This window comes from Rhamphochromis sp. 'chilingali' (genome assembly GCF_963969265.1).
Source record: "Rhamphochromis sp. 'chilingali' genome assembly, chromosome: 8".
NCBI lineage: Eukaryota > Metazoa > Chordata > Actinopteri > Cichliformes > Cichlidae > Rhamphochromis > Rhamphochromis sp. 'chilingali'.
The window spans coordinates 34,292,005-34,436,183 of NC_137935.1; the positions used below are offsets into that span (position 1 = coordinate 34,292,005).

Here is a 144,179-nt window from a genome sequence, read left to right on the forward strand (position 1 = left end):
CATGGAGAAAAACACCCATGGAGAATAACACTGCAGCATGAAGGCCCACCCTTTGTGTGTGTGCGTGCGTGTGTGACCATGTGTAAAGCAGCTCTGACTCCCTAATAGGGTGAGACTGTGTGCGCAGCAGTGTGCAGACAAGGTAAGTGACTATGTGAGAATGAGGCTAAATAGGTGGGTGGTGCTTTCAGCTGAGACTGGTTGGAGAAATGGAAAATCAATTGACTCGCTCATTGTATTCAGCAGCTGTTCTGACGGCGAACAAGCTTACCCAAGGAGGGAAGAAAAACAACAACAACCAAGGAAAAGTTATAGAGAGGAAGAAGAAAAAGAAAGAAATAGAAGTTGAACGGAATAAACAAAAAGAAAGTTGAAAAAATTGCTCTTGTGACAAAAGGGGGGAAACAACTGCTCTCTCCACATACAGTTTGTTTACTGAATTAAGAATGTTCATGCTTGTTTATTCAGCTGCCTGTTTTTCGTGTGTTTAGGACTACTAGAATGGCTTGACATCTACAAAAGCTGAGAGCAGCATTTGAGCTGAGAGGATGATTACCTTGAAGACAGGTTTTGCAGCAGTGACCCGCCAGCTGGACGGGATTGTCGCAGTCCAGGGCCGGACAGTCCTGTTTTATGTTTTTGCAGTTTACCTTTCCCGACACCTTACCACGGCGACTCTTTTGCTGCCAGAGAAAAATAAAAACAAACACACACACATTAGTCAGCTCACCTGGAGTTACAGCTTACTGCAGGGGAAAAAAGTCAAACACAACATGTGGAGTGAGATCACACTAAGCCAAAACTTACAGGTTCACAGTGGCACTGGACACAGTGCATGATGCCAAAGGGCTCCCCCAGGTCTGGGTGCCACTTGTCCTCCAAGGAATAAAAGCGACCTCCAAATGAGCATCCTGCAATGCAAACGGTGTTGATTACACACAGCAAAAATTAGGCGATTACAACCTCATTTCTTTGGCTCTTTCCAAAATAAAGAACTTGATTAGAAAAGCAAAACGATATGCTTAAAAAATGTTTTTCTTTTTGAGATATGCCAAAATTAATTAGGGAACACAACAACAACAAAAAAACTTAAAAAAAAATACATTTTAAAAGATAAGCTGGACTTTCTGATATTTAGAGTTTTCCTACTATGTTCTGTTATAAGTGGTGGAACCTCATATTAAACATGGGCAATGTTTTCAAGGCCGAGCATAAGGCAAATAAGGATTATATTGAACGGAATATCATGCAAAGCTATTCTAGTAAGTTCTAGTAATAAAAAATTAAAACATTTAAAAATAAAAAACACACAACTTAAAAAATAAGGATAATACTCCACTTTAATAGCAAGAAAAAGACTAACTCATTTTTATGACAAACCACAGATACCAGACCACGAGTGCCATTTGCATACTTAAAAACAAATAAATCCCACACATGAGCTCACTGCCCAGACTTGCTGGAAGCTACCAAAACTCCCTGGATGCCTCAAATTTTGGAACTTGAGCTTTGCATCCTGTCTGACCTAAATGATCCAGAGAGAAGTTCCACTCAAACTTTTATCAGAGATTCCCAGATTCCCCAGAAACACACACACGTCTTAATTAATTCAGTGGGCATATTATAAAGATTATACAGTATACTGAACTTCTAGTGAAAAGGATTTTTACAGTACATGATGAGTTCAGTCTACTTTGAAATGAAAGTGAACAATGGGCTGCAACTCTTCCCATATTTTGCCCAAAGTGGATGCGAAGGAACTCCAACACTCTTGCAGAACATGTGAGCCTTTCACTTTAAACCCAGTGTGCTGGAGCAGAGCTACGGCTATAAAATACACATCCATGTCCTAATATGTAGGGACGGGGCTGTATATTGATGTTACAGGGGATAAAAATAGCTTTCAGTGTTGTTATTACTAGGCTGCACTCATAATTAAGTGTTTGTCACGCCGAGTTACCGCAGGAGTATTATAATTATTTTTGGTTAGGGTGACTGCATGTGGTGTGTGCACGCACAAACTTGATGTTACCCTGGCCAGCTTCACTCGAGCTGATGGCTCTCCCCCGCTCACGGCTACCAAGCTGGTTCGCATTATTCTTTCATTAAAGTTACTGCACACTTTAAACAGTCCAGTCGAGTTAAAGGGAGAGCCAAACAGAGAGCCTCGCCACTCCGCGCTGCGCTCAAATAGAGGAGGAGGCTCCGAGGAGCCAGCGGTTGTAATGGAAAGTCGATTGATTTGAGTTTCCAACATGAAATTACACGTTATAACGGGGTGGTTAACGTGGAGTTCCCGCTGCTCTGTGCTCCAGAGTAGTTACCTTATAAAAACCGCGGCGAGCTTATGTACGAAGGGGCTTTCACATATGAATCAAAAGACATCGACTGCGGTTATGACTCACATGTTTGCCGCTGGTTTACACATGAAGCAACCTGGAACCGGGAGAGGAAACTAGAAAAAAACGACTGTGTACTACTGCAGCGGAAAAAGCTAACTTTTAAATGTCGAGATTTAACGGTCTTTAAATGTTAGCTAGCTCCGCTATCGGCGCTGCTGTCGCGTGCACAGCTAGAGGGGTGAACTGGGGTCATAACCCCACACCCACGAAACAACTCACGGAAAAATAGACATTTTAACAGTAAGTAATTTTATATCAAATTATGCACATTTTTTAAATACATTCTTCATATAAAAAAAGAAATAATTAATAACAAAAGTTTTAAAACAAACAAAACTTTTAAATTGTTAATTAGCTGCTGCTCAGTGCTGCCCCCTGGGTCACAAACTGTTTACACAGCAGGGGTTATCTGATTTGGAAGCCTGAAACTGATGCTAACAAATGCAGCTTAGGTAGCCAACTTCTTCAGAGGCTTTCAAAGCGTGCGGCCATTTTTATAGCTATTGCTGGTATAAAAAAAAAAAACCGAGTATACTCCAGCTGCCAGCTCAATTCTGCAACACCGCTTTTCTTACGTGGCTTTTCTTACGTTTCCAAAAACAACATACCTGATGTTCCTTTGAAGGGCAGCGGTTCTCTCTCGGGCTGGATGGGCAGAGAGGGAGACTTGAGCCGTGAGGCCGCTCCTCCGTGCAGCCACCACGCGCAGCTCAGCGCGCAAAGCAAGGAGTGGAGTGCGCAGGGAAGCAGCATCACAAACCTCCGCAAAGGACTCCCTTCAAAAACTTCCGAGAAACCGGCTCCTTTAAACCGGGAATTACAGTAATGAGAGGGAATAAAACGTTTCCTCCTTATAACAAAACGTCCTTTGTCGTTAGATGTGAACGTCCGCTGTTGAGAATCATCCGAGTTTCGGCCAGACAAAAAGTTTTCCGTGAGCAGGGCAGTACTTGCACCGTCTTTCCTCGGTACCAGCGGTCTCTTCGCAGCCTTGTCTCGTTTGATTTTATAGGCTGCTTCCCTGACAGCTCCAAACAGCCGGGAGGAGGAGGAAGGGGGAAGATGAAGGGTGGGCCGGGTGATGGGTGAGGGGGTGGATGATGGACAGGGCAATCGACACCCCTATCAACTCAATACGCTGTCGAAACGACTGGGCAGTTACAGCAGTGTGTTTCAACACACATATCTGAGACGAGGTGACGGCATAAATATCTTTCCTGTCATTGAATTAGCTTGGTAAATATTTTTTTTCTGGTTGTTGTTAAAATAAAATAGCTTCTCTGTAACACCCCCCTCCTATTTTTTTCATGTTGCATGTTTGATGTTGAGGTTATAAAGGACCGTGGGTGCTTTTAATAAAGTTTAATACGCTGCTGCTTCGATATTAAATGTGCCAGGTATAATTGTTTTTTGTGTGCCAATCCCGTGCGTGGGAGTTATGCTGCTCTCTTGATTTAGTTCTTGTGTAATTGAATCAGTATTGGTGTTATTTAGCGGTGATTACCTATTTATCTGTCCGTTTCCCCAACTTTAATCATTTGGCCTTTGCGCACATTAAAGCGCTGTGCCGTAAGATAAAGTCTAATCTGCTCACCGCGATGAGCGGCACGCTTTCAGCCATCTGACGCCCACGGACATGAGCCACGAGCTCTGGGGAGAAAGTGGGAATCTCCAGCTCATGTACAGTAAGGAATGTGTAAGTGTCCGCTGTTTTCTGTTCCCTTATTTTTTCAAGTGCGTTTGGCGCTGAGACCTAAGTGACTTAACAGAAACAAATGAAAATAGTTGGAATACCTCATGGCAAATTTCTCCTGGCCCTTCTGCAGACCTCTGTGTCCCTCTCCCGCGCAGTTTCCCTTTGGCTTGTCTCGAAGCCATGCCTGCTTGAACGATTCCACTTAAAATCACATGTATTTTAAAATAAAATGTATTCATTTGTGGATGTGTTGGGGGCTATTTAACATAAAGTCTTTAAAAAATTCACCACGTCAACAACAAGTGAATTTTATTAGGGACTATTTAGCCCTGGGAAATATCTCCATCAAACACAAGTAGCGGTTTACAGTCCAGTTCCTCACTGTGGTCCCTACAGAGGGGAGCCCAAAACAAACTGGTCAGGTTTACATTACAATAGTGCTGCTTTGGTTTATACCACAGGGTTCAGGAAAGGTCAGGCTTTGTCAGAAGCTTTCTGTGTTCACAGTTCACCTGGTAGTTTGTGTCTCATTTTGCTCTTCTTTCCTATCAAATCCACACACCCCACTGATGCACAGCAGCATTGTGCACTCCGCTGTATATTATGTACCCCCTCCTATACCAGAAATCGACTGCAAGGGCCATTAATATTACCTCCATATTAAATCGTTGCGCAAAATGTGCTAAATCTGTATGGCTTCGCTGGTAGATGTGTTTTCGCCTCTACGCACCATTTCAAACTCCTCCGTGGATTACTTTGTCCACACATAGGCTAGAAAATGCATTAATATTGATAGCTCCATTAAACCGTTACATTAAAAAAAGCGCCAGTTTCATTCATTCCGTGCCAAAGGCGCAGGCAAGGTGTTATTTTTTTATACATGTGTCACATTACATGGCCTTTAGGACCCACTTCCACCCGAGTGTGAGGATTTACGCGGCTCCCCCCATCGCAACTGCCCAACCCTCTTTCACCTCAGCAATGGGACTCAATGATGGGCTATTTGCTCTTCATGATAGGGTGATAAGCGACTCTTTTCTTCTGCGCTGCAAAGTGATTAATTAAGCAGACGGGATAGCAAATCGTCTATATAAAAAACCCCGCAGTGTACAGCCCCCCATACTGACAGCGGGTTTTTGTGTATTGGAGGTGTCCTGCGCTTAAAATCAGTCTGGCACCTCTGTTTCATAGTACTTATAACACGACATTTCTCTGGGGTCTCACCGTCATTCTTTTCGACCATCAACCAAAAGATCACAAATACACATTTAAGTTTCAAGGTGTCCGCTCTGCTCTGAGCGGAACTTTTATTTTGATGGTTTGTAAGGCTGGCAGGGGGAACGCTGATCGAATAGTTTAATCCTTCGGTGAGTTAAATCAGTCCTCACCTGCAGTATTTTATTTTATTTTTATCAGGGGAAAATCGTCATATTTCCTAACTAAAATCGGACTTTTAGGTTCAGAAATAAAAGCAAATGATCAATAAAGTCATAATTCGTGTATGTTTGATCAAGAGACACATTTAGAAAAAATAAACCTGAGCATGTTTATAATGACGTATTTATGACCTGTTGCTGATAACTCGCAAAGATTCGATCGCATTGTAAATCTTTTTTTAACGAGTGTATCTTGGCCTCAGATCCTTGGATTCCCCTCCACCGCAGAATTTATAGGGTCGTGTAATGGTCATTATTCGGTATTAATTACAGATTGTTTCCTGGATAAAAACAATGGTCTTGGATTGATCACTGTTCCTCATTAATCTTTAAGGCTGGAGATGAGCGGACTGGAAAGGAGAGGCTCAAAAGTCTTAAATCATCTCTAATTTGCCACGAAAGGTTACAGCCCAATAAAAATCGATTAACCGTGGATATGGATGCTGGCAGCTCTGTGCGGTTCTGATATAATTAAAAGCAGACATGGTGCTCTCTCTCTCTCTCTCTCTCTCTCTCTCTCTCTCTCTCTCTCTCTCTCTCTCTCTCTCTCTCTCTCTCTCTCTTATTAAGATTCCCGCTCCGCTGTACGGGGAGCTTTCTCAGAAGAGTGCGTAATAACCTGGTATGAAACACTGCTGGCACGGAACGGCCGTGGATGTTTTTTACGTGACACCATTACAAGGGCATTATTAAAAGTTCTCAGCGATCCTGCTGCGCGCGCCTGGGTTTGCGAGGGAGGGGGTGGTCAAGGGTGGGTATCGGCTGTCAGTCACGCATAATAAAGGTTTACCCATGAATACGCTCATGGATACTCTCCTCTGTAACGGAGAGCAAATCGCTGTGTATTTGCTCTTTTTTTCACGCCAGACGACCACAGCTTCATCCTACCCCCACCTCCACATCCAGACTCAGAGCGCTCACTCAAGGGGGGGGGGGGGCATCCTGTTTGCTGCTCGGAGTGACCGAAGGTGTGAATATCAGTCAGCCCTGGATGCCCCGCTCATGCACCTCCCTTTCAGTCACCACCTGTTCCCAGACTCGATGTGCCTCCACGCGCTCACATTGAGAAGTGTCGGTTTCGGAATTATTCTGTTTAGAGTCTTACACTCTGCGTGACCTTCCCTTTTTTGCCGCCATGCATCTCAAGACCCAAATTATTTCTGACTCATGTTTAGATACACGGCCCCTGTTGTAATTACGCGTTTCCCTTTTGGAATCCAGCGTCGTTTTAGGTTTCTATCAAGGGCGGACATCTGAAGAAGAGGTAGCTTACTTCGAGGTGCTGGAAACCGCCATCAACGTCATCAATAAAAAGATTTTTTTTAAATCTATCTATCTATCTATCTATCTATCTATCTATCTATCTATCTATCTATCTATCTATCTATCTATCTATCTATCTATCTATCTATCTATCTATCTATCTATCTATCTATCTATCTATCTATCTATCTATCTATCTATCTATCTATCTATCTATCGTGTTTTTAAAAATGTGCTCTGAATATGGTAAATTAAGACGCACACCATGTTTTCGCCCCTGCCAGTGTTATGCTGATGCTGATAATAATAAGAGGCTGTAGAGCTAATTGTGTACTGATGCCGGTAGCGGAAAAGGGGAGAGAGGGGGCGGGCGAGTGGGGAGTCAAATGGGCCTTTGCTCAGTCAGTATGTGAATGTGCAAATGGAAGAAGACGTCTTGCAGAGTTGGTGTTTATTCATACAAACTGAATCAATTTGCAGACACAGTCGAAATTGAGGAGAAAGGAGCGCTGCTCCTGTCTTCTCACCGTCTCCTATTGTGGATCGGGGAGGAGGCGTGACCATAATTACTGCAGGCAATTAGCGAGCATAGGCTATGTCCAAATGCAGTGGAGGTGAGTGTGTGTGTGGGGAGGCTACTCGGTTTGTTTTGACACCTCCGGGAAAAGACCTGTGTAGTTACAGGGGACGTTCCCAGCGTTTAGTTTATCACCAGGAGAAGTTTGTGCGTGTGTGGAGTAACAGATGATTACTAGTGGAGAGTCTACAAAGTTATGCTGAAATTATAAAAAGCTCTTCTTATTTCCAGCCAGCAAACTTCCCGACACTGACCTGTGCACGGCGGTGATTAGGATGTGGTTTTCAGTGATCAAAATACTTATCAGTGAATAATTGTACTAAAATGTAGGTAGAACGATGAGCTAAGACTTAAAGGAAACAATAACGATTCCTTTTTATTGTAAGCATGTTTTTATAAGCAGTGGTTACTCGGGGCTAATTCCGAAGAAGAATGCTTTGTTAATTCCAGAGTGAAATCAAGGAGAAATATTTTAGAAGATTTTGAAAACAAATTATACTCTAAGTATTTATGCAATAAGCAAATTTACACAGTGTTTAGGTTAGCGTTTAGGTTGTCTGTCTGCAATAGCACTGAGCTTTATACATACATAGAAGTAACTTAAACATGACCTGCAAAGACTCAATTAGAAGTATAGGTCTGAATTTAATTACTCCGATATTCAAGACATGGTATGGTTGTGTTTGTCAGTCAGCACAAAATCTCAGATTGTGTGACTATTCAAGAGACTTAATTTGCTTAAAATCTGCTACTATTTCAACCCAGTATTGTAGAGACCTGACAAAGCTGGCAAGCTAAACTCAGCAGAATTCAGTTCAATTCAATTTTATTTCCAGAGCGCCAAATCACAACAGCTGTCACCTCAGGGTCCTTTATTCTGTAAGGCAAAACCCTAAAATGATAAAGAGCAACAAGCAGATGACCCACCCATGAGCAAGCAGTTGACAACAGTGGAAAGGAAAAACAAGAAGAAAACGCCAACAGAATCAGGCTGAGGGAGTGGAGTCCATCTGCTGGTTGGGGGTAGATGGCACAGTATTGTTAAAGAAAGATTTAATAATTATATGTAGTGCGGTACTTTAAAGTCTGGCTATTTCAACAGTTAGTATGTTTCTTCTTAGGTTCTTTTCCTGTGTTAAATGCATTAGTCTGTTATGTTTTTCAAAATATCACTCTGCAGAGTAAAGGTGTATAGATAGATCCACAGACTCTGAAAGATCAGGTCAAGAATAAAGATATTGGCAGCTAGGTGCACTTTTGGGGGGCCTCTTTGAACAAGAAGACCATTCAAAGTAGCTACTTCACAGGATGCAAAAGACAAAAAGTGAACAAACACAAAGAACCAAAAGAAAATATAAAGAAGTATAAAACATAATGAGATCATAGAATAGAGAAGACGTGTTTGATTTAAAAGGTGAATAAAAAAATCAACTAAAAACATGCAACTGAAATGCTCAATTATAATTATCTCAAGCACTTGCAGTACTTGAGCAAAAGGGGGGAAAAGAAAGTCCAGCATCTTGCTGTGCAGTTCATGTTCAGAGAGCCAGAATACGACAGACGTTGCCAAATGTGCACACATGGCACGACATGTTATCCATCCTTCCTGGCAGACTCCCTTCCCGCCCTCCCCGCTCTCTCCTGTCGGCCCTTTGAAATCTGCATCACTCCGGTCTCATTTCTGTTTACAAGGCTCAAATTGCTTCCACACACTTTATTTGTAAAAGTCGATAGATGTGCAGAGGGGAGAGAGAAGGAGAGAGCGAGCTGTGCCAAAAGCGGTCACGGCACATGCATTTTTTACTCGCGCGGCAAATACCTCCACCGTTAAACATCAACACACAGTCATCCTGATGAGTGGTCCGAGAGGCGACAGTCTAACAAGCTTCTCCTGACTCATCAGTAATTACCGAGTCTGGCCCGCTGCTTAACTGATTTCGTGCTTGCATGAAATGAATGATGCTCAATGTAAAGTTGGTCTGAGTTCCACTGCTACTCCTCCACCTCTTCAAAAGTGCCCCTGAAGAACTTCTGCTGGTTGATGCTTGTTTTAATTGCAAGGATTTTTCTTTTTCAATGAGATTTACTGTTTGGGTGGTCTGACTGAACATTGGAAGACAATGGAATAGGAAAGAAAAGGCAAACAATCGCTGAAGACAGGCAGGGAGGAGAGGATGGTACAGGAGGGAGTTGCGCAAAAGGCTTTATTGCCTAATCACAAGTCAAGTGGTCAAGAATGAATGTGAATATCAGCCGAGCCAAGAATAAATAGTCCTCGGCACCAGTGGTTCTTCCAGCGGGGCTTGGAGCCCTGAAGATTGAGGAGAAAATGAAGGAAAGTTTATGCTTTCATTATTTTCTTTGCCAGAGAATCACAAAATGAATCTTTCCCAAACTTACAAGTCCAGAAGTGTTTGGAACAAAGAAAATAAACAAAAAAGAAAAAAATTGAAAAAAGGGAGGTGCAAAGAAAGGAATAAAAACATAAAAAAAAATATTACAGATTTGACAAATAAAATGGCAAAAACAGTACCACTTTCATTGTATAGTATGCAAAATATAGTATGTTATTAGTGTGGTGAGGCTATTAGTGAAACCAAGTGGAGCCAGAGACCTAACAAGGCATGAAATGTCCAAAAAACACAACTTTAAAGTTTTTTGTTGTTTTTTTTTAATCTGCAGATTAAAATGAATTTAAACACCAATAACAAAGAAATGAGCAAATAGCTGTTTCTGTTCAAAGAATGAACACACTTATGGCTCAGAATGGTTTCACACTGACGTGTGTAACATGGCCAGCTAGTATCATCGTTTGGTGTCTTCTTCTGCCTTCCCTCTTTCTTAAGTATTTTAAACTGTTTTTAAACTGTTCTTATGATGCTTTTCTGCAGCACAGGCTTGGGTCTTATTGGATGCAGATTCACAGATTGTTACTAATATTTTTGCTTTATTCTTGTGTCAAGTCAGATACTTTCTGTTAGTATACTTTTTAGCAGGATACAGGCCTGGCAGAGGTAGGAAGTGAAAGATTTCAAAGAGTATGAAAAAAAAGTGTGAGATTTGTCTAAAGACCCAGAACAATTGTCAGGACACAATGACTTGACCAAGTCAAGAATTGTAGATTTAAAGAAAACAATTACTGGAACCCTGCAAAGGAATGGATTGTGAGGATTAAGACCAAAAAAGAAAATTCTATTTCTACAGAAAAGATTAAATGAAACTAGAGATCTTTGGCCACAGAAACACTGCTTAAAAAGATGAGAGACATACAACCCAAAGAACAGTGTGCCCCACAGTGAAGCACGGTGGTGGGAGTATGCTGAAGTATGTCCAGAAGTGGGAATCACACTAAGGTGGATGTTTCATGAATATATAAAAGGATATGTGAAGATTTCAGGAGAAAACCCAAAGCGCTCAGCAACGAAACTGGGTCTAGGTCACTGGGCACAAATCAGGATTGTTCAACGTGTTGAGGTCTCCCAGATAACTTCTAAACCAGCTAAAGATACTAAGGATAGATTCTAATGAATGATTTTTTATTTTTGAATATATTTTTCCATTCTGGAGAAGGATTTGTCTGCAAATAGGGTGGAAAAACTAAAATGAGCCACCAAGTTGGTCATATATCCAGTAAGAAGCCTTTGTCCAATCAGATGTCTAGAAATGCTGATCAAGTGTCCAAATATGCTCCTATCAAGACAACACACTTCTTTAGGGATTTGCTAGAGATATGAAACCTCAGTGAAATTTTAATAACCAGATTATGTGTTCAATTTCAGTCCCTGTCAACAGTTTTCAGACATATCTGAAAATTATGGTGTATGAGGTCAAATGCTGGTTTCTTTATTTGTTCTTGCTGTTGTTGCAGTAATACAAGTGGTCACTGAAAGAAGCTAGGACGAGTAGGAGATAAAAACTGGTAAAATCAAGAAAGAAATACAATAAAAATGCTTCAAAAGTGTGCAAACGTCTTGATGAATGCTCAATCATCCAGGTAAGTAAATCTCCAAAAGTTGATTCTGTTCCAGATGAACAGAATCAACGTTTGGAAAAGTGTGCAAAGTTTCCTCAAAATAAGGTTTAAACAGTGTTTGTCCCATGCCTTACAGTAAAACAATTGTGAATCTTGATGGCATTACCTTGGGACCCAATCACGCTATGAGGAATCTTGGAGTCATTTTTGACCAGCATACGTACTTCAATGCTCATATTAAACAAATCTGTAGGACTGTTTTCTGCCATTTGCACAATATCTCTAAAATTAAACATATCCTGTCTCAGAATTATGCCAAAAAAAACTAGCCCATGCATTTATTGCTTCTAAGCTGTATTCTTATAATTCCTTATCCCCAGGATGTACTAAAAAATCCTTGACTGCTGATGTTTTCTCTGTATTATTGTGGGATCTTTACCTTACAATATGAAGCGCCTTGAGGTGACAGCTGTTGTGATTTGGCGCTGTGTAAATCAAACTAAACTGAATTGAATCTTTACTGTGCACATGTATCAGCGGAGAGGCGAGACAGATGCCATCTGTGCCATTTCTTCAATAGATTTGTCTTCCAAATTTATGTGTGTGCCACATCTGTCTTATAATATCTCAGACAGCTTAACATGCACATCCAGATATTTGCAAACAAAATAACTTTGATTTCAGTAAGTGCACAACACAAATATAAACCACTTTATTGTGAATGCTGAGCCGGCACAGCACATAAAGTAGTCATTAGACCTGTGACTGCAGTAATTGTGTAATTAATATAAAGTATTTTATAGCTAGGCTTTTAGTTCAAAAGACATTCCAGTAAAGTTTGGTTTTCATTTAAAAAAAAACAACGCAGTAAACATTCCTCAGTGTGTGCTCTGTGTGAGAAGACTTTATGCATTTGTCTTAAAGTCTTGTCGGGTTTTAATGAAGATTTGACACTGTAATTAAATAGTGTTGAATAAAGATTGTTTCAATTTAATTGATTTCCCTGTTTGATTCTTCTTAAAGTTCAATGAGCAAATTGGCAATGTAAAAAAGTATGCCATTTTATTAATATACTGTATGCTGCCTTAAAAATATGGTCTGAGCCATTTGATCCATTAGGATGTCTTGGAAGTGAAAGCAGATGGGAATCACTCTCTGAGCTCATTCCTTTTTGTCCAGTCCATCACCTGCTGTCTTTAATTTATGCATGCTGTTTTGTCTTTTCCCTCTCTGCTCTTTTAAAGTCTTTAGAGGCCCTATGGGTTTCAAAGGGTCAGAAAGGGGCAGGCTTACTGTCCTATCAAAGACAGGCTGCAGGATAAGCGTAGTATACCACCTGTCCTTGGTGCTCTGTGTCAACACTGCTGGTGTCGCTGTACTCATGCATCATCATCTCCACCCCCGGCTACTTGTACAGTGGTTCTTCCTATGCACGCAAACACACACACAAACACACCTTGAAATCCAAGACTAACTGAGCAAATGCTCAGAGTTAGTGCTTCTGCTCTCTCACACACACAAACAAATGTGCGCACTATGAGCACAGGACCCCTACTGTCTGACAACCATCACACAGAGACAAATCAAGGAGTCCTGCTGCTAAAAACCCACCCTTTCCTCACACTTCACATCACAGAGGACTCTTTCTGGCCCAAGCCAAATCTGTGGGGGTTGTTTAGCTGAGAAAAAGGTTGTCTCCTGGTGAGAAAGTCAATTGTAGGTCCGGGGGTCACGCAGGGAGTGGAGAGACACTTCCAAAAGTCTGTGAAGATTAAAAATTAGCCTTTCAAATGACAGCTAAAGTTAAAACTACACTGGTCATCTGTGGGAGTTTTTGTTTATCCTTTCATTGAAGAGAAGGTTTCACAAGCTCTTCTTATTAGGGTTCAGTTTCCTGTCCTGCTTTCCCTGACTGAAAGGTCCCAGGAACCCCCACATCTGGAAAGGAAGCCAAGGTGGAGCATGATGATCCAAAACTGGACACCAGACCTGAGTCTGAGTCAGAAAGTGCCAGCTTCTCAAACTTCTGGATCACTTTCCTAACCGACTGAAAGGGAACCTCTTGGCGCCACTCACTTCTGCTGTTTCCATGAGGCTCCCTGTAGGTTGAGCTCTTACTAAGAAATACGTAAACAGGTGGGGGTAGGCCACAGCGCAGTCTCAGTCTGCCCTGGCCCAGGCCCAGGGCTGGGACCACTCCAGCATTGCTGAAACGTGTTGGCAGTGTGGCGAGATGCTCCTGGGTTAGAGGGTTGTGGAAGCTTAGGGTCCCTCCTCCAATGTTTAGGAAGACCCCAATGGTTTTGATCTGAGGTGGGATGGTACAAAGTTGTTCACAGTTCCCATCATACACTGCCCAAAAAGTCAAACTGTGCCTCTCAAGCCACCAGCCATTAGAACCATCCACTGAGATCACACCTGAGGGAGACAGAAAAGTTTCAGTTTTCTCTGCACTTTTATGGATTTGGTTATGCATTAAAATAGTCTTTAACAATTCCTGGCTCTGGGGATAACACTTTGGCCAACGCTCAAATATCCCAATAGCCATTCAATTGATTTTTACAATATTTTATTTATTTATTCTCCTAAGACGATGCATCTGTTTGACTTTGGTGGCTTTCTTACTTTTCCTCTTGCACCACCATGAGGTTGACATTTGTAGTGTTTATAGACACTATCAGATCATTAGTTCACATTGCTCAATACTTTTATAACGAGTCAGCTTAATTAATGTTATTCCCATCTGTGTGGCTAAGTTAATATAATGTAACTAAAATAAGCTGACAACTGTACAATAATTTAGGGTTGAAGTAAATAGCTTAAGGAATAAATCAAATGCTACTATAAACTGTAGGCATTTCATTGTGTGTTTGTTATTTTTGCTTAGTGGAAATTGTTGCTCTTATTTGTCTGTGATGTAGTCTGGATGCTGAGGAGGTGAGCCACCAACTTGGTGGTATCATGGATAAACAAGGAGAAGACAAAAGACATCTTTCCTTGAAACACCACAGATATACCCCTCCTGCATAAACGATACCCTCCGGGACCATCACCGCAGCCTGGACAGGAACAAGAAATGCTGTGATTCATAGTTATGAGTTACAACACTCTCAACGATATTGCTCAAAAGAGTGGGAATAACTAAAAAGAATATTTAAATCCAAAAGAAATGTTGAGTTTTTGTTTAATGTTGTGGTCTGCAATGGTGTTCTGAATAAAATAAGTAAGAAACCAAGTTTCTTTTTATGTTAAATCTTTGTTTTGTTTTAATTTGACTGATTTCATTTCATTTCATTTTTGTGTTGTATTGGCAAACAGAGTGAATAAATGTCTTTACTGAGTGTCATCTACAGCTGGGTACTGTTCTGATACTGTGAAGTATAAAGTTGGGCGACTATGAAAAACAACATTTTAACTTTGTTACATGCATGTCCTCTACGAGTTTATATCTTAAGTGGAAAACTTTAATTTTTTGTGTGTTTTTTTTGTTGGGCAACATGGTGGTGTGGTGGTTACCACCATTGTGTCACAGCAAGAAGGTCCTGGTTGAAATCCGCTGGCCACCTGGGACCTCCCAGTGTGGAACTTGTATGTCCTCACTGTGCCTGGATAGGTTATTTCTGGATACTCGAGCTTCCTCCAACAGTCCAAAGATGTGCATGTTAGACTAACTGGTGATTCTAAATGAGCTGGAGGTGTGAATGGTTGTCTGTCTCTCTGTGTTAGCCCTGTGACAGATTGAGAGCATGTCCAGTGTGTACCCTGCCTCTTGCCCTATAATAGCAGGGATAAGCTCCAGCCCTGCCTTAATCTTGGATCGGTTGAATATAAAAAGATCCAATGATGTTTATTCAGGAAAACACCAACAAGGAAACCTCAGTTACTCACATCACTGCCGTTGAATGTGATTTTAACCACTAGAAAGCATCTGATCTGTCACACACACATATATCCACAAACACAAATCCAAATGTCTTGATGCATGCTCAATCATCCAGGTAAGTAAGTCCCAAAAGGTTGATTCTGTTCATCTGGACGTAGCGTTTTCAGTGAGAGAAATGTTTCATCACTCATCCAGGTGACTTCTTCTGCCTCAGCTGACTGCAGGTTTCTCCAACCTTATAAAGAGTATATTGCACAATGACTGAAACTAGCACCACTGAATGAACAATAGGCTGTGAAGTCAGTTCCTTGATCATTAATATGTACATTCTCATGACCATTTATTAACAACTACTGATCAAAGACCATTGATCATTGATCAAAGACCACTGATGGCTGCAATCACAGCATTTTAAGATGGCGAAAGATGTACCCTTAGGCCCCCTCCTCAATTCAGACATGGTCTTTCCCTTTTCATCTGACCGAAGAATGATGGACACCATACATTCTTGCCAGTCATACAGTAAAACATATCCTGTTTTCTTGCCCCTTTTTAACTGGGGAGACCATTATTGACCAAATAAGCTTCATGTTGTATTGTATAAGATTTGAATTTAGTGACTGACAAATAAACTCATTACACTAGAGTTTACTGAGGTCAAAGTGAAAAGACAATAAGGGCTGTTTTAATATAAACTTGTGTCTAAAGACACTTCTTGTTCTAAATGGAAGACTTGTCCTCTGTTGGCCATTTAAAATAATGCAGATTTAACGTTTGGCTGTCTTCTCAGTTCTCCATTGTTATCAACCTGCTTGTACAGCACAGAAGAAAAGAGGAGGGAAGCTGTAATGCTACTGATTTAGACACTGTGTGTGTCTTCCTATGTGTGCCATGAATAATTAAGTTGTTGTTTTTACCAATCTTGTAGATGGAGCTATTACACACTTCCACCTCCCAGTAGTACTGCCCCCGTGCAATTACTACATCAGCACGAATATGATGGAGAGTCCCTGGGTCTGAGGTCATCACAGGTCTTCCAATTTTGCCTTCTGGAGCTGGTACAGGGGGATTCTCTTCGTGGTAGGTGACAGTTAAAGAGGAGTCAGAAAGACGGAGAGATGGTGGGGCAGTTGAAGCATCAAGATGATCCAGAGCAAAATGCAGTCCTAAATTAGGCCAGAGTAAAAATAGGACAGAGCAGATCAAGTACAGCATGTAAACACACACACACACCTCTCTCTCTCTCATATATATATATATATATATATATATATATATATATATATATATATATATATATATATATATATATATATATATATATATATATATATATATATATATATATATATATATATATATATATATATATATATATATATGATTACCTACCAAAGACAGAAGCCTCCATTTCCTCCTCCCGGAGATCTACAGCACCATCCACTGGTGTTATCGTGGAACTGGCAACACTGGAATCTGGGCCAAAAGAGGGAAATGTCTAGGTTACCTTATGAGAATCTTTTGGGTTGTTGCTTGAAAGTGAGGTTGCTATACTTACAGTATAAACTGGTCTGACCTGTTACTTTACTGCTGTCCTCCTAAATGTGGCGATGTGTGGTGAGAAATAATGAAATACAGAAGAAAAATGCCAGAGACATTAGTCATACAGCATAATAATCCATTTATTTATTTATTTGCACAATCAAACTTTCCATGACTCTCTGACATCTCTCTTATTTAATCACAGTACCCATCTGAGATTCAGGATGAAGCATGTATTATTTATCAAATAAATATGCCAGAAAAACCAAACACATTTTATTTGCAGCAGAGGTTGTTGGATTGGATTGTTAAGTAATAACATAATGATCCTATTAATAATGACCATAATGACCCAAGTTTTTAAAAACCTCACAATGTTTTATTAATGAAAAGGACGTCTTGGATAAAATTTCAATATGGACACTGGTCTTAGAATTAAAACCTTTTCATTACAAGAATTTTTGTACTTGTTATTAATCTCTGTCTCTCTTCCACAGCATGTCTTCTATCCTGTCTTCCTTCTCTCACCCCAACCGGTCGCAGCAGATGGCCGCCCCTCCCTGAGCCTGGTTCTGCCGGAGGTTTCTTCCTGTTAAAAGGGAGTTTTTCCTTCCCACTGTCACCAAAGTGCTTGCTCATAGGGGGTCATTTGATTGTTGCGTTTTTCTCTGTATGTATTATTGTAGGGTCTACCTTACAATATAAAGTGCCTTGAGGCAACTGTTGTTGTGATTTGGTGCTATATAAAATTGAATTGAACTGAATTGAAGAAATTCAAACTGAACAGCAACATATTATTGCTGAAACTTCCCCTTGTCTGAACATTTGTCCATTTTCATTGCCTTTTTAATCATAGTGCCTTAAAAAAACCCTATCTGCCCCCTTATTGATTTGGGCTTTTTTTTGCATATATGTCACACTTGAATGTCTCAGATCATCAAAAAATATTGGACAAAGGTAACCTGAGTAAATATATAATATGATATATAATATATAAGCATTTTTCACTGATAAGTAAATACAAAATCATCATTTATAAACTGCATTTTATGTTTACTCTTGTACAGGAATGACACTGTAGGGGTATAAAATTTTCCTAAATCACAATTAAGTTAGTAATTGTGGCATTAAACCATTAAACCTCACCAGTTAAAACCTGACTGGTCTGTATTCAAAATATAGATCTGTTTATTGCTAGTACATATATATAAAATGTTGATGACTCCACCTTTTTTCAAAGATGTTGTCCCTCCTTCTCCAACCTCACCCATTCTGTGCATCTTAGGTGACAGATGACAGGTGGGTAGTCGCTTCTCCTGACTCTTGACTTCAAGCCATTGGTATTAAAGCTTTTTCACATGACTGTAGTAGTTCTAGTTCCCAGTCTGTTGATCCATCTCATTCATCTTTTTGGTTGTACCTGTTTGTTTTTGTTTTTACTCTACATCAGTCAGACACTTTAGTCTATAGTGCCAATCTTGTTGAATGAATGGATAAGGGGATTGAAAGGGGTTTTATAAAATCAGTCTTGCTGTTTTTATATTTGCCTTCATCAGAGGCACTAGTAGTTAAATTACATTTCAAAAAGGTTACCAAAGGGGATTTATTTGACTGTACAAAATTAACCCATAAGAACCCACGGTGACACCTTTACACATTGAGGAAAGTTCCTGTTACATTTTCAACGTTGACTTGCTCGTAGTTTTCCTGACACTGGACCTTTTATGGGACATTGAGTATTTTATTTGGGGTAGTGTATATTGTCTATGAAACAAAATATCCAATGCCCCATAAAAGGTCCAGTGTAATGTAACAAAGCAATAAACAAAACAACAAAATACAAAAAAAGATTTAAAAATGTGCTTATCACTTCCCACAAATATGATACACAAAAAGGGTTGAAACAGCAGGCGCCACTTAGAATTGGAGATTATGTATCGGAATTTCAGGAGCAGGACCACGCCTCCAAACATGCTCCTTCCGGCTGTCATCTGGGTTCCCCCAGTTCTGCAAGCTGATCATTCTTGTTTACGTGCCCCACCCTCCCTCCCTCCCTCCTTCTTCTCCATTCTTCAACTTCTTCAATTCTATTTAGTACACGGGGATCTGCCAGGCCCGGGAGCCATTGGCAGTCCCCTTCGAGGCCTTCCCCAAACCGCAGCTCAATTCATGTCAAAGCATTGACTTTTACCTAGTAAAACACTGTCAAAGTTAAAATGAGGACATGGGCCCAGCTAGTGAAATAATAGATTTGAAGAAGTGTGCATGAAGAGAGAACATGGAACAGCTTTATCAAGTAATAGGCTACAGCTCTGTTAAAGACACTAACTAAATAATAAATAAATACATAAATTCTACTGTAAAAACATTTATTTAAAAGAAAAAACCCTGTAATTTTAGTAGGCCAAATCTGATCTACACAACTGGCGTCTGATCTTGTCATAGCTATGTAAAGCTTGCAATATGTCACAAATACAACGACAACTAATAACAGTGACGTGAGCAAAGTTACCAAATCTTAGGTCCAGAAAAGCTTTTGCCGTTTGTATTTGTTAATTTATTTGTTAATTTATGTCAACAGATATTTTTTTTATAACTAGAGCCTGAGTAACATTAGCTTGAATACTTTAAACAGAATATGTTTTGACAGTAGTGCCAGTGTGACACTCAGCACTGCATGCTAGCAACCCGGCATTTCATCTCCGACAAAGTTATCCCGAGAGAAGTAAAGCAAGTGTGTAAGTCCATCTCTGAATGTAAAGCATCCCTGCGTTAAGCTTAACAAGCGACTGCCTCTTCTTGCTGCTACTTCAATCATGAAACTGCTTAACGATCAGCTGATCGGCTTTTCTGTCGGGAGTCTGTCTCTCTTGTTTGCTTTTGGCCCACTTTGCACCAGAAAGAGGAAACCAGCGGCTGAACAACAGCAGCACGTTTAAGCTTGATCAGCTGTTGTTAGAATTTATTTAATATTACTTTCTACACCAGGATCTTTTTCTACGTAGCTGACGGCTGGTAACTGTGCAGGGGCGGATCTAGCAAAGTTTAGCCAGGGGGGCCGATAGGGCATGAACAGGGAAAAGGGGGCACAAAGACATACTTTTCTTTATTATTCTCATTTAAAATGTCTAGCTTTTAATAAATAATTATCTGACAGCCAAAGTTTTAATTTGATGCAAAATGAATAGAAGTCCATTACTGTATATAGTAACTATTAAGTCTAATATATATACCCTAGTAAGCTATAGTACTTTTTCCTTTGTGAAGGTACCATCTGTGCAGTCTGCAATTTTGTTGAAGAAAGATGTTGAATCTATTTAATATTTCTTGAAAAATAATTGATTTCTGTGCATTTTTTTTTCCACACTGCATCAAATTAAGGTTGATTACGTCGATTAAGCATCATGAGGTGGAGCGTGAGGGGTGGTTCCCTATTTTTTATTTATTTATTTTTGTTGTTGCTGGGAGTTGGAACCCTATTAGTTAGGTTGCTTAATATATATGCTAAGTACTCTTTAAAATACCAGAATAGGGAGGATGGTGTAGGTTTAAGTTTATTAGATTGATCAGTATTGCTGAACTATGAAATATTTTTTTTGGATACAGGTATAACAGAATAGCTTTAGTGTAGTTGTTGTTTTAAACTTGAGTATGAACTTATACAAAATGCAGCAAGATATTTAAAAAACAGTTTTGTTGATTAAAAAACACTATATCGGATTCATATCGGTATCGGCAGATATCCAAATTTATGATATCGGTATCGGTATCGGACATAAAAAAGTGGTATCGTGCCATCTCTAGTGATATGTGGAGTAGCCAGACTAAGCTAGCTTAGTTACCAAAAAAAGTACATACAATAGTAAAGTACCTAACTCAAAACTCGTCATACAGTTAACTTTATTCCTGTAGATGTTTATTGATATTCATTACTTACTTGCTGGCCTTGATGTGCCATAAGAAGGCAAACAGTATAGATGTTAACTTTAGGTACACATTAAATAAGCGGTAACCTGAATTCTAGGCATGCTGGCAAGTGTATTTTGTTTTCTCTTGAAACACTCAGACTTGTTTCCATAGGTTTCAAGTGTTTCTGTGCTGAGCCAAGCAATGCTGTTTTGGCTTTTAGTGTACCTTGGAAGTATTAATAATCTTTTAATTTAATTAATCTAAATCTATCTATCAAGAGACACTTGTTCGATTACGGGTTTTTGGCTACTAGTGTTGTGCAGGTTTTGGTATCGATCCAGTGCCAAGTAAATACAAATTCAGTATTGGTGATACTGATAATTTAAACTTATGTAAGGACTTATGTAAGGAAGAGTAGTGTGTCAAGATTTATGAATGACTGATGAATCATCATTAGTTTGCCAATTATAAACACACTCTAGGGACCATTAAATACCGGTGAATGTACTTTGTACCATACTTTGTTAATGCAACAAATTCCAACTTTCAGCTTTTTATCAGTTTTTTGAAGACCTGAAATGTAAATTTGTCTGTCTTTGAAACACTTCAAATACATAATGATAAAATAGAAATAAATAAATAGGACAGAATATGTTTCTGTTCTAATACAATAATTAATTCATTATTATATGTATTTATTAATTTAATCTACAAATGATACAATATAAAGGTAATCAGTCTGTTAAAATAACAACTATGATGACCAATAATACGTGAGTACAGAGTCAGTCTCTGTGCTGGGGTTCTAGAGCTGCCTGAGGGATATCTTTCCTCCTGTTCGTTTCTTTTTTGTGTGCTCCTTCATATCTTTATATAAGTTAATAATGGTTGAGGGACCAGGAGAAAATTTCCTTCCATCTGCTGCGCTTTCTTACTGCAGCCTACATGTTGCTACTCAGAGCCGCTGAGTCACATGACCGCAGGACAAATAAACACACCAGAACAGGAAAGAGGGTGACAAAACAAAATGTGCAAGCATCGGTCCTCTCGTGCAGAGAACTGGTGATTGCACAGACATCTAGTGCTGTGTGATACTGCAGATTTTGGTACTGATCTGATACCAAGTAAATTCAGGGCCAGTGGTGCTGATACCAATACTGATACAGATACTGATACATTTAACCTATAAAGGCAGCATGTCATAAATCATGAGATAACTCTTAGTCAATTTGCAAATTCTGAACACATTTTATTTAACACTGCAAAATTATGAGTTTTACTTTCCACAATAATGACACCTTGCAGCTTTTCATGTATTTTTAAACTGGGTTTTCTAGAGACCTGAAATGTAAATATGTCTGTCTCTAAAGCACTTAGGGTCAGCTTGCTGTTTAAATGCTCTATATGGTATAAATAAAATAGTCGTGACAGGTAACACAAAAAAAGATCAGACATTTTTGATAGGGCATGTTTGAGGTGTATTTTTTCATAAAAAAAAAAATAAAGAAAGAACTTTGAAAATCAAAACAAAGTATTGATCCTATCCCTCTAGTATGAATCTTATACCAATTCAGCATTGCTATCAATACAGTTGGATAGATTTGAATTGGATAATTGGTTTTGCTTGACTGGTGATTCAAAAGCAGTGATGCTGTGAGACTGGTCATTGTGTGTTTCGGGGGTTAAGGGAGTCTCAGCACCAACTGACAGACTCTTCTGGCTTTATCTGTTTGTTTTTTATTAGCGCTGTCACATTACAATTCATAATAATGGTGGTCAACAAAATCCCAACAATATTATTGCAATACATGTGTGAAATGTGGAAAGGTATAATAGCTAATAAGTTTTAAAGATATTAGGTATGATCTGTAAGTATAACTGCACAAAAGCTTACAAAAACAACAGTGATATAATCAAGTCATGATCTGGGTTATAAATGGTTATTGTCAGTGTAGTATTATCTTACCAACAGTAATAACTCCCTCTTGTGAATGTAGCATTGGAGAGTTAGGATTCGGAAGTGGGTTAGACAATCTATTTTTTTTTTAAATGTGCTATCAGGTTTATGGCTACTATCCCAGACCCCAAAAGGCAGAGTACCTACCTAGCCTACCTAGACCACATTGTGTTTAAGTGGAAATGCCAGAATTTCCCTAAAGGACATCTGACCTGCACATGTGGCGGGTGATCCTCAGGTGAGGCCTCTCTGTTGACATGATTAGATCTCATGCTGGGATGTTTTGGGAGGCAAGATATGGCAGATGACCAGGTCAAGCACGGCAGCTCCACAGGATGCCGACAACAGGGGCACCGCACAGAGCACATGGGTTGACGGCGTAGCCTCGCTCCCTCTCCAGCTGCTACACACTGACCACACATGGTGTGAGAGCATGGCAGGATCAGAGTGATGTCATAGTCTTGTTTACAAGCTGGACAGTGGGGGAACTGCTGCAAACAATCTGTGTCTTTGCCCTCATCCTCTCCCCTTCTGCATCTTCCCACAGTCAACTCCTTGCTCGTTATTTCAGAAGAACCGTGTTTCATTGCTATTTAGGTGTTCTGTCTAAATGCAATGTCATTGTAGATACACTACATCAATTTTTTGTTTGAGATCCACAGCTGTCTGACTGCATGTACACAGCCATGGTCTTCACAAGGCATCAGTCAGTAGAAGCAGCATTCGAAATCCGTTCTTCCAAACAAAAGAGACCACGCGTGCAACGTCTGTTTATAAAGATGTCCTTTTAGCAAACCGCAGAGATGTTCGAATGGGAAGTGGTATCCTCCTGTGGCCTTTCACAAAGTGAAACTGCAGAATAGGAGGAGCCCAGCTGAATAGATGTATTCTTGTTGTGGTGTCCAGTATGCCTCCCAGCTGGTTATGAAGGGGTGAAACCGGTGGAATGACCAAGCAGATAAAATATGGAAAGAGAGAGACAGACAAAGAGAGAGAGAGGGAGTAGGAGAATATGATTAGTGGGGAGCAGGAGAGAGGAGGCCAGCCTTTTGAAAGGTACTTATTGCCTGGCGTTGCCATGGTTATGGCTCTTCCTGCAGAGACTCACAGCTGCAAGATAATGCACCACAAAAACCCACTTGTGCATGCAGGCACACACACACACACACACACACACACACACACACACACACACACACACACACACACACACACACACACACACACACGCACACACACACACACGTGCACAAAAGCTTGCAAAAACAACAGTGATATAGTCAAGTCAGGATCTGGGATATTATTTTGCACTAAAAGATCAGTGTTTTGTACGTTAAAACAATAATTAACGATGACAATGTGTGTGATAAAAACATCTTAGACAAGCATGAACAGACTTCTGTGATCAGTGTGATTATCTGTTTTGGCAAGGTCCCCGGTATTCCTCATGGGAATTCCTGTGAACCACGATCACATAGTTGCAGTATTGCTTAACATAATACCAGAGAAGTTTGTCAAAGCCTGTAATCTCAAAGGGCTCACACAAATGTATGAATTTGTTACTGTAGCATGGGAGAGTTAGGATTCAGAAGTGGGTTGGACTAAGCAAATTTTTTTCATATTCAGAGAAGGGTTTGGGGGGCTAGTGACATATGGGTATTTTCTGTCTTTGCGGAGCAGTCAAGATATACAGGAAGGTGGGGACAGAGAGAAGGGAAAGGGCCGTAGGTCAGACCCGATCCCAGGCTGTTACGCATCAGGCAAGTGGCACATGTTCCCTCGCTCACCCACTGAGGTAATTGGCGCTCAAGAGGAGTTATTCGATTGCTCCAGTGAGCCAAATTCATACATTTTGAAAATACTACACCATCTGTCCATGGTATCCCAGCTACCATGGGGTGAGAGGCAGGGTAGAGACAGACAACAGACAACCATTCACACTCACATTCACGCCTATGGGCAATTTAGAATTACCAGTTAACCTTACCCAACTAAGTGCATGTCTTTGGACTGTGTGAGGAAGCCAGAGTATCCAGAGAGAACCCACAGAAACCTGGGGAGAACATGCCAACTCCACACAGAAAGGCCCCAGCCAGGTGGTAGAATCCAACTCAGGACCTGCTGATACTAATATATTGCGAAATAGTACCGAAGTTCACGTGTAGACTTGTTGTTATCCCATAACACTTTCAGCTATTGTACTTGTCCTTGCTGATATTTCTTTCAACAAGCTCCACCTTCTTTCTTAATGACTCACTTTCTCAACTGCTATGTGAAACAGTGAGCCTGGAGTACCTGAAAAGAATTCTCCCAAAGTACAGGTAGCACACCTGAGGACCTGAAGGTTCAAACCAGATATTCCCTTTAAAAAGAACTGTCTAACAATGCCTCATGAAAATAGGGCACATCCATACAAAAACATTGACAAAATATTTAACTACATATATTTAGTTTATTTGAGAAAATACATTTATGATGAAAATATCTCTTGCTGTCTATTACACTCTACATGTGTGACTGCAGTGACAATTAAATGACCTGAGTAGTGTGCAAAAAATATTTTTGCATTTTGCTCACCATATAGAGATCACTCGGGAAAGGCGAGTAGTGAGTAGCTTCCACTGCTGAATTTTCTTGTCTGTGTTTCTGGTGTAATGGTTTACACAATCATTTAATAAACAAAAGATTCACAGCAGGAGACACAAATCCCTTTGGGGTTGTGTAAGGAAAGGCATATGGTGTAAAAAACAAATCAAAGATGGGGAGTGGAGTTTCTTGTTGTGGTGACCTCATGTGAATATGGGAGCTGCTGAAAGTAGCTTGCTGTATTTTCTGTCTCCTGTGCCACACCCTTGCAGGAAACATTCAAAGAATGCCACTTGAATGTAAAGTGCATTCATGGGGAAACCTCAGCTTGCTTGCTTTACCCATATACAGTGGGGCAAAAAAGTATTTAGTCAGCCACCGATTGTGCAAGTTCCCCCACTTAAAATGATGACAGAGGTCAGTAATTCGCACCAGAGGTACACTTCAACTGTGAGAGACAGAATGTGAAAAAAAAAATCCATGAATTCACATGGTAGGATTTGTAAAGAATTTATTTGTAAATCAGGGTGGAAAATAAGTATTTGGTCACCTCAAACAAGGAAAATCTCTGGCTCTCACAGACCTGTAACGTCTTCTGTAAGAAGCTTTTCTGTCCCCCACTCGTTACCTGTATGAATGGCACCTGTTTGAACTCATCATCTGTATAAAAGACACCTGTCCACAGCCTCAAACAGTCAGACTCCAAACTCCGCCATGGCCGAGACCAAAGAGCTTTCGAAGGACACCAGGAAAAGTATTGTAGACCTGCACCAGACTGGGAAGAGTGAATCTACAATAGGCAAGCAGCTTGGTGTGAAAAAAATCAACTGTGGGAGCAATCATCAGAGAATGGAAGACATACAAGACCACTGATAATCTCCCTCGATCTGGGGCTCCACGCAAGATCTCATCCCGTGGGGTCAAAATGATCATGAGAACGGTGAGCAAAGATCCCAGAACCACACGGGGGGACCTGGTGAATGACCTGCAGGGAGCTGGGACCAAAGTAACAAAGGTCACCATCAGTAACACACTACAACGGCAGGGAATCAAATCCCGCAGTGCCAGACGTGTTCCGCTGCTGAAGCCAGTGCATGTCCAGGCCCGTCTGAAGTTTGCCAGAGAGCACATGGATGATACAGCAGAGGATTGGGAGAATGTCATGTGGTCAGATGAAACCAAAGTAGAACTTTTTGGTATAAACTCAACTCGTCGTGTTTGGAGGAAGAAGAATATTGAGTTGCATCCCAAGAACACCATACCTACTGTGAAGCATGGGGGTGGAAACATCATGCTATGGGGCTGTTTTTCTGCCAAGGGGACAGGACGACTGATCCGTGTTAAGGACAGAATGAATGGGGCCATGTATCGTGAGATTTTGAGCCAGAACCTCCTTCCATCAGTGAGAACTTTGAAGATGAAACGAGGCTGGGTCTTCCAACATGACAATGATCCAAAACACACCGCCCGGGCAACAAAGGAGTGGCTCCGTAAGAAGCATTTGAAAGTCCTGGAGTGGCCTAGCCAGTCTCCAGACCTCAACCCCATAGAAAATCTGTGGCGGGAGTTGAAAGTCCGTGTTGCTCGGCGACAGCCCCAAAACATCACTGCTCTCGAGAAGATCTGCATGGAGGAATGGGCCAAAATACCAGCTACTGTGTGTGCAAACCTGGTAAAGACCTATAGTAAACGTTTGACCTCTGTTATTGCCAACAAAGGTTATGTTACAAAGTATTGAGTTGTATTTTTGTTATTGACCAAATACTTATTTTCCACCCTGATTTACAAATAAATTCTTTACAAATCCTACCATGTGAATTCATGGATTTTTTTTTCACATTCTGTCTCTCACAGTTGAAGTGTACCTCTGGTGCAAATTACTGACCTCTGTCATCATTTTAGGTGGGGGAACTTGCACAATCGGTGGCTGACTAAATACTTTTTTGCCCCACTGTAGCATGCATGTCTGTTCTGGAGAGGGTCTCCTCCAATGGTTTCATCACTTTTATTTTGGTATCTTTTCTTTCTATGATGGTGATCCAAAACAAACTGGATTCCTCTATGAGCAATGAACATGGCTTGACCATTACTGGATGTGCCAAAAGCAGCAGTTGAAACAATGTTGTTGTCACAAAAGCCTTCTCTAGCCTAGTGCCTTATGACCCAAAACAGAGCACTATAAGAGCGAAATTAACTACAGTATTTCATTATGAGTTCCATATGTCTGCATCATGGTGTCATAACTGGTTACTATAGTCTGGGTCTATGTGGTGCCTCTCTGGTCTTATTTGCACTGAACCAGAGTCAAATATTAACTTCGGGCTAAGTCAAATACACAGACTTCTTTCTCTAAAGGTCACAGCAAAGCCACGAGCCCCTCTCAATACACGCTTTATTGCGGTGAACAAGTGAAAGAGAAAATAGCTGAATGGAATCTTGATGCCAGTATTTCTGGGACTCTGCTGGAGCTTTGTAGACTGAAAAGAGACTATATGATTAATACGAAATGATTTCTGAACATATGCCCTAATTTTTATGGCAACAAAAAGAAGAAGAATGGAGGTTGAGGAACCATAGTTAAGGAAACCATGCGTCCAGGAGCGGGTTATGGCGCATAGCAGTAAGTATGCTGCTTGTACTCGCAGAGAAGAGGAGGAGATAAAACGACAGTGAGACTCATAGTTACTTAGAGTGGTAACTAAAAGAGGGGAGGAGATATAATGAAACAAACACAGATAGGTTAAATTGTGTCTGCTGTTGCATGAATGAGGTAGATGGCTCGTCAGTCATCTCCGTTGTGTGCTCCTCCAGGACTTCTGCTGCTGCTGCTGCTGACAGGAATGATTTTTACCCACCGACCTGAAGTTCATGCAACATCACTGTCTTTGCAGTTCTGCAAAAAATGTGTTAGGGATGAACTGATGAATAGATTTAAAAAGCAGGTGAGGAAATGATTTCTGCATTTTATCAATCTACCAAAGTAACATTAAAACAATGTAAATGTGGGGATGCTGATAAGCAGTTTTTAAATGTACACATTTTAGGAGGCACAATTATAACATTTATTTATATATTTATTTTGAATTTTTATTGAAAGATCTTGACTCTTTTTGTTTAACAAAGTGAGTCATTTTCATGACTGCATGGATAATGTGCTGTTGTTGATGTACTCAGGTACTCAAGTGCAGCGTCTCAGAGAAGCTGCCCTCTTCAGTACGGCTATGTACCGCAATACGACCCGCAGAATGGAATAATAAAACTGTAAGTACAACCGAAGTATGTTTAGCAAAAACAGTTTGTCAACAAATATAAGAGTAGGCTACCAGACATCCTACTCTCAGTAAATGTATGCGTCAGTGGCCACTGACCAAGTCTCATTTTATTTTGTCTGCAAGTGTACAGTCTAACTTCAGTTATTTCTTACTTTTAAACTTTTTTTTCAGTTAGTTAACTGCAATAAGCTTCACCAAGAATACAGAAGACAATTAAACAAAGCAGCATTCTTGTCTTCTGTTCAAACAGCAATTTCTACTTTGTTAAAAAGTTCAGTAACAGCTTGTGTTTTTAAGGCTGTCTCAAGGGCTTAGAAGAGGTTTAGAAGAGATATAATGTAGTGGATCACAGTCAGTTGTGTCACATGCACAAAACTAGACAGAAAAAGTTCTGGCACATACTGCACAGACTTCCATGGAAGTAATATACTCCCACTACGTTGCACTCGCCAAAATCTGCTGCTATTCCGGTCTGACAGCATTGTCAGTGTTGTTACTGGTAACTATAATAGATTTTTACTGTATATACACTCTGCCCTGACTCTGCCCATAGATTTATAGATTATATATTTGAAAATCTGCAAAACAACGAGCAACGAAGTGACATGTTTAAGGACATCAAGCAGCAATTCTGTGAAGTGTGTATTTTAAGTTATAGTCTATCACTGGTAGGGATGGGTATTGATAAGATTTTCACGATTCCGATTCCATTTTCGATTCTGTTTAACGATTTGATTCTTTATCGATTCTCTTATTTTTTTTTTAAAAGAACACTAAGGTTGATTAGCTTAGAACTTTGTTTTATATCTTCTCTTTGAACAAGATAGAAATTTAGGAGTAACATGGCCTTACAAACCCAACAGTGAGATCTTAAGAGATCCACAGCCTACAGCTCTTCAATGGGGTGTCACAGGGTCCTCAGGAAAATAAATTGTAAATGTAAAATAATAAAATAAATATTCTTCTGTAGCAATAATAAAGTATAACATAAATTATTCAGTAGCAATTACACAAGAATATCCAGTAATGTCCCTGCCTACAATTAAACACATTCACTTACTGAAAATCATCTGCTGTGGCAAATGGGTGCAAGCCTTTTACCACAAACTTAGTCACTGCTCGGTGACATTCGTCTATCCTGGCCTGAGACGCTGCCGGTAGACTGCAGTGAGAACTGCCAGCATCTGAGCCAGCCAGACTCTGTCTGTCTCTCTCATCATGGTCACCTAAACGCACAGTAATGGCAGGTTTTGTAATAAGGCAGATCGCGCTAACATAATATGCACTATTAGTTGATTATTTACCTGCCATATTAACGGGAGAGGACGTGCAAACGTTACCGCTGCTGCTGGGTTGAGATTCACGAGTCCGGAGCGGAATTAAAAAACACGACATTCATTTAAGGTTATCACGTGTTTTGTGAGCAAATGCTTTTGCATATTCGTAGTGTTTCCTCCCTTAAATGAAATATCTACTTTGCAAGTATTGCAAGTTGCCCTGTTGTCATCCGTATAATCAGTATAATCAAACTTTTGAGCATTTGAGCCGCCATGTTTCCTGCCAGGTAAATGACGCTCCGCAACGTGGTGACATCATTCGGGGCGACTGGAATCAATAAGGGAATCGTTTGCAAAAATGGCAAACAATTCCAAGGAATTGAAACAGTGGGAACCGGTTCTCAACAAGAATCGGTTTTCGATACCCATCCCTAATCACTGGTCCTGTGCTATCAGCGAATGGCACTGTGCATTGTAAGACTAGCAGTACTGTAGCCCAACTGCATCAATAGGTAGGCACCTGGGAGGCCCAGTCATGTCTCCTTGCATAAGCCCCTGCAAACACTGCTAACAATAAGAATGCGGACGTGCTGACAATTTGTTCTAAACACAAAACACACCTGATTGTTGGAATTAATATTAGGTCTGCAGATATATTACTAAATATCAAAAGTGATTAAAAGTAAAATGCTTTAATAAAAAATCATTGAAAAAGCCAACAACAAACATTTTAATCATTTCTTATCAAATGAGATTCACTGAACTGCGATAACTTCACATCAGCTGTTAGACTGACTAAAATGTGCAGTTCAAAACTCTCGAAAGAGAAACAAAGGCCATAACAGCTAAGATAAATCTGATAAAGACTTTGGAAGGAAAGAATTTAGCATGACCCCGCTCAGACTGCCTGCTGCTGTTCGCCTATGAGTGAGAGGTATGGCATGGAAGAAGCATCTAAAAATAAACTTTGCATCATTCATGTTCATTTATTCATATCGTACATGGGGACATGATGATATGAATAATGAGTGAAATTCTACTGAACTTAATTCCTTTTCAAGTCCTGAATGAAATTCATCAGAAATGGACACAATCCAAAGTTCACATTGCCAACATTAAGATGCTGGCGTGCATGATGGTGCAGACAACTGTAGGCCTTTAGTAAACACATATTGCCCAATCTGAACTTCACTGTGGGAATGATAGGAAGTAATAACATGCATTAAGTGGACAGATAGACCTGAAAGAAGGTGGCACTGCAAATTTATAAGGCATGATATTTTTCCAGCATTACTGAAATGATTGTTTTAATGATTTTTTCTGTTTAATATTTTGATTTGTAAAACTGAGGCTGCAACATTACAACTCAGGCTTCAAACGATCTTTCAGTTTGCTGATTCCAGTATAAGTTTCACATACAAAGCTTTACTATTTTCCCCTAAAAACAGGTCATCTGGATGTCAGCATATGTTGATATGCTCTATTTGTATTGTTGAACATTAATGGGACCACGATACCGTCACGTATGTTGGGATTGTAACCGATAGCAAAGTTGTAATCGTTTTTGTGTTTGTGTTTGTTTTTTTTTCAAGCTCCAGGAGAAGCATGCTGACGTACTGGCATCCCTCCAAATGTTACACAACGGTTTAGAGCAGGCTAAAACAAATCAGAGCTGCTTGGTTGACCTGCGTGCTATTGTCCGCAATTATCTGATACTTGTCAAAAATAACCTTCAGGTAATGCATCATAACACTACTTTTCCTAAATGTTGTGCACATTTTTAAGGCGATAAAAGTCAAATAAGGACCTGCACCTTCTTGAATCTATGCCACAAAGAATTAAGGCAGTGAGGAAAAGGGCGTCCAACCTGGTACTAGTAAGGAACAAATGAAGTGGCCAGTGAGTGTAGGCTGTGTATATAGTTTGTTACAAATACGGAGAATTCAAACTACTTGACAACATATACCCTTGGAAAAGACAGAGAAAAAACAGGAATATTTAGAGAATGAGTACAAAGGGGACACCATGTAAAAAAATACTTGACTTCATCTAATTAATTGAAGAAACTCACTTGTTTCATGTAACACCTGAGGTGCCCTTGGTGTTGCTTTTATGATTAATGAGACCCAATGAAACCATCTTTAATTTTTCAACATACTGCGTCTTATAGATGACACAAATTTTACATATAGATTTGGACACATGCATGCTATCAGCAGCCTTTATATAGAAATGTTTGTAGTTTTTCTGAAAAAAAAAAAAAGCCAATGAATGCTTAACTGAGTTCTTCTTACTTACAGAGTGGTCTGGTGACAGCGTCTCCTTCGGTAGTGCAGCACTGCTCAAATGAAACCACACTGAAAAAAGTGCTGGCTGGCTCCAAACAGCTACTCAAAGGAAAACTTGAGCTCTTTGCTAAGGAGTGTCCACAAGTTTCACTTAGTAAAAGGAAGGAATCTGATCCTGATCGAAGATGTGAATGAAGTACGCTGAGAGGACCCAGGAAGAAAAGACTGGGAGTTGGAACATTGTGACATTTGCATTGAATGGAAGGATGTTTAAAGGTAACAGTCTGCGAGTGCTCTGAGTGCAAATGGAAGATGTAAACCTCATATGGAGGAAATGCTTCTGCAGAAAAGTTTCCAAAAGGCAACAAGAGCAGTTTTTAAAGACTCTAATTGTACAAATGAAAGAGAAACCTACATCGGTGCATGGAGACAAGTGCTAGCATAAAGCCTAATAACATGCTCAACATCACCGTGATAACAAGCTGGAACTGACCAGGTATAATTTTTTATACACTGCTTTGCATTTGAAGAAGAACACACAGCTTACTAAGGCTGCCTTTAGTTCTGCAGATATTTAATCCTAAATCACAATAGTGGATAAATTGAAGTTTGGACCTCATGCTGGCATGAGAAAATGTTTAGGGATCACTGCAGTCAATATGCTCAGATCATCCAACTAAGTTGGGAAATGTGAGAGTGTACTCAAGTTTGGAGCCAAGCAACTGACACATCAACAGATTGCCACGCATGACTAATATTAAGACATTCCATTCACCTTGAATCACATGGATTTAAGTGAAGGAGCCGACAGTGACTGATAGTAGAGTTGATAGTGGTGGTGGCAGTGTGCTTTAGATCTAAAAGCCCACTGTTTGCCTTTACAAAGATATATTGCGCAACCAACTGTGCCAGGAAAATTCAAATTGGCTTTTAAGATGAGGAAATCTGACTAAAGTGCTATTTACTCTCCTGGCCCACAGATGAATCATGCAAGGGAATCTGTGTAATGACTAGCTACCTACAAATGAACAAAGTCTGTCTGTGTGCTCATACTTGTTATGGCAAAGTGCAACAGAAACTGTGACTGTAGCACCCTCTGTAGGTATGAGGTTGCATTAATCGTATTGTGTGTCAATATGCATCAGATATTGTTCATCACCGTCACCACCTGTGGATGGCTCCCAACTCTGTGTACTTGGCCTGGAGTGCAAGGAATTGATTAAGTTTATGAGAATTTTGTATTCTACAACAAAAGTGATCATAATGACTGCACTCATGTCTCATGTTAATAAATAACAGATGGATGTGTATGGATGCAGAGAGTATGTGGTATTCTGCCTTATTTCTATATATTCTGCACAAAATGTATGTATGTGTTTGCTTATTTAAAACATGTAAAAGTGCTGCTCAGTTTATATATATGTATACGCTAGCCAATTATTGCTGAATGATTGCAGTGCCCATCAAAGACTTTGCTAGAGACACTCTGTTTTTTGTTATTTATTTATTGTGGAGGACTTTGGACTGTCTGTGGCAGCAGTTGGACCACTCTGTATTATGTGGATCGCTTTAATTATTGATATTAAATGAACTTTTAAAACATAAAAAAGCTATAAAATGTAATAGCTTTTTTAAAAAAATTATATTTTAAAATTACAGTGTAAAAATTTTGAAGGAGCATGACTGATCTGTGTTCATCAATGTTCAGTGTGCCTTCGGCAATTTCAAAAAATAATAAAGTATATAATAATAACAATAAGCCTGCATTTAGTATGTTTTCTGTCATAATTTCAAGTTTAGAATGGTAACTTTGCATTGTAACATTGTAAGACCTTGAAGGTATCCAGGTTCACAAGCGTAATAACTGGCTAACCTGATGCAGCAGGTGGCCGGAAAAATGGACTGCTGTGATTGGCCAACCCGGTCATATGACCAAAGGCAACAGGCAGGCACCAAGGGGCGCTGGAAAATCAGAAAATCAAGACGCTGCACTGATTGAAAACACAGGACAAAACCGGAAGTTGTGCACATTGCCTACAAAATAAAACATTTGTATAGTCGTCTGTGCTGGCATTAAAAAAAAATCATGTTGGTCTTCATATGACACGCACACATATGAAAACCACACGGTAGCTCTTCATACACCTGCCTGCCGTTTGCATCCGGGGTAGTTAGGCATAATTACATTACGTTCTCATTACGTTCCCTGTGTTCTACTGTGGGAGTTTTAACCGGAAATCACCGCTATTAAGACAAAATGACATTCCCGTGTCACATGACATTCTTCTATATAGTTGTATGAGATGTTACGATACAACAGTCGCTTGATGTGGCATTTAACAGAATTATAACGCTATAGGAAAGGCCTACTCGTTTTAAAATGTAGGTTTAACACGCATTTGTATTTTAGTTTTTTTATTATTAACATAACCACTGCTTTGCTATGTAGGTAGGTAAAGTTGATTCTTTTTGATGAGGACTCGCCACTGATACACTTGCTTCGGTTTTTGAAACGGTTGGAATACGCTCATTTGTACGCTCGAAGATATTCCACGAACCGGGCAGACTTGAAAATGTAACTCTGGTGTCTGATCGCTCAAATTTATCCGGGACACTTTTTTTTAATGAAGTTTTGAAATCTAGTCCGGGAGCAGGTTTCACCATGACAGAGCGGACTCCTCTCCTCCACTACCGCCTCTCTACCAGCGTCAATGAATCCGAGCTGCGGTCACAGGCGGGCCGGCAGGCCCCGGTTCATAACCCGGGCAGCCAAGGGCGGAGGGCTGCCCAGCAGAAGCAACAGAAGAAACTCTCCACCTTCTTCGGTGTAGTCATCCCTACCTTGCTATCGATGTTCAGCGTGGTAGTCTTTCTCAGAATAGGTGAGTGCTCATTTAGACGGACGTGCGCTAATCACCTGTTTGGTAAGAGCGATGCCAAACTCTTTAGAGATTTTTAAAGTTGTGCACTTTTCAGCAAAGTTGAGGGTGTATGTCTCGACTGTGACCCCCCCCCCATTTTTTTTTAAACTTTCACGTTAAATCCCGTTATGTTCCGTTACTTGTCACTGTCACATGTCACTTCCGTGACATTCCGGCTTTGCAGTACAGGTGTGACAGCATATGTCCATTACCTGTATGCACGGCATTCATTCATTGATATCACGAGGAGGAACATCTATAGCTTTTTTAAATATTCAAACCCCAAACTGTCTCACATAGTTTTTCATATAACCTGCCTCTGTGGATGAATGACGTAAGAGAGATTTTCCCACCTCACTGATGTACAGCCTTTGCTTATTTGCTAAAAAGAGCTTTAGATAGCCAGGAATTTAATGTTATACAAAAGTGAGTAGATGTAAAAATTTCCCTCAGTGTTGTTAAATGAGGGAAGGTGTAACTGAGTGTTCTGCTCCGATTAAAATCCTACAGGTTGTACTTGTTTGTGGACCAGTTGAGACGATGAATTTCTCTCTATATATCCATGAATCTACCAAAGAATTGTGCCCTTACAGTTAAGACTAGATTCTAGTGAAGATCACAGTGGGCTACAAATCTATTTAGCCCTTAGTCACGAGAGGAAAAACTATTGGTACTAGGGAGAAGGACTCCCCCCCCCCTTTTTAAGCAGAGAGGATGCAAAAGAAGGTGAAATGGTCTCCAAATATTAAACGACAGATAACATCTGCGGTCAATCTCATCGGAGGTATGCTAACACCTCCTACCATACTCAATAATGCTAAAACAACATATTTGACAAATATAAAAAATAGACTATACTATATTAAGTAAGGAGCACTCTGAGGTCATCCACTGTTTACCTTGCTATGAAAATAAGCAGATATTTATAATTTAATGCACTTTCCCCTATTTCTGTGTTTAAAGCATTAAAAGAGGTCACATCTAACTTCACCTTCTCTTTTCTCTCATCACAACCCCTCATATCTGGGCATTGCTGCTTGTGTTAGTTGTTTTCCCCACCCCACCACCACTACTGTCCCCCTCCCTCAGTCTCGTGAGACGTCAGCTGCTGTGCAGTGAGGATTCCTAAAACACACACACACACAGGGAAAACACAGTGTTGTGTCTGTTTTCAGACTCCTTGCACAGGAACTGTTAGGGGTTTCATTGTGGATGTGAAATTACTATTTTATCAGTCTTGACAACTGGCGCAGATAAGGATGAAGACTTTGACTAAAATATGCCCTACTGACAAGATAATAGTGACAAGAAAGTAAAGCTGCATTCATTAACCGTGCCTGCTGCATTCTTAAAGAGATTGTAGGTCTGGTCCTTGGAGATCATGTGAGATCCACAGCAGTAGTGGTCACAGTGTATGAAACCATGGTGCTTTTAATGCCTCTCAAAGGTTACAGCAGAAACTAGTGATAATGTGGTAAATGTGTGTCTAGCATGGTGTAAAGTGAGCTTAATATCCTGTCCCAAATGTATTTAGATGCACATTCATTCGCTTTTGAATATCAGAAATTTTAGTTATACTTATTGTTGTGTAAAAACTCGGAATTTCTTTCTGTCAGGAACCATTCCAACCACAGATGCTATTGTGAGAAGTGGGAATTTTCTTCCAACATGTGATTCCAGTTTCGCTTTCACTGAGGTTGGAATGTTTTGATGAGTCATTTTTTAAGCCGAAGACAGAGCTGCTTTCATTTTTCATTTCCTGAAGGAGTTTTGCAGATGTGTTCATCATACAGTTGAAGCAAGCATGAATTTGTTTCTGCAGTACAAAAGGCCATTTTCATGATGGTTCCGCTGCTTGTTTGGGGGAATTATCATGTTACTCTAAATTGCTCACATTTTCGATACCACATTTGGTGGTGTCACCAGTGCAACACCACATAGGTAACTTCTGCTTTCAGACAGTTGAGCACAGGATTAGTGGCTCAGTGAGGGAAGTTCATGTTTAAAAGTATTTTTCAAAGATGGTTCACTTCTTACTGGGGTTCATCTCCAAGCAAAGAGAATTTTGTCTACTGGCTTTACAAAAGACAAAAAAATAAATAAAACTGAAGTCTTTGTTTTTTATAGTCTGGGTAATATTTCTCAGTGTCACTCCCTACCTTGGATGACTGATAACTGACCCAAAGCAACACATTAGGAATATGAGCCACACCTCGATTTCAACCAGCAAGTCAAGAGTTTAGGTCAGACTTTCTATGTACAGATTACAGATGTTACCAACATCTGAACAATTCTCGACAGTTACTTAAGTACGTATCTGCGCCCTCATTTCTTCCCACATTGAGTATTTAAACTCACTGTGTTGCCTGCGTATAGCTGCACACAGCTGAAAGGGTACTTACTTTCACTGGCTTCCTGTTTGCTGCAGAATTCAACTTAAGGTTTTATTAATTACTTTGAAATCACTACATGGTATGGTTCTGCCTGATATTGCAGAATTTTTATACCCTTATGCCACCCCCACCCATACAGACTGACTTTTGTATGAATTTTTTAAAAAACTTTTCATCTTGCCCTCATTAATTCATCTGTTTTTTCCTTGCATGCTCGTAATTTATGGGTTTTCTGATTCAGGTGCCGCAGGGTAAATTAAACCATGTCTGAGAAAGAGATCCTAGATTTTTCTAGGTCTCTATTGTTTCTAGTGCTTCATCTCACCATGTTTGTGCTTTCTGACTAGGACTTGCAGTGGGACAGGCTGGGCTCTACCAGGCTATTGCCATGTATGTTGTGGCCTACATCATCATCTGTATGACCGTGCTGTCTGTCTGCGCCATCTCCACCAATGGAGCCCTTGATGCCGGGGGAGCTTATTGTATCCTCTTAAAACACACACACACACAGAAACGCCATCTGCATACGACTGTAACAGTGCCAGTGGTGCAGGCACTAAAAGAACAAAAACTAGTTAAACAAATATAATCTGTATGTTGGTGCAGTTCAAGACTTGTCAGTGACATTGAATGGACCTAGGGTTGGCGATTATTTGTACTAAAGACACCTTTAAAGTATCATGTTTATTTTGGGTCCTGACCAATAGAACCATTATAGCCACATTTATGCTAAAATGTGTAAATAAGCCAGGATTACATTTTAAGTATTTTTGCTTGAAGGTAACTGTGAAAGAATAACACTATGGATTTTGGTTCATTTGTAGTATCTGGGCAACTTAATAAAGCCTTCTAGCAATTTTGCTTTTCCAATTCCAATTCGGGTTTTCTCTCATTTTATTTGTGCCATGACCCTAGATGAGGCACTGACTTGGCAGGAGGAAACTTGGGAGGATCCAGCCTTCCAACCATGACCATGTCCACGGTTCTAAATGGTGCATTTCCAAGATTATTCAAAATTCCTCTTAGCCTAGCTTCAACAACTCTTTCCTACATCTTCATAGCATGGCTTATCAACTTTATACTGCAGCTGCTACAGCTCTGCCCTTCACCTGTTCACCCTACATATCTGTATATCTCCATTTCTCAGGCATTCTCTCACTTTCCTCGATTGTGTGAAACAACCTGGTAAAAAGTCCACTGCCCTCTCTCCTAAACATTTCCATACCTGCACAGCTATGTTATCTGAACCACCTGCCTTTCCACTTTTCATCCTCTTCATAGCAGCCCTTACAACTCCTAACTAATCCTCTGCACTTCCTAATTCATCTTTTTTCCATCCTTTTTTCTCTCTCTCTATTTCTTGGTTCATCAGCTCCTCAGAGTACTCCTTCCATCTTCTCAATGCACACTTTTCACTTGTTGAAATTCCCTCTGTCCTTAATCACTAACGCATATCCTTTTCAGATTAGTCTCTGTCTGTCTAGCCAATTGATGCAAGTCTTTTGATCTTATCTTGGTGTCACTATAAATTCACCGTAAGCCTTTTCCTTTGTCTTTGCCGCTTCTTGCCTTTGCTGTATATCTAGCCTCCCAGTATTCCTGTCTACTTTCTTTTTACGGCTGTTTGTTTAAATGTTGTTAGAAGTGGGTGTTAACCCACATGGAAAAGATATATATAAATCTTATAAAGTTTGTATCTGTCTTGTGTGAAACTTGTATGAAAAGCATATGAGAGTGAAAACAGATATAAGATCCCTTGAAAAATTATATAATGAAACTTGTATGTTTTGGATACTTACTAAAACAATGTATGAAAGTAATGAGAAAGTGGCCACTTTCATGAGTAATCGCATATAAGTTTTTACTATTTCTTTTCCATATGGGAACAGCCAGTATGCCTCGGTTTAAAAGGAACACAATCCACTTACCAGCACTCCCAAAACTCACTAACTGGTCTTTGGACAGCTTGCTACCTATTTTTCCCAGCTTGAAGTCTTTATGCTAAGCTAAGCTAATATAAACCAAAAAAACTACAAGGGAGGTAATGATATTGCCCGAAACTATTAGACTACTATCCGTAGAGAAATGCACATACATGTGAATGAATGAAACAAGTGTGCTTTGCCTTAATGGCACTCAGACATGATCAGCCGAGCATTGGGACCAGAGTTTGGTGGCAGCATTGGCATCATGTTCTTCCTGGCTAATGTGTGCGGCAGTGCTCTGATGGTGCTCGGTCTGGTTGAAGCCATCTTGTCCACATTTGGAGTCCCTGAAGGTAACTTTCACTTTCATAGTTTGTCTCATTAGCATAATTGTGTACTTTTGTTTGAAAAACTCACATTAAGATTGGGAGTGGTGTATTTAAGCTTTCTTAACATTATTAAAATGGGTCTCTCATTTCATCCTTCTAGCTGGGAATGTAGCCACTTCTCACTACCAGGTTCTTCCATCTGGCTACTGGTGGTCTCTGCTTTATGGCACTGGGATTGCCCTACTGTGCCTGCTGGTGTGCCTGGTGGGAGCCCACATTTATGCCAAAACCACCTTCCTCATCTTTGTGATTGTTATTGTTGTCCTGATCACTGTCTTCATCAGCTTCTTCGCCGTGCACCCTCAATCTATCACGCTTCCTGACCTGAAGCCCAATGCGACGGGCCCCACCACAGCCAATTTTACAGGCTTCAAGTTGGAGACACTGCTTGGGAACGTATGGGGTAAGTTAGAGGACTGCTGGGTCAAAAAGTATAAAAAAAATTATACCACCATGTTGGTATGAGCAATAAGTGTCTTTTATGCTCTTCTGTATGTTTACTGCTTGTGTACATTGTGCATGATACCCATACACTCCCTATAAAAGAATTAGCCACCATGATGTCAAATATTGGTTGGCCCATTGTGAAGTCTTAAACTTTTTGGTAAATTTAGCTACTCGTCAGTCACTGGGTAAGCTCACCCAGCGATTGTTATCCTTTTTACCACAAAAACACCACGATGTCCTATTTAGAAAAACTTGAAACTACGGACTGAAGCCATCAATTCATCAGAACACTGCTTCCAGTAGATATCTTTCAGTTTTTAGTCATAACGTTATGTGCACATTGCTCAAGAGTTGTCTGCCATAGTGAACGTTTCCCTAGCCCCGGTTGTTTGGAGATGTTTTCCCTGAATAGAAAAATTCACTAGCTACTAGCCAAAAGTAAAATTTCAGTAAAAGGTTCACCTTCGGCGCAGGTTTAGCTCACTGGAGTCAGTGGTTGTCAGCTGGTCGCAGACCACTCTATTGGACTCTGTGTGTGGAAGAACTCTGGCTTTATTGACTTGATCCTATGTCACTATAGAACTTCGTCTTGGCCTCACTTTGATATCCTGAAGATATCTACATACATCTTTTACAGTCTATGAAAGAAAGCTCAAACAAGCCAGAGTGCTATATATAAGATTTAATAATAACCAGCTCAGCTCTGGATGACGTAAAGTGGTCTTTGAACTGTGCAAGGGACAAAGGTGAATAGCAGGAGGTGTGGACAGAACTGATTAGCATTAAAGATACATTCATTACATAATAATTACTTACTCAGACAGAATCAAAGGGTTTGCCTGATTTAGCCCACAAAGCATTTTAGCAATTTACCTTGGAGAGCTCTAACAAATTTTTCTTTATTTTTTTCATAGATTTACTATTATAACGGTGGTTTTCTTTCCAATATTGCCATTGTTGATTGCCAAATTTCAAATATCAAGGTCGGACCCAAAATACTTCAGAATGCTCAGTTTCAGACTGTTCTTTCTACACTTGGATGTGCATCGTGTCAGAGACAGTGCATCCCTAATAGGGTTATATTTTAGATATACAGAGGTGGCTGTGAGCACGGACGCTCAGGAACCTGCTCTTCAGATCATTTGTTTGTAATAACCAGCTAACTGGAACAAATAACTAGTTAGCGCTAGTGCAAATATTATTTTCTGCAGATATTAGAAGTATTCAAATGGTAACAGACTTGTGTTAGCACAATGTTACCTTGATGACTCATTTCTTACTACCTGAGCCCTTTCATCAGGAACAGCCACCCTTCTCATTGCTATATTTAATTTTACTGTCACTTCCTGTAGTCTTAACTTGTTACCTGGCAGTTTCATGGAATAATTCTTCAGGAAGATGTTGTCCTGCATATATCACTCCTTATAAAAAGCTTCTGTTGGTCTTATGTAATGATTAAGCAAATTAATTTCATGGCCCATTATTTACAGGATTATAACATCACACATCAAGCACTTAAAAATATACCAACTTCTTTCCCACAGAACAATATCAGCTAAGTTAATAACATATTAACTGTTGACATGCACCCGGTTACCAGTGTCCTGTCGGCCTGGGGGTTACAGTTATTGCAAATGTGAATATTCCAAAGCAACAAAAGCAACTGCAAAAGAGTAAAAGAATGCAAATGCAGATAATTGTTCCCTTATAAATAAGTTAGAAAATCTGAATGATCATTTTAATCATTCATGAGAATCGTGGGTCAATCATTCCACTTGGTCATGTCTTCATGTTATTATATGAAAGAATAATAAAAACATCCCCATACAGAGATACTCTTTCAGTTTTACCTTTGTAATAAAATGTATCCATACTGATCTGATTTGGGAAGAACAAAAATAAGTATTTTTGTTTGATCTGGAAAACACTGGGAATGATTCACAGTGATCAGAGACCATAGAAAGTGAAGTCTATTAGGTGACCTCAAGCGACTATGGGCAAAATAACTGCTGATGACGCGATGTGCGCAGGTCCAATGGGCAAGTGAAGAGACTACCAATCAGAGTGAAGAAAACAGTTGACGTATTACTTGTTAGTAAATACATTAGGGGGTAACCTAGGCAGCTGAAGCCTTGCATGTCCGCAAGAGACCTACTGGCAGCTTCAAAGCGATGCATAATCAGCAAATTGCTTCCACTTTGTATTCGGCTTAAGTGATTTTTTTTCTTTTTTTTTCTTCATTCCAAAATCTCGGAAAATGAAATGCAGCATGTTAATAAGTGAGCTTCATACATGCTGGTCGGCAGGTTTTGTTACCTTTGGACTGATTTGACTCTATTCCCTGCAATCTCAGCCAAACATGTGAAGGTGTAAACACCAACCAGCGGAAGTCGCTGTTGTGGAGAAAATGGTGTCATTCTTCTGACAGTGGCTGCTTTCCTAAAAGCACATTAATTTTTTTTTTTTCATTTTACTGCTGACTGAAAAGGAAAGCTTCGTAATTAGAGGTTATACATGTGTCCAGGATCTTAATATTCACAGAAGCCAAACCAAGCGCTGCTCTGTGTTTGCACTGCCTTACTGTAAAGCACATGATTTGTGAGCTAATTGCTCTAACTCAGGCATGCACACGTGGCAGCTATTAAACACACATCTTTGGATAATCCCTGTTTTCAGTATGAGGACGCACATGCACGCACACACACACATGCACAAATGCTTGTAAAATAAAAGGTTGTGCTAGGATTTGACTGAAAATTGTTCTGCAGCAAAACATTTGACTTTTTATTCCATCAGTGACAACATCAGTACTGAGCTTTTATTTGTTGTGTACCTCCCTGAAAAGGGACCCTGTCATGCTCATTTCCAAGCGGCAAGGTTTTATTTATGGAGCCTACTATAGTGGCTTTGCATGCCTCACAGTTCAAAATAGTGCATCACTTTCTTATCCTGGGCCTTGGTTCAGCAGCTCAGTTGATTGCCTCCTTTCTGCTTAAGACCTTTACACACCAAACATGTTAAATCTGTGCAAATAATTTGTGCATTAGAAATATTTTTTGGACTTGCCTATTAATGCAGCCATTCACACCGACTGCATGATGTCGCTGGATGAATTTGCAGCGTTTATTTTTTCGAACCAAGCTTGACATCATTGCTTGATGTGAACTTCATGTTTTTTCACGGTTCATTTTTTTAGAATGAATGCTTTCGGTGTGTACATCCGTTAGATGACAAGTTTGCATCCAAAAAATTTGGAATTTTGTGTTATTTTTCACACGTGCTTGCTGTGCAATGGCTGTTGCATTTCTAACTAATTGGCTGCCCCTTGCAGACAGAAGTTTTAAGCAGCAGATGCGTGCTCACATTGAGCACAGACCAAATAAGTGCTATCCGCCCTCACTGAGATTATACAGAGCAAAGGCCAGGAAACCATTGACACTGAGCTTTTATATCACTGAACGGTGATCACAAGTCTGTCTTGTTCTTAGATAGGATGTGCACTCCCAATTGTTTTGTCTGATACAAATAGAGAAGACAGAGAATAGATGTCTCACAGATTGGAGCTGCAAAATTGAATTTTTCGAAATAAATCATGTGATAGATTTGATGGCGCTCTGTAAACAGCAGAGAAGCTTTACAAAGGATTGCTTTCTCTAATGCTCCAAAACATGATGAAGCTGGATGGGCAGGCAGGTGCAGCAGATTGAAGTTTTCTTTGAAGAGTGGTGGTGTCGATAAAAGCATTGACTCCAGGGCTGTATCTGTTCATATGTCTTCCTGCAGCTGATTACACTGTAGATTACACAACGCAAACCACGATGACCTTCGCCACCGTGTTCGCCGTCATGTTCAACGGCTGCACGGGGATCATGGCCGGCTCCAACATGTCAGGTAAGTGAACAGATGTTGTGTGTGTGCCGCCTGGTTACCTGTGTCAGAACATACACCATAAAACCTGCATTATCCATCAGGTGACCTGAAGAATCCCAGCTACTCCATTCCCCGGGGCACCATCACAGCCGTAATCTTCACCTTCATCGTCTACATCATGCTCAGCGTGCTGGTCGCCTGCACCTGCGATCGGTCAGTAAAAACGTTGGTCTGAAATTATTACTTTTGAATGGAATCTCAACCTGATTGTAACGAGATATGAGGTCGTTTGGTAATGTTCCTGTAGTGCCAGTGAACATGTAGTTTATTACCACAAAATAAATTTTCTGGAATTGTCATGGCAGCTCACACTGAAACAGGCAAACTCAAATCTTTCTAGCTTGTTATGGACCCCGTGAGGCCACAGTCACCTCTACCAGCCCTTTAAACACGCCCTCTGCATCACAGTGTTACTATTAGAGAAAAGTGCTCACGGACGTTTACAGTTCCAAGTTGCAGATCAGGCTATAGCAGCCTTCATGAGACACACACTTCATATCCACTTGGACTGTGTTGGATGAAAGCAGGTGAAAAGATAGTTCTACATGTTTAAGCTTGTTTAGGTCGAGTGCTCAAAGAATTTAGTTGGCTTTTATCCATGAAGGTTTTGATTGAACTTGGGCTGGCTGTAGCTCAGGAGGAGCTAGAATTTGAAGGTTTGTGGTTTGATCCCTTGCTGCTCCAGTCTGCATGTCAAAGTATCCCTGATACCATGTACTGTTCACTGATTTGCTCTACATTCATCGAAGTGTGAATGTTGGATAGAAAGCTCCCGCATAGGAAAAAAGCCTGTGTGAATGGGAGACTGAGGTTTTTAGTATATAGTGCTTTGAGTTGTCAAGTAGAGTAGAAAAACACTATACAACAACCACTCTATCTACCATTAAAAAGCTTTACCAGTAAACATGTGACAGTGTTTTTTCTTGTTCCCTGCATGTAATCACTGAGAATCTGTGACAGGTACTTGTGATCAGTTAGGAACATTTAAAGACGTGTTTTAAATCAAAGCCAACTCTGTCCTGAGTAGTAACCACAAACAGTATAAAGAATGTTGGTGACGTTAGGAAATTGTTTGTGAAGTGTCGTCGCTTTTTGCAACCAGAGGTATTGCATTTTTAGTTTAGTTAATCCCATCAAGGCTCTGGTAAAGGAACCTCTCATTCATGTAGCTCTGTTGTCTTAAAATATTGGATCAGCAGTTATCAGAGAGCTGTAAACACACAGCAACTTTACATTTGTTCTCGACCCTGGTGGCTTTGTATAAGGAAGAATTAAGGTTGCATGAATAACAACAGCAGCAATACTATGGTACTAACCAGTATGGTGGTTTTTTTTACCAGTTTCACACAGTGCCTCAGTACTCATCCCTAAGTGTAACAGCCCAGTGTTCACAGAGCCGTTCATATTGCTGAAATCTTTGAGTTCAAATGCAGTGCTGTAGTAGTGGACACAGCACATTTTCCCTTCAGCGATCCAATACTCATAAGGTGTCAGATAATGCAGAGAGGGTTCATTTTCTGCTTCACCACGCAGAATTGGAGCGTCAGAGGAGGCCGATTTCAAAACCATTCATTCCAGCGAGATGTTATCAATACCAGGTGTCAGTTAATCAAGCCAACCATTATAATGGAAACACATTTGGGATTCTCATATCTTTTATATGTTGTTCAGTATGTTTGCTCTAGTGACTGATGTTACTATATAGTGGCTCAAGTGTGATTTTTTTTTTTTTTATAAAAGTAAAAGCATCATTAAATCCAGGTATGTTGTTAAGTGTGAAATGTTTTCATTTCATACTTAAGGTTAGGTACATTAAGTTCTTGATGTAGCAATTACCACTTGCTTTTCTCTGGTTAGCTGTCCTTTGTCTTCCTCACTCTAAATGTCTCGTTCTATCTGCCTTTTGCTGAAAGTCAGAGTTCAGAATTGATGCAGCTTTAAAGCGAATGTTGCCAAGGTGCTAAACTGACATGACAGGGCTATAAAAGAGCATCGGAGATCAATACTGCCACCATTTACTCTGCTGCAGCGCCCTCCCTGTATCTGCCTACCATACACATATACTTGGTGACAAGAAGCTTCTTAACACACTTTCTCTACATCTGCACTGTTGAATATGTTTTTCTAGAATCACCAATGTTCATATATCCTTTTCATGATGTAGCTATTTAAATGCACACATATTGTGTGTTGTATTATAACAAATTATGACAAAGGTAACCTTGTGTTTATCACTAGAGTAGGCCATTCTCACATGACTCGTATCGGGGATGAAAACGTGTATGTTGGTGGTGACGTATTCTCTGATCTAAATGTGTATGTGTACACAGTAGGAATACAGATTGATTGTATACTGAATGAACACTGAATACTAGCTGAAAGTAATAAAGAAATGAAACGGATAGCTTACTGAGTTTTTGTAAGTGGCTAATATTTAATAGGGAAGTAAGAAAACTGCTAATCCACTAGTGTACATCCTTTTTTTGCTTTTTTTTTTTCCTCACTGCTCATCTGTTTCTGGGCTGTGGGGGGAACAGTATGAGGAGAGAGCCCAGACCTCCCTCTCCCCTGCCTACACCTGGAGCTCATAGAGTTACACTGAAACTGAAACTCTTATACATGTCCCGGGGTGTCTTCGGGCATGTCCAACTGGGAGGACCCACCTAGGGGACCCCAGTTGGAAATGCCTTAAACACTTCCCTCAAGAAGAACCCAGGAGGTGTCCTGGTCCAATGCCTGAGCTATCCGAACTGACTCCTTTTGATGTGGAAGAGTGGTGATTTTACACTGACTAACTTGTACCCGAGTACTCTCAGAGTTGCCAATTCTCATTCCCGCCACGTCATTACAATGTAAAGTTTTTAGACTACTGTGGTAAATCTTAGAACGTGTGACGTAACAAGTGTAAGTGGCGATGTTAATTACCAAAACTAAAAGTGAAGACTAAATCCTCAAAATAATTAAATGTAAGTAAATTGTTAAAAGTTGTTTGCTTAATTGACAAACAGGTAGAGCAAGCCAGTTAGAGCAAGCTATAACTCTGATTAAAGGTAAAACGTTTAAAAAGGGTCATCAAAAACTTTTCAAACCGTTAGCCAAAAGAAAATCAGTTATTCAATACAAAATAACTGATGTACAAAAAAACCTCCATGATGTTATAAAATGAATAAATAACAATTAAAACAATTAGATTTGTATGAATTGGTCACACAGGGCTGTCAGGTGTGTTCAAACCAAAATGTTGGTGACCACAAACCAAGAACATATATAACTGCACAAACGTGTAACATAACTGATGCCTAGTTCTGAGTTTTATGTACGACGGACGATGTTTATCAGTCAGTGATGCACTTGTTTGTACTTGTTTGCACTTGTTTGCACTTGTTCTTAGAAACCTGGTCATACGACTTATTTCTTCACTGTACAGAGGAAGTGCAAAGGATTCCTATGAAAGGACAGTAAAAGGAACAGATGAGTGAGACAGAAAGTGAATCATCAACTTATTTGCAGAACCGTGCAATCTTTCCAACAAAGAAGGAGACATCGGCACACGTGGTGTAAGGTTGCGTACAGCAGGTTTCATGCCTGGTAAATCATTTCTTTTATTTTCGTTAGTTTGCTTAGGATCATTTGGTTTATTGAGGTTAATATGAAGTCATTTCCTAGAACTGCTGGTATTTCTGTTCCTCCTTGTGTGGTTCAGGTATCTGACTTTGAGATTTTTGACTTTAAATGTGTTTAATTGTGGAAAACATGGAAAAGGATGGTTGCTAATTTTAACTTTAAACCAGTTGCATACTTTGGCATGTTGGCTTTTCTCATCCTATTGAAAGAAGTAGTTTTTTCACGTTGTAGTCTTTTGCCTGTAAGAAGCTGGAATTCACTGTTTGTACTTTCCACAATTTATGCAATAGTCTGTGCAATCTGTGGTGTGGGGTGGGGGAGTGAATCACCAGACCAATGTTTTGTGCAAACTCTTAAGACTGTATTAATTTGCTCACTAGTTGCTACCATCAGCTAATTAGTGTGCTTGTGGTGTCAGGGGACACTGAACAGTCCATTTTAAGATTCAGCTTTCATTTTCTCATGGTGCAAACAGGAGCTTATAGACATTACCTGCTTGTAAGTAGTGAGCTGCCTTGTACATCATCTCCCGCTTGCAAAAAAAAAAAACCCATTTATTTTAAACCTTCACTGCTATTTCTGCTACATTAAGCTGGCTCACTCCTTGAAAAATATTACCAACAATACCTGAAGTGCATCATAAAACTTTATTGAATTTCTGCAAGGAAATTGCTGGAAGACCCATATTTATCACACTGCGAGAATTCAAGTAACATCTATTTTTCAAGTGCAAATGGTTCCAGAAATGAGGGAAAAAAACTGCCATCCATTATGAATGCAGGTCTCATACACCTATTCAGAGTGTATACTTGGTGAAAACTACCCCCAGATGTTGTGATGTAACTACAATAACTATGTCTTCATTTTATGGTTTAAAAACAAAACAAAACAGGCTGATTATTATCAAGATACTAAAAATCCTCACGAGTTATTATTCACGTCAAGTCAAAGTCAATTACACTTGTTTTTTTTCTGGCTAGCCAAATTGTCCTGATCTGAAATATATTTGCTTCAATTATCAAACACTTGATAGCACTTTGTTAATAAATTATGAATTTTTAGTTGATTAAATTTGAGTTAATTGTTGCAGAAAAATTAAATAAAGTCTACTAATTGGTTAAAAATTGTTTTTTAATCTATGAACATTATCTGGATGGTTATTATGATGGTGCAGCTATTTATTAAACTTTGTAGATTGTCAATAGGTAGTTTAGCTTAGTGCATATATAGACCTCATTTGGATGGATGCTGGATCTCAGGGATGTCAGAGTAGAATTTCAATTTTTCTTTTACTCTTACTAGCTTGACTTATACTACAAAACTGCATATTAAAATTTATTAAAACATTGTGGCTTTGGTTAAAACATGATGACAGAAATGTCACATGATGCTAAAGGAGACCTTCTGTATATCTCTGAGACTAAATAGTATTTGCCACCTTAAGATCTAGAAAACGCTCACTAATTGATGTAACATTTATCCCAAAACAGCGATACTATTGCCCTAGGCACCATAAGCATTGACAAATGCACTCAGCTAACATTTTATTAGGTACAACTTGCTAGTACCAAGTTGAACCCACTTTTGCCCTGAGAACTGTCTTAATTCTTCTTCGCATAAACTAAACAAGGTGGGGGAAGATTTTTGTTTATGTTGACATAATAGCATCTCACAGTTACTGCAAATTTGTCGGCTTTTCATCTATGATGCCAGTCTCCCATTGTATCAGATTCCAAAGGTGTTCTACTGGATTGAGATCTGGTGACTATGGAGGCAATCTGAGTACAGTGAACTCATTGTCATGTCCGAGAGACCTGTTTGAGAACAGTCTTAGAAAATCAGTGTACTGTGGTCATAAAGTGATGAACATGATCAGAAACAATACTTGGTTTGCTTATGGTGTTTAAATAATTCTCACTGGGCACTGAAGGGCACAAAAAGTGCAAAGAAAGTATGCCCCACATAATTAGACTATCACTACCAATTCAAGGATTCAAAGTGTTTATTGTCATATATACAAAGAAAGCATTTCTCTGTGCAATGAAATTCTTTTTTTGCTGTCCACACACAGATGCCGGTTAATATATACAAATAGAAGAGATAAATGAAGACAAAAAATTTAAGTTTGAAGTGGATGTGTGTGCAAAAGAGCTATTAGCTTAATATACTGGCTTAATATGCAAGATGACCTAATGTGCAAAAATTATTAATGTTGTTAAAAATAGGTCAGCTGTTCAAGAGTCTGATAACAGTGGGGAAGAAGGAGTTGTTGAGTCGGGATGTTCTAGATTTCACACTTCTGAGCCTTCGTCCCGAGGGCAGAAGACTGAACAGTCTACAGGGAGTATGGGCTGAATTATTAGGCAAGTTGTATTTTTGAGGAATAATTTTATTATTGAACAACAACCATGTTCTCAATGAACCCAAAAAACTCATTAATATCAAAGCTGAATGTTTTTGGAAGTAGTTTTTAGTTTGTTTTTAGTTTTAGCTATTTTAGGGGGATATCTGTGTGTGCAGGTGACTATTACTGTGCATAATTATTAGGCAACTTAACAAAAAACAAATATATACCCATTTCAATTATTTGTTTTTACCAGTGAAACCAATATAACATCTCCACATTCACAAATATACATTTCTGACATTCAAATACAAAACAAAAACAAATCAGCGACCAATATAGCCACCTTTCTTTGCAAGGACACTCAAAAGCCTGCCATCCATGGATTCTGTCAGTGTTTTGATCTGTTCACCATCAACATTGCGTGCAGCAGCAACCACAGCCTCCCAGACACTGTTCAGAGAGGTGTACTGTTTTCCCTCCTTGTAAATCTCACATTTGATGATGGACCACAGGTTCTCAATGGGGTTCAGATCAGGTGAACAAGGAGGCCATGTCATTAGTTTTTCTTCTTTTATACCCTTTCTTGCCAGCCACGCTGTGGAGTACTTGGACGCGTGTGATGGAGCATTGTCCTGCATGAAAATCATGTTTTTCTTGAATGATGCAGACTTCTTCCTGTACCACTGCTTGAAGAAGGTGTCTTCCAGAAACTGGCAGTAGGACTGGGAGTTGAGCTTGACTCCATCCTCAACCCGAAAAGGCCCCACAAGCTCATCTTTGATGATACCAGCCCAAACCAGTACTCCACCTCCACCTTGCTGGCATCTGAGTCAGACTGGAGCTCTCTGCCCTTTACCAATCCAGCCACGGGCCCATCCATCTGGCCCATCAAGACTCACTCTCATTTCATCAGTCCATAAAACCTTAGACAAACCAGTCTTGAGATATTTCTTGGCCCAGTCTTGACGTTTCAGCTTGTGTGTCTTGTTCAGTGGTGGTCGTCTTTCAGCCTTTCTTACCTTGGCCATGTCTCTGAGTATTGCACACCTTGTGCTTTTGGGCACTCCGGTGATGTTGCAGCTCTGAAATATGGCCAAACTGGTGGCAAGTGGCATCTTGGCAGCTGCACGCTTGACTTTTCTGAGTTCATGGGCAGTTATTTTGCGCCTTGGTTTTTCCACACGCTTCTTGTTGACTATTTTGAATGAAACGCTTGATTGTTCGATGATCACGCTTCAGAAGCTTTGCAATTTTGAGACTGCTGCATCCCTCTTCAAGGTTCAAGGTTCAAGGTTCTTTATTTGGCACATGCATAGTTATACAAGTATAACACACAGTGAAATGTAGCCTGACACGCTCCTCGACATGTACAAAAATAGGGGGGGGGCTGTAGAGGAAGAACATTATTTATTTATATGTATATATATATATATATGTGTGTATATATATATATATATATATATATATATATATATATATATATATATATATATATATAGTATGTACATTGGGTGAATGTGCAGTAGTAGCAGCAAGCAGGTGAATTCTGTACATTAATATGAATAGACATCTGACTATTTTACAGGATAGACAATATAAACATATTTAAAATTAAAGGAATTTGAAATGTACATTGTTCCTTGGTTTAGTGTCTGGAAGAGAGTCCTGTCTCGGTCAATTATAGATGATGTGAGCGGGCGGATGTGTGTGTTTAGGGCACGGATGGCTTGGGGATAGAAGCTCCTCTTGAGTCTCTCTGTCCTTGCCCGGAAGATGCGGAACCTTCTACCAGATTGCAGAAGTTGGAACAGTTTGTTGCCAGGATGGGACGGGTCCTTCAGTATCTGCGCTGCTCTAGTCCGGCATCTCCTGGTGTAGGTGTCCTGAAGCGGGGGGAGAGCAATCCTGCAGCAGCGTTCTGCTGTACGGATCACTCTCTGGAGAGCTTTTTGGTCCTTCACACAGCTGTTCCCAAACCACGATATCATGTTCTGTGTGAGGATGCTCTCCACAGCGCCTGTATAGAAAATCCTGAGGATCTTTGGAGAGACCCTGAATTTCCTCAGTTGTCGTAGGTGATACAGGCGCTGCCTAGCTTTTTTGGTCTGGACCTGAATGTGGGCAGCCCATGTCAGGTCTCTGCAAGATATCTCACTATTTTTGACTTTTCTGAGCCTGTCAAGTCCTTCTTTTGACCCATTTTGCCAAAGGAAAGGATGTTGCCTAATAATTCTGCACTCCCTGTATGTTGGGGGTTGTGGAATCTTTCAGGATGGAGGCAGCTCTCCTTTAGACTCTGTGATGGTAGATGCTCTGCAGAGAGGGCAGTGGAGTCCTGATGATCTTCTCCGCAGTTGTTATCATTCTCTGCAGGCGTTTGCGTACCATGCAGTGATGCAGCTGGTCAGTGTGCTCTCCACAATGCAGCTGTAGAACCTGTTGAATCTCAATTATTGATGCAATGCAGGATGGATTCATGCTTTGTGTGGTTTATGCTAAATTCTGAAACAGCATTCTGATTGTTGTAACAGAAATTGAGACTCATCAGACTCAGAGATCAAGACTCTTGCCCAATTTTAGTGAATCTGTGCAAATTGTATTCTCTTTTTCTTGTTCTTAGCAACTGGAGTGGCACCTAGTGTGGTCGTCTGCTGCTGTAGATGATTATGGTTCAACATGCTGAGCATTCATAGATGCTCTTTTGTATACTTTGGTTGTAACAAGTGGTTGTTTGAGCTACTGTTGACCCCCAGTCAGTTGAAAGTATTCTGGCCATTCTCCTTTGATCTCTAGCATCAACAAAGTCTTTTCACTCAGAGCAGTGCTGCTCACTGTCTGCCACCAACAACTGTGCCATGTTTAGTCTCTTAAATCACCGTTCTTCTCTATTCTGTAGAAACATGAGTAGGTCATCTTGGCCATGTCCATGTCTGGCACTAATATGGCCAGGTTACTTTTCTTTGAAGTTCTCCAATGTCTGTCCATAAAAGCAAAAACAGAACACCCTCTGCCTGCTGTTCCACAAGTTGTCCAAAGTGTGGCAGTGACGCTCTCTCTACAAACTGCAGCTCTTCTTTGAAAGATTTCGACAGACAGACCAACCTTTACACAGAGCTCTTCTTCTAAATTGCTACCCTCTGCAAATTGTAGCTCTCCATCATAGCTTTTAAAAGCCAAGCAGTTAAGATTGTGAGTATTTAAAAGTAAATGTTAGGGAGGTGAGAAAAGGGCTGTTGAAAATGCTTCTTGATAGCTGCCTACCTGAGTCTGTGTGTGCCGCTCTTGCAGCATCTCTCTTGTCTTAGGTGTGAGCGATCGTCAGCGTGTGCTCATTATAACGAGGGATAAGATCATTCACCGTGGCACTGACAGCTTCAGATGGTTCAGGCTCGGTTTTAACATGAACTAATGTATGATGTGCTTCAGCTAGCTGAACTTTTCTGTTATGAGCTGTAGGTGGAGGGCTCACAGATTTTTTTTCTTTTTTTCCTTCCTGTAATTTCCTAGCAGTGTGATCAGTCACTTCCATGCAGAGGAAGTAACTGAGTTGGATTTTTATTTTAAGTATAAATCAGAATGGACTTTTGAAGTTTGATGGATTCAGTTATTATAGTTTAGCAATGCCACATCATTATAAAATATTTCAAAATATAAAAAAGTGCGAAGGCCTTCACTGAAAGATTGACTTTGCATATGTACTTTTTAAGAGCACATTTTGTCCTTTGCAGCTATTAGCACTGCAAAGAAAATGAAGCCTATTGGGATGGAAAAACTGTCCAACTGTTTTTCAGGTCACCATTAATCGAGCGGCTGCATTTAGTCTGTTTTGAGATTATCGCTGATGATATGCCACTATGGTAAGAGGGGCTGCAGATGATGGCGATGTAGTCTGAGGGGATAGGAGATAAAGGGGAATCTATTAACCTCATGTGACCAGCCAGCCAGCCATGACAGATTGCCCTGTCGCTACTTTATCAAGCTCTTTTGGTAATGTGTGTGTGGATAATGAAATGCATGACAACTCAATGTGCTTTTCCAAGCTGATGATGATGGTTATTATTATTATTATTATTATTATTATTATTATTGGGCTGAGTCTTAACAGGTTAAAGTCATGTAGTCGGGGTTTCTGTCTTTGCTTGATTGACGTCTTTGTGTTTGTGTGAGCGCAGCACAGTGCATGAGTGACCTGTGGGCTAATCCGCCCTATGCTATAGAAGCTTTTGTATTAATAACCGACTTGATAATTATATTAATTTGAATCTGCTGGGCCTCCTTTTGTGGTGCTATCTCTGACATGCAGCTTTGTAAATGCATGCGCAATCCATACACCCCCTGAAGTGCCTCTCGCTCTCATCTAGCTCCTCTGTTGTCCCCTCTACTCTCTCGCTCACACACACGCTCACACACACAGTGTCTAATTCCCCTTACTTTTCTAGAAAACACATCTTTCTTCACAGAGCTTAACACTTTTTTCCATTGGCTATTCTTCCAAACACTTCACTGTATGTCTGCGGTCTCTTGTCTTCTCCCACGCACTGCCAATTTCCATTCTACTGCCTTCCTATCCTATATTTTAACCGTCCCTCCCCTAGCGCGGATTACCTTTCATGCTTGTGTTTACTTTTTAAATTATTCAATATCATCTCCTCTGTTGCTTCTGCACCTTCTGTGTAGATCAAGTCCTACAACTCAACTTTTTTGTTTTTTAAGAATTGAGGGTTTTTTACTGTCTCCCACTAAATGACTGTGGCCTAAGGGTGGGCCACAAGCTATTAAGATAGAGTTTGCAAAAGCAAGTGTGACTGATCAAAGAATTACACAGCTCTCCATTTGAATATTGGCACCCAAGCAAACCAGCGTGCTACACATGCAATTTCAAATTTGTGCTTAAAGCCAGCACGTGTAGGATTTCAGAGTTTCGGCTTAGGTGTCCCACAGTGGAAGTATCAAGAAGACAGACACGATTTAGCCAAGGTACTCAGAGTGGTCAAGCAGAATTTCTGTTTTACATAAGGATTTTTGGATTGTGTCATGACATGGGGAGGGGATATCTTGAAATGGCATTTCAGGCAGGTGCATGAGGCCTATCCAATCAGAAGAAGTTGGCTTAAAGGGGGGGGATTTATTTAAGTGGATGAACTGAGGGGCTGCACTAGAGCTGGGCGATATGAGATTTTTTCATATCACGATATGTTTTTTTCATTTCAGGCGATAACGATATCTATCACGATATAAGCCAAATAACTATATTTGTAAGATTTAAATGTGCCGTTGCTCACAAGTAAAATGTGAAATAATCAGCAGCTTGTTTTTATTTAAATATTTATTTCCCATAATAAGTTCAACAGGGTAGATGTACTTATGGAACATGAGACTTTTTCAGATAAATAAAGGCAAATATTGCAAACTACACAAAAGGCAGCCGCTAAAGCGTTTAAGTTTCAAAATAGAACAAACGAAACAGACTAAATTGTCAATTCCACTTAGAAACAAAGTATTAATTCTAAAAATAAATCTTAGTTTGTTTTACAGAAGAACAGACAAAACTGACTAACTTTTGTCAATATCAAATAAACTGAGAACTAAAAGGAAATTCTCAATCTCTCCTTGTTGTATAGCTGAGCTTTTCAAACAGTTTTAACAGTTACTTTAGTCTGACAAAAGCCGAATGACGAATTAGCGCTTCCAGTCAGAGACTGAGGCTACGTCCACACGTACACGGGTATTTTTGAAAACTGAGATTTTCCGTTTTCGTTTTAAAAAATAATCCCGTCCACACATAAAGGCAGAAATGAAGGAAAACGCTGCTATGAACATGCCAAAGCAGCAGGTGGCGCTAGATTCCTAACCGTGCCGAAATGTTGGCCAATCAGAAGTCTAGAAGCCTCGGTGGGAAAAAGTAAACAAAGCTGGGGCATAGAAGCAGAACCGAGTCGTATGTGTGGAGGGACAGTAACTGTGTGTATATGTAAGCATTTAAACACTGCAGAGAGTAGAATTAACAGTATTGTAGAAATTCATTTCACCGAAACAATAACGTGGCGCACAGTGTGACGCATGCTCCAGTTTATTGTATTTCCAGACTTGCTTTCGGCACAATTTACAGTGCACGCTACTCTATTTTTTGTCAGACTTGAAATAGCCGAAATACCTTCACCCTACGGAACTTCTATGGCTCTTCCGTTTGACAATCTCTCCGGCATTGGAACCATCATCTTTTTTCTCTTCGGTCACGCTCGGTTGATTTTTCTAGTCGGCACACTCATTTCCTCCATTACCCGCTGGCTACTTCCCAAACAAACACACGTGCGGCTTGGCACTTGTGCTGTACGTAACAAGCCACGCGACGTGACGCTGCGGCTGTGATTGGTTCGGCTCTGCGCTACTTAATTTGGATTGGCTGACCTTTTTTTTTTTTTTTTTCTTTGAGGACAAGAGCGGCGAGGTCTATCGCGATAGCTTAATTTCTCTATCGAGTAAAAGTTATATCGCGATACATATCGTTATCGTTCTATCGCCCAGCTCTAGGCTGCACACAGTATTACTGTAGGATTAACAAAGTAACTCTAAATTATGCAAGTATGCTCATTTAGAGTCCAAGATCACATATACAGAGATGGAAACAGAACTGAGGGAGCTCAAACTAACCTAATCAAATGAGAAAGTGGGGAACATAGAGGTCTAGTCTTACCAAACAGGACATGATGCATGTTGTGGTACATAGAGAAAATCATGCCTTTGAACTTCAAAACACCTAAAAACCATAAAAAGAGAGGTACATTTATAGAACTGTAAAGACAGTATGATGTTGGCATATGCATTTATGGCACACTAAAAGTCCAAAATGGAAAGCTACAGAAGAATTTCATCTGATCTGACTCTTGATTGCAGTTTCTTTTTTCCAGCTTTGGGCAAAACAGTCACTTTTTAATATTTAAAAAAAGATACAAAGTCTCTGTAGTAAATATCAGTCATTTAGCTAATGGTAAGGTTTTTTTTGTTTTGCTTTTTAATGTTTGCCAAAAATATCTGAGCTGTCTTGTATCTCATTCTGTTGATGCAAAAGTAAAAAGACTAGAAACCACAAAAAAGACCACAAAAACTACACTTATACTTCCTAGGCCCCCTCTTTGTGGCGGCGTTGCAAAGCTAAAGTATACATGAGCTTACATATGCTTATTTCTGTAGTATATTAACTTATTGTGTGCTGATTCTTGTGCTTGTTCCCTTTGTGTTCAGCTGTCTTAGAGCAGTTTGATCCCGTCTCCCTTAAGGACCTGACCGCGATAGTTAGTGGCCTAAGATCATCACACTGCCCCTCTGATTCTCTTCCCCCGAGTCTGCTCAAAAACACTTTTAATATTGTTGGCCCTTTTATTCTGAAATTGATTAATACGTCCCTTACTACAGGCTGCGTCCCACTATGCTTCAAACAAGCTGTAGTTCAGCCTCTTCTTAAAAAACAAAATCTGGACCCAACTGTTCTGTCTAATTACAGGCCCATCTCAAAGCTTCCTTTTCTATCTAAAGTTTTGGAGAAAGTGGTCTATCTACAGTTGCAGGCACACCTCGATTCTAATATGATCTCAGAAAAATTTCAATCTGGTTTTAAATCATTACATAGCACTGAGACAGCACTTTTAAGGATTTTTAACGATATTCTCTTAACTATGGATTCTGGCAGCCCTGCTGCCCTTTTACTGTTGGACTTGTCAGCAGCTTTTGACACGGTTGACCACGACATCCTGTTATCACGGCTAGAATCACATGCTGGCCTAAAAGGATCTGCCCTTCAGTGGTTTCGCTCCTACTTGACAGAAAGGTTCTTTTATGTCAATATGGGCCCCCACAACTCCAAATTAGCTCCTCTTAAATACGGCGTTCCTCAAGGCTCTATTTTGGGTCCCGCCCTCTTCGCACTCTATTTGCTGCCATTGGGCTCCATCTTCTCGCGGTACAGCATTTCATTTCATTGCTTTGCGGATGATCTACAGATTTATCTACCTTTAAAATCAGGATCAGATCAACCGCAGCTCTTATTACGCTGCCTTGACGACGTTAAACAGTGGTTATCATTAAATTTTTTACAGCTAAACGAAAACAAAACTGAGGTTGTCATTTTTGGCAATTTCAATTATATCGACAGCACGTTGGGTACCCTCTCCTCGTATTGTAAAACACATGTAAAAAACCTCGGAGTTTACATTGATGGTTCTTTTAAATTGAATAAGCAGGTGAGTGCAGTAGTTCAGTCCTGTTTTTTTCAGCTAAGACAGCTAGCCAGGATAAAGCCATACCTTCCGGCTGACGTCTTCGAGCGTATCATCCACCTTTTTCCTACTTGCAGATTGGACTACTGCAATTCATTGTATTATGGCCTAGATCATGCCACCATCCATCGCCTTCAGATGGTTCAAAATGCTGCTGCTCGCCTGCTAACCGGTACCAAACGGAGAGAGCATATAACCCCAATTTTAGCCTCTTTACACTGGCTCCCTGTCCCCTACAGGATCCAATTTAAACTCTTACTTTTTGTTTTTAAGTCACTCAACGCCCGAGCCCCCCCCCTACTTGTCAGAGCTCCTTTCTGCCTATGCTCCAGGAAAACCCACGAGATCTAGTTCAAAACTATTGTTGTCCATTCCACGGACTAACCTCAAATCTCGTGGTGATAGATCCTTCTCTGTGGCAGGTCCCAGACTTTGGAATAGTCTCCCCTTTAATATTAGATCTGCTCAAACTCTTGAGCAATTTAAATCTTTACTAAAGACACACTTTTACGCTCTGGCTTTTAACACATTATGACCCAAGCATTTTGGATTTATCTGAATTAGTTAGTATTGTTTCAATTCTTCTATTTTATTGTTTCTATTGTTATTATTGTATTACACTGTAGTTTCTAATTTTATTGTTATTGTTAAGCACTTTGTGCAGCATCGGCTGTTGGAAATGTGCTATATAAATAAATCTGACCTTGACCTTGACCTTGACCTTTGCTCTCTGGCCTTCTCTTCCTCATTGTCCACTGTGTAGTCACTTCCTTATGCTCTTATCCTCACTCACCTCCTTCTCCCCATCCCTTTCTCCTGGTGCTATCACCCCACAGCAGCATTCTTGGCTTCCATTTCCAGTTTCTCTCTCCTCCCTGTCTATCATTCATTCATCCGTCCACACAGCTGCATTCCCTCCTTTTGTTAGTCACCTCCTATCTCTCTGCCGCAGAGATTCCAGTCACTTTCGCCCACTCTCTCTTCTTTTTCTCGCTGCCGTCCCAGTTTTTGAGGAGGTGGTAACAATGACGGCGGCACAGGCCAAGTTTTCGACAACATGTCCTCTCGGGATAAAAAGCTACAGCAATGGGAAGGAGAGACACAGGAGTAAAGGGCTTTAGACAGAGGAGAGAAAGGGAGGATTTGGGTCACAGAGAGGTGTGGACGCTGGGCTTTTCATTTAAAATGGTTTGGCAGGCATTTGTGTTGTCCGTGATGGATATGAGGAAGCTCATTATAATTGATGGCTACCTCACCTGTTGTCTGTGGGATGCACTAAACTTGAATTATAAATAATAATAATAATAGTTTTCTTTTACTTACACCATGGTACAAGTACAGAGGTGAAATATGGACTCTTATGCTAATATAGGATTTTATCTCATCTACTCAAAGTCCATATTTCACCTCTGTAACTTGTACCTTGTAAGTAAAAGAACATTTTCACTCCGATAAACTGTTTAAGCTCATTTGTGATAATAGAAACAATAGAGCTGTTCTGGAGCTTCCAGGGTTTGTTTGAAATTGTATCTGTAAATTTCTGCTCATATTAGATTTCATAAGGAAAAGAAACAGAACTGATTTCTTTATTTTTAACTAAATTTCTATAGGCCATTGTATTGACTTTTTGAAGCTATTACAAGCAGCCCGACTTAAAAATTGTTACCAACAACAGCAAAAGCTGCAGTTCCTCAAGTGGCCCTTTGAGGTTAACTCCCAAAGTGAGTCTCATTAACATAGATTCCCATTTGAACGGCACAACTTTATAGTAGAAACAAGTCTGGTATGAATTCCAGTTTTGGTTAGGGCCAGGGTAGGCCAGCTAGGGTTCCCTAGGAGTCATAAGGTTAACAAGGTTAACTGTTACCTTGAGTGAAAAGTTGCTGCCAACACAGGTAGCTAAATGAAATGGCTGTCTGTTAGGTGTCACCTTAGTTAATTTGAAAAAACTGGACCTCAATACCATGTTTGTGGTGTGTGGCATTTTAATGCAAATGTCTGATGAATGAATTGGCTGTTTGTGTGATTAATTGTTCTAAATGTATATAGTACCATGCAAAAAGTTGTTTGCTTCTGTTATTTTGATGTATTCCTAAAATAGTAACACTGTCTGCTCTCTGTGTCTAGGCATTTCACTCATATAGCCACTGGATGCACCCTTTACTCAAGCTTACTGGCTACCAAGCTGATCACTCAGTCCTCTTGTCCATAAATGGTTACTTCTGGCCCTCCAAAAAAATGTAGATGGCAATGCCCTAAATTTTAAATTCAAGGCCACTAATTGCTCATTTGCCTTCATTGTTGGGGAACAGCAAAGTTTTGCAACTAACTGAAACAGGCCCACTCTGTAGCATCTCCTTTTGTAACAGTATATTTCCCTGTCTGGGTATAACCACATCACAAACTGTTCAGTGAGTTTATTTAATGCACATCACTTCAAAATGTTAATTATTCACTGGAGTCTTTTGCAATCCTAATAAAAAGGCTTTCCCCTCACCATGAACCCCACATCAGTCATGCTTTGTTAAAAGCATCAGTTGCAAATGATCGAGTAATAAAAACAAGACGCTGCAAATTGGAAGTTGGTGCAAAGAATGACCGAATAAAAAAACTCTGAAAATTGGAAATGGAAAATGAAGAGCTGCTGCAAAAACAAGATGACAATGTTGGAGGGGAAAGGATTTGATAAACATTTTATAAAAGAAGATGACGGTTCCTGAAAAGGCTAAGATGTGCCGAGAACGTGTGAAGGGTTGGGAAGAAAGGGAAGGCAGGCGACTGAGGAATTGATAAGGAAAAAAGCGATGGAGGTTGTGTGTGTGTGTGTGTGTTTGTGCACGCAGAGGCCTTGTTAGATATTGATCCCATTTAATAATCCTTAACCACAGTCTACTCCCCTGCGGGCACTTAACCATCCTCCCCATCTCTTGCTGACTCTTACGGCCCCTCTCTTCCTCCCTTTATACTTTGTGTTCCTCTCCTTCTCGGCTGTTGCTTTGTCTCTGTGCATCTCTTTCTCACTCCTCGTGTCTCTTGGCTGTGCTGTAAAAGTACATTTAAGGTCAAGATGAAGGGAGGTTGAAGACCAACAGTAAATCCCATCTACAAACGGTAATATTTTAATAGAAAGTCAGGGTTAAAAATGGCAGTACATGTGGATTTTGAAAGAAGTAATTATTTAGATGTTACTGCTGTTGAATGAAGGATGCTAGAAATTAAAAATCAGGATTTCTCCATTGCTCCTGCTAATCAGTCTCTCATGTAGGTTTTGCTTTGTTGAATGCAACAATTAACTTAATTTTGTTCCTGACTGAAGTGAAAGATGTTGTGCAACACATGTGCTTAAAGATCCACTGAAGTAGGGACTTGAAGTTCATGGAAAAAGGTGGATCATCAGTAATGAGCTCAAGCTGCACAAGTCCAAGTAACATAAAAGCCTGACACCTTACTAGGTCATGTGGAGAAACCTAACAATTTTCTCCTTGGGCAACACTTGGCAAGACTGGAGAGGGAAAAACTTCTTTTAACAGAATGCTCATCTGACAGAACCGAGCCAGGGTGGCTGCTGACCCAGAGCAGTCAGGTCCCCTAGGTTAACTGATTTGAGGATGAAGAAGGAATGAGCCGCTGCCTCACAATCTGCTCTTTTTCTGTACTTCTGTACTTACAAGTCGCTTCTGCTGAAGTGTCTTAGCTGAGTGAAACACACCAAATTGTTCACTTCTGGGGACATTACCATCAGAAATGAAAGCAAGTCATTGGGTCCCAAATTCCTGAAATGGCAGGAGTGTATGAAGACATGGCAGTGTCATGTGGGCAGAATTTGAAGGTTGGAAAACAAAAGTAAGTAGCTAAGATGTTAAAAACAGTACAAAAGTGAAGCGATTGTCTGGGGAATAAGGTTAGACATAGCCGTTATACTTGAAGAGTTTCATATCCACTTTAAAGGTGTTCTTGATAGTGCAGGTCTTGGAATTTGTTTTTGCCTGAAAACAAATTGAATTAAATGTGTTTCTGAAATCTAAAGGAATAAATAATCATCACCTATTGTCTTTAATTAAAAGTCTTAGCATTACATACCACCATCTCTGTTGCAAACAGAGAAGTGAATCTCTCTCCATCAATGTTACAGTGAGATTCTACAGTGATGTGCAAAAGTCTTGAACCACCCCTTGTTTCTTTATATTTTGCTTCCAGATATCCAAAGCAAAGGAGTAAACTGCACCAGTGTTGCAGCTACACATAAAACACAACTTGGCAAAGAACCAATTTAAAATAGGCGTGTTAGGCATGTTGTTACCAGCCCCTTTTTTGGAAAGAAAACACCCATGTAATTTCCTTCCGTTTCTTTACTTGAAAACTGCCAAAGATAACAATTTTAAAGGGTATCCTGAAGAGCTATTAGCCCAAAATATGTCATATCTCAGCACAGTGTGCAGTGTGTCCTTGAAACATTTGGGGAAACTGAACAGGTGGAGGACACTTAAGGCTCATCAGAAATGGTCTCAGTGGAAGAGCTGCAGTAAAGAAGTCATTCTTGCAGAAGAGAAACAAGAACAGGTTGATGTATGCCAAGTTATACAAGAACGGGACTCCATCACTGATGAATCCAAATTTGAAACTTTTGCTGCACATAATGGTTAGTTTCTACAGCCATCTAAAAAACATGGTGGAGGCTCTGCCATGTTTTGAATCCTGCATTTTCAGCCAAAATTGATGCAACTGTGAATGTGGAAAAAAAGAGTACCCTCAGACTCTAATACACCCTGCAATGTGATCCAGAAAACATCTGATTGTCAACGGCTTCATTTTTTCTGCTTGGCAATGATCACAAACACAGTTCCAATACAATAAAAGCACAGCTGGATAGAAAAACACACAATTGAACACTATCAACCATGGACTGGCCTCCCCAGAGCCGAGACCTCAACATCATTGAAGCAGTGTGAGATCTTGTTTACAGAGAATATGACTATGTTGGTTTTAGTCATTCAGGTCATGGTAGGCTTCCATGTCTGTTAAGATATGGTAGTCTTTACAGGCCATCACCAAACAGACGTGTTGACACCAGTTAGCACCAGGACCAGGTTATTCGTGCTCTGGACATGGAGGAAGTGCAGCTGCTTTTTGGGCCTTTTTCCCAGGGCATTTGTGTTGTGGTTCCAGGTGAGGTCAGCAGAGATGTTGGGACACAGATTTCACTCATTCTCCATTTCTAGTGAGAGAGGAGTGGATCTGTGTGTGCCGCCTGAAGTCCATTATGAGTTCATTTGCTATGAGCACATTCAGGTTATTTTCTGAGCACCAGCGGGACAAGTTCTCTACCTGTCTCAGTTCCATCAGAGACGAGCTCAACCATGGTGGTGTCATTGGCATACTTGAACGCAGCCACTTTGTGGATCCGGTGCTGAGTGACAGTGGTGGGGGGAGAGGTGGGGGCTGAGTTGGAGTGATTGAGGCTGGTTGGCTATGTTTTTGATCCAGGAGCAGGTGTCAGAGGGGACCTGAAGGTGTTTCAGTTTGGTGGTGAGGAAGTCTGGACACTGAGCTAGTCCACAAAGAGCATTCTTGAATCACTTTTTCACACTGGGCCATATAGGTTTAGTGTTATCTTTGTCTAATATTTTAATGTGTTTGATGATGTGAAACATTTAAGTGTGACAAACACAAAAAAAGAGGAAATCAGGAAGGGGGCCACCACTTTTTTACACCACTGTACTGTGCCAACTATACATACTTCCCATTTCCCTAGCAGAACTTAAATAAGTTAGTGGTGAATCAAGATTTATTTCCACAGTACTGTGTATATTTTTTCTAATGCACCTTTGAATCTTATAGTGAGTGGAATGATTGACTTACAGGACCGTCACAGCTATATTTTAGACAAGCAAATGGCCACATAATGGTGCAATGAGCACAAAAGTGATGTTAGCCATAAGCTAAAGCCATCTCAGTAACCAACTCTGATTTCATCCGAGTATGTATTGAACATTCTCGGGGATCATTAAACTAGATGATCCTCAGTGGTTACATTACTCCTGATGAGCGGTGACCTCGGCCTCTGACAGCAGCATACACAGCATTTGTGATAGCGATGCCGCACTTATGTCATAATGCACCGTAACACACACACATGTACCCGCTCCTCATGTCAACTCATAATTTATCATCCCATTTGAAAAATCTCAGATAATTAATCCATAATGTTAGATTAAAGGTGAATTTAATGGTGAATTATCAGGAGCACAACACGTGAAATGATGGATTAAAAGATGAATGTGCATGAATACACAAATGAGGGCATGAATAAAAAATGGTAAACAAATAAGCTGAAGGATGGAGCGGACTGGGAGGAGTGAGAACAATCGACCAGCAATCTCTGTGGGCTCCTTTTAGTCATCGAGCTTTGTTTCCTCCTCTTTTCTAAATGAGTTCCTTTAATCTGTCACTCGCTCCCTTGTGCTTTTGTTCTCCTCTTTATTTCAGTGGCAGAGCTCATTTCAGCAGGGTGATCTGATCAATAATTACTATACAGGCTACACACACAACAGTCACACAAAGATATACATATATAGTACTCCATAGGTAGCGAATACACAGCCTCAAAAGCAGTAGAGACTTATTTATCCATCCATTGTCTATGCTAACCAGCACCCCCACCCATTCTAGGCCCCCACTGATCATATGTAGGCAGTTTATTAAAACTAAATTTTAACTGAATTTAATTAAATATGATTTTTATACTTGTCTATGGTGATCCTTGACTATAGCTATTTCTTTCATTGTTTTCACATTGATGGGATTTTTTTTGTCCAATTTGAACCAAATTCTTCACTATTTTTCTCTTTCTGTAACTTATAGTTATGTTCATAGTGTTTTTTTTACTCCTGCTGTACTTGATTGCACTTGAAAACAAATCCACCATCACAGGTGGAGTCAGGCTGGCTGATGATGTAATGATTCAGCTTTTCAGGTGGCAAACTTCTTATAAATTTGATTCTGCTGTGATTCACACAGCAGTGTTGTGCTACTGGTCCTTAGATTGACCGTTGAGGTGTGGAAGTAAGAAGTCAGAATTGATTGCCGGAGGTTTCTTCCCATTATTTCCTCTTACTGACGCCAACACGCTTGCTCATAGAGGGTAAGCTGATGGTTGCTTTTTTTTGTGTGTTATTGTAGTGTCTTTATCTTACATCATAAAGTGCCTTGAGGTAACTGTTGTTGTGATTTGGCGCTATATAAATAAAACTAAATAATATAAAAGAAACACAATGGAAAACTATCCAGTGTGTACCCGCTGTCTGTGCTTCTCAGGGCTGCTTTTTCATAATTAGATGCTATCTTTGTGTCTCTTTTGCATCATGGTATCTTTTTGGAGGAATGCATGCATGCTAGATGAATTCTCCCAGTCAGTTTCTCTCAGCAGCTAGAGAACTTTGTGTGCAAACACCAGTGCTCAACCATAAATTCTATTTAAACAGTTCTAGATGCAGCAAACGGATGTAGGGCGTCAGGTTTTGTGATCCCTGGATCTCATCTCTAGTTTTTGCAGGTGATGTGGCTCTGTTGGTTTACCCTGTAGCTTGCACTGGGGGGGGGGGGTTGGTCAGGGACCCTAAGCATGAACTTTATTAAGAACAAGTTATCATACTCCATCTTTCCTGTCCAGTCATCTGTTAATGATAGTGATGTAGGTAGTCACAAGGTAGAATATGTCAACAAGCCCAACTCCACCCTTCAAAACGTAGCTGGTGTCTAGTTTTCCACTTTTGTCCTGCTGAGACAGTCTGTCCCAGGACTATCCTGCTGCCAAGGTCGTAGTGCTTAACAACTGCACCAAATTGCTGTCTTCCCCATGCATAAAAGTATGAATGCAAAATGCATTTGCTGCCATTCTATTATGAACCAACTCTCTCTCTCTCTCTCTCACACACACACACACACACACACACACACACACACACACACACACACACACACACACACACACACACACACAAACAAACACCCCATTTGTCATCACTGTCATTTCACTGTGGCTTTGTTTTTGGGAGTCAGTTTGGAAATGTCAACCTTTTTTGAGATTTATTTTGTTGCTGCCACACGTCAGAGAAATTAATAATCAGCCTATAAGTTCTGACCCAAATCATCAGTCACCTGTGTTACACTTACACACACACACACACACACACACACACACACACACACACACACACACACACACACACACACACACACACACACACATTATTTCCTCATCATGCATGCATCTTTTTCTGTGAAAATTACACGTGCACATTTGAGTATCAGCCCAATGAACTTTTTTCCCGTTTTTCCTGTGTTATGAAAATGTCATGGAGTCTGATTAAAGCAATAGTTCATCAACTTTTCACTGCTGTGCTCACCCCCACGCCACATACAACCACAACCACAACCACACACAAACACAACCACACACACACACACACACACACACACACACACACACACACACACACACACACACACACACACACACACACACACACACACACACGCACGCCATAAACAAAGTAGTTGGCATTTCCTAATTTCGAGGGTGATGTTAACTTCGCTGCAGAACCTTTTGTTTAGTTGATTTGTGGTAATGCAAAAAAACCTGCGCGTGTGCGTGCACTGACTGCGTCTCAGGCTCCATGTGAAATAATAGTGTTCTCAGGTCTGTGGATGGAGTGAACAATACTTAATAGGCCCATGATAATAAGTATTAAAATCAGCGGACCTGAAAGAAAACGTGATGGGACACTTAATTAGGAGAGAAAGATGGAGAAAAACAGATAGCGGACAGTGGTACATGTAGATATAAAATGAAGATGGCTGAGCAAGAGAAGCAAGAAAAACCTCTTGAATGGGTTTAAAAACACCATGATGAAAGAGATAGAGGGTAATAGATGGACTGTGTGTGTGTGTGTGTGTGTGTGTGTGTGTGTGTGTGTGTGTGTGTGTGTGTGTATATTAAGTTACAAAGAGAGACTGAGATGGATCAGGAAAAAGAGAGAAATACTTTGCACTCTAATTCTCATCTCTCTCGCTGTGTTGTATTGAAAATAGGTGGGGGGCTGGCCGTAATCATGCGCTCCCTGCTGATTTTTTTTTTTGTACTCTCTGATCTCTCTTTCTCCATGTCTATCTTGCACGCACACACAAACACACGGTGTAGTGGGCCCGCTATTTCAGGATCTCATCATTAGGCACCCTGGCATTGTAATCATCACCTCCTCTTCAATCTTTTTCTTTTTCATTGAACATCAGCGCATTTTGGACAAACAAGTTTGAAATGATAAATAACCCTTTGAATTACTTGATTTAGAGCTCCTCTTATAAACAGAATACGATTAAAATGAAAGTCTCTGGGTTGATGGAAGATCATTCTTTTTTCGTACTAGGTTGTAGCAGGTTACCATTTTGTCTTCACACCAAAAGTCAGTGCAGGTCTGTTACAGGGCATCGAAATCATTTTAGATAAATAGTGAATTGGAGTGAAAGTTCTGATTCATACTTGGATTTTTCTTCAGCATCGATGAGTATCAGAAAACATGAAAAAAAAATGACCACGGGTCAGTTCACCTGATTGCCCGTTATGAATACCATAACACATAAATTAGCAAACAGATAGTATTGGCTAATAATCTCTGTTGGGGTGGGTTCTGTTACTTGGTTATCATCGTATGCCAAAATGGAATTGTGTTAGGATTTTGCTGACATTTGTGTTACTATTTCAGAACTTGTAACTGACAAAAATCGTTGTAAAGGTGTTAAGATTATGTTAAAGTTTAAATTTTGATATAAAAATTCTAATTTTGTCACAGCTGTTTAGTGAGGCAGCTGGGTTTGTTTTTTTCAAATATTTGCAATTGAGCTATAAAAACAATGGGACAAGTATTTAAAGCTACATTTTGTAATTACTCTTTGTAGAACTCCACAAAAGCTTTCACCACCAGAGGGAAGCATTTTACTGGTTGGTGTGTTGAATTGTTTGTCTGATGTGTACTGCTGCCTTTGGTATTTCCTTTTAACCCTTTTAGTTAACCTTTATAGGACCTATAACTGAAGTGTGTTCTAAATGAAGTTGTGCCTACAAATGTTATAATGTCTTTCATTTCAGTGTTTTGCAGAGACGTGCCAATTACCAATTGTATTTATCCAAAAATAGCAGCTCTGTTGTGTTGTCAGACTTTATTGTGGTGCAGATGTTCTGTCATTTGTTTAGGCGACAAACATAATGAGGAGTATCTGATGCATAATTATGCAGCTGTGGTATGTTTATGTAGTGTCAGAGATGTACCAAAAGCTGTCTGGAACGTGTTCATTAAAGAGTTCACAACTACAGAAAAGCAACAGCAAGTGGATATTTCACACACACAGTTTTTCTAGGACCAAGTTGTACTAAGATATACTCTGTTAATCTGAAAGGTTCGGAAAATTTCTGACAACGGTTTTGAAATTCCATGATGTTCCTGTCGACTTCTTTCCTAGTTTGTTAAATGGGAGGGGAAAATCATTCTAATTAATCAGCAACTCTAAAACATAGAAAGCACTAAGAAAGGAGTCAAAACTGAGCACAATCTTTTTTTCCCCCCCAAAAACTGTGCTTGAAAATGTTCAAGAAATCCTCAAGTTATCAACTTAACAGTGTTCAGTGCCATAAACCTCTCCCGAAAATTCCAGTGCTTTGTTAAAGTACTTGTCCCATATAGTTTAATATTCACTCTGGTTCCTCCTATCTGTCAATTTTATTCTCCAAACCGTTGCAGCCTTCTCCTTCAGAGGGATTACAGTTTCCTGAGAGACATCAATGTTTGGCACCCCTTCGTCCTCATCGGAGTTTATTCCTCCACGCTGTCTGCTGCCATGAGCAACCTCATCGGGGCCTCACGCGTCCTCTACGCCATGGCAAAGGATGACCTGTTTGGTAGGTGGCTCTATGTTTTTTGTTTTTTTTTTTCCCAAGGGACGCAAAATCTCGACTGAAACCATCGTTACTGACATTTCAGTGTTTAAAATATGCCAGGAACACAGATGTGATTTGTTATATGAAAATGCCACTGACAACAGAGAAAACATTGGTGTCTGATTCATAGCAGTGCTGGCTGCCAGACAATCAACTGTATACCTACAGCTGCAGAGAAATAAACACTCTTTAAAAATCTTAAGATGATATCATTTAATCCTGACTGTAAAATTTGTATTGCTTATAATAATAGCAGCAAGGCGATAAGATGGATTATAGTTGATGCAGGTGAAATAATCATCAATATCATCAGCTTTAATAACTAGAGCCATAATTACCCTTTCAGATGGAGTATTTTTAAAGCCTTATATAATCTGTTATTTTCATAGTATTTGTTAAAAATATTTAAAAAAAAGTATTTTATATATCCTGATTTCTTTTTTTGCATATTTGCCACCAGTTTCAGATCATCAAAAAAAAGTCATATTAGATAACTTGAGTAAATTAAAAAATGTAGTTTTTAATGATGACTTCATGTATTAAGTGGATAAAAACTATAGAAACCCAATTGGCCCTTTGAAGAAAAAAACAATCATCAGTCATGAATGAAGTGTGATTAACCATAGTGTTGGGTCTAAACTCAGACCCCGCTGTATCCAGGACTTATTCCCATGAAAGAAAAACAAGGCAACGGTGTTCGATCGATTTCTTGCGCAAGGGAGGCCTCGTCTGTGTCCAGCACGACAAAGAACCCCCCAAATGGTGGCCTCCTCTCGCTGCCTTTTATTGACAAACTTCAAACAATAGTTTACAAAACACCTCCCCCTGCAACCCCGTTTGGTTACATAGACAAGGACTGTATGTAAATGTATACACTGGGTGTGTGTGTGTGTGTGTGTGTGTGTGTGTGTGTGTGTGTGTGTGTGTGTGTGTGTGTGTGTGTGTTAGACCTCCTGCTGACCAAAGGGTCGTAAACCCAGGAAGCTTACATCAAAAGAAACAGATCTTTCAGATAGGATGTATCTACAATAAAACCTCCCCCAGCACAGAGTGGCTGGAGAGGTGGTCAGGATCAAAGAGATGGCTTTGATCCTACTGCTTAAACTAAGACTGTACAAAGTTAAGAAACACAATGGCAACATTCAACAATTAGACTTAACACATAGTGTTTTGAAAGCAGAGTTGTTTCACTAACCACACTCAAGCCTAATTACTGCCAGAAAATCATTTAAATAAAACCTATGTGACAAAAAGAATTTGAATAAAAGAGCTCAAAAAGCAAACACATCATGACACGATCTAACGAAACAGCTGAGAAACACAGTCATCGATCATTCTCAAAAGATGACCGATGACTGTGTTACAAAGACATTTCAAAGGACAGGTACTCCAGCGAGTACCAAAAATGAACACAAGGGCTCGTCTCATATTGGGCAAAAACATCTTGTTGATCCTCAGTGCTATGATGACATGGAACTATTTGGAAGGTTTGAGTCCTGTTACATCTGACATAAAACTAACACAACATTTCATAGAAAGAACATCACACTAGCACTCACACCTTAGTTGGTAGTGTGATGGTCAAGTTCAAGTTCAAGGTTCTTTATTTGTCACATGCATAGTTATAGAAGTATAACACACAGTGAAATGTAGCCTGACACGCTCCTCGACATGTGCAAAAAAATTGGGGGGGGGGGGGGGGGGGTAGAGGAAGAACATTATATATATATATGTAGTATATACATTGGGTGAATGTGCAGTAGTAGCAGCAAGCAGGTGAATTCTGTACATTAATATAAATAGACATCTGACTATTTTACAGGATAGACAATATAAACATATTTAAAATTAAAGGAATTGAAATGTACATTGTGCCTTGGTTTAGTGTCTGGAAGAGTCCTGACTCAGTCAATTATAGATGATGTGAGAGGGCGGGTGTGTGTGTTTAGGGCACGGATGGCTTGGGGATAGAAGCTCCTCTTGAGTCTCTCTGTCCTTGCCCGGATGATGCAGAACCTTCTACCAGATTGCAGAAGTTGGAACAGTTTGTTGCCAGGATGGGACGGGTCCTTCAGTATCTGCGCTGCTCTAGTCCGGCATCTCCTGGTGTAGGTGTCCTGAAGCGCGGGGAGAGCAATCCTGCAGCAGCGTTCTGCTGTACGGATCACTCTCTGGAGAGCTTTTTGGTCCTTCACACAGCTGTTCCCAAACCACGATGTCATGTTCTGTGTGAGGATGCTCTCCACAGCGCCTGTATAGAAAATCCTGAGGATCTTTGGAGAGACCCTGAATTTCCTCAGTTGTCGTAGGTGATACAGGCGCTGCCTAGCCTTTTTGGTCTGGACCTGAATGTGGGCGGCCCATGTCAGGTCTGAGGAGATGTGGACACCAAGATACTTGAAGGACTGCACCCTCTCCACTGGAGCTCCATTGATGATAATGGGCTTGTAGTCTCTGTGCTGACCCCTTCTGAAGTCCACCACCAGCTCCTTGGTCTTGCTGACGTTCAGCTGGAGGTGGTTGTCCTGGCACCACGATGCCAGATTCTTCACTTCATCCATGTAGGCCGTCTCATCATTGTTGGAGATGGCACCCAACACCACTGTGTCGTCAGCAAACTTCACAATGGTGTTGGAGCCATGGGTGGCCACACAGTATGAAGTGTAGAGGGAGTAGAGCAGTGGCGAGAGGACACATCCCTGAGGTGCTCCTGTGTTGATGGTGATGCTGTTGGAGAAGCACCTGCCCACCCTCACCACCTGAGTTCTGCCAGTGAGGAAGTCCAACACCCATGCACACAGACGGCTGTTAAGTCCCAGATCCCTCAGCTTTGCGAACAGTCTGCAGGGCACTATTGTGTTAAACGCTGAACTGTAATCAACAAACAGCATTCGCACATAGTTACCCTGTTTCTTGTCCACATGGCTGAGAGTGGTGTGTAGGACGTGGGCGATGGCATCCTCTGTGGATCTGTTGGATCTGTAGGCAAACTGCAGCGGATCTGTGGTGTCTGGGATGGAGGAGGAGATGATGTTCTTCAGCAGCCTCTCAAACACCTTCATTACTACCGAGGTCAGTGCAACTGGCCGGTAATCGTTCAGGGATTAGGGTTTGCTGTTCTTGGGCACAGGGATGATGGTGGATCTTTTGAAGCATGTGGGGACCACAGACTTCGCCAGGGACTCGTTGAAGATGTAAGTGAACACACCTGCTAGCTGGTCAGCACAGCAGCGCAGCAGACGGCCGGTGATGCCGTCTGGCCCCGCCGCTTTCCTTGTGTTCACTCTCCTCAGTGCCGCTCGGACGTCATGCTCCGCGATGCTGGTCACCGGTCTCTCGCTGATGACATCACTGTCCTCGGTAGTCAGGCGGTAGATAGCATTAGCCGCCTGGCTAACCTCGAAACGGGCGTAGAACTGATTCAGCTCGTTGGTGAATGCAGAGTCAGCGTTGATCAGCGCAGTGTCCCTGGCTTTGTAGTCCGTAATGGTGCGTAGTCCGTGCCACATACTCCGTGTGTCGCCCTGGTGGAAGTGGGACTCCACACGTTCCCGGTACCGGCGTTTGGCATCTCTCACCGCGCGCCGCACGCCGTATGAGGCCGCTTTGTAGGCGCTCATATCGCCAGTGGCGAGACCCGCGTTGTAGGAGGCGGTCCTGGCGTTTACTGCAGTGAGGATCGATCTGTCCATCCACAGTTTCAACCACCGGTCTTGGACTGTTTTGCTGCTTTAGGACCTTACTTATGAAACTGTGAGTTCTGCTCTCTGCCAGAAAATCAGGAAGGGGACAAATACTTTTGGCAGCACTGTAGTTAGTGTTAGAACATAAGGTTCAGGAGACTTTTTTTTTTTATTCCTTCTTGATATATTTTTTTTCCAATTTAAATGAGTTTACTCATATTTTCCTCTAATATGTATTCCTATTCTGTGGAATATTCTTAACACGTTCACATTCACCTGCCCCAAGTGGAGAAGTTTAAGTATCATGGGTTCTTGTTCATGAGTGACGGGAGAAGGGAGATCGACAGATGGATTGGTGCTGTGGCCTCATTGATGCGGATACTGTACCGACCGGTCTGTTGTGTAGAAGTGAAGCTGTCAATTTACCGGTCAGTCTACGTCCCTGCCCTCACCTATGGTCACGAGCTGTGGGTAGTGACCGAAAGAACAAGATCCGCGGATACAAGTGGCAGAAATGAGCTTCCTCCGAAGGGTGGCTGGCCTCTCCCTTAGAGATAGGGTGAGAAGTTCAGCCACCCGGGAGAGGCTCAGAGTAGAGCCGCTGCTCCTCCACATCGAAAGGAGCCAGTTGAGGTGGTTTGGGCATCTGACAAGGATGCCTCCTAGGTGAGGAGACAGTGCTATGTGAGATGCCTCCTCACCTCCGGTGTTCCAGGCATGTCCCAGCGGAAGGAGGCACCGGGGCAGACCCAGGACACGCTGGAGAGATTGTATCTCTTGGCTGGTCTGGGAACGCCCCTGGGTATTCCTGAAAGCATTAAATTTACTCCTACAGCAGGGGGGTATCAGTGTGGTCCTCTACATGAGGCTCATCTGGTAGATGCCTGTGGATTTATTGTTAACACGTTCACATTAGGCTCAAGACAAATCAGACCCACAGATTACAATGTTAGAACTGCTTACTGCCTTGAAAGTATAAGAAAAAGTCTTTGGTTATTTAAGTTATTGTAGAGCTGTGGTCACTCTAATCTTTTGAGCTGATTGTAACCTACAGCAAATACTTTAACTCAGTGTCATCTGACAAAATTATACACCTTTGTTAAACATGATAGCTGTGTGGTAGTGACTCAAAGTTAGAAGCAACACAACGTCTGTCAGTCTTTTCTGCTAGGTTGTTATTTGAGGAAAAAGTTGCTAAAGAAATAAGAAAAGTAACTAAATGTTGAACTAAGTTTGCAACAGTGAGCTAAACTGAAATGGGAGAGAATGTTAGAAACAAAGTTGTTACTTTGTTCTCATGTACACCTCCAGAGAGTGAACAGTGGGAGCAAGTGATCTGTTACAGAGCAGTGCTGACTATAGATTACACAGTGTTGGAGTCAAATTGTTAAATGTTGTCATTGTGTTACTTAAATTTGTAAGTCTTAGTTCAAGCATGATCAAAGACATTCCTTTGTCTCTGACCACCTCTCCAACCAGTTTGTTGGTAAATGTACTTTTATAGCGCTTTACTAGTCCTTAAGGACCTCAAAGTGCTTTACACTTTCAGTCATCCACCCATCGGTGATGGCAAGCTACATTGTAGCCACAGCCACCCTGGGGCGCACTGACAGAGGCGAGGCTGCCGAACCCTGGCACCGGCGGGCCCTCTGACCACCACCAGTAGGCAACGGGTGAAGTGTCTTGCCCAAGGACACAACGACTGAGACTGTCCGAGCCGGGGCTCGAACCGGCAACCTTCCGATTACAAGGCGAACTCCCAACTCTTGAGCCACGATCGCCATGGGGGAGGCTGCAGTGTTTTATTATAGGGACATCCTATCTGAAGGTTCTGTTTTCTTGGTTAGTAAGCTTCCTTCTTTTATGACCCTTTTGGTGAGCAGGAGGTCACACAAACGCACCCCCAAACACAAACACACACACTCACATGCATACACACACACATACACACACATACAGATGCTTGCACATACATACACACATAGTACCTTATCTTTTGTAACCATAGGGGGGGTTTACAATGGGAGGTGCTTGTGTGTACTGTAACTGTTTTCAATAAAAGGCGGCAAGGAAGGCTTTTTATTTGATGCTGGCTAGGAGACAGGTGAGGAGCGTTCAGCTCCAAGAGCCTGGTTCCGACCAGTCTCCCTTGCTAGCAAGTAAAAGCTGTTCGTCTTGTTTCCTTGCTTGTCATTAACGGGAATAAGTTTCTAAACCAGCGGGGCCTGTGGAAGCGCAGACCCAACACCTAGCTGTGTTTACATTTTCACATTTAAAAAAAGAGTGCGTAACAGAATTGTAAAGTATGTGATCATCTAGAGTTTGTTGTATCATCAAAAGATTCAGGTATGTGAAGAAATCTCTGTGTGCAAGGGATAAGGCTGTGATCTTCAGGCCTTCAGGCAGCTCAGCATTAAAAACCGTCATGATAGTGTCATGGAAATCAGTGAATGAACCCATTTTCTGGGATCATAGTTCACCATGCCATCCACAAATGCCTGTTGAAGCTCTTTGACAGTGGTCCCCAACCTTTTTTGCGCCACGGACCGGTTTATGTCCGACAATATTTTCACGGACCGGTGTCGCAGATAAATACAATAAAATAAAACCAGTACCTGCACCAAAAAAATAAGATTTATTCATAACACATGGGAAAAGAGCCAGGGAAACCGAGTTAACGATAAAAACGATTTAAAAAAATAACGCTAAAAACCGATAAAAATCCTGAAAACCATAAATTTCACACCCGAGCCTCAACTCTCGTGGTACCAAATGACTCACGGACCGATACCGGTCCGTGGCCCGGGGGTTGGGGACTGCTGCTCTTTGATACAAAGTAGTCATATTTCAACATGATGCAGAAACACTGCTATCTTCTCTGAGCCAAAGTTAATTTAAAATGAACTGCGGAAAACTGTTCTGTGGTCAGATGAAGCAGAATTTTAAATTCTCTCTAAAAAAATTGGATTCTTCATCATCCAAACTAAAAAGGAAAGGGACCAGCTGGTTTGTTATCAGTAAAGCCTGCATCTCTGGTATGGTGATGTATCAGTGCCTGTGGAATTGGCAGCTTGCATATCTGGAAAGGCTCCATCAATACTTAGAGGTATGCACAGGTTTTAGAGCAACTTATACTCCCTTCGAACAGTGAAGGCCTTGCATGTTTTAGCAAGACAAAGTTAAACCACATAGTGCATCTTTTACAACAGCATGGCTTTGTAGTAGAACAGTGCAGCTGCCTGCCTGCAGTCCAGACCTTTCACCAGCAAAACAGAAAAGAAAACACAGAAACAAAGAAAATATGACCCAGGCAGCTAGAACCCTCTATCAGATCAGAATGGGACAACACTCGTCTTCCCAATAAGGATGTTCACAGGCTGTTGTTTAAAGCAGATGGGATGCTACACAGTGTAAACATGGAGCTGTCCCAACGTTTTTTTTTTGCACTGCCAGAAAGTTTCAAAATGAGCAACATGAAATAGTAAAAAGACTCAGCGTAAACATTTGATATACTTGTGTGTTTTATTGTGAATAAAATGTGTTTTTGAGATTTTCAAATTACTGCTTCCTGTTTCTTATTTAAATTTTACACAGATTAAAAGACAAACACTTTGTTTGTACCTTCACCGTGACAGGAAATCCAAAAAGCAGTCCTAATATCCAGCAGAAACTTTTTGTCATGTGTGTAGGTCCATGTGTAGGCGGCTGGTGTATTTCAGGGATCAGTGGTGCTTATTTCTTTTCTTAAAAAAAAAAAAACTCTGAAAAAACTGAACACAAACCCTCTGAGTCAAAGCCATTCCCATATCAAGCGAGTGCAGCGTTTGTGTGATTTCAATCACTTCTCTGTGTGAGTCGACGCTGCCTGCTGCTTTGTCGTTATTAATGACTCTGAGCAACTTCCTTATCCCGTCCTCTCCTTTTTTTGTTAAGTCTGTTGCAAATGGATTTGGCCCGTTTCTGTCTGTGTGTATAGCCGCACTTCTGTGCGTGTGTGTGTCAGGGGAGATAAATGGCCGTATTAGTCAGAGTTCCTCGATGAAGTGATCTGATGGAGCAGAGGCAGACGACTCTGGTACGAGTCTGTTCACTCACTGACACCCAAAGGGTTAACTTAAGTTAGATTAATGTCTTTAATTAAGAGTCAGTGACTGTGGAACCATAAATGTGTAGTGTGTGTGTGTGTGTGTGTGTGTGTGTGTAAAAGGGACAGTAGGATCATGACGTGTGTGTTGTTCTGGTTGTTGTCACTCATGCATGCTGCTCACTGCTTAACCTTGCCACTGTCCTATGCAAACTAAGTGATGGATGCGTCAATTTTTCCCAACACACACACACACACACACACACACACACACACACACACACACACACACACACACACACACACACAATCACACTCAAAAGAAGTTCTTTGTTTTTCCTCCCTCTGTCCCACACCTCTTCCATTTCTTTCTCCTCTCTAACTTGCTAATCTCTAACTCCTTCACCTCTGCCCTGCCTCTCTTCATCCTTTCCATCTCCCTGCTCTGCCGCATTGATTTGACTTTAAAGTCGCGCTGATTTAATTCCAGTCCTTTACCATCTGTGAAATTTACTCTTAAACTCAGATCCCCCTCGACCGCCCGCCTCGTCCCTGCACCTCCTGTCTCTCCACCGTGTGAGCCTCGTTATCGTCTCCATAGTCTTTCACCAGCCTTACCTCTGTTGTGCTCAGCCACCACAGGGTTCAAAGCAAATACCATCATCGCCACACGATGAAATGTCGTGCAAGCTATGAGATGTATGTAAATGTATGTAAATATCTTTCAATAGACCATACAGGCCTGTAAGGTATTAAATAGAGTGACGCGTCGTTTGTCTCCCTCGCTGTCGCCTGCCCACTCGCTTTCCCTCTCTCTCGCTCTCCGTTTTCAAAGCAGACATTTAGTTAATTACATAAATTTTGTGCAAATGTCAGTAAAGGTAGAAAATACCATCCCCAGTGAAAATCAGATCTGTTCTGTGCACTTTACCATCATCGGTTATTATTTATATCTGTTGCTCTTGGAAATAAAATAAAAAATGGAAAGAAAGCAGTAACAGAACCTAGCGAGTCGGAGCGGGATTGGCTGTCGCTTCCAGGAGGAGTTTGTTTTTTAAATCTCATACTGTGTTAATATCTCCCTACTTGAGTGAAATGTTCAGAATTTAAAGAGTGACAAATTAGATCGTCAAAGGGACTTGGATGTACTTTCAGTAATGCATACCAGCAAAATCTTGTTTATGGTCATTGCCTCGACTGTTGCACATGCAGACTGCGACAGCCGCACCTCCATTTCAATGTACTAATGGCTGCGCTACACACCCCAGGTTACGAAAAGCGAGACGTACACAACCATACAAAACGACACTAAAGCGTGGTGCACACCAGCAGTTATGACTTAGCTTTTCACGTCACTCACATTCACGAGGTCGAAAAATGGCACACATAAACTAAGCATTAGACCAAAGGCCTGCAACAGGCACAATGACTGACACCTGTGGGGTATACAGCGAAGGAAGTTCAATACAGCCAGGCTTTCTTTGGATCAGCTGCTGTGACAAAACCTGAAACCCAGTGAGGGATAATGGATATCACAACGTTGGTTATCAGCGTTTTCGGCTATCCAAGCTTTCTATTTCTTCCTCACATGAAAAGAGTTGTTTTGTGCACCATGTGACTCTTCTTCCACTTCTTCCACACAAAATAATCCCTGTCAGTTCTGCCTACGCCAGTCAGAGATGATGACGATGATAAAATAGTGAAGTAGAAAATCAGTGTTTTTTAAGCTGTTATTTTTACTGCAGTAGTTCTGAAAAATCAAAGCACAGATTAAAAATGATGAGTTTGCTCATTAGAAGCTGCGCATTAGTAACACAACCGAAACTATAAACTGGATATATTTAAACATCAAACGTTACTTTCATAGTCTACCAAAGGTGTGTAAATTGCTTTAGTTTGTCAGCACATCAAAATAAAATTAATTATTCGACTTATTGAACAGGTCTTCTTGCTGTGTGAATGTATGTAAAACATTTATACATTTTTGCATCACTTCCATTGACAGTGTTGGGCTTCATTTGGCGGTGTTAGTAACGTGTAACTCAACAAACTGCACATGTAAACTGTATTTCCTTAGCAGAGAATCTATACTGCAGAGAATCAGTGAAAACATGAAGCTTCCTGCTGGTTTTGAACTGAAACTCAATATAAATAAAACTCTGAACAGGTTATATGTTCATAGACATACGTTACCATGGTGATTTAGCCAGTTTAAAAAAGAGGATAAATTTTTGTGACACTGAAAACTTTAAGCTCAACATAGCTTGCTAACCCAATAATCATGATTCTTAGTACACCCCAGTGCTCTGCACTTGCTATTTAACTTCCCCAGATATCGACACTGTGTCAAGCTGTGTCCCCTTTTCTGCTTCTACGAACACATTTAATAGATAACACTGTCTATTAAAACCGAGAAAGGCCATTCGTTACAATCTTTCACTGATTAAGCTGTTCTGTTGACACATGCTTTACTGATGTGAACATGGAAGACTGTTGTTACGGTGATGCTGCTGATAAATATTTTAATACTAAGATTCAAAAGGTCACTGTCTTTATTGTTTTTGTTTTTTTCTCACCTCTGCAGGTAAGGCGCTGTGGCTGGCTAAGAAGACATCTCGCAGTGGCAACCCCTGGGTCTCAGTGCTGATCTCCTGGTTCCTAGTGCAGGTTAGTAGTGATAAGCAAATCAGTATCAGCAGATAAGTGCAACTTTATATCACGTCAAGCAGTACTGCTAAATAACTGTAAGTAAATGTTTTGTAATCAGTGTGTGGGCTGAGGAGAACAGAGTCTAATGTTAGAGTTTGTCCCGTCAGCTTCATGTTTTGTACAAATCCAAATGAGGAAACATGTTTTGAATAGCAAAATTAAAAGCAAAGGAATGCTGTGTCAAAAATAAGAGCTTCAGTGATCAAACGTCCAAACAAGACAACACTAGCCTTAGACTTGGCTTTCAATATTTCACTGAAATCAGTAACATTCTTCTACGAGAGATATAATTCTCAGTACATAAGGAAGGTAGAGAACCTTCAAACAAGCCAATATTATTTCTGTTTAATTAATGCAAGGTTGGCAAGGTAGAGGGACAAAATCATCGGGAATTCCTGTTGTTTGGATTGTTCAGTGTTTTTCAAAGAAACTTTCCTCAGGCAAGAAGATCAGAAAGTCCTCTCTCCCTTCAAACTAAACTTATTCATTCACCAGTTCAGCCTGAGCAGTTTGATGTCTTTGTTTTCTATCACCGCTCAATCTGCATCCACGCACACCTGTCATAGTGCTGCTTAAATTTGTGCATTTGCATTAAACAAATGGCACCTGAAGTCAGTTATTCTGTCGACTAATGCGTTCCAAAGGCGTGCTTCTGCATCACTAAAGTCTCTTTGGTTTAATAGAGTTCAGTGAATTTTCCAAAAAAGCACAACTTACTTACTTTAAGTAGTTTTACTGTGTTGATTGGTAGGTGAGGATGCTGAAATTTCCTTTCCTTCCCCGTCTTTTATTAATAACACTTTAAAATTTTTGATAGACAAAGAGATATAAATAAATAGAGAGACAGGCAGACAGGCTGTGGGATTTGCAGAGGATAGCAGCTGGAAGGAAAACGGATCAAGATGAAGTGCGTTCACTTTTGTAACATGGTTACAGACTGCTACCACAGAGGCAGTATCTGTCAGATATCTGACAGTTTATAATGTTATTCATAATTGCTGCAGGCATTTATGTCCCTTTAGATTAAAGTGGACCCATTATGTGTTTCTTTATTTTTCTGTCATATATATTTTGGTACAATGGTGGCTGCCAAAGTTTCAAATCGGGAGGCCAGTGGATGTAGATGTAATCCCTGTGAGCCAAAAGGTCAGGCTTCAGACTTCTCACTTCATTTCTCCAATCTAGGAAGAACATCTATCCCTCCGTCTGCTCATTTTTTTTGCCACTTTTCTGGATCCAGGAGCACAAGTCTAAGCAGAGAGGCAGAGAACTTTCCTCCCTCAGCTCTTCTGAGGGGGCTAGCGAAAAAGATGTAGTCCCTCCAGTGGGTCTTGGGTCTGCCCCTGGGCCTCCTCCCAGTTGGATATGCCTGAAACACCTTGCATAGGAAGGACAAAGGAGGCAACCTAGTCAAATGCCTGAACCACTCGAACCCCCTCCTTTCAGTGCGGAGGATAACGTCTCCACTCTGAGCTTCTCCCAAATGGTCGAGCTCATCGTCCTGTCTCTAAGGGAGTGGTCAGCTCATGGCCATAAGTGAGGGGAGGAATGCAGATGAACTGTTAAATGGACAGATTCACCTTCACTCTCTCTTCACCATCGCACATTGAGCCCATCTGTCGACCTGTCAATACAGCCCCCCCCTCTTCACTTTCCTTTCTACTATCATTAGCATGGTGTTAGTCTTCAAACCAACAACCCACTTCACTTATAGTGTCACAGTTGTAAATAAAACACAACCACATTAGTATGTTGTAACATGCATACTTATTTCTTTATGCTGAAACATAAAAGCTATTTCAGACACGGTTACTCAGGAGACTACAATACGAAGCTGCAGCTGACAAACAGGTGGCAGGTGGTGGCTGCCGTTACATTTTGTCTTTCTTCACACTTGGACCAATCTATGACTGCATGGATGAACCTTTCTTCAGCCTGATGGGGCTCACATTGAGTCTTTGCTGTTAATTCCCACCGCAAGCACCAATATCATACCAATAGCGTGGAAGTGTGCTTTTTAGGGCTTTGTTAAGCAGATGTTTAGTTCAAGTTAATCAAGATAATCAGGTGTAAAAGGCTGTCAAATGAATTCAAAACCTTTAAGTGGAATTAACATTATACAACTTAATCCTTTCAATTCCTTTAAGCCTTCAGCTTCACAGTATAAAATACAAACTATTTAGAACTGTCCAAGAATAAAAATAGGGAGGTGGAAAACATTCAGAAGCATTTTTGACAAGCAAAATTATAACTAAACAAGAGTAACTTATCATCTAATCGATTCACTTCCCATCTGGGTTCATTACTAGCAACAACCTGGTGTGTAGGTGATTAAAGTATAGAGGCAGCGCAAACCGAACAAGACTGAACAATATCAGAGCAGCTGAATGGGAAAAACTGGCACTTTTTTCCCCACTCTGACCAAAAGACAGCACATAGTGTTTTTCTCTTCTATTGTGTCACCTAAGTGGAGGAAAGAAGCCAATTTAGACCAGGAGAAAATATTGGCAGAGTAGAGGAGGGTGGGGATAGAGATGAAGAGCAGGCGGAGGATCTTAGGAGCAAATAGGCCTGACTAAACCATCATTATCAGAGGTGAGTGTTAAAGGCTGAATGGCTTGTCATTATTTGCGCCCTCTCTTTTTCTCACTCGCTGTCCCCCTCTCGTCCCCTTCTCTTCATCTCCGGCACTCTCCAGGAGCGGAGGAGGAGCAATTAGATGGAAATCGTTAGCTGCGTCGCTGCTGCTGCCATCATCAGAAATCATTGACTCCTGTCCTCTTTCTCTCTGCCTCTTCCTCCACCATTTGAATGATTCACTGATGACAAAAGTCTGATTGTAATCTTGCCTTAAACTCTCATGTGCTGCGGGATTGAAAAGGAAGGAGGAGGGAAGAGGGCGGCAGGGGCCTTGCTTTATTGGACTTCTAAGTAAAGGAGAAATGGTCGGGGAATGCAGGGAGAGAAAAGTATAAATGGTTGAAGAGAAGACTGAAGAGCATAGGGTTGAATGGTGATCTGACAATATAGGCTGCAACCCAAGAAAAATAAATGGTATGTATGTCACTTCCAAAGGACGTCAATAAACTTGGCAAAAACAAAGCAAGATGAACCGGACAAAGCCGCAACAGCCTGGCACTTCCTCCTTATGCTGGTCATCAACTTTGTCACACACTGCTGTGTGATGGCGTCCCACTCTTCAACCAGCATTTGTCATATGTCAACCAACATGGTTGTGTTGAACGCTCTGGCTATAACAGTACGCCCAAGCTGATCCATAGTTTTAATTCTACTGTCCAGCACTAATCGGGCACTGATGTGTTGTTGGGACAACTTAAATTGTTGTTGTTGGATTCAGTTCCAGCTTTCATCACTGTTGATGCTTGACTAGTCATTTTTACACTGCCGGTGATGTTTGATAATGTTTGACCACAGTTTTAGGCTTAAGTTTTAGGCTGGTCCTACAGGCCGGGCGTTTGGTTTCAAATAATCTCAATGGAATCTAAAATCTTGTTAAGAAACGTGACAGATGTGAACATTTTTGATGACTCGTAGGCAATTCAGATGGATACAGACCTGTCGATAGCCACCAGGTGTTCTCCAGCCGGTAATCGTGAATCTTGAGTTGGATATAAGAGTTGAGGGTGGCTATGTTATGGACATGGATGCAAATTTAATCTGAAATGACTGCTGATGGAATCCGTGTTAATATAAAACAGTTGTTTGAGTCTTTAACAGATGATGGGAGAAAGCAGAGCTCTGTACAACAAACATCTTTCCCCTTTGTTGGTGTAGAGGAACATTGCCTCCTTGCCTCTGTGATGTCTTTGTTTTTGATGCACAGTTTGACTGATGTCAGTTATACTTTGCTCCCTGGTTACCTTACACACAAGGAAACTCCAGAGTTTGGGACCAGTACCGGTCCAATCGTTTGACATTCTAGTCTGTATTTGAGTGTTAACGTGATAGGATCATTTTACGTTTTATAAATACTAATATAATAAATTGTAGACTATGTCTTCATAGTCAAGTTATTTTATAACCCTCTTGAATGAAAGGTGAAAGTCTTTAATTCTTGATTGTTTTAGTTCAAATTCACTGTGGTGTTGTACCGAATTGTCTCTGTCCTAACTGATGGACCTGGCTTTCTGCATCTGGACTCAAATACACACTCTAGAATGTGCTGTATGATTGTTACCTGTAATGCTTAGCCATGTCTGGAAAAGCACAGTTCTGTAGTAAAAAGCATTACTCAGCTTTTTCCACTTTATTCTTTTTATTTAATAAAAACGTGTGTGTGAGCCTTTACACTGCAAGGACCTGTGTGGCAATTAATGCACACTGCTCTCCAGTAAAAACAGTCTTTTAAATCAGCGCATAATAGCGGGATGGTGTGTGTATGCACACACAAACGCAACTCATTCACACTCAGTTGGTGTGCTGTCAGAGCGGTTGTACATGCAGGCCTGTGTCTGAGTTAATGGCTAATTAATGCTCTGGTAGAGCCAGCTCCCACGGGTGCACTGAAGAGACACCCACTGACTTTGACTGTCAGAGGTCAGCAGTGCTCCCTCACACACTTTCTCTTTTTCACTTGTCTTCCTCTCTCTTCTTTGTCTTCCCCCACTTCTCCAGCCTCACTGCTCCCTCGGTGCATGGTGACCTGTTCTCCCCGCCTGTCAATAATGTGACATCATTAATTTCAACTCCCCACCGTTACATTTTCTCCCCCCTCTCTCTTTCTCAGTGTACATCTGCCTTATGGTGGCTGCTATCTCCCCTCCACACATACCAATAATATATCCTTGAGCTCATGAATATGTTCCCCAACTCTGGAGAAGTTTCTCAGTAGCAAATCATAAAACACACAATAAAAGGAGAGAGAGAGAGGCGGTGTTCTGTGTTTGTACAGTACAGCAGTTACCTCCTTGGTCTGTGCAATCAGGCCCTGCAGCTCACAAACACATATAAAAAGCCCACTCCATGATGATGAAACGACTGCAGGAAATGTTTCATTCGGCACAGACGAGCTAATGACGGTCTTTACCTGAAAGATTTACATGTGCTGTTTCTCCACCAAAGTGAAGGTGAGGTGCTTGAGGAACGGAAGGTAGCAGTGGGGAAGATATCCATTTCTGACAATTTAGTCGTGTTCGCGCCACAATTCAACAGAGATTGTTGCAAATGAGTGTAATTTACACACTGAATGAACAGCTAAGCTATGGTTTGCGTGATGGTGATAATGTGTTGTGAAAGTAGCACACATGTATTACTGTGACATTAGAGTTTTGTTCAAATGAGGGATAGTTGCGCTGAGGAGGGGGGTGATCATGTGTGTTTATTTTTAAAGTGTAGTTTCACGTCAAATACATCTGAGATATCTGCTTGTAATATTCTCTTGGATGTAGATACAGTTGATATTTACAACCATGAAGTGCAACATAGAATAAATTAAATAAATGTCACACATTGAGTGTTATTTTATAGTTTTGATGTCCTACACGTTGTTGCAAATAATAAAATAAAGAAATGGAGAAGTAGTTTCCATCTTAAGAAGTCTCTCAAAGTAGAATGGGAGCCAGAACCTGAACCATCCCGTAGCTGTGCTACTAAAGGCTCAGATTGTTTGCCCCCCTTTTCCACTCCTGTTGCTCAATGTTCACTGCCCCAGTTGGCCGTCGCAGACCCTGGTTCTGCAAAAGGTTTCCCACTCATGCCAAGTGCTGCTAAAAGGAGATCACTTCATTTTGGAGTCTTCTTTCTAATACTGTAGAGTGCTTAGCTTGCAATATGTACTGCTGTAAGGTAGCTGTTGTTGTAAATTTTCTCTTTATAACTAAAACTGAATTGAAGTGAATAGAATAAAAAGTTTGAAGCATTTACAGAAAGAGCAGGAAACCCTCAGAATTGAGTTTTCAGTTTAGCACAGTTGTCTGTGAAGCTTTTAGCTACTTATAATTTAATAATGATTTGAATTTCTGATCTTAAACTTTGCTATCAGCATTTAGTGGCACATTCTGCAACTTGTAGTTTGAGACAAGCAAGTAAAGTGAGTATTAGTCTTATAATTGACACATTTTAATATTTACTCCTAGCAGCTCGTGGCTCAAAGTCAAGAACAACATAATTTGGTATAAAATTCAAATTGTGCTGTAGCTTTGTGCATATAACTTAGCCTTTTGCATTTCTGGTCTAAATGTAGGTTTTTCTTTTTAAATAAATTTTTGGTTAGATGCCTGAAATTATGACTGCTTTAGGCATTTTCACATTTTATTTTCCACCATTTAATAAATATGTAAATACCCCATTTTTGGCTTTTGTGTTTTAGGGAATAAGATGGCTAACAAAAGGCTAAATGAGCGTTCATAAGTTGCCCGGGATATTCTACATCATCACATCTAACACAGAGATGACCTGTGACAGTCATTCAAAAAATAATGTTTTTTCTTTCACGGCTTAATAGTAGTGTGTTAATTCTAGGTTGATTACAGGGTACTGGTAAAACGAGGGAGAAATATATATTTAAAAGAAGATGCATATGCAGCAACAGTCTAATACTCCAGTATCCAAAATGACCATTTCTAGTCCAAACATTAAGCTATGTCATTGTGATTTATTATGCTAAGTAAACTGTTGTCAGGTGAAACAGTCGAAGCTTTTACTGTCTTTATTCGTGACTTCCCCGTCCAAATATTACTCGCAGTGAATTGCATAGAGCCTTGTTCACACATTCTGATATCAGGGAACATGGCAGGGAGCAGGGCTTATAATGAGGTCATCATTTCCCTGCTCCATTAGAAGTCAACTAGTGCACCTCTGTAAGAAAGGGTGAGTCTCATACATCTATGTGCTGTCATTATTATTAGATGTACGGCTCTCCCCCTGAATCGGCCACTGAGAATATAAAGTGCAAGCGGATGTGGCTGTTTTGTCACGTAGCTGCCATAGCTAACATAGCTGCCTGTCTGAACAGCAGGCTTGATACCATCTTAATTAAAACTCAACATTAGCCTCAGTAAGTGGCTCCCAAAGTGGAGCCAGATGACCACCTGTGGTCCTTCCAAGATCCCCAGAAAAGTGTAGAACAGTTTAGTTTAACGGTGTCTTGCTCCCTAGATGCTAGTCTAATCTATCCTTTATGTCACCTCTTTGCCACAGTGGAGCTAGATAATCATATCTCACAGCAAAAAGGTTTCTTGGGACCAAAACTCAATTATCTAGGGATCCTTGGCTTGAAAATGTATGGAACCTCTGCCCTTGTTAAGACCTCACTTTAAAGCCTCTGAGACGTTTTAGCTCCAACAATTCTCTGATTGCTGGTATTATTTTATATATTTATTTTTGGTTATTTTATATTTTTGGAAAATATCCAGCTAAGAGGCAAACAAAGCTCAGATGTATCAGAGCAGCTGACATGGCTTTAACTTCATATTTTAGATTTTTGGAAGTGAAAAGTTGTTAGGCGCTGGAAAAAAGTCATAAAAAAAGAATAAAATGCACTGTTCTGACTGTAGAATGTAGTATTGCTCTAAATGCTAATCTCTTCTCTGTTTGTCTTCCCCCTTCTTTCCCTGCTTCTTTGTTTCGGTCATTCTAGCTGGTCCTGTTTTCAGGGAAGCTCAACACCATCGCCAGCATTGTGACCATTTTCTTCCTGCTGGTGTACGCTGCTGTGGACTTGGCTTGTCTCGCCCTAGAATGGGCCTCGGCACCTAATTTCAGGTACACACACGTCTGGTAATTTACACACACATGTAGACAGAGATTCTGTGCCATAATAAAAGCTCATGGCTTTCTTGCACATGTTCTCCATCACTTTTTCCTGACTCACTGAGCACACTGCGCTCCCCATTGTATTTTTTTCCCTCTGCTGTTGTTTATGTATATGTGTATTTGGAGGTGGTTGTTTGCCAGCTGGATGCTGCTATAGCGACGGTGTACTAATTAAAAGACATAAAACTGGCCACTGCTTATAGCCCCATATTGGACAGGGACTGACAATAAAACTGTTTGTTTTTGTGGAGGTGCAGCCTGAACTGGATGCTCAAGCTACAGCGTGTGGAGATGCTTAGAGATTTAAATTTACAATGTTTGTGGAGTGTGTGTGTGTGTGTGTGTGTGTGTGTGTGTGTGTGTGTGTGTGTGTGTGTGTGTGTGTGTGTGTGTGTGTGTGTGTGTGTGAGAGAGAGAGAGAGAGAGTGTGTGTGCTGTGTTTGTATTCCTAGGATGCTTGCAGTGATTCTGATTTATAAAAGCTCCTGGAAACCATTCTCACATAACAGTAGCACAACTCTGTGTGTGTGTGTGTGTGTGTGTGTGTGTGTGTGCATGCACATCCCTGTCTCAATGACATCATGACACAGCCAGGCATTTGATTCGATCTGCAACTTTTTATGACTCATTTCATATTTTCTTTGTGAGGTGTTGATGGTGTCACACGAAAAATCTCTTGGAAAATCCAATAACCTGTATTATTGTGTTTTTTTATTTTTTTATTTTAAAGATTCATACTTTCTCCGCTGGCTGTGAAATACATTTCCAATGTGTTAACTGCCACTGTTTTTATTTGTTATGGGGGAAATGGAACTGTTTAAAAACCACACATCGCTTTATTGTTGTGACAAATTGCCTCCAGCGCTGCATTTGCCGTTATATATTCCTCTGCAGTGATAGTTGGAAATGAGGCAGAAGACATGTTAGAACACTTCTGCCCATATCAAGGACACATCAGTCAAGTGAAGCCGAAATCGGGATACAGCAGCAAACGTCAAACATACTGTATGTGAGGAAAAACAAAGAGGTTGATAAGTAATTCGTGTAATATTGGATCTGGGCGCAGTGGGATTTATTCAGCTGTTCTCTGAACATTTAGGTGCACAATATGAGTGGATTAAACTGATGGCTGCATATTGGAGCTGAGCACCACAATTATACTCCTGGAGAGCAGTTTAGGCATTGAATTCGTCACTTAAGGACATTCACACAGAAAGAGAGCACTTGTAAGATGATGTTCTTCAACAACAGTTGCTTCTATTTTCGATATTGAATGGAACCATTTATTCGCAATAGAACTATTGATCGGGACTCGGTGAAGGTCGAAGATGAAGCGATGCCTAGGAAAATAACAGAGAAATATCATTAGGTGCCCCTTCAGTGAGTCTGTCTGTCCTGTGGATGAACTCCCAACTCCATTGTACTGCATTGCAATAACAGTAGCTATGCTAATTGTTGTTCTGTTTTGCAGTATTGGTTCACATGGCGTAGCAACAAATGAAGCGGGCTTTCACTTACTGAAGCTCTTGTTCGCTCGACCCTGAAGCTTGCATTAAATCTTGTATCTCTAAAGCAGCAGAGATACAATCATTGCCAGCTGTTGTCCATGATGTTGGTGTTTGAGTGTGTCCGACTACAGTACAGCATCCTCTAGGGAGACAGCTGAGCTGTAAGGATTGCCACAGACTTTATCAGGGGTATAAGCTAGCTAGAAGCTGGCTAGTTAACAAAATAATTGCATGGGGATTTTTCACAAATAAACTGATTAAAAAAATAGAACTAAAATTTTACTAAACTTTTTGCCAAATACTAATAAAAAAAACTGATATGTCAGGAATCCCTCTGGTGATATTGTTTAGAGGCATGTGGCATGTTTTTTTCCAGCTTTTTCTTGCGTGCATACAATGTGTATTTACTGCAATCACAACAGAATAAGTCCATATCTATAAAATACCTAAGAATGTGTTCATAACTGCTTTGAATAGACTGATGTCCAGGCCCTTAAAGTGCAGAATTAAAAGTCTGTGTCCGTGAGAGAAAATTTTATTTGCCAGCATGTTGATGATTTTTCTGTAGGTCTCAGATAACTACAAAGAAGCAGCAGAAATATAGACAGATAGCAAGTGTCTTTAGTAACGTGTTTGACCTTAAAAATCTCAATCTGAAATCCCCATTTCTGAATATTACCTGCTGAGTCAAATGAAGTCAGTATGGCACAGAAAGGTTTTAGAAAGCTTCACGGATATAAAAGCATATTAACATGAAAAAAGGCAAGAAATCCAAACAAAGATTTTATATAAAATGTACATAAACAGAGACCCTGAGAAACAGAGACATGAAGCGAAAGAGAGACAGAAGCAGAAAAATGCAGAGAAATAACAGAAGGCTGATCTGATACTGATGAAGAAACTGTGCATCTGCTCTGTAGCTGTCTGCTCACTGAAGCTAGCTGAAGCTTCTCCTCTTAGACTTGGTAATCGCGACTTAGTAAGAACATCAGTTAAAAATGCACCTTTAATAGCTTCTTGTAAGTATCATTCAAGTTTGCTTCCCCAATATTTTAAGTTTGGCTATATTCCAGAAAGATAAAAAAAAAAAGCTACTTCCTCTTTTTATCTCTGGAAACTGCTGCACGACCAACATTTCAGCACTGGAGGATCTAAGCGTGTGAGTCGGTGCATAAACATGACAGACTGTCAGAAATGTAGCGTGATCTGAGGCCATTTGAGGTTTATATTCTGTAGGATACTTAGAGGTCAGTGAAACTCTGTTAAAATGGAGCTGATGTCCTCTTTATTTTGGTAATAGCCTTACTACAGAGTTCTGAATAAGCTCCAGCAAAAGCTACTGAAGCTTTGGAAATTCACTCAAAAGCATGTCTTCTATGGGGGAAAGTTTTCACTTTAAATTTTGGCAGAAATGTTTCAAAGCTGCGATTCCTTCATCGGTATTCTTCCAAATTAGCAATGGCTAACTGCCACAGGAGTGCACTGTGGACACCAGTACACACTGTATACTTTAGTGAACAACGGGTTGCTCAAAAGTGAGTGTGAGAGAATAAGTAGCTTTGAGTGTGCCACACTCAGTACCAAGTGTTTCCTCTGGTGCCCTCCATATAGAGTGCTGTGTGCTATCTGCTCATGCCTCGTTATCAATATGTGACCGCTGGCAAAGGCTACAGGACACAAAGTTAGCCTCAAAACTTTTCCCACTATCCCCTCTCTGTTGGCCGAGGGGACCAAGGCCTCCGGAGCTGATAAGATGATGTGTGTGTGTCGTCCCCCCCCCACTGTTAATTCCGTTAGTTCACTGTTGCTGTGTCACTGGGCAAATTTGAACGCCAGTTGTTTATGTGTTTATTCGTTCAATTTTTTTTTGTCTTTCTCTGTGCTGTCTCTCTCTGTGCTCTCTGTCTGGCTCTCTCCCACATCTCTTTCCAGGCGAAAAGAATTAAAAGCCATTTAGTGCTGTCTCTCCCCCTGAGAAATACTGTGTAATTAGCATAACTAATTTAGCAGAAATATTTCCCTTTCCCTTAAATTTGCTGTTGCGTAGGGGAGGGAAGGGGGCTGCAATTATGATGTAGCGGAAAAGATGCCTGCTTGTTAAGTGTGTGTGTGTGTGTGTGTGTGTGTGTGTCTATATGTGTGCGCGTGTGCATGTGTCTGCACAGAGAGAGTTAAGGTATGCAATTTTAGAGCCTGGGTGTTTGTCTGACATCCCCGTCACGCTTTCTGTTTTGTTTTTTTTGTTTTTTCTGATCACTGATGTGTGAGTGCATGTGTGCGCTTGCTTGCGTTCCCCTTTATTGGTGTGTGTTTGAAGCTTTATCTTTATTTATGCGTTTTTGTGGGAAGAGGCTTGTGTTGGCCGCAGCTTTATCAGCAATGGCCCCAGCTGCGTGGAGTGGTCCTGCTGCTGATGCTGCACAGGCACCAGCCACTTGGACTAGTGGCTTAAACGCGCATGAACACGTGCATGTAAAACACACACGCACACACACACACACACTGTATGGTAGGGTCACTGGCCAAGAATCAGGACTCGACTGTGTGCTCTGCATTGATGCCAAAGGGTGTTTATGGAAGGCATAGAACTCACAGATGCAGTGACCTTCAGTTAGACAAAAAACAAACTTTTACCAGCTTGTTGCCATGTGATGCCCAAATTACAACTGTGTTCTCTTTAATCGTCTTTGTAATAACGTGTAAATTGACAAGCCATCAGCTCCAAAAACAAAAGCTGGGTCAGTCCTTTGTCCAAATATGAGTCAGCCTGTGTTATTAAATGAGATTGGGGTAGTGTAAAAATCCAGATGGAAGGTCTGGATGAATGAGAAAAAATAGGTTGTTAGAGAGTCATTATCTGTTAATGGAGGGATCTGACTTGGTGATGGTCCAATATAAAGTTGCCTTACAAAATTCAGTTTATTGTACAAGAATAAAGCATAATTGGAACTAGATCTATATGTTTTATGTTATAAATCTGTATCAGAAAAGAGTGTGTAAGTTACACTTTTAAATTAATACATTAAAGTTAGCAGGCTAACCCCTGCAAGCTGCAGGTATCACTGTTAGAAAGAGACAGGGTGGCTGCTGTCAGCCTTCAGCAAATTACAAGATATCTGCCAAATTTTAGTCTGTTTTTAATTTAGTTGAGCTGTTGCTTTGTAAAACAACTGGGAGCTAGACGGGAGCACATGAACAGATACATTTTCTTTAGTTTTAAGTCAAGTCAAGTGGCTTTATTGTCATTTCAACCATGTGTAGTGGTAGAGTACACAGTGAAACGACACAGTGTTCCTACAAGACCATGGTGCTACATATGACATATAACAGACAATCAGCACAGGACTACAGGACTACAGGACTATGTGCAAAAATTGCAAAAAAAACCCAAAGCAAAGACAGTGCAGACACAACAGTGCAACAGAAATGTGCAAACGACTAAGCATTGTGCAAAAGGTTACTGGGTGTATGAAGGTGTGCATGTGTATGAGATGAAGAACAGTCAGTTTGCTTCTTAGGTGAATCAAAAGGTGGAAACGGTGTGACTTGCCCAAATGGGCAAGCAGCTTTACACTCAACTTGCCCAACATTTTTTTTTTTACAGGCCAACGGGCACTGTTTCATTTATTGTGTTGAAAGCTGACCTGTACTAACCTTCTACTGTTTGCCCTTAAATTCTATGGCAACCATTTGTGGTTAAACTGCATTTCAGGAGTTACAGAAAAGGAACACTGTCAGTTTTAAAGGAGACATGAAAAGTAAATGGTAAATGGACTGATTCGTATATAGCACTTTTCTACTCTCCTGGAGTACTCAAAGCGCTTTGTACAACACGCCCCATTCACACAAGCACTGTTTTCTATACTTGTCAGTGCTTTCAAACTAACACTCATGAACATTCATAGTCTGATGGGTGCATCGGAGAGCCAGTGGGGGTTAGTATCTTGCCCAAGGATATTTGGCATGCAGACTGGGGGGGAGCCAGGGATCGAACCACCAACCTTCCAATCAGCTGAAGACCTGCTCTACATCCTGAGCTAGAGCCACCCCCTGCTCAGCTATAAAATTGTTAAATAGTATCTTAAAATAATCAACATTTAACTCTATGGCATATGAAATGATACAGGAAGGATTTAATATGGAGGGGAATTGAGGAGAAACCTCGAGTAAATATTGTTAATAAGTCTATAATGAATTAACAAATATTGCAGACTTTAAGTGGAAGTGCCCATGTAATGCCTTTGATTTGTATATTTCAGAGCTGGTGGCATATTTTAAACTTTATTGTATTCTCAGTCTCATTTGGGTCCACAGAGGTGTAACAGGGGACAGAATCACAAAGCATAAAAACACTATTTGCTGTTTTTTACTCTCAATTTTAAGTATGCTCCCTGAATCAACTTTCATAGCCATATATATCACAAGAAGAGCTCTTTCCCTGAACATTGTTCCCTGCACAGTGTTACATTTATCTAACTCCCAGTGGAAATAATTGTTTAAACTTGTTTAACTTCTTCAAATGAAGGCTGGAAAAAATAACCCTTGCCACTTTTTGTGTTTCTTAGCTGAGGTCGAAGGACTCTTCTGATATGTGCCGAGAGTTACCAAATATAACAATAAAGGATTCTTCTTCTTCTTCTTCTTCTTCTTCTTCTTCTTCTTCTTCTTCTTCTTCTTCTTCTTCTTCTTCTTCTTCTTCTTCTTCTTCTTCATGGATTCTAACTTGGATATGGCAAATGAAAGGACACGGGGAGGAGCCAATGTAGGGGGGAATCAGTTGGAAACCTCCAGAGCAGTAAGATGAAGTTAGCATGGAAGTAACAACCACTGTAGTTCCTCTGGGTTTTGCTTGAGGATGCGTTAAAAAATGTTTTATAACCTTTGTCTATGCTTTTGCACACATGCAGTTTATGGATGCAGCTTGCCATTCAAGCTTGCTTGCATTAACTGTTAACTTAGCCATCCACCTTTTCAAGGTGCAAGGTACCTTCAAGCTTCAAAACAACAATATGGCAGCGGCTGAAACACTAATGATCAAGCTTCAAAATGTGAGTCCAAAACTAGCGGGTAACATAATGGCTACATCCATGTTTTTTCCTGTATACGGGCCGAATGGTACACACAATTCCCAGTACATGTTTTTTATTAATAGAAAACGTAGTTTCTACAATAGGAAATATTCAAAAATGTATGTTTGGTCATAAACCTTGGTGAAACAGCTGGGAAAAAAAACACAAACCATGACAAAGTAATTCAGAAAGGTATATCTAAAACACTTTGCAATTGCCGGCAAATATTATGTGGAAAGTTTATTTGCTGGTTTGTGAGTCATGTTACCGTCTTGCTAGTGTCACTTGGTTTTATTTAACTTTGGCTCCCATACTATCCTAGGCTGATGAAACTCAGTATCAGTAAGCAGCTGTATAATCATATTTTTAAAATGCAAAGTGGATTTCCGAGCTGGATTTTAAATGCAAGAGGACCTGGGAGTTTGGTGAAAATCTGTGTGAAACCCGGCCTGTAATTATTCCTTGGGTGGAGAGGGTGTAAAATTTCAGACATTGAAATTGCAGACAAAAGCATGTAATAGGGAAACACCCCACCACCTCTGAAAATAAAATCCTGTCCGAGGGAGACTTCTGCGAACGATATATTGAGGTATACACTTTAATGTTTGATCCGTTTCATCTTGAGTTTTATCAAGTGCTCCAATTTTCGATGAAAGGCTGATGCTGTAATGTACAGTGGATAACCTTTTGCAAATTGCCATTCATATTCAGCAACTGTGGAGTTCATTCAATTTTTATCAAAGCTACAGAATCCCATCACCATTCAAATGCACTTCAGTATCAGCAAGTGAACACATCACACTTCATAATGCCGTGACACTCTGGCTCTGACTCTAAACCCCTTCAGTGGAATAGTAAGTGGTGCCTCCGCCTGTTGTTGGTTCAGGCCATTATGCTCATCTCAGTACAAAACCAGGTCTAGCCAAGCACTAGAAATCCATCAGCATAGCAGTTACCTATTTACAAAAGCATTATTGTATTATGATTTGAAGGCTCTCTCCTGTTTTACAAATAACTGTTGCTCTCTAATTGCAGAAACATGCAGGACTCCCACATGACTTGGATAGCTTGTGTCAGAATTAGCTGGAGAGAAAATGATCTTATGTTACACATTTCAGCTTCCATGTTGCTTATTTAATTTATGTAAATTCATTCCAAAGTGATCACAATTAAGCTCATCAAGTTGCTTTCAGACAACATTAAGGGGAGCTCCTCTGCTGAATGCTTCCTTTCAGTTAGTGATGATACTGATTCAGTATAGTCGATACTCAGTTTACAGATGTTTTTTAAACTGATATTTGTTCATACATGAACACCGTCACTTTGTATCATACTTTGTGAAGTCAAGCCCAACATCACTAGTTTCTCTCGGCGGCCTTTTCAACCTGTGGAACCAAACTGTACAGTAGGATATCTGCTCTTCCTGTACTCAAATTCAAACTACATAATATCAGCCTGACCCAAAAGACTTGCTGATTCAGAACTGAGTATGGACAACAGGGACAGAAACTGATAGTGATTTGCTGTGACATATGTCAGAGTGTAGGATTTCTTACAGAAAGGCAGAGGCCTGTAATATGAGGGGGATTCAGAGCTTGTTAAGGTGACTTCAGCTTTAATCCTTGTTTTTCATCTTATTAAGGTCCATCACAGTGGTAACTTGCGTTCTGGAGCAGGTTATGTATGGATTAAGAGATCAACAACTGAAAGGTGACCTCACTATTCTTGAAAGATTCCATAGACCCTAATGTGCAGGCAGTAAGAAGATCTATAGGATTTACAGACCACCCTTTCTGGTTCTGAAGAACAACTGTATTCCTTGGATGTTGTTTTTTTTTTTTTTTTTATCTTAAAATGCAACACCTAGGGCTTGTATTGGATGACCTTTATGTATAAAGTTCATTTAACAGTTTTATACATAAGAGAGAGCTGATTTATACTCTTTGTCTGGTTCTTTACTCTTTTTTAACATTTTTACAGTTGCTGCTTATATTTCTAAAAGCAGTTAATAGAAGAACTGAGGTAATATAATCGATTGGAACTGTATGTTTATAGAGACTGAGATACTTCCAAGTAAATTAGCCGATAGTATTCACAATGACAGAAGTTATTTTTATGATAAGATAAAGTATTTTGGAATATGTTTAAAATAAAAGGTTACGGTCTAAATTTTTTCTGCTTATGCTATTATTGTTTAATTTGACAGGAAAACCAGAAGAGCTTGTTCACACGCATGATCTGAAGTTCTAGATGTGTTTGTAGAGTACAAACAAATTCAGCTATGAAATATAGCTGAATCATAGATTTGTACACCAGTGTTGTCCAATGTTTGCAGGAGATTGTCATTGGCCCCCCTTTGCTAGTGATGTTAGGTTATGAAAGCTGCAATTGATTGGGAATATTTTTTGATAGGACTTCAGACTTACTAATCGTGAACATGTAGAGACAAAAGATAAAACGGTGTGTTTTCTAATGAAGGTATTCAACAGCAGAAGAGAAAAACCTTAGTAGGACAGGACATACTATATTCCCTTCAAAGAAAATAGAAGAGATTTTAAGAAAAATAATGATGCAAAAAACTTATCCTGCCATGATTCTCTTGTTAAATTGCATGAAGAGTTTTCAGATAATATTCTGACTTCTGGTTGAACCTTTGCTCAGGTATCTCATATATCAAGCACTAAGAGGAAGCGGATGCAATTTACCAGGCTGATCCAATATCAAATGATCTAAGGTTTCTTAAGGTCAGTCCCGTCCCCACTGGTGTTGTGCCAGTGTTGGGGTGCTGCATGACGTAACGTCTCAAACTCACTGACCTCTTACTTAAAGAATCTGGCATCTTCTTCTCGCCTCCCCTTGGGAGTGTATGTGAGGAAGGATAACATTTCTGTCCCTACTTCTCAATTATGACGTGTCTTTTGGCTAAAGCCTGGCCCTCTCTCCCTCTCTCTCTCTCTCTGTCTTCATCATTCTGCGTTTTTTAATGTCTCTGGGGATTTGATTGGCAGCATTTTGCTGTGTCAGCTAAGTGACATCAGTTGCTTGAGAACAAGTGAGGCGGGGAGAAAGGGGAGCGTGCGAGGTGAGTGTACGAGGGGACCGTCGTCGCTGATGGTAAAGGGGGGAGGCAGACCGGGTGGGCAAGCTTTTATCGTAATTACACCAACTCTTCGATGAGATGAAGAGAAGGATTAGATGAGACAATTGTGGGCAACGCTGATGCTGAAGTGATCAGGTCAAGAGGAAATAAAAGCAAAGTTTGAAGACAGAAGGCCTGTATGGTACAACACTGGGAACAAGCTAGGAGGGAGCTGAAATATTAAGAAGATACCGTCCTCCAGCAAGTTCAAGTGTTTTACTGTTTCGTCTTCAAAATGGAGGCTTAACTTTCCCTAAAGTGTTAGTCATTAAACTCTAATGAAACCAGCGTTTTTGTAACTTAAACAGTTGCTAACCAGCCATCCATCAAATTCGGTGTGAGTTTCAGTTCCCCATGTTATTTCATTGCTCTTTTAAATGCTTCTGAGAATAGTATGTGTCGCTTTCCAGTGAATGAAGCCTTAGCTCGACTCTCCACTTAGTCCCTTTTTTTCTTATCCAAAAATCTTTCCTTATCCAAAAATGTCCAAAACAGGTACACAGTAACTGAATCCGGAATTATCGAAGGCTTACAAAGTTCAGTTAAAATGGATGCAGAGATTTAGAGGTCAAAAAACTGTGTGGCTCCACTCTGAACTCGCCTAACTTCCTGTCTCTGCCAGACTATCAAAATAAAAGTATACATTTTAAGCACAAGAAATTAAACTACAAACTTATTCCATTATTCCTGATATGTTAATCTGTAAGTATTACTTCCAATATAATACAACACTAAGCAAGTCCAAGATTCTTCCGGCGCCACTCCGAGCTGGCAGTGTCAACACAGAGTCCTTTTTTCTTTTTTTATACCAAATTTCCCCTTGTGGGACAATTAAAGGATTATTCTATTCTATTCTATTCTATTCTATTCTATTCCAAGCTATAACTTTATAGTTTTAATCATTAACCCAAATTATGTTAATCATATAAACTCCACAAACTGCAACTCAGCTGGTGTGACGTTGAGCGTTTCATTATTTCTGTTCTCACCAACCTGATGTGCACCTCATGACAAAAACCATAAACATCTTTCCCTAAAATTAGTTATGTCAAGTTATTTATTTACTCGCTTACCCTCTACCCCTGGATCAGCTGTTTGGAGTGTTTCCAACGGAGAAGTTGTTTCTGGTGAACAAAACTGAAGGATGTTTCTTCCATCTGTTCTACTTCTGCTTTTTAAATTTTCATTTGTCGGCTGTTGTAAATCCCGCTCATAAATTGGGCTTATGTTACTAGTGTTTTAGTCACGAGTATTTCTGGCAAATAGGCTGGATCTACTGACTCAGTTACACAGTTAAAAACTGTCATTATTGAGCCAGTACTAAGAAAATTTTTGCCTTAGCAATTTTTGGCTTTGAAAGATTTCACTTTCAGGTTTTTAATCTTAGACTTGCACACATTTCGCTTTGCTCCTTTGCCTTTAACAGCTTGACCAACAGAAAGACTAATGACTACCTCATGGCTGCTTCTTTCAGTTGAGCTCTGTGTTTGTCTTCTCTTTTAATTTAGCTTTCTGGTGGGCCCACCCCCCTGCCCTTCTCTCCGTACTTTAGCACTTCGCTGCATCGTTGTGTTCAGCAGTTGTTGCTTTTGTCTCTTACAAAGAGTCTAAATCTGTAAGTGAATCCAGGAAGGAAGCCCGCCGGTCATTTGAGCTGCTTTGTGTAATTACAGCTGGGACTATTTTAATGGCTGTTTATCCGCACAGCTTCAGTTATTGCAGGGAAATCGAGGTCAGTTACATGCTCCTCCAAAAATATGAGCATTTCCATCCTCTGTGCAGTTCCCAACTCCATGACCCTCCAACTCATTTCCACTTAAAACTAGTACAAAAATTCATGCAAGTATTTGTGGATGGAAGCCAGCTAATGTGTCCTTATGCATTCATGCATTCATATAAGAATTTATGCCCGATCACACAAACACTGAAAGGTCTAAAGCAGTAAGCAGCAGCAGCCTATTATCTATGTGTGCTGTTTGTTTTAATTGATCTTGTCACAGCATTAACGCCACATTAGTTTTGATGCTGCTGTGAAGTCACACATTAGGGAATGACTCTGATGTTTAATTATGGTTTGTCTAACATTGAGAGTGAGACATCACTTTTGGTTAAAAAAAAAAATCTTTAAAAAACACTTTAGCAAAATTATGGCAGATATTAAGTTGGCATAATTTCTAAAATATAGATATTGATTGAAGATTTTTCATTATGAGGTTTACTTAGCCAAGTAATTTAACCTGACTTAATTAAGGTAGTATAATCAAGGACAGATAATAGTATATTGCCCCCAAGAAATTTGCATCTCAAGCTGTTGGAGCATCAGGTAGGAACACAGAACCGAGGTAATGAGAGGCAGAAATTAAAATGTTATGATGTCAAAAGCTAAGATAGTTGCATAAAGACCTTGGTGATAAACCCTAAGGAGCACAATTTATTCCCTGTAAATTTTGTGTAGTTGATTTCTATAAAATTCATACTTTAGATGTTAGTGTTTTCCAAACAACTGGTAAGCATTCATGTATTTCATGTCTGTGAAAGTACAAAAGTCTCAGCAAGTGGGAATTCACGTGTCACTGAAATTCTCCAGTGAAACTCAGACAAATTAAATTCTTTTATGGCCGTAGCAGCTGTATAAAAGATTCCCTTAGCAGTGGTAAAAATGTGTCCAGTTTCCAGATGGCTCTTTCCCAGTTTTTATCTTCTTTGATACGATATATACTTAAAGAATCCATGGTAAGTAGCACAACTATACACTAGGCAAAGCAGAAGATCGCAACAATTATCAAGCAGTCTGAGGCCTGAGATTTTACTTCACAGCATATACACTCTTCATTACACTTTGCCAGTAGCAGGTTTGAACCCCTTTTGCTTTCAGAACTCCCATAATTTATCATGACACAGATTCAAGAAGGTACTGGACACACCTGAGAGATTTTGGATCATTTTGGTATGACTGGATCAGGCAGATGTCCACCACATCCCAAAAGTGCTCCTGTGGATTGACATTTGGTCACTGTGGAGTGTATTTGAATACAGTGATCTTATTTTCAAGTTTGAGATGATTTGAGCTTTATGATAAAAATGTGATATTCTGCTGGAACTAGCCATCAAAAGATGGTACACTGTGGTCATAAAGAGATGGAGATGGTCAGCAGCAACAACATTCAGGTAGGCTGTGACATTTAAATGATGCTCAGTTCATACTAAGGTGCCCAAAGTGTCCCATGAAAATATCCCACCAGCTTGAACCATTGACACAGGGAAGGATGGATCCACTCTTTATTGTTGTTTATGAAAAATTACTTTTTTAATGTTCTGTTCTCTCTTTGTTTTTGTTTTTTTTGCTTTTTTTTTTAAACACAGCATGCTTATACAGATTCAATTGTAAACAATTACTAGCATATGTGGACTTGTAAGCATGGAGACGGAAAAAAAGAAAAGAAAAGTAAAATAACTGAGGAGGTAAAAGAAAGTAGAAAAAAATAAATATATATATATGTATATAACAATAATGAATAAATAAATAATTGTTCTCTACTTTTTGATGAGTCTGTGTGAATTATAGCCTCAGTTTCCTGTTCTTAGCTGACAGGAGTGACAGCTGGCGTGGTCTTCTGCTGCTGTAGCCCATCTGCCTCAAGGTTTGACATGTTGTGCATTCAGAGATGCTCTTCTGCATGTCTTGGTTGTAACGAGTGGTTATTTGAGTTACTTTTGCCTTCCTATCAGCTTGAAGCAGTCTAACCATTCTTCTCTGACCTCTTGTATCAACACATTTTCACCCAGACAACTGCTGCTCACTGGATAGTTCCTATTTTTCAGACCATTTTCTGTACAAATCTTGACATGGCTATGTGGTAAAACCCCAGTAGATCAGCAGTTTCTGAAATACTGACTCAAATCACCTTTCTTCCCCATTCTGATGCTCGGTTTGAACTTCAGCAGCTTGTCTTCATCATGTGAACGTGTCTAAACGCATTCATTGGCTGTCATGTGATTGGCTGATTAGACATCCTTTAAAGTATTTATTTAAGTATTAAAAGCATAGTTGGTGTCTGATTAAATCAGCAGTTAGCAGTTGCTAACTCTAAAATTAGCAACTGCTAATTGCTAATAAAAATTGACTGGAGAATGGGAGCAGTACTATTCTGGCTGAGAATGTAATTCTTTGCTCCTGCCAGACATTACTCATTCAGTAGGGCCTTCCCTTAGTTATCTTTCTCAGCCCAAGTACATGTACAGCCATGTTAGGAGAATCTTCATTCCATTGCAGCTGCTGTTTCACTAAACTCCTTGGTGGTTTGTTAAATCCTTCTCATTTTAAAGAACATTCTGACATTTTGGGAAATCTTTCTTCAGAGGTGTGAGATGGAAGCTGGTCACTAACAAAAGGTTTGTCTGACTGTATCCTCTGAAGGAGTCCAATCAAACAGCGACGCACAAATGGAACATGCTGTTTATTACGTGGGATTCAGAATTTTACAGACATTTCAGACGGTCTGTTTGTGTTGCCCTTGTTTATAAAATGTCAATTTTAAAGTGTAAAGTAGGCCTTCGCAATGTCTGTTTTTTCATACATCTAATTTCACTGGGCTCTGCAGTAGAAGCGTATTTGCATTTTTAAAAAGCCAAACCAAAGCTATGCTGCTATTGATAGAAGTTATTGTGAAAGGGAGATTGGCAGTTTAAATCTGTACCCCTTACACAGCCAGAACTTTGTAGAGCTCACCCACCTTTATTTCAATGCAACTAAACTTTAAATACTCTGAAACAGTTTACTATAGTTGGTTTACAAGTGTCTACTTATTTGTTTGGTTGGTAATTTCAGAAAAACCTTATACCCTATAGTACCATCTGAACTTAGTTTAGATTATGTGAATGCATTCAGTGCAGACCAAGCACACTTGGTCTCCTTTTGAATGAACTTGGGAAACAAGTAAAAAGAAACAGGCATAGAGCAGAGAGTTAAACTGCGTTTGTTTCCTGCAGGGTTTTTTCTCTCGTTTCTCAAGGCTTGATTTGAAAGCAAAGCAATATCTCATCTTTAGAATATTAGAAGAGTCAAAACCATTTAGTTAGTAAGAAAATAGTAATGAGTATTAAGTTAGAAAACAATTTTTTAAAAAAAGCACAAATATCCCTCCAGTATTGAATGACTTCAGAGGTTTGCAGTCTGTTTTTCTGGAGGGCTGGTGGGGGGGTGGCTAATATTCTAATGTGGTGCTCTCTTCACCACCCTTGTTTTCTCCCCAGGCCCACCTTTCGTTATTTCACCTGGCACACATGCATATTGGGCATCATCGGTTGCGCCATCATGATGTTCCTCATCAATGCCATCTACGCCTCGGCCAGCATCGCCTTCATGCTCCTGCTGCTTCTGCTGATTCACTACCTCAGTCCCACCTCCAGCTGGGGCTACATCAGCCAGGCTCTCATTTTCCACCAGGTCTGACACACACACACAAACACACACTCAGTATTGCCTTGTCATTACTATAGCAACTAAAATCTCATCCCCTCAGCTTTACAAGAGCCCGTACCTCTGCCAAGCAACCATTCTATCAGGTTTATAGAGACACACAAACGAATACAAACACAGACAGTTCTCCGCTGCCTCTCCTCAGCCAATGATTTTGCATTTAGCAGACAAACACACACATTTTCCCCTCTCTCTTTTCTCACTCATGCCGCCTTGTCATCCCTACAGCAGCTATCTGTCACCTTTATATCAGGCTTAGCAGACACACACACACACACACCTACATCTATTCCCCCGCAAAGCTCTTTACATTTATGACACTGATACACACAAACAGAGCTTTACATCATCCAGCTCTTCATGTCCTCTAGCGGGCCAGCCTGTTGCTCTCAAGGAGACAGCTCACCGTTGCCAGGACGGCCCACAGCCGAGTGGGGGAGTCATTGCCAAGGCTGCAGAGAGGGTGTCTGGGTTTGCCACTCGCTTGTCAGGAGGCAGAACATGATTACAACCACTTAACTTATTGCACTTTTCCTCCAAATCCTCACCACCCCCTTTTCCCATTTTCTTCTAGTATCATCTCCTCCCACTTCTGCAGTTTCTCTTACACAAGACACAACACTGAGGCAGCAGCTACTCTCAAGTAATTCAATTGGCCACCCTTGATAGCTCTGTTTACCAGAATGGTGGTGATAGGTACGGATGAGGGCTGAAGACTGGTTTATTTAAACCTGCACTTAGCTGGTCAGTCATATTACTGCTTTGTCAGTAGTTGAATAATATTTAAAATGTATTTTAACATATCATCAGTCAATCTATGAATCTCTATTCCATTATTAAACACTCAATCTATGTGTAGTTATTATTATAATAATTATGTAAAGTCCTTTGTTATAGTTTTTAATCCATATAATAGCTACCATAGCTTTTTACCCCTCAGCTGTAAAAGGCTGATGGGCGGGCTGTTGCCGTTGACACCAGAGTTCATCAGTGTGATAATTTGAGAACCAGGTGGTGTACGATTTTCAAATTAGTACCATAGGTACATTAATCTCAGTGACTTCAACTTCAAGGTTAAAGTTAGAGGTCAAATTTTCTAAAACTCTGAACACAATAACTCAAACGAGGTGACAAAGGATTTTCATCCCACAGGTGAAGCTACTAGAAATCTTAGACATCTTCAAATCCCACATGGGGGCTGGCCATTAGGGAATGATATTGCATCACTTTTCAGATCTGGCAACTACATCCACTTTTTGTTTACAGTCTTTGGCTGTAATTCATATTTTTAAAAACAGCTTGGCTGACAGTCAGTTAGAATTCCAGTGTTTTTGTTGTTGTTTTGTTATGTCATTATAAAATTAAGTGACCTGTTAAATCACAATGTGTTTGAATATTTATCCAGCGCAAAATTGATTTGACACTCTAGATAAACATTGCCATTGCGAATGTCATCTTTAATGCCAATAGGCTGCTGGCAAACAACGAGGTACTTATATCAGTGCATCCGCACTTATTTCCAAATATCTAAAATGTAAGTCATAAACCCTTTGAATACTCATTTCACAAATGAGCCTCAGCTTGGCCCTCCGAGCTTTCAAACCTCCCCAGGCAAAGAGCGCAAATGATTATACTGATGGGCTCAGCAGAGGAGACCATACATGCACATTTACTGAGCTCATGCATACACTTGTCCAATGCTCCTGCACCCTCGAGTAGTAACCAGTGTGGCGGTCTGCCAGCTGGGTGACATTGAAGCAAAGCAACAAAAACAAAACACAGCATTCTACAACGACAGCAACAGCAACAAAAAAATCTCAATTGGAGATAACAAGCAGCTGACAACAGAGTTTAGGAAAGAAAGTGAGAGGAGAAAAAGACAAACTGAGGCACCAAAGCCTGATGGTATCATGGGAAAAGAAAGAAGGAAGCAGGAATATAAGGAGGGAGTGGGGTTGAGTGATTGAGAAACTAAGTGATGGATGAGACCGAAGCGACAGTGAAATGATGATAGTCTGATGGATGAGAAGATGGGAAAATGGAGAGATAAAGGAAGACAGATGATTAGATGAGTGGAGGCAGTTGGACGCTGCCTCTGGGACCATGTTTTGTGTGTGTGTGTGTTTTACAGCAAAAAAACAAAAACAAGTGTGACAATCATGATATAATAATGCTGGTTGCATCCTCAAGTTTTGATTGATAGTCATGTACACACAAACATAAACTCAGCAGCTTGAGCTGAACTTGGATTGTTAAGACAGTCGTTATTGTCAGAGGCTTTTTCGAGGCCTTTTCAGGCTAAACTCCAGCTGCAGCACAAGAGTGATTATAGTCCATAAAATGAAGCACACCCTGAAAGTACTTTTAAGTGGAAGCCATTTTAACTATTTTAGGATATTCTCAAGTGAAGTTTTCCATTTGTCTGTTTTATAGTCACCCTGCAAGTGTCTGAATGTATTTAAAGGTTTTCAAACTATTTTTTTCCTCCCCAACTTTCCTTTTATACCAGGAACACCAATTTTAACCATAGACTGCAAATAAAAGCTACTGTTATGCCATCGATTGGCATTTTGAAACTTCTACAATAGCAGCAGTCGCTGTTGCCATGTCCGTTTTTTGGAGCCAGAATATTTGGACCAGAGGGTGGTGTGCTAAATAGAGATGTTCCTGGCAGCTGACTAAACGGGGAAAAAAATTACTAACCGACTAGTCTAAAACTAAATAACACTCAGATATGGGCGACCGTGGGTCAGGGGGTTGGGAAGCGCCTCTGTAACCGGAAGGTCGTCGGTTCGATCCCCGGGCTCTCAGAGGGGCTGCAATATGGCAGCCTCGCTTCTGTCCGTCTGCCCCAGGGCAGCTGTGGCTACAACTGTAGCTTGCTTCCGCCAGTGTATGAATGTGAGAGTGAATGAATAGTGGAATTGTAAGGCACTTTGGGTGCCTTGCAAAGCGCTATATAAATGCAATCCATTATTATTATATCAAGCTGAATTTGTGAATCGATTAATGGAAAATGTCAAAATCAATCTAAACAAAGGCATTTGAAGCCATTAATCACATTCTTCAGTAATGAATCATACTGCTTAACTGAGCGGCACCTCGCGTCACACATTATCAACATTGCACGTCGTATTTCAAACAAACAGTCTCTTTGTGAAATATGATATTAAATTGATTTCTTTTTTTTTGTGATCAACATTTTATTGATTTACAACAGGGTTGGGGGTGTACAGACATATACAGCACGACTGTAAACTGCAGTAGCAAAGCAAACATTGGTCACAAGGCATGGGGACAGGAAAGAAAAAACACAAAAACACACAGTTACAACCAGTTCTTGCCTCTTCCAGGAGATAACTTTGGATGAGAAGATTTTCCAAGCTTCGACAGTCGTGGGTCGAGCTTTATTTAATTTTGCTGTGGTATGTTCAAGATTAATGATACGGATAAGACATCGTATCCAGAATGATTCCATACAAATGTCAGGACTGAACTATTGCTTTGTAATTTTCTTCTTTGCGGATGTGAATCCGGCGAACAACATTTTGCATTGTATTTGTTTTAAGGAGATTTCAGAGGTATCATTGAGGAGACAAAGACCAGGATTGGGGATATAAAAAAACTTCCAGCACCTCAGATAACACAGAGTTCACAAAGACCCAAAAATTGGATATAACTGGACAGTCTCATAACATGTGTAAGAACGTGCCTGGTGACGAATCATTGCATATGTGACAGTGATATGTATCCTGTAGTTTCATCTGGAATCTCTTATAGGGTGTAATGTATGTTCTGTGTATGGTTTTGAAATGAATTAGTTGATGTGCCTGGTTCCTAAATCGATTTCTTTACTATAAAAAAAGTCCATGTATTTTAAAAATATCCGAAAAACTGATAAACTGCGGCTGAAAAGTGTGGTGCATTATGAACGCTGTTCAAAGATTCATGACAACTACTGTCTAAAACAACAAAATGATAAATCATCCACCTGTTTTCTTCACCCATCTGGAGTTGGGTAACGGGGGCAGCAGCCTAAGCAGAGAAGCCGAAACCTCACTCTTGTCAGTCCCCTACTCCAGCTTATCTGGAGGAACATCGAGGCATTCCCAGACCAGATGTAAGAATAGATGTAATCTCTCCAGCTCGTCCTCGGCTAGCCCCTGGCCTCCTCCCAGTAGGCCAACCCTGGCTAAAACATCTTAACCTTATGCCTCAGCTGTCTCCTTTCAATGTGGAGGAGCAGCAACTCTGCTCTGAACTTCTCTCGAATTATTGAATTCCTCTTTCGAGAGCCCCTCCACCCTTTGGAAATCGCTCATTTCCCTGCAATCTCATTTCTCAGTGATGCTCCATCTGGTGGCACATCGCTGCATAACATTTAGAACACAGCAATTTAAAGTATTTCAGCATCAATTAAAATGATAGCAATCGGATTAAATGCCAATACGTCTGGTACTGACTAGTGACAATAGCGTGGTCAACTGGTCACACACGTCCCTAGTTTTAAGTTATCCACTAATGTTGGCAAGATTGGTTTATTAGGTGCATCCATAACCTTGACAGGTTCAAAATACATAGATGTGTATGTGCTAATTAGTGTTAAGTAACAGATAATAAAATACTATAACTTCACTCACCAGAACTGAAGCACAAACATTTTTCATTTGTTGTACCGCATACCAGTCCATAATATTTGTCAGATAATTAGAGTACACCAGTCCTTCCTTCAGGCTTTGTTGGTGTCCAAATACATAGAAAGAAAATTCACCCACCTTATACTTTTTGAAGGTGATGATATCTGTACAGACCCAAATATTTCTTCCTTTCTTTCTTTTTTTTAATCAGAGTGTAATCATTTCTATTTAATGCTGTGAAGTTGGGCAGTGACTGGAATGTCTTTGCTTTTTCAGCCAGCCCCAATTGGTCAGTAGAGGAACAGCAGTCTTGTCACATTTTCCTTTTCAGCCCTGAAATTGCTCCTTGGTTTTAACACTCAAAACTCCAAAAAGTCTGAAGAAAAGCATGGAATTGTCCATTACCATTTTCTATCATAGAGATAAATTGGGCTGCGTAGGATGCAGCTTTAACATGTCATCAGAGTTAATGATCAATATGTAGTCAGCGTTAATCATTGCTGTTTAGTCCTAATGTTTGGTTCTACTCAGCTGCATTTCCTTAATGGTACCTTGAGCCAATTTTATCAACGTGAATCCTGATGATGGCTGCATGATTGCTTGCATTGTAAAATATAATAATATATATAATATATATAATTCTAATACACTCTGGCATTTAAGTGTACATTCATAAGCAGCAGCACATGGGCACATTTTTCACAGTAACAGTCTGAATGACACACATCTATACTAGAGATGGCACGATACCACTTTTTTATGTCCGATACCGATATCATAAATTTGGATATCTGCCGATACCGATATGAATCCGATATAGTGTTTTTTAATCAACAAAACTGTTTTTTTAAATATCTTGCTGCATTTTGTATAAGTTCATACTCAAGTTTAAAACAACAACTACACTAAAGCTATTCTGTTATACCTGTATGCAAAAAAAAATATTTCATAGTTCAGCAATACTGATCAATCTAATAAACTTAAACCTACACCATCCTCCCTATTCTGGTATTTTAAAGAGTACTTAGCAGAAATATTAAGCAACCTAACTAATAGGGTTCCAACTCCCAGCAACAACAAAAATAAATAAATAAAAAATAGGGAACCACCCCTCACGCTCCACCTCATGATGCTTAATCGACGTAATCAACCTTAATTTGATGCAGTGTGAAAAAAAATGCACAGAAATCAATTATTTTTTTCAATATATTAAAATATTAAATAGATTCAACATCTTTCTTCAACAAAATTGCAGACTGCACAGATGGTACCTTCCCAAAGGAAAAAGTACTATAGCTTACTAGGGTATATTAGACTTAATAGTCACTATATACAGTAATTGACTTCTATTCATTTTACATCAAATTAAAACTTTGGGTGTCAGATAATTATTTATTAAAAGCTCGACATTTTAAATGAGAATAAGAAAGAAAAGTATGTCTTTGTGCCCCCTTTTCCCTGTTAATGCCCTATCGGCCCCCCTGGCTAAACTTTGCTAGATCCGCCCCTGCACAGTTACCAGCGTCAGCTACGTAGAAAAAGATCCTCGAGTAGAAAGTAATATTAAATAAATTCTAACAGCAGCTGATCAAGCTTAAACGTGCTGCTGTTGTTCAACCGCTGGTTTGCTCTTTCTGGTGCAAAGTGGGCCAAAAACAAACAAGAGACACGGACTCGCGACAGAAAAGCCGATCAGCTGATCATTAAGCAGTTTCATGATTGAAGTAGCAGCAAGAGGAGGAAGTCGCTCCATATATCGCTTGTTAAGCTTAACGCAGGAATGCTTTACAAACATTCAGAGATGGACTTACACACTTGCTTTACTTCTCTCGGGGATAACTTTGTCGGAGATGAAATGCCGGGTTGCTAGCGAAGCTCCACATGCTATCCAGACCACCACAGGTCCTGCATGCCACAGCCGCTCTATCACGTGATGCATACTGCTCCGACGTGCTAACGTTCTGAGGTGGGTTACGGCGTGTTGCAAGTTTTGTGAGGTGCTTTCGTGATATTTAATGGATCGGATTACATTTTTTATTTTTCTCCGATATCCGATCCAGTAATTTAGGTCAGTATCGGACCGATACCGATACGTAATATCGGATCGGTCCATCTCTAATCTATACATGCATATAAACATCTTAACATGTCTGACTATTCTATACTTGGGCGGCCGTGGCTCAGGGGGTTGGGAAGCGTATCTGTAACCAGAAGGTTGCCGGTTCGATCCCCGGACTCTCTGTCCTGGTCATTGTGTCCTTGGGCAAGACACTTTACCCTACCGCCTACTGGTGTTGGCCAGAGGGGCCGATGGCGCGATATGGCAGCCTCGCTTCTGTCAGTCTGCCCCAGGGCAGCTGTGGCTACAACCGTAGCTTGCCTCCACCAGTGTGTGAATGTGAGAGTGAATGAATAGTGGCATTGTAAAGCGCTTTGGGTGCCTTGAAAAGCGCTATATAAATCCAATCCATTATTATTATTATTATTATTATTCAATGAATGGATCTGGACTAGTGGTTATATAGCCTTTTTCTAGTTTTAGAGACCACTTCCACCATACATTTATAGAGTACTTTATTCTATACACTATAAATACTTTATCTACCTCTCATCCATGGCAACAAAACCATGGCAGTGTCTGGTACAGGGACATGTGTGGATCAGGCTTTAGTTGAACTGGGATCCCTGGTCCTGTGGGAACTTCATCACTGGTCACTGCTACAAGCTGTAGAACAGACCTTCCCAAAGTGTGGGGCCCCATTGCAGGGGGGGCGCAGCATGAAAAGGGGAAAAAAAAACAACGCTTGGACACTGCTAGCACGGGGCTCCGACACAAACGCAAAGCAGGAGATGAAGCATCGCATCGCTGAATATGTTTCCAAACCAACTTCATTCTAAGCCAAAGACTAGAAAATCTGGTGAAGCATATCTTCCCTTTGGTTTCACCTGCACAGGCATTTTTTGAAAAATGTATTGATAGCAATGTTGAATATTAATACACAGGAAAAAAACAAGTACATGTAAAATAATTACACAGTGACGCCTCTGAATTCTAAATGGAGGGACAGTAACTGCATGTGTGTATGTAAGCGTATAAAACCTGAAGATAGAGACAAAATACTGTTAATCTGACTATCTGCCATTCTGCAATTCATCTCATGTAAACAATAACGTGGCGCACAGCGTGACGTGGAAAACGTTGCGTGACGAACTCCGTATTCCTCGTCCACATATAAACCCAAAAAAGGAGTTTTAAAAAATCTCAGTTTTCGGTGATTCCAAACGCTGTTTACATGTGGACGAAACAGCTGCGTTTTCAAAATCACGTGCAGACGCAGCGTAAAAGAGTTAGTAGTTTATTTTCTTACTACCTGCAGATTACTTGTATTTGCTTAATTGTTTACTAAATGTTTGAGGTGTGAAATAAACTGCAATGGGGCAAAATATGGGTGTGTGTGGTTGGAGGATGTGTTTGTGCGTGTGTGCGCGCGCAAGGGGGGAGAATATTTTTCTTGTAAAACAAAGGGGGGCCCAGTAAAAAAAGGTTTGGGAAGCACTGCTTTAGAAGAAAGCGGGCTTCTGTTGTTGAAGAAGTTGCTAAAAAATCTTTCTAAAGATGACTGCCTGTACAGATGGTAGAGGAATGAAATTCATAGTTTCTGAAACCTTCCTTAATGTACCTCATGCTAAATCTCAGGACCAATAAAAGTCAATTTTCCTTGATGCCAAAAAAAACAGACACAGAAAAGTGAGCAAAACACATACAGTGGGGCAAAAAAGTATTTAGTCAGCCACCGATTGTGCAAGTTCCCCCACTTAAAATGATGACAGAGGTCAGTAATTTGCACCAGAGGTACACTTCAACTGTGAGAGACAGAATGTGAAAAAAAAATCCATGAATCCACATGGTAGGATTTGTAAAGAATTTATTCGTAAATCAGGGTGGAAAATAAGTATTTGGTCACCTCAAACAAGGAAAATCTCTGGCTCTCACAGACCTGTAACGTCTTCTGTAAGAAGCTTTTCTGTCCCCCACTCGTTACCTGTATGAATGGCACCTGTTTGAACTCATCATCTGTATAAAAGACACCTGTCCACAGCCTCAAACAGTCAGACTCCAAACTCCGCCATGGCCAAGACCAAAGAGCTTTCGAAGGACACCAGGAAAAGTATTGTAGACCTGCACCAGACTGGGAAGAGTGAATCTACAATAGGCAAGCAGCTTGGTGTGAAAAAATCAACTGTGGGAGCAATCATCAGAAAATGGAAGACATACAAGACCACTGATAATCTCCCTCGATCTGGGGCTCCACGCAAGATCTCATCCCGTGGGGTCAAAATGATCATGAGAACGGTGAGCAAAGATCCCAGAACCACACGGGGGGACCTGGTGAATGTCCTGCAGAGAGCTGGGACCAAAGTAACAAAGGCCACCATCAGTAACACACTACAACGGCAGGGAATCAAATCCCGCAGTGCCAGACGTGTTCCGCTGCTGAAGCCAGTGCATGTCCAGGCCCGTCTGAAGTTTGCCAGAGAGCACATGGATGATACAGCAGAGGATTGGGAGAATGTCATGTGGTCAGATGAAACCAAAGTAGAACTTTTTGGTATAAACTCAACTCGTCGTGTTTGGAGGAAGAAGAATACTGAGTTGCATCCCAAGAACACCATACCTACTGTGAAGCATGGGGGTGGAAACATCATGCTATGGGGCTGTTTTTCTGCCAAGGGGACAGGACGACTGATCCGTGTTAAGGACAGAATGAATGGGGCCATGTATCGTGAGATTTTGAGCCAAAACCTCCTTCCATCAGTGAGAACTTTGAAGATGAAACGAGGCTGGGTCTTCCAACATGACAATGATCCAAAACACACCGCCCGGGCAACAAAGGAGTGGCTCCGTAAGAAGCATTTGAAAGTCCTGGAGTGGCCTAGCCAGTCTCCAGACCTCAACCCCATAGAAAATCTGTGGCGGGAGTTGAAAGTCCGTGTTGCTCGGCGACAGCCCCAAAACATCACTGCTCTCGAGAAGATCTGCATGGAGGAATGGGCCAAAATACCAGCTACTGTGTGTGCAAACCTGGTAAAGACCTATAGTAAACGTTTGACCTCTGTTATTGCCAACAAAGGTTATGTTACAAAGTATTGAGTTGTATTTTTGTTATTGACCAAATACTTATTTTCCACCCTGATTTACGAATAAATTCTTTACAAATCCTACCATGTGGATTCATGGATTTTTTTTTTCACATTCTGTCTCTCACAGTTGAAGTGTACCTCTGGTGCAAATTACTGACCTCTGTCATCATTTTAAGTGGGGGAACTTGCACAATCGGTGGCTGACTAAATACTTTTTTGCCCCACTGTATATTGGCAATTTCAGCTTGAAGTGTTGTTTTTTTTCCCCTGCACAATATCAAATATTATGGAAATTAACATTAAGTGAAAAAACTAAAATTTAGGTCATTGCAAGTTCAGTCACATCTGGATATTTATTTTGGTGGGACTCAAATGGACTTGAGCATGAGACAGCTGCAGATACAACTCAGATTTAGTGAAAGTCAAACTAGAGGCTTCTGTGGAATGCAGGTTTAGTGAAGTAGGAGTTTATGGGGTTAAAAACGCACAGATTCTCCAACAGCTCTGCTTACATGTCTCTCTTCAACCTTTAGGTGCGTAAGTATTTGCTAATGCTGGACGTGAGGAAGGACCACGTCAAATTCTGGAGACCTCAGATCCTGCTCATGGTTTCCAACCCTCGCAGTAGCGTGGGCCTCATCACCTTCATCAACGACATCAAGAAGAGCGGCCTGTACGTGCTGGGACATGTCCAGCTCGGAGACCTTAGTAAGAACACCAAAGTTCGATTTAAACCTCGAGAAACTTTTTTCGTTTATTTAATCAGCTTCTTCTCCAGTGACTTTTGCATTAGGAGGATTCGAAGGCTTACTTCTGCACCATTTCTCATGTACACCCACTCAGTGTGAGAGAGAGACTATTAATTATGAGCAAAATAAATATGGGATGCTGAGAAGATATTGTTTTTGGAGGATTTTAACATGATTATGATATTTAAAAGCAGCAGAGGCAACAAAAAAATCTTCTTTCCCTGAGAACTTCAACTGTATTGCTATAAAATATATCAAATATACCACTATCACTAAAGTCCTTTCATTTTGGTTCAGTTTAAAATGGCCAAATATGGAAAGTATATGAGTGAGAAATGCGCCTCTATGTTGGCAATGCAGTCCAAAGTTCCAGACTGAGCGGTTCATTGTTTAATGGACCTCTTCAGAATGCTAACCCGTTCTCTTTGACATCGCCTCATCTGCTGCTGTCGAGGGAAGTAATCGCACGCACAAAGCTCTGGAGGCACCTCCTTTCTACACACTTGCAGATTTTCAAGGGGCAAGGTCATTGATTGTCTTTTTCTTTGTCTTCCGTGGGGTGTAAAGGGGTGGGGGAGATGATGGCAGACCGGGACTGGCCATGAATGGAGTGCTCCCAGTCCAAATCCTTTGTGTTTCACAGTGGAAAAAAATGATATGTTCATTAGCCGCTGAAGGGCCCTTCTCTCACTTGACGAGCCACTTGGTCTTGAGAAATATGAGCGAGCTATTCATTCACATAATTACACTGAAGTGGAGTTTGTTGTTGAGGATTTGCACATTGCCCTGCTAATCTATTTTGAGTCTACCCATTTATGCTTACAATTGTGCAGCAGCTGTTTGCCTTAAAGCTGAATGGAATACATGGCAGCTTCTAGCACAGTTCAAACAACCACAGGACGCCTGTAGACGTGGCCTCTGGATGGCCCTCTACATACATGCTGATGCTTTTTTTTGGGATGACTGATCACCTGCTCGCCTGTTTGTGCTTCCCTGTATCTTTCATTCTTTATCCAAGTCTGTCTACACTGTCATTTACGCTTGCATCTTTCTGTTTCTTCCCTCTCCTCCATATCTCAGCATGCTCTCTTGCATCTCACTCACGCTCTGCCTCTAATTCCAGCTCTGTCAACTCACTTCTCCACTCCCTCCTTTTACTTTTTGGCTTTCCTGCTTCTGGGTCCATTTCCTTCTCATTCTCTGAATCTTAGCACACTTCTGTTCAACTGTCAGATGTATTTCTAGTGCAATTCAACTTTATGTTTTTTTTTCCAGACACTTTGCCGTCTGACCCTCTGCAGGCCCAATATGAGTCCTGGTTGTCCCTGGTGGACCATCTAAATATCAAAGCCTTTGTCAACCTGACCTTAGCTGATTCTGTACGTCATGGTGTCCAACATCTCCTCTTCATTTCAGGACTTGGTCAGTACCCCTATTAATAACGCACATTGTCCTTATTTGTTATTAAATTCAAAGGCAAGTATCAATATACTAATATGATTTTTGTTCCTTCCACGTACTTACATTTTGATTAAAGCCAATGCCTAATGAATGTTTTTACATTTACATTATATTATATTATTATTTAGACTGTCAAAAAATAGTACCTGCTCTTCAACCAGTGGTTTGGTTACTATGTTTACTCAAAGTTTCAAGTATTGAACTAAACTGCCCAAACATCCAGAAGCAGACACGTTAACACTCTAAGATGATATGCTGTGTCGGTTATTGAGCTGCGATATCCAAACTGCTATTTGCACTTTTTATCTATGTGCCCAAAATGCACTTGATTTTAACTTCTTGTAGTTTCTATGTAAATGTGTTTATTTAACATGCCTGAAATGCACCATAACCCTAATCCCGCCCCAAGGGCAAGGACTGGCAGCATATCAAAAGAGTCACATTTGATCAAAAAGGTCTTTACAGAGCCACAAAACATACAGTACTGCGCAAAAGTCTTGAGTTACTCACTAGTTCTATATATTTTGCTTCCAAGGAGCCAGATTTTCTTGTTATTTTGTTCAAGTTGTCTTAAGTAATAGTTCTCCAGGCTTTCATAAGGTCTTTTAAAAATTTTCTTTAGCCATCGGTTGCTCTTTTGCTCACTTTCAGTCCAGGCCATGTAACGGACATATTGTGAATCATTCTAAGTCTTCCACTCTCAACATTATAGGAAATGAATGATGGTAATAAAAGAAATAATTTTTGCCTTTCCTCTTCCCAGGTGGGATGCGTCCTAACACCCTTGTCCTGGGTTTCTATGATGACTGTCTTCCAAAAGACAAACTGATTGATCCATCAATGTCGAGCACTCAGTCCACAGATCCCTCAGGTCCTTCTCACGAGCCAGAGCAACCTCCTCTCTTCCACTTTGTATCCCTGCGGGGCTCTAGTAACAGACTGGACTATGGTGAATTTGGAGACGGAAAGGTTCTAGGGTCCCAGGAGTATGTAGCTATCATTGCTGATGCCATGAAGATGCTCAAGAACGTGGTACTAGCTCGATACTTCAACAACTTTGACAGAGCCCAGGTTCTCTCACCTCCCTCCTGCACTCCCGGGAAGAGAGCTGTGTATGTGGATGTCTGGCCAGTCAACCTCCTACGCCCAGACAGCTGTAGCTATGTGGATACCTGCTCTCTATTCCTGCTGCAGCTGGCATGTATCCTTAACATGGTGCGGGACTGGCGCAAAGCTACACTGCGTCTCTTCCTGTGTGTTGAGGAGGGCCGAAGTGTGAGGGGCCCGGAGGAGAAGCTCAGCCAGCTGCTTAAGGAGTTGAGAATTAAGGCTCAGATCCACCCCGTGCCTTGGGATCAGCAGGTGGCACTACACTGGCAGCGTCAAGGCAACTGGGGGAAGAAACAGCTGGATGCTACTACGGAAGAGAAGAAGCTGCAACCTGAGGAGGAGGAGGATGAGGAGAACGAAGAAGATTACGTCAACAGCTTCCCAAGCAACGCCACACGTGTGTCAGATGACTACCTTTCAGCTGTCAAGAAGCTGATCCTGGATCAGTCCCGGCCCCAACCCGCTGTGCGTTTCTTGTACTTGCCACGCCCCCCAGCTGACACCCGCCGCTATACTGCTTACCTGCGCCAGCTGGAGCTGCTGACTCAGGACCTTGGCCCTACGCTGCTCATCCACGGCGTAACACCAGTCATCACCACCGACCTTTGAAACGGCACGCTCGATGAAGTGTGCTTCACACACAGAGTTTTCTTGAATTCACTGAAGGTGTGTGGACCTCAGAGCTGCCTTTGTCTGACCTGTCCACCCAACAGTAGTTCAACAAAACACCTCGTCACTCACAGAGACCGTCTGCACTCCCTTGCACATTTTACACTGACACAGAACAAAGTCGTCAGTTTCAACTTGACTGTCTACATATTTACCATTTCTTTATTTTATATGTGCACTCCAGTAAAAATTCTAGTATTCCAATCAAGCCCCTGAAGGCACCATCATATTCCATTTATGGACCTCATTTCAATATAAGATGAGTACAATCAGATGATGATTGGATTTACCAAAATAATGTTTTCAGGGGAAAAGCAGGAGGTGAATGTTGAAAAAGTAGAGCCAGTCAATCAAAAAACCACAGTCAAATGGCACAATTGTTCTCACTTTTCACCAGTGTTACATTAATGAGCTAAATCGCTCGCAGCAGGCTCAGCTAGTTTTAAATTTCCCCTCTCCTAGAGCTTCCTTCCCTGTTTTCTTACAATAATCATTCTATTTTAGTTTTTTACTTTACTTCCAGATCAAAAAGTGCCTTGCTAGTTAGGGAGCTGGAGTTGGACTGTTAGACCTTGACTCGTGAAATCTGCATTTTTTGCCTTTACAAATGAAACACCCGAACAATAACAATGGTGCTTGATGCCTTTAAGGTTTAATTCCAAACATCTTGCGTGTGGGATCTGAGAAACACACTCCACCTTTTATCCAAATACACTTTTGTCCCTCCACTGCCAAATAGCAGCCTTCCAACATTAATTTAACATGCTTACAATGCAAATCGTTACTGTGATTATCTATGTTTTATTGATATGTCATTTTTGGTACGGCGTTGTTGGCCAGGCTTAATTGAAGTAACTTCTTTGCCTTTTACCTAAACCATTTCTTTAGTGAGTCTATGTAGCTTTTGCTAAACTGTATGGACAAATTTATGGGATATTTGTAACTGCTAGATTACCAATATACATAGTGTGTCATCCCTGTGTGACCCAGGATTCTGTGGCAAATTGGATTTCCATTCTTTGGAAAATCCCTCTCTTTTCTGTAAAAATCTGAAGGCTAGGGGTCCATAAATATTTCATGTAAAATAAATTAATTCAATTCAACTTACACTTGAAACTCTTTTTCACCCTGACTCCAACATGCCTGTGTGGTACTTGAAGAGAGGTTGGTGCTTGGTTTTGGACATGGCTTGAAATGTTTGTTGGGGGTTTTTTTTTGCAGTTTTTGGAATGACACATATTTTTATTTCTCGACCCACTGGGTCCACTCTGTTGCTACAGCTGGGTTCCCTTTTGGACACTACAGCCCCCAACAAGCAACTGATTATAGAGTTCTTCTTTGTCCTGCAAAAAAAATAAATCACATGCTTTATTGAAAGAATGAAATGTTTAGAGTTTGATATATACTTTTAAATTGAAATGGCAGATAAATAATAAAATGTTTGTATTATATGTCCTTTTTGTTTTGTTATACCTGCTCAGATTGTTTGCAAAAGCCAGATCAAACTTAACTACTTCTCCAAATGTCTGCACTTTGTTTCCTTCAGCCTTAGACCAGTTTATGCGTCTTTGAGAAGAGATCTGAGGGGTTTTTGTGAGCGCTTGTTTGTGTGAGGTAAACTTTGGAAATAGGGCTGAGATAGCTCAGCAGCTCAGACAGAGAGATTCTAGAGGGTGCCAGCCAGCCAAATTACTTTGTCCTACAGTCACCCTCGCTGCCAACCAGGCAGAAATGGATTCCATCTCCGTTCTGAGGTGAACAACAGATTGGAGAAATAAGCCCAAATAACCATCGATATCTGTTCAGGAGGAGGGAGGCTGACATTTATCACTGAGGGAAAGACGTGAGCTCTGAGAGGATTGGGTCTGCGTATGTGCAGAGAAAAAAAGATCGCAACTTAGTTTTCTGACGTGCTTGTTTATTGGTTGCACCATTAATGGCATGTCTTAAGTCTTAAGAAAAATGCAATTTGTAAGTAGATCGAAACAAATCCCAATCAGTATGAATCAAACAAACTGATATATAATCCAACATGAATCAAAAATACAAAGGCGTATGCTCTTACAATTTACAGTTGACAAGCAGTTTGATTAGATTTTCCCTTTCTTTTTGTCGTAAATATACTATTAGTTTTACAATGAAATCATCCCATGTACAAATAATCCCTGAGAGCCAAAAGCTCAGACAGTTTCTGACTGTTGATAAGAGAGGATATTCCTAATATGGTCATCTCAAGCACACTCCTCTAGCCTTAAGCACAGAAGCTCCACCCAGCTGTACAAACCTGTTCATGAGAAAGACCCAGTTAGAAGAACGCTTGCTTGAATCAGACATCAGGACGATTTTTGGGGTGGCTGTAGGTCAAGAGGTTGAGCAGGTCATCTGCTAATCAGAAAGTTTGTGGTTTCCTTCCTGGCTGCTCCAATCTGCGTGCCAGCCAACATATTTGTGCAAGAAAAATGTGAACCTCAAGTCTGATGCATTCATCAGAGTGTGAATGTTAGATACAGAGCACTTGGGCTTAGAAAGTGCTTGTGTGAATAGGTGAATGAGGCATTTTGTATAAGTGCTCCGAGTGCTCAAATAGAGCAGAAAAGCACTGTATAAGAGCCAGTCTATTTGCTGTTTATCTCCTGTGTGATGCACTGTGTTTAACAAGCTACTGAATGCCTAAATTCTCTTTATAATTAATAAAGTATCTATCACTTGAATCTATCACTGCTTACTTTCATTCTCCATACACATGATTTAATGAAAGAAGAAAATATAGACTAGCAAGTCAGAAATTTTGCTCATTAAAAGAAAAACTGACAACTAACTATGTTTGGGAATGAGCTGCCTGAATGGATAGCATATGTTGTGTTTTAGACTCCAGAATTCGTCTCCTTTAAATTATTATTATCACATTAGGAAACAGGCAGCAAGAAAAGGATGGCCTGTACATGCACTGCATCTTGAAAACAAATGGTTAAAACATTTTCACAAATATGAACACATTTTTTGAATTTTGGCATGAAAAAAAATGTAAATGATGCCAAAAAAAAGCCAAAAGCAACCATCAGTGAGATACAGAAATGTGCTGCGAATGAAATATTACTGTATACACAATGAGTAGCAACCCACACAAAAACATGCAACCCAATGAGCCACTATTATAAACACTGGAAATGCAAATGTTATGAGTATGTATACATTTTTTTTTATTATACACTTATTATTATTATTACTATGACAACCCTGCTCTGCCACGTGTGCAGCCCTGATCAGAGGAAACCTGTCACCTCTACAGTGTGTCAGAGCTCTAACCACTGGGGATCCCATCGGCACACACCACCGTACTTCATCACTTCTAATTTCTACAGCACTTTAAATTTCATCTCCCTCTCTACATCTCCAGATCCACTTAATTGTACATGACACGCAGATTGCCAGAGTCATCAGATGGATCGGAGAGGGAGAGAGAAGACGGGAGGAGAGGAGGAAGGGGGGTGTCAAGTAGGATTTGGTCATGCTGACACCCAGATTCAATTACTAGTTAAGGTTTTCGGAGGCCAAACAGGCCGCTGGCTTTTCCTGTGAATCATGTGTGCATGCAAATGTGTAGAAAGTGCATCCTCACATTTTAAGATTTTGAATAGCTAAAGCTCTCACATTGATACAGCAGTCTCAGTGCATTTGAGATGTCTTACATACTGAACGCGTGTTGTCCACTTTTAGTAGGATGATATTAGGATTGTTCAGTAAATGCTCAATATCTGCTGTTTTGATGATAACAATCCTTAAGGTCTGCACATCTCATGCAATAATAAAGTGAGGCTTAGCATGTTACTTCTTCATGGCACAGCTCTATTTTCTAAGCAGCTATTAGCCAGTTTGCATTTCACTGGGTACTTTTCAATCATAGACTATGAACAAACAGTGTTTTTCCAAAGCTTGACCTTCTGAGATATTGTTGCAGAAAATTTCATGTTTTTAATGTTTGATGTTTAAAAGACATTCAAGGGAGAAAAACAATACCTTGTGAACTCACAGTTAGAAAAAAGGGGGCAAAAATGATAAATCTGTAAATATTGGACAGATGCCAGTAAAAATGTCATAATTGTTTTGGGGTTTTTTTGTGTGTGTGTGTGTGTGTGTCATCTTCTTTCTGTTTTCTTCTTGTCTGCTCTTCTTTCAGTTTACTTGCTGCTTTACTTTTAGGGTTACTGTTTTCACTTTCGTCCTTTGTTCTTTTCCCACACTAGTATCTCATTGCATGTGGCTGAGTTGACCTTATTTACCAGCTCTCACTTGGGTGTATTTGGTATCAATTTGTCATTGTTTGGGGCAAATGAATAGTCCGTTTGTTTGGAAAAAATGAAAAGAAACCTGAAAGTCTCTTTCAACTTTCTTGCGTGGCAGCTGGTCGAATTTTTATGAATACAAGGGGGTCTAAGAGTTACATCTTTTTAGGTCAATCAGTATGTGTATGTATGAACAAACGGATTACATAAAGTGGCATTTACTTTTCCATTTCACAAAGAATTTCTTGGCTTAATACTTCAAATCAAATCAAATCACTTTATTGTCACATCACATGTGCAGGTACACTGGTACAGTACATGTGATTGAAATTCTTGTGTGCGAGCTTCACAAGCAACAGAGGTGTGCAAAAATACAATAACATAAGAACAAGCAAAATATAAGAATGGTAAATGGCCTGCATTTGTATAGCGCTTTTCTAGTCCCTAAGGACCCCAAAGCGCTTTACACAACCAGTCATCCACCCATTCACACACTGGTGATGGCAAGCTACATTGTAGCCACAGCCACCCTGGGGCGCACTGACAGTGGCAAGGCTGCCGGACACTGGCGCCACCGGGCCCTCTGACCACCACCAGGGGGGAAAAAGCATTCATAAAGCATAGATTGCCACATTCTGGGGTCAATAGTAGGAACTTGTTTATAGGTGTAGGGAGGAAAGGGAATGCAGGGTATGATTCTGTTTAAGACCATAGTAAAGGTCAGAGTAAAGTTGAAATAGCTTTGTGTACAACACTGCAATTGGCACATGTTGCTTTGGTAAAAAAAACAAAATTAGTAAGGAACTGAACACTGTTGGAACACGAGTTGTCTTGTGATTGACAAAAGAGTCTGATGCTCTTCCATCTGAGCTACCCAGGCTCCAAAAGTCACACTTTTGTCATCTGGTCCACACATTTAAATATATATTTTTTCTGTTCTGTAAAAATGTGAACTTTTAACCTGTTATTTCACTGTATGTACTAGCGACGATTTGCAGTTAGATATTATTAAATCATTATGTCAGACAAAAGCCAATGCAAGTATTTAATTCTAGGGGGAGACATGCCCCCCTAGGCTGTATTATGAATTGAATTGAATAGGAATTGGATTACAAACCCTACCAAGAGGTAGGTCAATCATATAGTGAGTGTTCTGCAGGGTGGTCTTCCACAAATGCTACCTGCACTTGATGGACTTTGCTAAGCTGCACCGTCTGTGTTTAGTTTTTGATTCAATGTGAATGACCCACTTAGTTGTAAGCTGTTTTATGAAGTCCTACCAACAAACCTACCAAGTACTAGATGGTGATCAAAATGACTTTGCCGAAACCCAGGCTCGAAATACAGTCCTTTAGATGTTCAGTCTAACGCTCTCCCAACTGAGCAATTTTGGCACATTTTGCTTTAGAAAGTACTCAAAAATTGCATTTTAATAACCAGTCATGTCTACCACTGGCCAAACTGCACTCCAGCTGACCCACTCATACTTTTAAGCTTTGGATTTTACAGTGAACACAGCCATGTGATGAACTCTGCTCTCTTAATTTTTAACTGGCTTTCTCTCAGTGGACTACAGTGCCAACCGCCATGTTTGACCAAGATGTGCATTATAATTGGAAACTGCACCAAGACAACCCAGGTGGAAATGTTCTGACAAGGATTTGCAGTTAGATTTTATTAAATCGTGATATCAGACAAGAGCCAACGCAACTATTTAATTCTACGGGGAGACATGCACTTAGCCCTAGGTTGTATTACATAGTTTGATGACCAACCCTACCAAGAGGTAGGCAGGTCAATCATTTAGTGAGTGTTCACCAGGAGCATCTGGATGAGTGCTTTCTACAAAGTCCAACTTCACTTGCTGGACTTTGCTAAGCTGCACCGTCTGTGTTTAGTTTTTGATTCGATGGGAATGATCCACTTTGTTGTAGGCTGTATTATGAAGTCCTACCAACAAACCTACCAAGACGGTGATCAAAATGGCTTTGCCGAAACCCAGACCCCCTTAACGACTTTTTTTCTAAAACGCGACTAGTGACAAATCTGCCGTTATTAGAGACTTATTTATGACGACTTTTAGACGTGAAAGCGCGTATCGCTCTTACTCTAAATAAGCAGCGGGTAGGTGCCAAAGCACTTACAGGCGGAGGATAGTCCTCCCCCAGCTGCTATCAGGGCAGGGCTGACTGTAACGCAGTCTGTTCTTCTTTTACTGTTATGTTAGCCTGACCAATTATGCAAATTAGGCGATGACATCATTTAGTGACTTCTAGCAACTTTTAGGACAACCAGTAGCGATTTTCCTTACTGAGGAGTTGGCAACACTGGTAGTGATGTGTCGGTCGCGAACAGTGTTGCTAACTCCACAGTAAGGAAAATCGCTATTGGCTGTCCTAAAAGCCGCTAGAAGTTGCTAAATGACGTCATCGCCTAATTTGCATAATTGGTCATGCTAATGTAATTGTAACCTACGTTGTTGGAGAGAGAAATAACATCGTGGAAGAGAGATAAAGTCAGTAAAAAACGTCTTAAATCCATTTATAATTTATATCTTTTAGCAATTATTGTTTTTTTAATGTCACAATTCCAACCCTGCTCCTTTATCCGGGCTTGGACCGGCAAAAGTGACCCGAAATAGGCACTCTGGTGGAGTTACTTTGTGTGTGTGTGTTTATAAGTATTTTAAAAACTTGTGGTCCACAAAACAATATATAACACATAACAGTAAAAGAACTGACTGCGTTACAGTCAGTGCGGGAGCAGCAGCTTCGCTCATGCGCGATTCATTTGCAGTTTGGACGCATAGGTTTGAATGTCTCCTGCCCTGATAGCAGCTGGGGGAGGACTATCCTCCGCCTGTCAGCACTTTTGGCATGGGCAAGGTGCCTAAATTTGTTTAAAAGGAAGAAGCTGAAAATTGAAAAAGTTAAAAGTTGAACTGTGAATAGTTCGTTTTTGTATTATATGATTTATTTATTAAATTTTATGTGGAGTGAATAAATAAAAGTATATTTACGGTGGCCCTTAGAGACAAAGCATGTACAAACTTCAAAACACAACAGAAGTGCTCCAGGATGCTAGGCGCTGTGTTGAGCTTTTGTTACCTAGTGGCTACACAAGCCAGCAACTACCAACGACTGGATTTGGTGTGTGGTAGTAACAGATAAATGAACATTTTTCTTAAAATTATTTGAATATATATGAGTGCTTGTGTATGAATACACAAACCATAAAAGTATGCTTTCAATTGTGTAATTTAAGTGATCTAGGTAGCTGTGTTTTGGAGTTTGTACGTGCTTTTTGGAGTTTGTATGTGTTTTGTCTCTAGGGGCCACCGTAAATATTTATATATAAACATAGATAAATAAAACCACTTTTTTTTACATTAGTAATTCCTTTTGTGCATAATTTTATATTATTGTTAATAATAAATTAATTAAAGCAACAAAACAGCCTGAAGCCAAGCACACCATTGTTTTTCTTGTGACATTACCAATAAGTTTGATCTGTCACATGGCCCTCTTCCTATTGAAAAAACAAAAGTTGTATCCAAGATGGCCGACTTCTAAATGGCCACCATGGTCACCACCCATCTGGAGGAGTTTGCCCCCTCACATATACTAATGTGCCACAAACAGGACTTTAATATCACCAACCATTCCCATTTTATTACGGTGTATAGATATAAATGGCCCACCCTGTACATTCAGTTTAAGATGTGAGCTCAGCCGGTCACTAACTGGTGGTGAGTTGAATCAAGGGGCAGGGCAGGATTCTTTATAGGTCTGGTACGCTAGGATTATCTGGAGGAGGCCTCTGTCTTAGAGCTACAATTCCCACATCGTCATGCCACCTGAAGTCGATGGACTCAACTACATATGATAATGGGGTCACAAAATTATCATGAACAACTGAGCTTTTCTATTAAGTTGGTGAGAGGTGAATGTTGGCCAAGACAAGGACAGTGCTTGACATTACCTCCTGCCCGCTCCATGACGTGTAGCTCAGTCAGCGAGAGGCTGAGATTACCCAAATGCAACACTGAACAACACAAGAAATCCTGTCTGTGGCCCTCTCTCTTTAAAACTCCACCATCTAATGTGGTTTAGAGTAGAATACCAATCATATAAAATTTAATCTAGTAGAGCTATTTCTTCTATTTTGTAGCTTTCAAGTATATGGTATTATTTAATTTAGTTAGGTCTGTTAGCGAGACCATTCTCACTGACGTTGAAATATTTGGTGTCTGGTAAACCTTGAGCCGATAGGCTATAGTTACATCGTGAGGTTTTAAACACTGAGTTTTAAAACGTGCGTCAGATGAACAATGATATGAAAAAACCCCAGAGGCCTTCAGTGATGACTAACTATTTTAGGGGCTTGTTCAGATTATATAGAACAAGATACATAGCATTAAAACACGTTTAAAAGACATCAGTCTTAAGGAATGCAGTATAGTTTGGACCCATAAGTAGGATTCATACGCCATCACTTAACAACCAGATTGTCTTGGAGCAACTGTAACAATATAATTTCTTTAGGGATTAATAAATTATTCTGATTCCACTTGCACTGTAAATTGATTTGCTGAGATAGTGATGCAATGTGAAATGAAGTTTTTTTCATGCTTACTTGGTTGAAATATCTGAACTGAGTGTCCCTTTTAAAGTGTCTTCTCCCAAGAACTGTGCAGAACTGACTTTGCCTAAGCTTCAGGGAGTACATCTATGTAATTCTTGTCACAATAGACTGCAGGGCCATGCAGCGACAAATTTGACAAGGGGATGTTTGAGTAACAATATTATGGCAGTTTTTTAGTTTTTTTAGTTTAGTAAAAAACACCAGTAATAATCTTTTAACAAAAAACTGCTTTTATTTTTATTTTTGCATTGAAGTACAACTGTGCCCCTTTATTATTTAAATTAATTTCAGTTAATATCTTTAACTGCTGCAAATGACTATGATAATTCATTCATAAAACAACCCCAACAATAGGATGTCAAATCCTATCTATTATACACCATTTCATAATCAATTTGCTTCTAAAATGTTTCAAATGAGAGGTACAACGCTACTTTGAGTAAAGGTTTGCTCACTTTTTTAAGAATGTTATTTTTTAGAAGACAGTTTAAGTTTATTTATCCAAGACAAAAAATTGCATTGTCAGGACCTGAATTTAAATCTCAACATTTATGACACAAGGCAGAATTGCTACAAACTGTGCTAACAGTGTAGCACAAGTACTGCTAACAGTATTGATCAAGTTACTTCAAAATAATTGTAGCCTGGCTAAATTAACCAGCCCAGAACACAGATTATCTTTGGGGTTCTTTTAATCTGAATGATAAAGTAAGTGCTCAGAAGAAAATAACAAGGTTGTAAAAATAAAGAAATAAAATTGTTACAGACAGCGCCTATCCAGTGCTCTGGTAACCCACTGCTACTGCAGGTTATTTCCCCAACTTTATCAGCATCTGGAACTCAAGGACATCTAGCGTCATTTCGTGTCTGATATAAACCCAAACATAAATAAAACAAAACGGTACATTTCCCTCTTACCCACAGAGATAGTATAATACAAGTGTGAACTCAAATACATACAGTGCATTAATCCAGCAGAAAACGGAATATGGATCCCTCTGAGACGAACGGCGAAGTTGGTGGCAGCCACTCCTGGTGCCTTAACTGTTGCACACTTTGCGTTCAAAACAGATCACGCAGCGAAAAAAAGGCATTGCACACCCACATAAAACCAATGCAAGCTAGCACTCGGGCATGTCTCCGTAGATCCCCATGATCCCTTCCGCTCTCAGAGGTACCCCAAAAGAAAAACAGCGCCATCCAGTGGCATGTCCCATAATATCGAACTTCCACCCAGCTACATAATAATTAGTTATTAATTACTGATTACTTCTCCAAGAAAGTAATCCAGTTACTTTAGTGATTACTTATTTTTAAAAGTAATTACTTTATTGCTTAGTTACTTTTTAAAAACATGATACACAACCTGAGTATGTAATAAAACAATAGACTTTTAGCCCAGTTCTATTTTTTCTGCATAATCCATCATATGAAATGTAATCAAATGAAAAAGTCTATTTTTAAAACTTGTTTTATTAGTTTTAATCTTTTAACTTTATGCACATTGCATCAAGCAAAAATGAAATTATATGCAACAGTCTTTGACTGGAAGAAATTTGTTTAACATTTAAACCTATTTTCTGCATATTCCAGCATATAAAATAAAATATTTTTTTGTGTTTACACTCACTCTTTCAAATTAGTGCAAGTAAAAGACAGCAAAAAATAAGTAAACTCAAAGATTGAGCGGTACTGTTGCCCTTAAGTCTATTTTCACCTGTTTAGCAGGAGTGAGGCCTGTTGGAGGTTTGCCCGGTCCCGCAGCGGTCGTGTCAGTGGGGGGATCCGGGGCTTTCTCTGTGAATTTCACATTCCCATGGCATTAAACTTCTAATCTGCTTGCTCAGATTAGAAGTTTAATTTTTTGCTGTAGAAAGAAGTTTTCTTCCCATGCAGAGTTTACAGCCGACGCTAATGTTTTTGTAAATGGTAAATGGCCTGTATTTATATAGCGCTTTACTAGTCCCTAAGGACCCCAAAGCGCTTTACATATCCAGTCATCCACCCATTCACACACTGGTGATGGCAAGCTACATTGTAGCCACAGCCACCCTGGGGCGCACTGACAGAGGCGAGGCTGCCGGACACTGGCGCCACCGGGCCCTCTGACCACCACCAGTAGGCAACGGGTGAAGTGTCTTGCCCAAGGACACAATGACCGAGACTGTCCAAGCCGGGGCTCGAACCGGCAACCTTCCGATTACAAGGCGAACTCCCAACTCTTGAGCCACGATCGTCACTTTTTACAGAATCAAACTCAAAGTAATGTCATTACTTCTAGGCTTTAAATACTGCACGGTCGTACTCTGTCCCGTACTCCATATTATCCATTGTTGATCTACACACATCTGTTGCTACCACGAACCATTGTCATGAGACACTTTCACAAACAAAATCACGGTTTAGTAATGCAGCATGCTTACGGGAAAGTAACAGTAATCTAATAACTTGTTTTACAATAGTAATCCCTTACTTTATTCATTACTTGAAAAAAGTAATCAAAATATAGTAACACATTACTTTTAACACGTTACCCCCCATCTCTGATTGCTAATTGTGTTAATTCTACAAGTACTAGAGTGCATTAACATGGCTAGTATTGAGATTTTATAAAAGGACTGGTTTAATTCAATTCAATTCAATTCAATTTTATTTATATAGCGCTAAATCACAACAAAAGTCGCCTCAAGGCGCTTCATAGATACAGAGAAAAACCCAACAATCATATGACCCCCTATGAGCACGCACTTTGGCGACAGTGGGAAGGAAAAACTCCCTTTTAACATGAAGAAACCTCCGGCAGAACCAGGCTCAGGGAGGGGCGGGGCCATCTGCTGCGACTGGTTGGGGTGAGAGAGAGAAAGAGAGAGCACTTTTGTAAACTGATTTAACATTGTAGTTATCGTATTCTGATAACTACCTTATAATCAAGATTGCCTATCATCCACTCATGCATTCTTTTCCTAGCCCCTTTGAATCTTGACTGGCTAAATAATTAAAGAAATAAAAACACAAAGCAATGTTAATGCATTATTATCATGTTAACTTTGACAGCCCTAGCATCAAAAAATAATTCCACTATGGATATATTCTCGACATGGGGAAACATGATCAGATGATGGAGGTCAGCTGTTGGATAGCCAGATACCATCCGGTGATCCGGGCGTGTTATCCGTCATGTGATGGAGTCCCTGCAGCGGGGCATGATCTGTACAGATGGTGAAAGGGCAGCTCAGGGGGTAATAATAACAAAGACAGTTGACCACCCAGCAAATCGCCAGGCACTCCTTTTCCACCATACAGTACCTAGCCTCTGGATCTAACAGTTTCTTGCTGATATAAATGACTGGGTGGTCGGCCCCCTTACTTGCTGGGATAAAACAGCCGCCAGCCCTCTATTTGAGGTGTCAGTCTGCAGAACAAAAGGGAGGAAAAAGTTAGGAGAGTGAAGTTGGGATTTCCCACAGCGAGCCCTCTTCACCTGCACGAGCGCTGCCTGGCACTGCTTTGACCACTGGACCAGATGTGGGACACCCTTTCGGGTGAGATCAGTCAAGGGGCTGGTCAAGTCGGGGATGAATCGGTGGTTGTAACCAGCCAACCCCAAGAACTGCCTCACCTTTTTCGGTCTTTGGAGGCAGGTAGGATGCGATTGCTGCTGTCTTATTCATCTGTTGGCGCACCTGCCTTCCTCCCAAGTGGTACTCGAGATTCATCCAGCTGCACACTTCTTCGGGTTGGCTGTGAGCCCCTCCTGCCTTGGGGACTTCAGGACCATGGCCACCCGCTGCATATGCTCCACTCAGGTGTCACTGTGGATGATGACATCATCTAAGTAGGCTGTCATCCAGTGTTGTAAAAACCCAAGCAGTGCCTAACCAGTCAAGGAGCTTGTTGAGCTGGGGGCATTGGGTATTCGTCAAACTGTGACACCTCATTCACCTTGTGGTAGTCAACACAGAACCATATAGACCCATCTTTCTTCATGACAAGAACTATGGGGCTACAATAGGCACTGTGTGACTCTTTTACTCCCATCTCATTTTGTTTAGAAGGATTTTCAGCCAATTCTCTCTGAACAATTTGTCTCTTATGCTTATGCACTGAGACTTCAACCAGCTTAACTTTTTAAAAACAGAGTCCATTTGTTCAATGGTGAAATCTTTGATATGTCTATAGCTGAGCTATGAAGCCAGTACACACACACACACACACACACACACACACACACACACACACACAAATTAACATAGTTTACAGTATCAGCAGTAGGGATGGGTATCGTTTAGGTTTTATCCGATACCGGTGCCAAATCGGTACTTTTGAAACGGTGCCGGTGCTTAAATGGTGCTCGAACCGGTGCTTAAAGAATGGAGAACACAAACTTTGTCCAAAAACCTCTCATGTTCAGCTGTTTTTTGTAAAAATATAACAATGTTAGCCTTTTCTGCAGCTATGTGGCATATATGGCATCACTCTTGGCTGGAAGCAGTGCTTAATCAATGGAAAAAACACAAACTTTGTCCAAAAACCTCTCATGTTTAGCTGTTTTCCACTTTTTCTTTGGTCATTTTAGCCTTTTTGGCCAAGGTGAAGGGAGTATCTGCCATCAAACAAGAAGACAGCCGCATGTAGCTATGATGATGTTTGCTAGTTCACCTTACCTGCATTAATGTAATAACGTGGTTAGCCTACTCAACGTAAATTACACACGAACAACATTAAGCTACTCACGCAGAGAAGAACGGCTGCTGCTGCCATCATCACCCGTCATCATTTCTGCTACACTGGCAGGGCTAGGGGCCAGGACTCTATTCTTCGGGTTTTTGGGGGATGTTGCTCCGGGTCCGATAACTGGCAACCCACCCGACGTGCACGGTGTGAGGTCTCGCAGCAAGCTATCAAATACGGCGCATTTCTCGGCTTTAAAAAAAAACGCTATGCGTCGCCAGCTGTTTAATCGGATTCTTGGTGTTACCTCCTTTGACAGTATCACAGTATCAGCTTAAAGCACTTGTTGCAGGCTGCTGAGTTTGCATATTTTGCTGTGAAGTACAGCCAGACTTTTGACCGCTTCACCTTGGGCATTTTTAATCTGTAGCTCTGCTCTAACAGAACGTACATACTGGCCCCGCCTACTATCCTCGGAAACGTAAAATGATTGGCTAGAAGTGTATCACAGCTCAGGAAAAAAAAGCACCGAAATAAAGCACCGAAATGTGCGCTGCTTTTCGGTCTGGTTACTACCGTTTATGTCAGAACCGGTGCGACACCGGTACCCATCCCTAATCAGCAGTGTGTGTGCTGAGTCATGCTGTGATCCATGTTGTTCTTTTGATGTGTGATGCACTTGCAGAGCTACAGGTGGAGACGAGCATGCCTTATTCTCTTTCATGTTTGACTTTCTCTGTAGCATGATAGTCCTTCATTTCCACACACAGGTCAGTCAATATAAGGTGAATAAAGATGGCCGAATTTCATTACCTTTTCAATTTGTTGTCTCACCATGAGAGTCAGCTACCTTTGCAATGTGTGTGAGCGGGTGTGTTTGTTTTGCTGAGGGGAAAGATGGGGAGAAAAAGAATTATGCTGAAAAAAATGGACAAAACTGAGGCCCTCACAGTGGTAGAAATGTTTACATAACTCAACTTTTTTGGAGAAATGCTTCAGAAAGGAGGCATTTGGACTGAGTAGGATGGATAGGACTCTCAGTTCTATTCATCAATGGCCTTTAACCAAGCTTAACATTGACATTGCTTTCTGAGGCTCGTTCTGAGGTTGGAGTTAGATTAGGTGCCCTTGCTGTTTTTTTGGGATTACTTTGAGAAACCTGTGTGTCACTGAATCAAGGAATGAATACGTGCCACTACCTTGGCAGATTCCATATTAATTCCATGTAATTTAATCAAGTCCTGTTGTCACTAACTTTTCAACATCTGTTTCATACTTTTCTCCTCTTATCCATTCTTGATTTGTTTTATCTTAGCCTTCTGCTTTTTTCATTTATACACTGTCCAGATCTTTAGACAATTTCACCATCGCTTGTTTTATTGGATTTGTTTTTTCTTAATCACACCAAACCATAACAAGTGATTAGAACCATAACAAGTGATTAGAACCGTTTCCTCTCCACAAAAGAAAAAACAACAACAAAAAACAACAACCTTTTGTATCATTTGGGAAATAATGAGGCCATAGAAATAGCAAGCAATCTTAGACTATATCCACATGCACACAGGGATTAAAAAAAAAATATATAGATATGAAACTGGAAATGCATGCCAAAGCAACCTGTTGCAATATAACTCTAACAGTTTAGAAATGATTACCGATCGGATGCTGACAAATAATATTGTGACTCACAGTCTGATGTCACAAAAGGAGACAAAAGGCACGCACCTTTAATGTAGCAAGACAAAATTATTATGGTACTTCTTCACATCTAAATGCAGAAAATTACGTTTTTCAAAAGCTATGTTTTCAATTACCTAAAAATACTCCATGTGGACAGAAAGCAGAAAGCTAGAGATACACCTAAACATGATGCTAGTCCATAAGCCTATTATTACAGCAATTACTTATTTACATTGGGCTAGCAGAAATACATAACATTATGCAGTTTTCACAAATTTTAAGCTGCAACACTTTGCAACGTTTACACTTAAAGGCAAAGTCTGTCTTAATTTACAAAATCAGATAAAACCATTCTGTTGCTCCTTAACATGCAGTCCCACCACTGTGATTAAGTGCACTTCTAATCAGACTGTAGTTCTGTATCCTTTGAAACTGTGTTATAGCATTGTTCACAAAGCTCAAAAATCACTCTCGTAATTAGGAATTACTGTCCAAAATTATATGAAGTGACCCGAGCTGTAATTAAGTGCAATTTTCATATAATCTAAGTGTGCTATTTTTTTCATAGCTTAAATTAAAATCAGTTATATTCTAGAACTTTTTCAAGTATTGTAATCAAGGTTGAAATAAAGGCTTCGTAAAATATTTAACAAGTCTTAGCTCAAGCTGTTTTGAGAGTTGGAGTCCAGAAAGAATGTAAATAAACTCAAAACCAGTTCAAGGCCAAAAACCAAGGCACTAAATATTTTGTTTTGTCACCCATGGTGGTCCTGACTCATATTAATTTGAGCCATTGCCGCTGCTGGAAGCTGGAGATACTACCGGACAAAAAGAAGGAGCTGATGATATCTTTGTGTCTGGATTTAAGCACAATGGTCATGACACAATTCCGCTGTCATGTTGTCAAACTTGAAATTATAACATTTTTCTCCGTAGTTTTCACAGAGTGCAAATTCCATTAGGTATGCATATAAGAATTGAAAAAAGATTTTATTGCCTTTTTCACTTGACCAAAATAATAAAGCATGTTTCTTTTTTGCATAAGTCATATGAAAATAGCATTGTAGGTTATAAAATGACCAAGACAGATTTATGTAACTGAAAACAAATTTTTTGACACTGTTTCCTTGGAAATATTGTAATTTCCTGAGTGGATATTACAGTTTGATCGTCTTGTAATCCATTGAAGCTCAGCTTTGTAAGTAACGCTCTATCCATTGAGCTCTAGTGAACCATTGATGTAAATGGTAAATGGACTGGTTCTTATATAGCGCTTTTCTACTCTTCTGAGCACTCAAAGCGCGTCTAATGTTCCCCATCAAACTGCTTAAACAGTGTTAAGAAAAAAGCACACCACTGCTCATTTTGTCTCCAGTAATCAAAGCTGTGGCCCAAATGAGGAACAAAGAGAGGTGAGAGACCTCATCTGCTCAGTTCTACTTCAGTCTTGCTGCTTGTCATTATCTTTCCTCCTCTTATTTCACCTACTGTCACCTCGTACCTTCTCCCCTCCTTCATCCCTTTGCTCTACCCAGAGATGTAATCACATCTATTCAGTGATGAAGATTAAATTTTCCTCTCCCTCCACCTCCTCTTTCACCAATTCCTATTTGAGCCTGGTCAGATCTGGTTATCCTTTTGTCATCAAGGGAACAAACAAATTATGTCTTCTTACACAGTCAGGACAAGAGCGATCACTTGAATGAAATAAGACAGAGAGCACAAGGAGTGAGGCGGGATGGCTGTGGCTCAGTAAAATTAGCACGGGAAATGGTTATGAGTGTTTGTCTTTGTGTGTGTTTACAGCAGTAATTAGTGTATTATGCTGTGAGTAAAATGCTCAGGCTAGCCATGCAGTGGAAATGGACAAGTAATGGAGTTACGCCAAAGTACACCCAATGGGTTCATTTAGCACACACAAACACACACGTAGTAGCAGGCGCATCCACTAAACACAGAAACCAAATGTCACAAAAGTTAATTGCAAGTGTTTATTTGAATGATCACTCTTGTGTGTCTTTAATCAGATAGCAGAAGTTGAAAGACAACTTGAAGTCATGCGTATGAGCAGGAATGTTGTTAGAAGTAGACCAAGAATTCTATAATAGTGAAGCTAGGGTCAATGAAAAGACCAACACTCTGACATTGTTAGGGCAGGGAACTAGTTCCTAATGAGGCCAATCAAGCCACAAATGGATGCACTAATGGCTTGTTAATGTACCAGGATGAAAAGGTCTCTCTAACCTTTGCTTCCTATTATATAGGGCAATATGTTTAAAAAACAACAACAACAATAACACACAGACACACACACACACTCTCAAAATACAGGTTTGAAAGCATCAAATTAAGAAAAAACTTTATTTCAGGAAGGAACATTAACAAAAGTTAATGATGTTTTATTATTAGAAGCCCTCACTAGTTAAGTTGTTAGAGGACACTAATATCCCCGTGTATACTCTGCTCTGTGGCCTCCATTTGTTGTATTGCTGCACATTTGAATTAAGTAAAGTCTAACTAAATGGTACCTCCACTGGTCTTTGTCTAAACCACAGACTATATACAATCCCGATCCAAAGAACACTTAAAAAATGGCAAAAAATCATATTTTGCATGGTCTGAGCTTAACAAGGTTCCAAATCGAGCTTCAACATGCAACAAGAAGAAACGGGAGTGAGAAAAAACATTTGAGCATGCAATTTATTTGAAAACCATGCTTAAACTGAAACATGTGGTTTTACAGCTGATCAAAAGTTTAAGACCACATGCCTTTAACCCTTTTGTGCATGAATTATGACAATCTCAATCAGGATTTTTTCTTAAGTATTTTTATTCATCTTTAGGCATGAAAAAAGATTTTTGAATTTCTAAGTAGTTAGAGAAATTAAAATTTTAAATTAAATAAGACATTTTTTGTGCACTTACACTGGCTGAAAAGTGGGTGGCAGGGTATGAAGTGACACATCAGTGTCCAATGTAGTGGTTTATGTGCAAGTATACCATCAACACTGACACAAATATAAGAAGACAGCCTTTAAATAGCTGTCCACTGTGGTGACAACTCTGTGTGAAAGGGTTAAAAGGCCTGTTTCAGTTTAAGTGTTGCATGCTTATAAAAATGTTCTCTCACTCCCATTTCTTCTTGTTGCATGTTGAAGCTCTACTTGGAACCTTGTTAAGATCCAACCATGCAAATTATGATTTTTTTTTTTTTGTCATTTTTCAAGTGTTCTTAAACTTTTGATCGGGACTGTATAAAAGATGAATGGAATATAAACAAATATATAAAAGATGACATCATGTGTCTCCTGCTGTTAGGCCAAAAGCTAAACCTCTTCACCATCAGCTTTTAAAAACCAGATACTTCATAGCAAAAAGTGCAGAGTAACTTTTTCTTACATCAGTTTAGCTATGAGGAGGAATTACTAAGTATAAATCTTTTTTTTTTTTTTTTTTTTTTTACATTACTGCTATGAGTCACAATCCTCCAAATGTTGGTTAATTTTATCTTTATAGTTGTAATTTTTTCGGCATGTAATACTTTAATATAATGAATTAATCTTCTATTCTATCAGTGCTCTAAGTGCATAAGACCCAAGAGCAAAGAATATTATCAATTATCAAATTGTTAACCAGTAATATTTGGTTAGGTGGCTGCTAAAACTGGTGTGGCTGCTTTACAAGATTGTTATTAGTCTATCAAGTCTATTGTTTATCAATCAGTGTCACGGTTCCTCTGTCCTTGCTGGTTGACTCGCTGTTCTCTATAATTGTCTTGTCACTCTCTCTCCCTCTCTCTCTCTCGCGTGTATGTGTGTATTCTGGTAAAAGTCTCCAAACCTTGAGTTATTGTTTCCACTTACCTGTGAGAGAGATACAAACCTGTGTTTTTCTGTGCTCAGGTTTGCCTGGAGAATCCCCTGTTGTGGATTGGTGAGCAGTTTTTATTTGGATTTGAGAGAGCATCTAGAAATTGTGATGAAGCTGTAGAGAGCCATTGTGGAGTCTGGATTGTCACAACTGTTTTGATAATTCTTTTTAAATGTTATTATTCACTGTAAATACTCGTGTGATACTGTGCTCCCAGTCAAAGTACATTACTCGGAGCCCTGCCAGTCCTACCTGTACTATTGTGCCCCACCTGTGTCCAGATTAGAGATGGCACGATACCACTTTTTTATGTCCGATACCGATACCGATATCATAAATTTGGATATCTGCCGATACCGATATGAATCCGATATAGTGTTTTTTAATCAACAAAACTGTTTTTTAAATATCTTGCTGCATTTTGTATAAGTTCATACTCAAGTTTAAAACAACAACAACACTAAAGCTATTCTGTTATACCTGTATGCAAAAAAAAAAATTTCATAGTTCAGCAATACTGATCAATCTAATAAACTTAAACCTACACCATCCTCCCTATTCTGGTATTTTAAAGAGTACTTAGCGTAAATATTAAGCAACCTAACTAATAGGGTTCCAACTCCCAGCAACAACAAAAATAAATAAATAAAAAATAGGGAACCACCCCTCATGCTCCACCTCATGATGCTTAATCGACGTAATCAACCTTAATTTGATGCAGTGTGGAAAAAAAAATGCACAGAAATCAATTGTTTTTCAAGAAATATTAAATAGATTCAACATCTTTCTTCAACAAAATTGCAGACTGCACAGATGGTACCTTCCCAAAGTAAAAAGTACTATAGCTTACTAGGGTATATATATTAGACTTAATAGTTACTATATACAGTAATTGACTTCTATTCATTTTGCATCAAATTAAAACTTTGGGTGTCAGATAATTATTTATTAAAAGCTAGACATTTTAAATGAGAATAAGAAAGAAAAGTATGTCTTTGTGCTCCCTTTTCCCTGTTAATGCCCTATTGGCCCCCCTGGCTAAACTTTGCTAGATCCGCCCCTGCACAGTTACTAGCCGTCAGCTACGTAGAAAAAGATCCTCGAGTAGAAAGTAATATTAAATAAATTCTAACAACAGCTTATCAAGCTTAAACGTGCTGCTGTTGTTCAGCCGCTGGTTTCCTCTTTCTGGTGCAAAGTGGGCCAAAAGCAAACTAGAGACACAGACTCGCGACAGAAAAGCCGATCAGCTGATCATTAAGCAGTTTCATGATTGAAGTAGCAGCAAGAAGAGGCAGTCGTTTGTTAAGCTTAACGCAGGAATGCTTTACAAACATTCAGAGATGGACTTACACACTTGCTTTACTTCTCTCGGGATAACTTTGTCGGAGATGAAATGCCGGGTTGCTAGCGAAGCTCCAAATGCTATCCAGACCACCACAGGTCCTGCATGCCACAGCCGCTCTATCACGTGATGCATACTGCTCCGACGTGCTAACGTTCTGAGGTGAGTTACGGCATGTTGCAAGTTTTGTGAGATGCTTTCGTGATATTTAATGGATCGGATTACATTTTTAATTTTTCTCCGATATCCGATCCAGTAATTTAGGTCAGTATCGGACCGATACCGATACGTAATATCGGATCGGTCCATCTCTAGTCCAGATCAGGACAGAATGATCCAGAGCATCAAGGTGGGGACAAACCGTTTTAAAGTTGATCCCAAATCTTTCCTTTTTATAGAGTTTATTAACATGGGCTCAAATCCAGATGTGACAGCTCACAGAGGGTAAGCAAAGTGTGGCAGATTTCTTCACAGACTTTTCGACAGAGACCTGGGCAATGGTAAATGGCCTGTATTTGTATAGCGCTTTACTTAGTCCCTATGGACCTCAAAGCGCTTTACACTTCATTCAGTCATCCACCCATTCACACACAGGTGATGGCAAGCTACACTGTAGCCTCAGCTGCCCTGGAGCACACTGACAGAGGCAAAGCTGCTGGACACTGGCGCCACCGGGCCCTCTGACCACCACCAGTAGGCAACGGGTGAAGTGTCTTGCCCAAGGACACAACGACCGAGACTGTCAGAGCTGGGGCTCGAACCGGCAACCTTCCGATTGCAAAACAAACTGCCAACTCTTGAGCCACGATCGCCCTAGGAAATCCTTCCACAGAGCCTTTTTGCATAGTCTTACTAATGAACTGAAATGGGAATTAGCAGCTAAAGACCTCACCACTTCCCTTGATTCACTAATTTCAATGTGTACTGGAATAGATTTCATTTGGGGCGACCGTGGCTCAGGGGGTTGGGAAGTTCTCCTCTTCAGACAGTACTTCTGAGGAGGAAAAACCCCCAGATCTCATCTCCACCCTGTGTTATCTGCTCTTTGTTTTGAGAGATTGAGACCTTGGTCCGAAATGCCCAGAAGGAACCAGCTCTATGCACTCACAAAAGTCTGCGCTGAGGTAATCCATTGGGCTCATACAGCCAAGTTCATGTGTCATTCTGGTACCAAACAGAACATCTCTTTCCTACAATGTCTGTTCTGGTGGCCATCATTGGCCAAAGATGTTTGCACGTGGTTGCTTGTTCAGCTTGTACCCTGAATAAGCCGTCCAGCTGTTGAGACCCCTTCCTACGCCTGGTCACCCATGGCCCCATATTGTGTTTGGCCTTCCTTCCTCATCGGGTAATCAGTTATACTCAACATTAATAGGTTTTCAAGAGCTGCCCATTGTATCTCTACCAAAGCTTCGTTCTGCCCTAAGAACAGCTCAGTTACTCAACAAGCACATCTTCAGTTCACATGGAACCCCTTCCGACATAGTCTTTGACTGTGGCTGACAGTTCACTTAATGCATCTGGAAAGAATTCTGTTCAGCACTCAGAGAATAGGTTAGTCTGCTTTCTGGTTTCCACTTGCAGACAAATGGTCAAACCAAGTGTGCCAAAATGGAACTGGAGGCTGTTCTTTGCTGCATCGCTTCATCCAACCAATGAATCTTGAGTTTGCAGCTGGCATGGGCAAAATATTCCCATAATTCAGTGATGTTCTCTGAATTATGGTTTTGAAGTTATGAGGCTCCTCTGATTCCTGCAGTCAAAGGTGAGCTGTCTCAACTTCTTTCACTGTAGAGTGAACAATTCTTTCACATTGTTACTGTTGTTGTTTAAATTTTCTTAGCGCTCTGTGTGTTTCCTCAAACGCACCGAAAGCTTTGATAGGCGAGACCTTTTTTCAGAAATTGGGAGGTAGTGTTTTAGCAAATCAGAAAAAAGTCCACAGGCTGCCATATTTTGAACTTTACTAAAAAAGAGAAACATGGCTGTCTGTGTTACAGCCAAGTGGCCAAAACCAGGTGAATGGACCCAAATGCAAAAACAGAATGGAGGCAAAAGGTTCAAACATGATAACAACACTTTTATTTAAAAAATATATATATATATATTACTCTGACACTCAGGTGATGGCTGTGAACTAAATCTTGAATGTGAGCAATGTCATAAACACACGAGCTATGAGGACAACTCAGGGAGAGGATTGTGGCTCAGCCAGGGAAGGTCTGTGGCACTGGACCACAGAGAGAAATGTAAGTGATGGTGGCGATTGGTAAGGTAAGATAGTAAGTAGTAAGTAAACTGGAAGTGTTTCACATTTTTTGCAGGTGGAGGCTGACGTGAGGGGAAGGCAGTCAAAGTTGTCCGGGTGAGCGTCCAGAAGCTGAGGGTCCAGAGGGAGTGTTTTCCGTGAATCCTTTGAGCATAGGCGGGGAGGCAGGCAGGTGAATGGGAATCCAACAGAGCTTGGCTGTGACCGTGATTACCAAAGTGGTGAGAATTGCAGAGAGTGGAATGGTAGACCGGAGGATTCCTGAAAAGCACAGGGAGAAAAAACACCAGGTAAGCATATACCAAAAACTATGATGCATAGGTACAACTTGGTGGCCTCACACTAATGCAGGTCAGCAGAAGAGCTGGTGAAGACTCATTGAGAGTGCTGGTCTTAGGCAGCCCATATTGGCAACAGGTGCAGATCGTGACTGGAATGAGGTAGCTCCACCTAGGGATGGAAGCTCCAGCTTCATGGAAAAACACAGCCACTCACCCAGACCATGACAATATGATTTATGATTTATTTTCAATAAACTTTCAGGTGCTTTCAGCAAACTAATCCTAGATGTTGTTCTTTTAAAATTCCATTTGACTGTCTATTTTTCATGTGTACTGGGTTTTGCAGCAGCTTAGGTAGGCAAATCATCTTGAATAATGTTTTTTACACTAACCGAAATGTCATGTTTATCATGTGCACTGCCGTCATGACATGCTGTGAACATCATTCAAAAGTTTGGGGTGCACACTCGCTGAAAGGAAGGCTGTCATCTCTCACCCCATTCAAATTTCATTCATGTCAGGACTCATTCAGCCCAAAATTTAGAAGTCACCGGGGTCACTTTCTCTTCACTAAAAATACAAAATTCATTCAAGAGAAATGATCGCTCGCCTTCTGCATATCAACCCTTGGCTAGAAACGGCCCAGTGTGTGGTTGATGGATGAAGTCATCATTTGCTGAAAAATGCATGGTCTGAATATAGAAAAGCAGCTAGGGTTTGTTTGTCGAGGCAGCCAGAAAGGCAGTGTCTCCTGACACTTTAACTGCTTAGTGTGTTTCTTGCCACCTCTGGAAAATAGTGCTGTTGTATAAAAGTTAATCGAGCAGAACAGAGTTTATACTGGGAAGAAGAAGAAAAAGAATTGGACATATGCATAGAGAGGGGAAGGGAAAGAGATGGCAGTGAATGGGACACAGTGATCTGGCACGGCAAGCTGCAGAGCAGGAGGAAATGAAATAGGACATCTTCATTTAGTTTTAACATCTGCCTAACTCTGCATTGCAACCTGCTCTGCTCAGGCAGAAAGCAGCAGGCTCAGTCTCTCATACTAGCAGATGGATTTAGACTTTGAGACTCATATGCCTGGCAATATTCGCTGCCTCAGGTGAGATTTTAGAATTTGGTATTGAATCAACCGTATCAAACTGGTCTCAGGATATGAAAAGTCGATGCTTAAATGGGATTTTCTTCTTTAATTAGCAGATCTCCCACCTGTATATCTTCTGCCCGGAGGGCTGTGAATTGTGTATATTCCTCAATTAACTGTCATGAAAAGAAGGAGAATGACAAAGTAAGAAAGAGATAACAGGAAGAGGGAAGTGACAGCAGACTGCTGTCACATTTGACTCCTGCACTGAATAACTGAGACCCAAAACACTCCTATGTTACATCTACACTCTGTTGTTCTTGTTATTTAAAATGCGATTGTCCATGTTGACACTTTTATTTAGTTGATATTCTATTATGGTAGCATTATAGGAAAGGTTGTGTTTGTGTATTTTACTTAACAGTCTATTATCTTTCCCAGGGTCCCAGATGTAACATATCCTGATGTTTATTCAAGAAGACCTTACACTGTCATACTTGCAAGGGTGTACAACCAGCTCATAATTTTCTGACGTACAATGTCTTGTATAGCATTTTGCCTGCAAGGTTGCCCTTACTTGATAGATTTAAGAGTGTTTCACAAAGCAAGGTTTTCCCTTCTGAAAAAACCTGCTTGACCATTAACTGGGTAAACACATGTCTTGTGACAATGACAACAGCAACAGAGAACATTTACCTGAAGCTTCATGGTGTTTGCTTCGCCTTGACTTGGCACCATTAAGTGATAACTTGGTACTCAGAATAGGTCTGTGGCTTCTCAGAGCTGTGCACAAGGTGGCCTTTGCATTGGCTGTCAGTCTCAACTAGTCTAATATGATGTAAAACAATTATGTCTAAACCTACTAACCCAGTGAATAAAAAAACTAGCAAGTAAAAACCAAGCCAAGTCCAAACCAAAGTGCAAAACACATAGCTCCCTGAGAAGAGATTATGAGTGTTTTGGTAACAAAGTTAGAATCACACCCATCCTCTGTCAGGCAGATGATTTGTCATTATGTCAGGCAGTGTTAGCTGTCTGACCTATGACACCTTGTCTTATCTCTAAGATGCCAACAATATCAGGGAAAGCATAGTGTGTTCTACAATTTATAGTTCATTGCAATTAAGGTTTCACAAATTATGTCAGGACAAGTGCAAAACAAAATACATACACCCCCACATACACTAAACTTAAAGCATTTTTGATATCATTTGTCAATGTTCGGATGTATGGCAGGCAGGATGAAGAACCCCAAAACAGGACTCAAGACAACAACTTTTTCCTGCTGGAAAAAACTAACATTAAATACAAAACTAAACGAAAAACAGGAAACAAGAAACTTTAACTAGAAAACAAACCAGGATCTGTAAACTTAGCTATAGCTGGAAACACAGAGAGAAACACACAGCATAATAAGGATACGACATGACAAAGGACAAAGCAAAACACAGGGTTTATGTACACAGAGAGATAACGAGGGTATGAGACACAGGAGGAGAGCACAGCTGGGAGTAATCAGACCTAGCAAGACAAAGGAAGACAAGCAGAATACAAAAACAGACTGTCAAAGTAAAACAGGAAGTTAACACAGAGACACAGACTTGAAACATGACTTGAGGCATGAACCGTGGCACAGGGGGAAAAAGGCACAAAGTAGACATAACACAGACACAGGCTGAAACTAGAAGCTAAAGCAACAAAATATAACCTCAAGAGAACTAAATCCATGAATAACAAATAATTGAGAAATATAAATTAAATACAAAACACTGGGTCACACCCACAACCATGACATCATTAATGTTAATTTCAAATTCTTCTTAATACATATATTGAAGCTGTTGCAGTTAGGCTTCATTGGAAATTTTGTTGATTTTGCAGCATAGCTGTGTGGGAATTAAATTTTCCTGAATAGTGCTGGACAAGAAGGTAATTAATATTCAACTGTTGTAAAATATGTCCCAACCACAAAAACTGAATGATCCACTAATCAATTAGTGCCACACACCACACAGATGCACAAATGGTCACTGTGGGCTTTCTGCCACCTGCCTGCTTTCAGTATGAGCACGGTGAGTGTCCTTGTAAAGAAAACACATAGGGGTTGGATTAATTCATGGTGAAAAACAATTTCATTGGTCCACTACCTGGTGGCTCCAGGAACATTAATAATGGGGATGTATTAACTATCACATTGGGCTCATATGTCCCATGTTTATCCAGAAAGTCAGTACTCTTAGAGTTTTATCAAGCAATGGCAGAATTTCTCATTATAGAAGTATGGCCAACCAATTTCAGTGGGTGAAGAAGTACAGCTATGTGCTTTGATTCTCCAGCAGTCCAGCGTTGACTTAAAAAAAACCAAAAAAAAAAACCAAGCAAACTACTCTGTATTTCTTTGTGCATCGTTAATATTAAAAGATTTGTAAAATATTTTTACTAATCCTGTCTTTGCACTTTTTATTCTGCAAGCTCTCAGATTTTGCAACATATTTACCTTCATAGGGGAACCCTCCATTACACTTTATAATCAGGATGGGAAGATCCCATCTTAAAATAAGGATCTATTTGCCATTTAATTATCAATAGCTCAAATAAAGACCTTGACAACCAGCAACATTTAGGAAGTGAAGGTAAGCTTATTGTAGCTGTTTGAGAACAGCCTAAGTCGTATGGCTTAATTTTTCTTTTAGACAGAGGCAGGAAATAAAAGGAGACAGCTTAGAAAAAAATGACAGAAATCACAGAACATCCTGGCAAATTGGGAAAATATGTTACTCCCCCAAGTCCCAGTGGCTGTCAGGGCCAAATATTTAGCTGTTAGGTGCAAATATTTACATGTATATTTACTAAACCATGTATCTACACAGCAAATCCAGCATGTCCAAATTAACACTGTCGGATTTGATTTCAACACTATTAAAGTGTCTATATGGGTCCACACCAGAGAGTGTTAATTTAACTCTTTTTGGAGAGTTGGTACGTTAACTCTGATTTAGTGTTAAACACCAAATCTGTCTGGAGTTGATCATTTAACACTTGGTGTTAAGAGTTTATATATTAACTCTCAAAGAGTATTTTAGTTTAACTACGTAAGAGTTATCTTCTAATTCATTCTAAAAAGTGGGAATTTTACTGTTCTGAACTTCTAGATATTTCTTTTGGAAATAAACATTTACTAAAAAGATGCAATGGTTGTTGAAAAACATTTATTCTGAACTGTGCACCACAATTTCAAAACATTTTCTGAAAGATGTAACAGTATACATGTTCTCACTTTCATTAGAATTTTGTTTATCAAAAGGTCTGACATGGTAAATGCAAATAACAGCATTCGCATCACTTATTTCTTCAATACAATATGCATGTCCTTCATTCATCACTTTGTGGAACTTCAACGCACTTCTGCTCTCCCCCATATTCCATCTTCACAAGCATATCCTGTGCGGAGATCGAATAAAAATTAGTTGACATTCATTAATGGCACAAATAATCCAGTAAACAATTGCAGCACAGTAAAAAAAAAAAAAAGGA

At 40.4% G+C, this 144,179-nt stretch overlaps 4 protein-coding genes and 1 long non-coding RNA gene across 6 annotated transcripts in view; 2 read left to right on the top strand and 3 right to left on the bottom strand.

Annotated features, from left to right (window-relative positions):
- Positions 1 to 3,420, bottom strand: part of chrd (chordin) — a 15,489-nt gene extending 12,069 nt beyond the window's left edge. The window contains exons 1-3 of the mRNA XM_080889683.1: positions 3,011 to 3,420; positions 808 to 911; positions 557 to 683 (exon numbers count right to left, since the gene is read on the bottom strand). Coding sequence (XP_080745809.1) covers positions 557 to 683; positions 808 to 911; positions 3,011 to 3,155 — 376 coding nt within the window. The 5' untranslated portion in view covers positions 3,156 to 3,420. The remainder of the gene's footprint in view (positions 1 to 556; positions 684 to 807; positions 912 to 3,010) is intronic.
- A 9,119-nt stretch (positions 3,421 to 12,539) lies between these two features.
- On the bottom strand, positions 12,540 to 16,813 carry LOC308401441 (E3 ubiquitin-protein ligase Midline-1). Its single transcript, XM_080889646.1, has 4 exons — positions 16,807 to 16,813; positions 16,623 to 16,706; positions 16,148 to 16,396; positions 12,540 to 13,765 (listed from the first exon to the last, which is right to left on the bottom strand). Exons 2-4 carry the CDS (start codon positions 16,639 to 16,641, stop codon positions 13,227 to 13,229), a joined length of 807 nt encoding a protein of 268 aa, XP_080745772.1. The 5' UTR covers positions 16,642 to 16,706; positions 16,807 to 16,813; the 3' UTR covers positions 12,540 to 13,226.
- Positions 16,814 to 27,718: 10,905 nt separating this feature from the next.
- Positions 27,719 to 33,723, top strand: LOC308400812 (uncharacterized protein; the record flags this gene model as incomplete). 2 transcript variants are annotated; one of them, XM_080888793.1, is made up of 5 exons in its annotated part: positions 27,719 to 27,844; positions 28,036 to 28,166; positions 28,399 to 28,485; positions 31,366 to 31,509; positions 32,074 to 33,723. In XM_080888793.1, 5 exons carry the CDS (start codon positions 27,832 to 27,834, stop codon positions 32,254 to 32,256), a joined length of 558 nt encoding a protein of 185 aa, XP_080744919.1. In that variant the 3' UTR covers positions 32,257 to 33,723. The 2 variants fall into 2 exon arrangements, with proteins under 2 accessions (XP_080744919.1, XP_080744918.1); XM_080888792.1 differs by lacking the exon at positions 27,719 to 27,844 and having other exon boundaries at positions 27,999 to 28,166.
- On the bottom strand, positions 27,985 to 30,065 carry LOC308400813. Its single transcript, XR_013972422.1, has 3 exons — positions 29,801 to 30,065; positions 29,557 to 29,722; positions 27,985 to 28,117 (listed from the first exon to the last, which is right to left on the bottom strand). It is a non-coding gene; the product is annotated as an uncharacterized lncRNA (long non-coding RNA).
- Positions 33,724 to 34,365: 642 nt separating the features above from the next.
- Positions 34,366 to 119,209, top strand: LOC308401152 (solute carrier family 12 member 9). Its single transcript, XM_080889254.1, has 13 exons — positions 34,366 to 34,943; positions 37,723 to 37,857; positions 39,516 to 39,653; positions 39,790 to 40,092; positions 43,920 to 44,027; positions 44,108 to 44,219; positions 69,104 to 69,261; positions 79,652 to 79,734; positions 87,374 to 87,498; positions 102,519 to 102,711; positions 113,057 to 113,231; positions 114,548 to 114,694; positions 115,497 to 119,209. Exons 1-13 carry the CDS (start codon positions 34,724 to 34,726, stop codon positions 116,450 to 116,452), a joined length of 2,853 nt encoding a protein of 950 aa, XP_080745380.1. The 5' UTR covers positions 34,366 to 34,723; the 3' UTR covers positions 116,453 to 119,209.
- Positions 119,210 to 144,179: the final 24,970 nt, after the last annotated feature.

What these genes read in the sequence shown, in the direction of transcription:
- LOC308401152 (XM_080889254.1), top strand. Translation starts at nt 34,724, where the DNA reads ATGACAGAGCGGACTCCTCTCCTCCACTACCGCCTCTCTACCAGCGTC. An exon ending in TCTCCTGGTTCCTAGTGCAG is followed by an intron (nt 79,735 to 87,373) that starts GTTAGTAGTGAT and finishes CGGTCATTCTAG; the next exon opens with CTGGTCCTGTTTTCAGGGAA. An exon ending in GCCTCGGCACCTAATTTCAG is followed by an intron (nt 87,499 to 102,518) that starts GTACACACACGT and finishes TTTTCTCCCCAG; the next exon opens with GCCCACCTTTCGTTATTTCA.
- LOC308401441 (XM_080889646.1), bottom strand. An exon ending in TAGCTCCATCTACAAGATTG is followed by an intron (nt 13,766 to 16,147) that starts GTAAAAACAACA and finishes TGTCTCCCTCAG; the next exon opens with GTGTGATCTCAGTGGATGGT.